The following is a 144,179-nucleotide window of genomic DNA, read 5'->3' on the forward strand; positions in this document are numbered from 1 at the left end:
ATACTCAGTATTCTATTGTTAAGGAGACGTGGGGGCATGTCCCCAGAAAATTGTAACCCAAGTGTTGTTAAAAACAGTTGTTCCGCATAAATGTAAAACCTTTTGAAGGCATAAACCAGATATGGAAGGGCAAACACCCTAGCCCTCCTCATATTGCTTATGGTATTCAGTTGCACCAATACGCGATATAAATTTGTATCAATAATACAAAAGGTTTGGAAACGTTAAACACGAATCACCATAAACACAAAAAAGAAAGGGCAACAAGGAAACACAAGTATATATTCAGTAGAGATAAACTACTAAGTCATGCTAATCCTTACAAGTCCCTGTACCATCCCTCGAAATGAGTATGAGCCTCACTTCAGGAAAACTTGATGGAGAAGCTGGATTAAGCAAGAATAAACTGATGAGCACTGGCTCTGATTTGTAACTTAAACATTCCTACGTTACTAACTGCATGCACAACATCTGTACGATAATTTAGAGAAAAGTACCAGAAAATACTTAAATAAAGATAGATTCTTTACTAATTACGAAAGGGTAATATAAGATTATTGAGGATGTTCCTTTTATTTTAGGCTAGTGAATCAAGTATTACAAAGGTTAAAGAGCAAGACGACTTTGTTAACCTAAAGATGACCTAGAAAGGTCAAACATTGTTCTCTTCTTTATTAGTAAAGGTGTTAATACTCATACCAGCCATTCTTACATACATTAATATTTGATTATATTTCCAGTTATCACTTAGCCAAGGGCAAATTTTGGTCTCAATTTTGTAGACAAGGCTAAAGTTATAACTTCGGATTCTGTTATGTAAAAATACTGCAAACATCGATTTACGACATAGGCTTTTAGTTCTTAGTTTGAGAGGGGTACGAATGGAGAAACTATTACTTATTTCGCGGGTGATAATTGTCGGTAGATGATTAACAACAATTATAATTTAAACTTCGTCTTCAGACCTAATTACTAATTCACAAAGACTTTGTTAATGAAGATGTAAACAAGGAAATCCACTTTGGTGAAACGTCAAGGCTGAATATTAGTTTATTTTCTCTCAAATAAAGAAGAAACTAGTTTCACCCTTAGTGCTCGTATGTAGAAATTGCCTCTATTTTGTTCTTTCTTTTCTTTTCTGAAAATTTAAAATTCTGCATCGTTTTCAAACTTTTCGTTGAATCGCCACCTTTACAAATACTTGTTGGATGATAAGTTTCACCTGGTGCCTTCTAGCTGGGAAGTGGACATTGAAAATTGCATTTTTATCATACACAAACTTAGGTGTACATACATAATTTTGTTGTTTGAGCAGCATATCAGCTTGGTTTATTTATAAATTTTTATTTCATTTACTAAATGTTTAATTTCATGAAGAAAGGGAAAAACTGTGAATGACTAGAAGCCTATTATTTGTTGAATTTCGTGAAAACTTCTCGAGGTATTTCTATTCTAGCTGCTTTTAACTTATAAGTGTAATCTATAAGGAAGACTGATAGTAAACTCGAGCCTTTTATCAACAAAAAATTGGGATTCACTTTCCCAATATAACGTCTCACGACTGAAAAGACAAACATGTTAAAATGAGAGGATGCGACCCCACGATCCACAAATTCTAATAGATACACTAAATCACAGCTCCTCAGTATTGCTTGGGAAAGCCACAAAAATGCAATTAAGCATCTTGTGTTAAAGAAATGTAAACAATATGTTGGTTTGATGTAAAGTCCCTTAGCTCACCACCAATAACATAAAATACTTTAGGTGTTTAAGCGACAAGTGACATTAACGTTAAAATTAATTATTCAGGGATATTTTTTCTCGGAAATTACACGTTTAACGAAGAAACGAAAATGATAATTATGAAATAATAATAACGAAAGTAATAATAATAAATAAGTACCAGAGAATCTGCTAAATAACAATAAATAATTAATTGTGACGATATAGTCATGTGTTGTTTGAATACCTCAGGTGCTTTAGGTTATCAGTGAGGAATAAATAACTTTACATAAAAATCTACAAAATGTCAATTAGGTTCTAAAAAACTCTCGTTTTTGAAGTTTCTGAAAATATGTAACGAGAAACTGGATTTTTATATCTCGTCTTATTGTCAAATTCTACAGTCCTTCTCGAAACGAAACAAATAGTTCTTAGTGTTAATGCCGTTAATATGAAACGAAGAGAAAGCGATGATTATCGAAAAAGTGATAAATTTTCCTGCATTTTTTCCTCAATAAGTGCGCAAGGAAAAAACTTGGTCTTCCTCATTTAATTTGATTTTTAATATGCTTTACAAGTGCTCTTTTGTTTTGTGAATATTTTGTTAAATATAATATTATGTATTTAATATATATATATATATTAAGATTTTATCAGTATTTTGTAAAACATACATATGTTCGATTTTTTATATCTGAAGACCATTTTTTTCAGCTGATGTAGGTCATAATATTTTGCGTATATTTATCCACGGTCCCTTTACATGATCAGGGTATCGTGACGTCACGGAACCCATGCGACGGAAACAGAAAGTATAGTAGAAGGTAGATCGATGTTCAGGTGGTACAATAATGTGAGTTACTGAAATGTAAAGGATTAACGTTTCGAAAAAAGCACATGACATAAAGTAATGAAAGCACTTTATAATGATAGCAAAAATTTACTAGACAGTTGAGAGTCATGGAATCACTACAAGATAGAGGAAGAAGTCTGGTTTGTATTTCAAATTGTAGTTGTTTTTTTCAACACGTGTGTAATGTTACTGCTACAGTGAACTGCTAGTGCTAGCCACTTTTGTCTTCTTACGTTTTGTACGTGATTTCATGCAGTTCACCAATGGTTGAAGTTGCTTTGTTAAACTTAATTGGGTAACATGTGCTCAGTTATTTTTTTACAACGTAAATAACAATACTATCCTTATTTTACAGTATGTAAAGTAAGACTTTCTTAAATTAATAACGTTTAAAAGTCTTAGACTCGAAAAATATTATTACGCAAGCGTCGTACGTTCATTTCGTTTATGTTGCTATGCCTGTCAATGCCATGATAATGTAAGTTGTCAAAAGTTAGTCATCGAATTAAATTTAGTAAACATTTAAAGCGCATAGTACAGTGTTCGGTAGCTTACGTTGAAATATCACTTATTAAAATGTAAACTGTAGTGTAACATAATACAGAAACACATACTTGTATCCACAAGTGCATGTATTTTACGGACTTAAACTACAAAAGTACAAGGTTATACTGTATTACTTCTCAATTTGTTCGAATGTTACAAAGCCTAACATTCTAATTATAACAAAATTTCGTATTTCGATGCAATATTACAATTAGTTTCAAAAATAAAACTTGAAAGAACCAAAAAAGTGCATTTGTTTTAACTTTTTTCCAAGGTAAGTGTTACTTTAATATTCACTTACGGGCAGGACATTGCGAACAATTACATTTGTTTTGTAGGCCTATTTAAACATTTGGAATGTAGGGTAAACCTAGTCTTAATTTCTGTGAATGAAATTTAAAATTGTTAAAGTATTATAGGATGTGTAACCAGTAAAGTGTTATAGATGTATTTAGGTATAATTTATTTTGATAAGATGTAATTCAAATGAGTATTTTATATATGTATATTTATACATTAATTATATTTTCTGGGCAAATTACACTTCTGATTTGGGATCTCCACTAGTATTCGCTCTAGTAATTGAACTAATGTTATTGAAAAGTATTGACATGTTTAATTAAAATTAACTTTGTGTGCTGTAATTAAACACAATGATGTTTTGAGTACAAAGGAATAGTATTTTACAAAAGAAGGCAAACTTCATCACCAATTTTAAGATATTTGTGAACGTGTATATTTTATTAAGTAATTGATAACTTTTTTTTGGTGGGAGAACGACTAGGTGACTCATTATAATTTATTCTGCATATGAAGTGACACAAACACGACACAGGTAATCAATTACCATGAACTTTGATAAAGAACAATAAAATCAGTCTCAATGAAAAAAAACAAACGTGTGTTCATGTAACACACAGAACGTCATTAACAGTAAGTTGGATCGAACGTTATTAATACTTGAAACCGTGGACACTTGATAAAACTATTAATTATAATAGTGTCTTTATTGGCGAAATGGTGATGCCTTCATAAATGTAATGTTTGTGAAACGTACAGTTATCTGTTTTTTAATTCTGTAAATTTGAATAAATATTAGTGATCAAGGAAAGGGGTTCAAGACAATTTTTTTTTCAGGGATGTGCTACGTATTCTTATCGTTATGAATTTTCTTTAGTGTGTGTGACCCATCTTTTTTTTTTGTTCATTTTTCTTCATATATTTAATGACGCTTAGCTCTCTAAAATACGTTTATTATGATTTAAACGTTTCGAATGATTTCGAGTTTCAACCTAAGAACAACCTTAATGGCTAGTGTTCGATGACCTTTGCGTTCGTAATTTCAAGTATGGGATACCAAAAATACATTAGGAATCACTTCTTAATCAAAATATTTTATAATTCCGTGGCAACCATTTTATGCTTTCCGAGCTACTAAAATCTTATTCCTCAACACACCTTGCGACAGGTGTAGACTTCTACGGGTCTCACCCTTAAATCTCAGTTTTATAGGGAATACAGAGAGAACAATATACTGAAAAATATAAAGTACTGAACTGATAAAAGAAAAAACAACATAATATGATAATTCAATTTTTTTAGCCCTGGTGTAATACTCCTAGCGGTTATACTGTTATGAAAACTTTTTCAGATTTTTTAAATGTAACTCACTATATGAATAAAATGTGATTCATGACGCATTTATCAGAAAATGAGGACCTAGCTTGTTTCTCTATGATTTCAAAAATTGTATGACCATCTTACTAATCCTAGTTTGTGTGGATAAATATTTCTAATGTCTTGTTTGTCACAACCCTGTGTATTCGGTAAGAACTAAGTATCGCACACGTTTTAAGATTTTTAAAGACTAAATTTTGATACAACTAATTTCGTTAAAGTTGTGTTATGGGAGGAAAGGGGGGTATAGTAGAAATACACTACCGACCATAGGTACAAGTTTAATAGCTCTACAGGCTGAGCAAACTACAAAGTAAAAAGTCGTGAGTCCTGATGAACTGAAAAGAGTTAGATTTCAATCATAAGGCCTAGATCCTTTGTCTTTATTAATTCTGAAAAAAAATGTTGATTCAGTTTTAAGGCATGAGAAGTGTCTTCATGAACTCAAAGTGTATTAGATTTCAACTTTAAGGAGTAGGTTCTGTCTTTGAAGAAAAACGAAACATTAATTTTAGTCTGAAGATCGAGATAATCTGTATTTATGATCTCTGAAAAAAACAACAACTTTTAAACCTTGGCTTAAAGGACCGCTGATTTTATTAATCTCGTTTGTGTTGGTAAATGTAAAAATATGTGCATGCTGAGATTATAAAATTATCTGAATATAAGGCAATTTTTTATCTCGATTCACCGTTATATAAATACTCTTGTGCCAGATTATGTTAGCGTTCCATTAAGGTAGTTATGTTTTAAGTGCTACTTACTTTTCCATGCCCATATACGAGAAGCTTTGTGCGAAATTTAAAACAAACCATGTACAAAAAAAAAAAAAAGGTGGGGTCATATGTTTCCAAAACACAGCCTAAACGTATGAAGTAAATGGCCCTCTGGTAGACCTCTGCAATTTGTATTTAGCGAGCCGGGTTCGAACCCTTGCATAACTACAAAATTGTTCCAGCACTTTTAAACTGTGGGCGCGTTATAAGAATGAAAATCATTCCTTTAGTGTGGGTGGTACGTTGTTCCTGACTTGTTGCCTTCTATGTGCTCAGAAGTCAAAATTAGGGACGGCGGCAGATAGTTACAAACACACTCCCATAGTTATGTTGCCACAAAGTATTTGTACGTTAGGTTACCGTTTGTTTTTGTTTTTTTATCGAGGAATAGACTTTATAAACTGTTCCTAAATAACTATTTTGAAGTTATGCAGTAACTTCTAAAATACTTTAATACGGTATAAATTTATTATATTTCACTGAGCTTGTTTATAATACTCAGTGTTTCTCAACTGGGTGAATGATAGGTCTAATGAGTGTTATCAATTATACAACAAATTTAAGATCAAAAAAGTTTTTATTCTAGTTGTAGTTTGATGTATATTTAAGTCATAATAATGAATTTTGCCCCTTACTTAGTACCTTCTGTATTTTTTTCCAACTGGGTGAGTGAGCTGTTGGGGAAACTTGTAGATTGAAAATGAATATTGGAAAAGGTTAAGAAGCACTTACCTAAATGGTTTCATCCATTTATATTTTGTAACAGATTGGCTATCTGTCGAAAAACAGTTACTCGAAATGTATGAAACTTGTTGCTATCTGACTGTTTTTTTGTTTTTTTAACCCAGTGTAAAGTGTTATAACCTGTGTTTATCAAAATTTAGAGAAAAAAAACTTAAGCGATCTACTAATTTGAGGAACTTGGTTGTACAGACAGAAGTTTTGTTTCACGAGATTAACGTGGCAGAATCAGATAAAATAATGAAATGTTAGCTTTGTAAGTCTTTCAAAATAGTGTTTGTAATCTGAATAAATCTTTAAATTATGTAAATATTGTAGGAACGTAATACACGAGTTATTGAAGTTTCGGTTAAACGTGTGTGTGTGTATAGTTACGCGTGGTGAAATATTTCAGTGCTTGTCAGTTTATTGCTAGTTTAAGGTCAGTATTGTCATAAACTGTTAGCAAAATAATGCTTGCCAGATATAATTATTAGGTTATCCAAAAAATAAAAGCAAGCATATATCCTATACTTCATCTGTTATAAATGACAGTTTGAGTGTTTTCAAAATTTTATTTTGGAATAGCATTGTATTATAGTTAATTTTCCCAATTTCATAAACTTTATTTTCAATTATAAGTAAGATCTTACAAAGTCGTGTTGATAAAAGTTCTACGTTCAGAGAAGTGAAACGATAATTTGACCGAACATTATCACTATTTACAGGATGGAAATACTGGCTTCCTACAATTCTGTATAAAACATTGTACATTTTATTGTTAATGTTATATCGCAGCTAATAAAAATGTACTAGACCAACATATTATTAACTAAGACATCTCCATTATTTACTCATGTAAGTCAATCAGTTCTAACATTTTAGTGCTAAAGTATGGAATAAAAAGCGCGCTAAATTGAGTTTAGGCATATCGGCTAATACACTGTGCTTCGTCTGTTTGGGCGTTTAATTTGCGCCACATTCAAATATGTTTTTAATAGTGTTCGCAGAAGTAACGTAAGTTATGTGATATTATCGAGTTTGCATCTGTGTGTTTTCATTGTTATTAGATTATATCAATCACCGCGCACTTTCATGTCAAACGATCTCTTCTGGTGGACTGTCATATACCATAAAATGTAAGCGACTACTTATTCAAAGTTCACGTGTAAATAAATGACTTAGTATTAATTTGGTTTCCCTTTAAGGTGAGATGTAACAGAGTCGGCTTTAGTATCGTCGAAGAGAATGTTGACGAACTGATTTTAAATTTAGTACATGACGATGAGAAGACGAAATTCGTTAGACACAACGAAGAGCCAACGAGCCTGACTTGACCAAAGAAATGAAAATTGTTTAGCTATTTTGGATAAAATTACGACGAACAGAAGTTGATGCATAACACACTGTTTGATGAAAAAATAAAATTTATTTTTAATTTAAGTGAATTAAACACTTTAAGGTAGTCTAATCAAATTCATTATTTTAAAAAGATGTAAAGGAGTTAAATGTTGTTGGTATTTGTAAAATATGGGAATGTTTGGTGTATAGTTAAGTTTCCTACTCTTTAATTAGTCATGGACAAGCAGTTAGGGGATGCTTGACTCGCAGTATCAGGGTTGCAGGTTCGAATTATCGTCCCACCAAACGCGTTCGCCCTTTCAGCCATGGGAGTATTATAGGTCAATTCCACTATGTTGGGGAAAAGAGTAACCCAAGAGTTGGCGGTGAGTGGTGTTGACGAGCTACCTTCCGTAGCTGTCCTAAGCTAAACAAGCTCGGCCCGGCATGGACAGGTGGTTAAGGCATTCGACTCATAATCTGAGGGGCTCGGGCTCGAGTTCCTGTGCCACCAAACATGCCCTTTCAACTGTGGGGCGTTATAATTTAACAGTCATTCCCACTATTCGTTGGTAAGAGTAGCCCAAGAATTAGCGGTGGGTGGTGATGACTAGCTGCCTTCCCTCTCGTCTTACACTGCAAAATTAGGGACATGCAGCCCTCGTGTAGCTTTGCGCGAAGTTCAGAACAAACGAAAAACTAAAGATAAACTATTAATTAATTAATTCCGTGATTGTTTTTAGTAGTGCCTAACAGTTCAAGTTTTTCATTTTTAGTATTTTTAACGCTTGTAATTCTTTGCATCTACAGGAAGTTGTATTAGAATCTTTGTAAAGTGAGGATTTGTTGAAAGGTTTGGTTGGAACTAAATTTATTTGCATAATGTGTTGCTATTATAAATTAACATAGTGTAATTGGAAAGAAATGATTATATAACGGCGTTTTAAAGATATAACATTGTTTTATTCTTACTGTCAAAATGTGTAATTAAATCTTGGCAGAATAAGTGGAAATAATACAAAGGGTGCGAAATAAAATGTATGTCAAGCAAACTCGTACGTAATTCGAGTTGCTGTACTTCGATTACTGTGTGGAGTACCATCACTGTTCGAATCTAACTTTAAATTATATATGTAATATTAAGACGTCAGCAAACGTTTTGACCATTTCAACTGATTACACTAATAGTGTGATGAAGGTAAAACCCGTGGACCATGTATAGACTAAATATTTAGCAGTTTCAGTTAACTAGTTTAAAACAATTATTTTTATACTTCCTTACTAAAATTAGACAAAATTTCGAAAAGGTGGTTATCAACTTGACTAAAATGAAAAATGTAGTCTTAACACTGGTCACAGTGAACAAAAAGGGCAGCCTAACTCCGTTGTCACATGATTACAACCATCTTTAAAATTTCGAGTTATTTGATAAGTTTTGTATCCTTGAAAATTCCAAAGGGCCTATTTCGGGGCCATCATTAACGTTTGAAATTATTTGATATGACGAATCCTTGAAACTTCTAAAGGGCCTATTTGTGAGAATATTTTAAATTTGGAGTTGCTTGAGGAGATGTGCATCATTTTCTAGTAGGACTGGATTCTGTGAGCATGCAGACCATATCGATACTATTAGTTGAATTTCGTCGTCTTCAAAAAAGGTGTAGACTAATCTAGATCGATGGGGAAGGTGTTTTATCATCCATTAGGTTAAAGTTAGGGCCATACGTATTGATAGAATAAAAAATCATTTGTTGGGTCTCCACAATGGGTAGTTTAATAATGGTATTCCGTATGATAATAAAATTGTTAAATTTTCCATTTTTCGTTCCTGCATACACTGTATTTCTACCACTTATATTGTTTGTCCCTTTATGAAAATAGTGTGATTTGATTTCACATTCCCTCCAAGTGACTTATTAGGTGTCTACAAATTTAAACACGTTTGATCTGCGATAAGAATATTGATCCACGTAATATGTTATTGATACTTTTGCATCCGTCAGAAGATATTTCGCAGCTTACTCCACTGAAGTTCAGGTTTCGATACCCATTCATGGGCAGGGCACAGATAAACCATCGTGTAACTTTATGCTTAAAAACAAACAAATCTGATACCACTACAAGCGTGCCAAAATGTACATCATTGGATATCTTCTATAAAAACCGACTTTATGGGCTCTGTTTCTGGACATCGTGTTTCTCAACGAGAATCCTACTGTTGCGGCAAGTCAATAGCTATGGATAATTGTCTTCTGTGCTCTGGTTGATGATTTCTCCTTGTTTTCGTCGGATGTCCAAACTTGTTCGTTTGTTATGAATTTTGCGCAAAGCTAAATAAGGGCTGTATGTGCTGGCTGTCCCTAATTTAGTAGTGAAAGATTAGAGAGAAGGCGGCTAGTCGTCACACCACACCGCCAACTCTCGGGCTACTGTTTCATCAACGAATAGTGGGATTGACCGTTATATATAAAACCCCACGTCCGAAAGGGGCGATCATATTTTATGGGACGGGAATAATGTCCGAGATACTGTATTATTGATTTAGAAGCAGTTTCACATTCTACTAGTAACACTTATTGCAAAATATCAAACTCCTGTCAGATTTCGCGAAATGAAGAAGGCTTTCAGAAACTGTCTTCTCTGAGGTTTAGTTATGGTTCATGAGTAATTTCGAGTGTTTCAAAATGTGGAGTTCACTTTAACCTTTAAAACTGAGAGAGTTCAAGAAAATTATATTTAGCTAAAAAACAATTATTGCATTTTAGCTAGGAGCATTCTCAGGTATCGGCTCGTGGTCATTGATAATTTTTACTCTATGTAAAATTACATGGAATGTAGGACCCACAAACCTTAAATCCGCCACTGTTTTTAGTTCTCGTGACTATGACTACTCGTTAATTTTTATATACAGGTCATCGTAATTCGTATCTTAACTTGTATGTGCGTAACGTAACGAGTAACGCAAGCGTAGCAATTTCATATGCGATATGAACCACGTATTAGCCTAACGATTAGGCGGCGTCTAGCTTGAGTTTAAGTATAACACGATAAACGCTTTATAAATGATAATGTTTAAAACTGAATACTTTGATAATGTATTAATGTGTATTTTAGCTGGACATGAGGCCGTAACGTAATTTCTTTTGTGAAACCCAGAAAATGGCAACTTGATCATTTCAAGAGAAGACGGACGTTTTAATGAGGTCATAAACTTGGGAAACGAATCGAATGGGTAATAAAGAAACCTATTACAGTAAACAAATATACCAATTTTCAACGAGCTTTTGTCACGGTTATAAGATAGTTTTACAAACATTTGTTTCTGGGGTTTTAAGCTGTGTATATTGAATTTCCACGTACTATCTTGTGATTTCGGAGTGTTTTGGTCTGAGGATGCAGGATTCGCTCGCATTTTCAAGTGACTGCTTTTAGAGGTCGCCACTGTAGCATAGTGACAGATTATTAAAGTTCAATATAGGGTGTTTTACGGTTTAGTTTGTTTATTTTTCATCTCTTTCAGACCTGATAAAGATTTTAGTTAAAACCTACATTTCAAAGCAGAAAGAAGTAATTACTCAGTTATATTGTCTAACTTCAGTTAATGCACTAAACATTTAAACTGTCCTTATGTTTCAATATTTTATCCGATTACTTTAACCGTTCATTAATCAAAAATATGATGACAATTGTTAGCTTATGACATAAAGACGGCCCGGCATGGTCAGGTGGATAGGGCGCTTGAATCACAATCTGAGGGTCGCGACTTCTAATCCGTGTCATACTTAACATGTTTGTCCTTTTAGCCGTGGGTACGTTATACTGGGACAATCATTCCTACCATTCGTTGGTAATAGTGTGGTGTTAGCGGTGGGTGGTAATGAGTAGCCGCTTCCACTCCCAAATTAGGGATGGCTAGCGCAGTTTTGCGCGAAATTCAAAAATAAATAAAAGACAAACGTAGTGCATATATATATTCAAATTAAAATCTAAATCTGAATTTGTGAGAACGTTAAAAAGAATATTTTTCTTTCTTTTTTTTGACAAAGATTATATATTTACTGCGATTTGTGTTAATCCCACCAAGTAGCGCTAAAACAAATGAACTGTGATTTCATGGTAACGAGAAACCCACTTGAAGTAACAACGTTTTCATAAGACGGCTTGTATGGATATTAAAACTTTAATTAAAATATGAAGTACAGAACAAAATTTCTTCCTTCTTAAGTGATCTTCAGGTTTACATACCTATAAGACTAATTCAGAATAAATATTTTTCGTGTAAATTTCAGAATACAAAGGATCAGTACCATAGTCATCACGGGGGAGGGGGGTCGAAACAATTATGATGGTATTAATATCGTGTGTTTGGTTTGAGTTTCGCGCAAAATTACACGAGGACTATCAACGCAAGCCGTCCCTAATTTAACAATGTAAGACTAGAGGGAAGGCAGCTAGTCATCACCGCCCACCGCCAGCTCTAGGGTTACTCTTTTACCAACGAATAGCGAGCGTGCTTGGTGTAACTGGAATTCGAACCCGCGACCCGAGTCGAGTGCCGTAACCACCTGGGCATGCCGGGCCAATGTCGTATATAAGGAATTCATTAAAATATCGTATATTATTCGACAACATCTGTATAATTATTTTAGACTATAACATTTTAGGGCTGGATATGACGCAACTCAAGGTACTTCGCTCAAAAGCAACTATAAATCCTCCATGGCTAGGTGGTTAAGGCACTCGACTCGTGGTCTGAGGGTTGCGGATTCGAATCCCCGTCTCAGAAAACATGCTCGCCTTTCATCCTTGGGGGCGTTATAATGTTACGGTCAATTCCAGTATTCTTTGGTAAATGAGTAGCTCAAGAATTGGCGGTGGTTGGTGATGACCGGCTGTTTTCCCCCTAGTCGTACACTGCTAAATTAGGGACGGCTAGCGCAGATATCCTTCGTGTAGTTTTGCACGAAATTCAAAAACAAACAGCTCATGGGCCAGTGGTGTATTTAGGTAGGGGCTAGAGAGGACTCAGCCCAATGGTCTTAATAGGGGGCCCATTGATAATTTTATTCTATGTAAGACAACGTGGAATGTAAGGCCCGCAAAAATTATATGCCCTTTGTCCCACACATCGTTTTATCCGCCACTGCCATGGGCTATTTTTATCTAATCGCGGGGTATTTACCTCATATCATCAAGGGGGAAAGTGCATAGAAATTGGTAATCAATTAATTGACTTTGTTTTGTTTTTCAACTCGCATGTTGACTTTAACCCTTAAACATCAGGAATGTTGTAGGTAGCAGCATCATTTGATGATGGCCGCTGTTTAAGGGTTAAAGTTCTGTTTTTTTCGTGGAGGTGAGAAAGAAGAAACACTACTAAACATCCCAGTTGGGTAAGGTTAACCTCCGTCGAACTTGACGTTTAAACCAAATACCCGAATAAAGTGGTAAGTGTGTATTTTACCTTTATTTTCCCGTCCTTGGATTAGTTAAAATATTTAAAATTAGTGTGTGTGTGTATATATATATATATATATATATATATATTGCGTGTATAGGGAAATAGGTTAGTGACGTGTAAGAGGGGAAAATATTTGAAGCTGATGGGGCACTCAGGAAATTCTTACATAGACAAGTAAACCTAAATGCCTGCCAGGCTATTCACATACACCTCTTAGTACAACAGTTGTAATGCCATTAGGTCTGTATTTGCTGTTTACTGAAATTGGAAAGTTATTACTCCAGTTAGAACTTGAAAAGCATTAAGTGAAGTGTGCACGTGTGGAACATTTTTGCTATAACAAAAGCATATTAATATTTTGAGTAAATAAGTTTACAATTTCTCTGCTAATTGGTTTTCAGCCGTGGCAAAGCGGCCCGTAGAATGACTCAGTTTTTCAAATGTAAACTTTTAGCTCACAACTTCAAATCATCTTGACCAATTTGAAGTATCGTTACAGTTTTGGACTCAAGAGGTCAAACCCTTTTGACCAAAGGTCCTATAGATTAATTTACTCTGGTCTTTCCTACAGTAATTTACACACAAACCCAAGTGGTACAGCTTTATGCCTACGGACTTGCAACGCCAGAAAGTGGGATTTGATACCCGATGAGGGCTATGCACAGATATCCCATTGTGTAGCTTTGTGTTTAACTTCAGTCAAACACTTCAGATAATGAAATATTAACTTACAGATTTTGTTATGTAACATCAACTGGTACTTGGTGGTATTTCATAGTACGTATAGATGGAGTTAAAGGTTATTTGCACTTTTATAACAACCCAATTTCGGTGAGAAATGAAGGCGGTGTACAGGGGAAATTTCCCTCTTTGCAGGGGTTCCTCTATGAAATATTTTGACAATCTTTCTTTTTTTTAACAAAGCGTAAAAATTACATTTAAATATCGTAAACACTAATAATAGAATATATCATTAAGTTTTTTATTTTGTGTTTTGTAAGTTTATATTTTATTAAAGTGCTTTATTTTTCATTTTGTCAAATTTCAAATCACCAATCACCTGCACTGGTGGAAAGGTTTGGATTAGAATTATTACGCAAAAGCCTACGCATATAGGGATCATCTAAGTTAACCGGGGCAGAATTTGAACTCAAACACAAGAGGGAATGAAGCTAGGTATTCAGTAGTACCAAATCTTGAGTCACTCCAATCAAATAGCAGGACTTCATCGTTAGTTTTATAACACTCTCGACTCCAGGAACGTTATCATTGTTTTATGTGGCAATGGGACTCGAACAGAAACTGAGTTGCTGTCCGTCATCTTAATCACATAGTTATGTCTGGCCCAGTAGTTCAGTTTCGTTATCGTATGTGTTGTGTATATATAGTATATTACTTTTAATTTGTATAACACTTGTCTTTACACATTGAATTATATGTACTAGTTGCTCAGTCACAACTCGATAAACTATAATATAAAGTCCTTTATCAAAGGCGACTGAGAGTATTTAAGTCGTACACAAGACAGGTAACTGCCATCAAAACTATATCGTCGAACAAATAATGACTACCCCTAGTGTCGTGAGGTAGTGTAAAGACCTAATTATGTTTACCGTCCTATTGTTAATATGTAAGCCTGAAATAATATAGATTATTTCGCGCCTACCTTTTGAAGTTTAGTTTTGTGCGTAATTACATAGAAACCTCAGTTTTCTTCCACTGTGACAGCGATAAGAGTACGGATTTACAACGCCAGTAACCGGGGTTCGATATCCCGCGGTGGATACAGCAAATTACCCAATGCAGGTTTGATTTAAAACACAACCTTTAAGTTGGCAGTGAAATCATTGACAATAAATCACAGATATAATGACGTTTAACAACATTCAAACCATTGACAATCGATCATATATACTAAGTTGGCAAAATGACTTAAGTACAATGAAGTAATTTATTTTGTTACTACATACCACCCTTATTGAAAAACAAAAACAAAACTGGTTTGTCACGTATCTACTACCATATACACACGCGCGCGCGCTTAAGATATAATTTATCGCTTCCCTGTGCTTGTTAGCTGTTGTTTTACCAACTTATTACATAAACAAAATATGCTTCCGTACTGAGGTTTAAGTAAGTAAATATGAATTTTGAGTTGACTTAACTGAGTGTCTTTTGTTGTTTTTCGGGAGAAGTACTGTGAAATGTATAAATATTCATATGCATATACTGAATGAATGCAGAAATAAGTTTCTCATTTTTCCCGTGGATGAATCTCGCCTTAAAAACCAATAAATGTTCTTTACTGTGTTTTACCTCGCGTTGCTGTTCCTATCATATTTCTTTAACAACAATTCAAGCAAATAATGTATTATAAACCAATCAAATCAAAGTTGGTGTGACTTGTATGGACGTGAGATGAACATATTTTCGTAAACCATTCGTGATATATAAAATAAATGTGTCGATATTGAGCTGTATGTTTTCAACATGTTTATACACGCTAACCATCCTTATTTAAGCGTACCCAGCTGTAAAGAACGCTTAACCCTTCCTATTACCGGTCACTCATGGTCAGGACTGGTGCAGGTGGGACTACGTATGTGGTCAGTACGCTAGATAATTCGTTGATTACTTTCCGTGAAAAGCTAACGTGGAATTTCCGTTTTCTTTTGATTGATGAGACTGGGTTACTTGACCTCAGTGACCTGGTAACCTGGGAAGGCCTGTTAGAGGTTGAACGTGAATTTAGGGCAATAAAGCTACAGTACTTTTACAGTAACTATTGCTACTGGCGTTTTTGTTGAGCAAACTACTGCCATAAACATAGAACAGTCATCCATGTAATACGTTATTTTGAGTGTTTCCTGTATGCAGCCGCTATCTTTGCATACAATTTCTAGGAACCTACTCATCTTTGAGATTTTTCTGAGAATTCAATTAATAAAACACTGACAACAACGCTGTAAAACGTGTATTTAAAGTGTTTTCTGTTTACATTAGTTTACAAGTTTAATAATAATAAAAGTAATTAATGTTTTTCTTGTATTGTGTTTAGTTAGTCCAGTATGAACACTGGGTCATTTACTGAATGGTAGTCAGTAGTGAATCTGAAATTGATTTAAAAGGTAGAATTGACTACCCAATTGATTTGCACTTGTACTTCATTTAAATAATTGAGTGTTTATTTACTATGCATGACTAATCTCCACTGGAAACATTACATTGCAGGGAAAAATTTCAGTATCTTTGAGTACACATTTAACTGGAATTGTGTGAGATAAATAGTTAAAAAAATGAAACAATTATTAAACATTGCTCTAAAATAATAAGTGTTAACTGTTTGACCTGAAGTATAATAAATTGATTTTTTAAAATCTCGTTAGTTTGAGGTTTTAGAAAACTTAAGTTTCACTTAGTTTTCAACATAATTCACCATTCTAGAAAATTGCCTTATTTTCCAAATATTGAAATCTGTCATCATTTTAGACAGTTTAATGAAACATGACTTATAAGAACATTAAATCTTTCTGCAACCTTTTCAAAAGATAGCTGCTTGGCATATGAAAATTTTCTATTACAGTAGAACTGGTTTATTTTTCAGTATCCTGCTAAAGTAAATCAGTGGTTGTATTGTTTGTTTTTTATAATGTTTTTGGCTAATAGTTATTTATGTGTAATTGTAAAATACATTAATAAATATACTCATTCTTAGAAGTTTCCTTGTAAACTTATTTAAGCACTAATTATAAGTGTGAAAAATAATTACTCCTTTTTTTACTGTTTAAGTGCTAAATATCGTATTTAATTATTCAAGAAAACTTTAATACCCTATGGTGCAATTGCTATTTAATGTGATGCAATAAGAGTACGGATTACGTGAAAATTTGGTTTGCAGTTGTATTTAAGTAGGAATTAAATATGAGGTTTCATAATATTAAAACATTCAATATTAACTTTGTTTTAGTTGACCACATTATTTGTAGTTAATTAAACATTGTTTAACACTTGATTTGAGTTTTTTAGCTATTAAATTAATTCTTTTTTTAATTTTTAGAGGGTGAAGGAGAGGAGACATTACACAGAAGACTGTTTGCAAGATGAAGAGATTGAAGGAAGACGTTTGTTCTCAGTTGAAGAAAAGTTAACAAGTAACCGGTTTGGAAATTTTTTTGTGAAGGAGATGAAAGGTGAAGGTATGAAATATCTCCAGGTTTTTGGTTTATTAATAGATAGGAGTTGATTTGTAGTCTTAAAACTGAAAAATATTAAATGCTGTTAATAGATTATATTTACTGCTTACTTGTACAAAATATTGCAGTTTTTATCACAATGGTTCTGTCAGTTTTTACAACATTTTAGTTACTTTAAAACTTCATTACATGATATCTGTACATTTACATGTGTTATTTATAGGTTCTGATTTTGTTTAGACAGTTTTGAAGAGTTATTAAGTATGAAATAATTTTTCTGTGTGTGTGGTTTCGATGAATGGGATTGTACACTGAGTGATTGCTCTACCAACTAATCTAAAGGGTTAACTTTCTAACAATTACTCGTAAGACATTTTTTACCAGCTTTAAACTGTGATAAGTAAACAGCATAGATGAAGAACATTTTATGAAATAAAAATCAATGTCAAGAGTTGAAGGTACTAATCATTTTATGTGTAGACAAGTAGTTTGAAGAATTTGTTAGGTATATTAGATGAGTATGAAAACATTTTATAAGTTAAAGGTTAAGATGGTACAATAGGAACTAAGAGCATGTGAAAAACTCTCAATAATTGACTTGTTTTTACCACAGATTTCAGTCTTAAGTATCTCCAAGAGCACGGTTTGGAAGATCCTCTAGTGTTTAAGGAAAAGTCAGGCTTAGGAATGCGGTGGGTATAACTCTCTTGAAGCATGATCAAGCATCGGTGGTGTTTAATTTTAACAAATATATGTGGAAACTAATCTTGATTTACTGAAGAATTGAATGTCGGGTTTAACTTTCTGGTTGTTTGGCATGATGTCAAATATTTGAATCAAACAGCTGATGTTATATCAAGAATTATGTTGTGGAGAGTTTTGAAAATTAACTGTTAAAATATCTTTGTAATTTGTTAAATTCCCTTTTTGTGGTTGACTGATTAGTTTTTGTTTAATGTGTGATGATAATATATTCTATGAATATATATATATGAATTTCCATCATTTTTTCACAAACATGCACCTCATTCTAAGTTAAAGGAGAAAATTTAAACTTTGTTTGCTGTTTCTCTGCATCAAGGGGATAATTCTAGATTTAAAAGTACACAACCTAATCTTTTTTTTATCAAACTGTTCATATGTGTTTGTTTTTCTCAAAAATAAAATTCAATCAGTAATATTAAAAATAAAATAGTTCACAGCAATGTTTCTTCTGTGTGCATGAGTGTCTGCACAACAGTCTGGTACTATCACACCTCAAGAACTTGTCAGAAGTTAGTCGATTGGTAATAGTTTTGTGTGGAAGACGTGGGCATGTAACTTGAATGGCACCACGTCCAAACAAGAGGTAGGCGGACAGGTACCAGTAGCTGCTCAAACAAAGCATTATGACTGGAAAAGTAACACCCAGAAGAGCGTGTAATCTACCTATCACAAATTAAAATTAGAGGGTGTTTTGATTCACAGACAACTTTGAAGAAAGTCAAAAGTGGAATTTGGAGGTGTATTCAGTTGTAAAATATTTACTACTATTATATTTAAAATTGCAAGCCTAAAGAAATTGAAAATCATTTTTTGGTCTTAATTTGAGGTATAAAATAACCTTCTGAGAGTAAATGACTGGTCAATACATTTAAAATAAGTATATACAAGTCTGGAATGTTTTAGAATTTTTGTTTGTAGCTTTTGCTCTTTAAACTGTGACTGTCATGGTAAATATCAGTATTAGTAACTTATATTTTCTGTATTTTGCAGCATGCCCAGTGATAACTTCACTGTCAATGATGTACGTCAGTGTGTTGGTAAGTGTGCTATTTTTTGTTATCAGTGTTTAAGCTTGTGTTGATATATGAAGGTACATTTTAAGATAGATAGAGGTACTAAACAGAAAGCTGTTTTTTTTTTCTGCTTAATGAAAGAAAATCTCGTGTTTTTTCTTTTAGCATAATTAAGATATTGTCAATGACCTTTATCATGTCAGGCCACGGGTCAAAAACCATGTTATTTTGTTTGTTGACTCGCATTCAAAATTTTATTCAGCTACTATTTAATGAATTTGTCATTGAATTTGGTATCAAACTGTAGATTATAATTCAAATTTTCATATTATACATAAGTTCTTTTCTTATTTCAAAATTAAATGTTTAAAAAACACCTGAACATCAATATTTGTGTGCCACATTGTATGTTGAATGCAGTACTGGTTCAAATTAGGTGTTTGTGATGTCAAAATGTAAAGTCTGTAGGTTTGTATGAACTAGGAACTCAAATTACTGATATTTACAATATAGAATATAAAATAAAAACCTCCTATCTTGTCTATGTGATATGCACTTAATCAAATACAGTGCCTCCACCCCACTCATCTTCTTTGGTTTTTCGAAACAGTCCCTTATATATGTTTAGTTTTATATATGATGTGAATAACCAATTGAAAGCTAGGAATGCCCCACAAGTGGTTTTTCCCAGCCATTTTCAAATATAATGGCATCCTTTCTTTCGTTTAAGACAAACCTTCATGATGGTAAGTTGTCTTTTAGCATGTTTGAATTTTGTTTTAAACCTATATATGGCTCCATTATGCTAGCATTATTATGCTAGATAAATTTTAATGTATTTCTATGGTATTGATATAGTAATTTATTATTTTTTGGTTATTCAAATGTTAATATAAAACCTTAAATAATTAATTTGGCAATCCTCCACATGTAAAAATTCTTAAGGCTTAGCATCCAAATACAATGGTCGTAACTGGAAGAGATAATTGTTTGCTTAACTTCTTTATTTACTGTTCTATATTTTAAGAAAAAGTTTAAGGACTTGTTTACAAATAGTAATAAGGTATATGCATATATATTATAACTGAAATATGACTATTTTATAAAATACTAGTCCATTAAGCACAACGAAGACAGGTTGCTTTGTATAGACTAAAGTTCAGTTTTATATTCTTGGATATAATAACATGAGTGCACGTGCATCACATCATTGTAACTTCTATAACGTTAGCCAAGCATGGCTGAAAGGCCAATATAATGAAAATAGTAAATGTATATATAAATGTATAATTTTATGGCATTTGAGCTATTTAGATTAAATATTTGTGTTATTTAGATATAATTTTTGGTCATTCTAGAAAGAAAATTGCATAATTTATATTTACTTCCTAATTTGTTATGATGGTTACAAGATTGGTCAAATTAACAGTTAGAATAATGTTTTTCATGAAAAAAAAATTTGATAGTTACCTGAAGGGTGATTTTGTCATGCATACAAGTATTTTTAATTTTAAAATGAAAATTATTCTGCATGTCCCTTGTGAACATTCTGAAAAGTATTTAAACAAAAATCTTTAATTAAAATATTTTACTACTTCATTAAAAAAAACAACAACTTTTTTACAAACATCTTGTAATATTTACTAATTACCAGCAAAATTTTGTAAGCATATTCATACATTATTAAAAACCATAGTATAATTTCTCTCTTGGATACTTCATGGTTACGAAGAAGCTGTGTGGATTCCACCCTACTTATAACAAAATGGCTAACTTCTTAAACCTGAGTGGATTCGAGAAGCATCTAGCCAAAAAACCCAGTTTACCCACATGATGGTCACAGCATCCAAAAACATTTGTTTCTTTGGCTAAAAACTAATATTAACAATGTTATCAACCTTTTATAAATAGATAGGAAGTTTTATAAGGTGGTAATTATTAGAATATCATGACATAATTCTGGCAGAACACAAAAAATTATGGGTTTAAATTAAAGAGTGAATAAGGTACCATTCTTTTATTTGTAATGTATTGCTTTGTTATCTCTTAAGTGTATGACCGAGACAGTTAATGACTTCTCACCATGATGTAATTAATTTTTTAAATAAATTGTTTTGAATTCAACTAAGACAAAAATGCTTTGCAACAATTAGGGCGAAGATATTTGTAACATACCATTATGTGGAAGAATTTCATTTTTATTTTGTGAATACAAATGTTTTTGTAATGATGTGTTCATGTTTTGTATCGTGCTTACATTTGTGACCATTGTTTAATGAACATTTCTGGGAAGATAATGCTAGCCTAATGGCAAATTGGCAACATTATTGATATCTTGAGAAATAATTTTGTAAATTATAAAAATACTAATGTTTAAATGATTTTGGTGAATTACATTTCAATAACATCTTAGTGAATTAGGTTGTCTGTCACATAATAAATCAAAGTGGATAGACTGTGAGTTAAGTTGCTATTTAATTTCAAGTAACAAATTAAGAGAGTAGTTATTCCTGAATATGGGTTACTTAAAGAAGTGAGACCAGACATTGTAAAAGTGGAAATTATGATTTCAATCTGGATTAAGTAAGCTTCTGTAGAAATAAAGTTAATTGTTAAAGTTTAATTATATTTTTATATTTACTATATTGTGCAGTTCTCTGAGTTATCTGTTTTCACTGAATCCAGTTGAAATAAATATTTTTCCTTCAGAATATTTCCCCTCGGTGTGGATTCCTGTACGTGGTGAGGGGACCTCCCAGGGAAGGTTCTGTTCTGTCTGGTTACCTTCTCTGGGATCTAAATATCCACCCACGTGTTTGCCGTGCGTGGCGACCCATGAAGGGGAGGAGAGGATCTTGGTGGTTGAGGGGTCCAACCCTAACACACCACTTTGGCCTTGAATTCTGTAGACAGGCGGCCTTTGGGTGGCCCCCTTTGGGTCAATCGGCTGGTCCACTTGGGCTAGAGTCAACCAAGTACCAGTGTTGGAAGTTCTCAATGGGTGTTGTGGACATTGTACCTGATGCTGGTGTTTGGGTATAGTGCTCATGAAACCCTGGCGTTGCTGCATTGTCCTTGCATGACTTTGTAGTGCATCCCCTTGTAGGGCTCCATGGTGGGTGGGGTCAGTGGGTACCGATATTTTTTCTTTTTCCTATGGATCCTCCAAAAAATTTAAATAAAATTGTAAAAAAACAGTCAATGGGTAAAGCGACCACGTCTTGAATACTCAGAACAGCAATCTTCAACATCAGTAACACACGTACCTCATTGTCTTATATTACATTCTCTTTCGGAAAAACCTTTAGGGCAAATGTCCCCTTTTTTTATTCAAAAGGGACTTGCTGGCTCTCCAAAGTCAGTAAAGAAACTTTGATCTGGTGACATATTGGTTGAAACATCCACATCCCAACACAGTGAACTCCTCTTGCATTCAAAGGCAATTGGGGATATACTTATTGAGGTTACACCCCATGCTACCTTGAATTCTTCACGAGGAGTTATTGTTGAAAGGGATTTGAAGAACGTTCCCGAGTCTGAGATTCTTGCTAGTCTCTCCACTCGAGGAGTTTCTGCAGTGAGGCGCATCTCCACTCGCAAAGATGGAGTTACACTGCCAACAAATACCCTCATTTTAACATTTACTTCACCACGTGCACCTGCCACCATCAAGGCAGGTTATCTCATCTGCAGGGTTCGGCCATACATTCCAAACCCTCTTCGATGTTTCCAATGTCAGAGATTCGGCCACTCAAAGACATCTTGTCGTGGTTCCCTGACATGTGCTCGTTGTGGAGGCAAGGACCACGATGCTTATGACTGTGACATGAACCCACATTACATCAACTGCAATGGTTCTCACCCCTCTTACTTTCATTCTTGCCTAAAATGGTTGGAGGAAAAAGAGGTGCAGCGTTTGAAAATGATACATAACATTAATTATCCTGAGGCTCGAAATTGCTATCCACCACTCCATCTCGGACATATGCTGCTGCACTTCATTCCACAACTACAATGGGAGTGCAGACAGACCTCTCTGTGCCTCCAAGAGAATTGTTTTCAAAACAAATGAAAAGCCTTTTGACCTCCGTGGTTAAAAAAGGTTGATGAATCGACTTCCACACCCATCTCTGTTCCTCCCATACCTTCCAACAAACCTCAAGATCCACGTCCTTCAGTTTCAAATACAGGCATTTCTTCTGATACATCTTTTTCTCCCACCACAGGAGACAAAACAATTATTCTTTCGCATCCTCAGTCACTGGATTCCCCTTCCAATAACAAAAACCTGCCCACTCGACCCAGGGCAGGATCCATGGAGGTTGATAGACCCCTCTTTTGACTAAAGACAGTAAAGAAAAAAGACGTGGTCGTAAACCGAAGGGTTCCCCAGCCACTTTGCCTACCCGTTCTTAAAAATGGCCACCTTGATACAATGGAACTGTCAAGGTTTACGTTCTAATCTAGATGATATCAAAACACTGATTGCTTCTTACCATCCTGTTTGTCTTTCTTTACAAGAAACATTTTTCAAATCTGCTGATACAGTCTCCATTCGGCAGGTTTCTCTGTACAGAAATGACAGGTTGTGTGATGTTCGAGTACATGGAGGGGTGGCACTGTTGGTTGATCAGTATGTACCCACCCTGTCTTTGTCACTCAACACACCCTTGTAGGCCATTGCCATCCGTGTTTCCTTGGGTCATACCATCACTGTTTGTTCTCTGTACCTGTCCCCTGGAGAGAGACATGATCAATCAGACCTTGATGCTCTCGTTGAACAGTTGCCATCTCCATTTCTAATCCTGGGGGATTTTAATGGACATCATCCCCTCTGGGGAAGTGCTGTTATTGATGGGAGGGGTTGATCTGTAGAGCTGATGCTCTCTGATCACAATCTTTCTCTTTTCAATACTGGTTCTTCCACTTACTTTCATGCACCTAGTCAGTCCTTTACCGCTATTGATCTCTCGGTTTGCTCCCCTTCATTATTCTGCCATTTTTCATGGAGGGTTGACAGTAATCCACTAGGCAGTGATCATTTTCCGATTCTTTTGAGAGAGACTGGCCGTGGTCGATGCCACCCTACCCGCGTGCCCCGGTGGAAGCTAAATCAGGCAGACTGGTCCACTTTCACTGCTCTCGCAGAACTTGATCCTGCCATCGTAAATCAGCCATCAATAGACGACTGTGTAGCAGCGGTAACTGACTGTATTATACAAGCAGCTGCTCAGTGTATTCCTAAAACCTCGACACGTTTTCCACTATATCCTTGTCCGTGGTGGAATCCTGCTTGCCACTTAGCACGGAAGGCTCAAAAACGGGCCTGGGATACTTTTCGTAGATATCCCACACTTTCAAACCGTGTTGCTTTCCAACGGGCCTGTGCTCATGCTTGGTGGGTAAGACGTCAAAGCCAGAAGGAATCCTGGATTAAGTTCACAACTAGCATATCTTCTACCACTAGTTCCAAGATCATATGGGACAGGATTCAAAAGGTTAATGGGCACTACAATTCTGTCCCCCTCTCGATCTTACTCTCTGATGGTCAGGAGGTGACTGATGTCCGGAGCATCGCTGACACTCTAGGTGAAAGCTTTTGCCGGGTATTTAGCACTTCTGCTTGTTCCTCCACCTTCCTGGCCATCAAGACTCGGGCAGAGCAATCACCTCTTTCCTTTCAACTGACTGTTTCTTTGACTATAATTGTCCCTTTACCCTGGTGGAACTGAAAATGGCCCTTCATCGGTCTGCCAGTACGTCTGTTGGTCCTGATGATATTCATTATGACATGCTGCACCATCTATCTCCTGCTTCTCTTGATGTCCTTCTGATTGTCTTCAACCGGATCTGGCAGGAGAATGTTTTTCCTGATGCCTGCCACCAGGCTATTATTTTACCTTTCTCTAAGCCAGGGAAAGATCCCAAGATTCCTTCAAACTACCGTCCAATTACTTTGACGAGCTGTCTCTGTAAGACCTTAGAAAGGATGATTAATGCTCGTCTTGTTTGGTTCCTTGTATCAAACAACCTCCTCTCGCCCACCCAGTTTGGGTTCCGTCGACAGCACTCCACCACAGACCACCTAATTCGTCTTGAAACATCTATCAGAGAAACCTTTCTCAATCGCCAACATCTTGTATCAATATTCTTTGACTTGACATTGAGAAGGCTTACGACACAACATGGAGGTATGGCATTTTGCGAGACCTCCATACATATGGTTTACGTGGCCATCTACCCATGTTAGTGAAAAATTTTTAATGGACAGGAGATTCCAAGTTTGTGTGGGTTCGACACTTTCCCGTTCTTTTGTACAGGAACTTGGAGTCCCTCAAGGCTGTGTATTGAGTGTCACACTTTTCATTATAAAGACAAATGCCATCACTGAACAACTCCCTCTCACTGTTGCAAATGGGCTGTATGTCGACGACTTTCACATCTCATGTCAGTCGTCAAACATGAGATATATTGAGCGGCAACTACAAACTGCCCTCAATCGTGTACGGAAGTGAACTCTGGCGAACGGCTTTAATTTCTCTCTCTCTAAAACCGTATGCATGCACTTTTGCCGTCGACGGGGTATTCACCCTGATCCTGAACTTCATATCGGTGAAGTTTTGCTGCCAGTGGTCCCGGAGACCGAGTTCTTGGGGCTTATCTTTGATCGTAAACTGACATTTATACCACACTTAAAGCAGCTTCGGGTCAAATGCACAAGAGCACTGAACATCCTCCTTGTCCTCTCTTCTACCAGTTGGGGGGCATATCGCTGTTCAATGTTAAAGGTATATCGTGCTCTTATTCCATCGAAACTCGATTATGGATCAATGGTCTATGGTTCTGCCAGACCCTCGGCCTTAAAGATGCTGGACCCCATTCATCACCAAGGACTTCGACTCTGCACTGGGGCTTTCTGTACCTCTCCAGTTCAAAGTATATACATTGAACCTCATGAACCTTCTCTACACCTTCGCCGTTTGCAACTATCTTTACAATATACTTCGAAACTTCGTTCCTTACCAAAACATCCCACCTGGGAATGTGTTTTCCTTCCTCGGTGGGCAGTACTTTTTCAGAACAGACGATCTGTCATTGCTCCGTTTGGCCTTCGCATCTGGGTGCAATTGGATGAATTGGGTCTGTCCTTGGATAACATTGCAGATTCCACAGGTCGGCCCATCCTACCATGGCTTATTACAGCCCCCAAATGTGACTTTTCTTTCAGTCACCTAAAAAAGGCAGATACTCCAGATTGGAAGTACCATCTTTTTATTCAATGAATATCTTTCAAACAATCATTCAGTTCCCATGTATGCAGATGGTTCCAAATCAGGTAATTCAGTGGGCTCTGCTATGGTTTGCTGTGGTTCAGTAGGTGCACGCAGAATTCCCTCTACAGCTTGTGTTCACTGCTGAACTGTATGCCGTATCTCTTGTCCTGGATCTTATTGCAGTTGAGCAGTACTCCAACTGCACTATTTATACTGATTCGCTTAGTTCTATACTTGCCTTGGAATCGCTACACGTTGGCTCACAACCTGTTCTCGCTGATATTCAAAACTGACTGGCCCATTTCTCATTGACAGCTACTTCAATCCAGTTTTTCTGGATACCAGGCCATGTTGGTATTCGCGGGAACGAGCTTGCAGACATGGCAGCTAAATCTGTCTGCTCCAGCACCATCACCCCTATGCCTATTCCGTACATGGACTGTGGTCTTGTCTTCAAAGCTCGGCTCCCTGCCAGCTGGCAGTCCACTTGGAGTGAGCAACGCGACAACAAACTTTTTCAAATCAAACCCTATATTGGACTTTGGCCATCTAGTTTCCGTAAAGTTCGGAAGGAGGAAGTTGTTCTCACTAGGCTATGCATTGGTCACAGTTTTGTAACTCATCATTTTCTTTTATCTGGAGCTGATGCACCAATGTGTAGTTTGTGTAACACTCAAATCACTATCAGCCACGTTTTACTTTCTTGCCATCGTTACAATTCTCAATGACGGCAATATTTTAAACATATTTTTTCCCAGGGTCAATCTGTAACATTGGACATTGTTATTGGTAATGGTGACTCTGTCCACTTTGATAACGTTTTTAATTTTTTAATGGCCATTAATCTTTTTAATCTCATTTAAGTGTTGCATATTTATTCATTACACCTTTTCAATTGTAGTTCCTTTTTTACAGTTTTAATTTCTCTCATTCAATTTGACATTGGACAATGGCCAGAACGTTAAATAACTCGACACCAGGACTGGAAAGGCCAACTTCAGGTGACTAACGCTACTGTTTGAACTACTCGTTAGTCGTCCTGGCGAGTTGTTATTATACTTTTGCTGCATATCATTTCACACTTTTACTACTGTACCTTTTAGAACTGGCCATATTGACTCATAACCCGGAACCAGGACTGGAAAGACCAACTTCAGGTGACTGACGGTGGTTTTTATACTTACCTGTTAGTCTTCCTGGCGGGTTATGATCATTACCATTCTGCTACAGGTAGTCCTTTACAACTTTGTTGACTGGATGTCAACATTGGTTTTTGCGCCATTTTCTGTTTTAATTGCCGTTTTGCTTTTATCTTCAATTACTTTTACAAATTTTACTCCATTTACTTGACTTTTATCTTTTTACTGGACATTTGGTTACTCATTATTACGATTTTGCTATGTGTCTTTTAAAACTCCTATTCTTTTACATTTTGATAATAGCTGCTATGACACATAACCTGGAACCAGGACTGGAAAGGCCAACTTCAGGTGACTGATGGTGGTTCTTGAACTTACCTGTTAGTCTTCCTGGCAGGTTATGATCATTACCATTTTGCTAGAGTAAATACTTTACAACTTTTTATACTCTGCTTTCTCTCTTAACATTGTAGACTAGGTGTCAACATTGGTTTTATACTTTTTTGTTTTACCTTCATTTCCATTTATGTCTTTTACTACATTTACTTTATTTTTACATTTTAACCGGATGTTTGGCACAGATAGCCTCGCTGCTTTGTGCTATAAAACACTAAATCAATCAATCAATCAAATCAGAATATTTATAGGGTGCCTTGATTGACAGAGATAATATTTTGAAACAACTCAATTTAATTCTTAGAAAATAATGCATGTTTTTTTTTTCCTTCATCTACCAATAAAAGGAACATTCTGTAATAACTTATATGGACTCTCATTGGTAATGATTAGTGTAGGAACAAATTAGCAGTTAGGATTAAATGTTGTTTATAATAATATTAAAGTTGACAGTTTAAATGTGAAGATGAAAAGAAATAAGGTATAAATCTAAGTAGGTGTCTTATGTGTATATATTCTTTGATAGATTGTTTAGACAGAATATTCATGATGAAACTTTGTAGAATGGATAGCAACTGTCTGTTGTGGAGACACAAGTGTTATAGGACGATGTTTCGAAAGTCTTCCGCGTTTTGTCTTCAGAAGGTGGAAGACTTTCGAAACGTCATTCTCTACACTTGTCTTCATAACAGGCAGTTGCCATCCATTCTACAGAGTTTCATTTTGTGTATATAATTTTGTAACGTACTATGTGACTGTGTAGCTAAATTTTGTTTTTGTTCGAAGTTCACTTTAGTGACTTTAATAAGACTTAATCAGTATATATTTATGTAATGTTGATACAAATTCTGCTGTCAGAAACTGAAAGTAAATTTACATGGCATTTTATTTTCAGCATCTTGTGTGATAGATACATGTGTTCTCTAGATGAAGTTCAAATTAAGCCTGATTCACACCCTAACAGTTATTGTGCATGAAAATTGATATGAGTATGTGGATAAATTGAACAAGAAAGGAAAAAGTGATTACATTTCAGAATTAAACAATGTTTTTAGTTAACCACATTAATCAGTAACTTGATCTCCTTTGCTGCATTTGTTTCCAGTCGTCCGATTTGCCTGTTTTTGTACATGTTTTAAGTCATCTAGGGGTGGATCCAAAATACCTAGACCTGTTAAAGTGGATTTGATGTGGCGATATGTTAGACAGTGTCCAAAATTCTTCCAAAGAGTAATGACTTTTGATGAATAGATTCAAGCTACAAATTAAGAAAATTAGCACAACAATAAGTTTTTCACTGGAATTTTGAGGCTCTGTTTTTTTATATCAAAATGAGCAGTTTTCTTCCAATCTCTTAGGTTAGTTCTTTATACTGAGTTTTGTAATTGTCTGTTGTATTCCAACCAGACTGATGAACCTGTTGGGCAAAAGGCCCCTTTGGCACTGTGGATGTGGTCAGTATGTTGTAACATGTTCTCTTTTGTTTTTATTCATAGATTTTTAGAACTACTGATGTTGTTTTCATCTACTGATGCTATGGTTACATGACCCTTTTCCAGAATAAGAAAACTAGCAACTTGGATTAACAGTTCTCATGAATAGTAAACAAGTTAAAATTAATACTGGTTATTTGTTTTATCGAAATAAAATATTGTCTTATGAATTGTTGCTCAATAATGTGATTAATAAGTAACTTTAAATAAGATTAATAATAATTACAACTCCTTTGTTTAATCTGATTTGCACCCTAATAGCAGTTGTGCATAAAAAATTATGATGATGAGGCCTTGTTGGTACTGGAAATGGCAATTGTAGTGTTAATGTATAGCTGGCATTTTGTATAATGTTAAACATTGATTGTATAATTACACTTTTGCTGCCAGTTTATAGTGTTCATCTATTAATAGTTAAGAGAAAAGGAACCTCTACTATCGTCATATTTTTGTACGAGTCTATTTGAAAGTGTGAATTATTTCATCCTCAAACACTTGTTCACTTCCTATTTTATTTATAGGAAGTAGAAGGATGTTGGATGTGATGGATGTGACAACACAGAGAGACATAGAAATGCCAATGAAAGATTGGTGCAAGTATTTTGAGAACACAAATCGAGAAAAGCTGTTGAATGTTATTAGTCTTGAATTCAGCCATACGCGGTTGGAACATTATGTGGAGTCCCCAACTGTGGTAGGTATCTAAGTTGTTTTGATGTCATGTTGTTTAATGAACGTATACTCACTGCACTTGGAACCTTCTTTCTTTGAAAATGTGTAAGATAAATGCATTTGTATGAAATAATTGATAAAACAGTAATTGTATATGTTTCATTAATCATGGAGTGACGTATTGGGTTTTTAACTGATTCACTAGAGTGGCTGACCTCCTTGATTGCAAACAGATATTGCAGAGTGATCTGTTTCGTTGCCATGTGATATTCTAGAGCAAGATTTTTAAAGTGTGGTCCCATTGACTTTTTTTTTTTTTACGTGGTTTGTGGAAAGGTTACATAATTACAGAAAGGAAGCATGAGCATAGTGTGTTGAGCCCATTGTGGGCTGCTGAGTTGAAAAAAAGAACTTAAAGTGGTCCACAATAAGAGTATATAAAAACAACTACCCTAATTTGATTTGCTTTATTGTTAACTTATGCCCTGGAGCGACTTAGTTGCTAGACTGAGGTAAATACTAGTTTTAAGTTGTTTGCAGATGCATGGCTCATTCTGGCATGTAGACGATACCATTCAAAAAAGGTGATAATTTGTGACTGTTCAATACCACAGGTGAGAGATTGCTGATGTATTTACAAACATTGCTAAATATCTGTTAACTGTAGTTTTCTAAATAAAGAAGAAATTGTTGTTGTATTATGCAAATTAAATTTTTCAGTTTAATTTTGAATACTCTTCTATACATAAAGATAAATACTGTACCATTTTTCTCAATTTTTTATTTTAAAAAAATAGGAGTAAAAGGAACTGTCTTTATACAGTACTGTGTAAAAGTGTTAGGACAAATTTAGAAATTTGATTTTGGTCTAGTTTCAAAGAACAGTAGAAGGTAAATCACTGGTGAAACATTAACATTGTATTAATCTTCACATTTAGTACAACAGAAACTCAGTGGAGGTGCTTGAGTTCAGCAAACAGTTAATATTTTGTCTCTTTTTGCTTTAATAATTGCAGACAGTCTTTCAGACATCATTGTAACATATTTAATTAAAGTGTCTTTTGGGATTTTACTCCAAATGTCTTTAATACTTTCCCATAAAGTTTCTTTGAAAGTCACTTTTGATCTGTTAAGTTTGTGATCTATCAAATCCAAAACCTGTTCAGTTAGGTTGAGAATGTGGCTCTGTGGAGGATATTGTATCACTTGAATGACTCCAGTGGATTCTTTCTAAGCTAAGTAATTTCTGCATATGTTGGATGAGTGTTTGGGGTTATTATCTTATTGGTAGCAGAATCCTTTACCAATTATGTGCAAACCACTGGGTATAACATGACAGATTAGTATATGATAGTACTTGCGCTTGTCCATTATTCCATATATTATGCTCATACTTTCTATTGCCTCAGTAGGAAAATACCTCCAAACTATCACACTGTGTCCATCATGTTTCGTGGTTGGTGCTATGCATTGAGGTAAGTCTCTTTCACCTTTCTTATGCCGAATGTACAACCTACACTTTGAACCAAATATTTAAAATTTCAACTCATTCACCCATAACACTCTTACAATTATCAACAATCCAGTTTTTATACTTTCTAAAAGTATCAGCCTCTTGACAATATTTGGAGGTAAATGTTTTTCAACTGATACACAACAAATGTTCCATTCTTATTGAATATTCTTGACACTGTAAAACTGGACACTTTTCTGTCATTTGTCATTTATCTCATGCTTGAGATCAGTGACAGTCTTCCTTCTGTCCTGAAGGCTGCATAAACGAAGATATTTAACATTGGTATCATTGACTTTATATGTTTTGCCTCTTCCTTCCCTATTTTCATGTTTATCTGTTACGGTCTCATGATCTAGAGTGTACTTCAGTGTTTGGGGAGCATTTCAAGTCTGTAGCAGTTTGTTAGTGTATCCAACCAGCATCACGTAAAGCTTTTATGCAAAGTCTCTGCACTACTAACAGTTCTCTCTGCTTCTTGGACCATGGTGTAACAACAAAACTTGTATGTTTTTATCAAGGTTTATTTGTGGAGTGCTATTAAATTGTTTCTTCCAGTACATACCAGTACCATATGCTAGCTTTCTGTATACTTAAAACACTGCATGGGATGCCATGATTGTTAATTCAGGCCCTAACTTTGATCAGTTGGTTCATTTAAGTAGAACCATTGTGACATACCCTTGGTACAAATATATAGGAATTCTAAGAATTATAAGTATTATCACCCTGGCTTATTCAGTTGTTAACAGGAAATAGTGAAGCATAGAGTATTGGCAGAGAAGAATTAGCCACATAAAATGGAAAGACTGGCAAAATAGTCTCTTATCCTAACACTTTTGTACAGTAATGTAGCTTTATTGGATGGGTATTTTCATCTATAACATTCTTAATGTATTCCATCATATTGCTTTTAGGTTCGACAGGTGGACTGGATAGATTGGATGTGGCCCCCACATTTGAAGAAGAGTCAGACAGAAGCAACTAATGCTATAGAGGATATGAAATACCCCAAAGTACAGAAGTAAGTTTTTAATTCTTATTTTGAAAAAGTATTGTTTCTTATAAAAGTTAAATAGGTCTGTTTCTGGGAAGATGAAGGATCTACTTGTGTTTAATACTGCAAGGCACTCAAAAATATATGAAGTTCATGTTTAAGAACCTTTGACATTAAAGATAGATTCCCGAGGGTAAAAAATGAAGTTTGCTAATAAGGAAAACATGGTTGAGGAGATGAAAAAATTATATATGATTTGTTGAACCTTTTAGAATACACTTGTTCACCATCTGTAAAACAAAGCATTTTGATGTATATGTAAGCATCAGTTAAGCACAGTTATGACAATGGAATACATGAATCTAAGAAAACACTAAGAAAGGATGGACTATAATATTAACACACAGATCATGAAATGTGCTAAGCAAACCATTAAAAGTAGTAAATAATAGGGCAAATGTATTTAGTCTTATAAAATGTAAATACATTAGTCACAATTTAGTATATATAAATGACAGTTTTTTGTTCAAATTTCTTTGTATATTTTCTTTTTCTTGTGTTGTAAGTAAAAGAAAAGTAGAAATACTACTTAGATGTTAAGTCCATTGTTTGTGTCCCTTACTTGTGTGAAATACTTTAATAGTTAAAATGTAGTTTTGCAACTTAAGTTTTCATTTGACTTAATAGGATAAAATATGGGGAGACAGATAGGAGCAGTTGTCTTCATTTTTTCTCTGTGGGATATAATGTACAGGTAAAATTCACAATAATTCGTTTTGGTCAAAAATTACCCATGATTGACTTGTTATTGTTTCTCTAGAAAAGTAAACTTTTGGGGAGCGTGCAAGTTTGTATGAAAATCATGCTTGCCAACAGGCTTTGACAGACAAACTAGGAAGGATCAGATCATCCTTTTTGTTTTGTGATCAGAGAGGTAACTTAGGCCTATTTTTAGATAGTGGAGGTCAAGATAAAATGGAAATCAGGGAGGAAAAGTGAAGATTTCACATAAACCATTAGGAGTTTTGTGCCCCATGAGATCTAGATGCAATTTCCATTAGTAGGTGATGAAAATTTAAGTTTAATACTACAAAGTGTGATATTTTCATTTATAAAGTCTGTATAACTGTGTCAAAATAATTTTCATATTTTTGTGATTTATGAAAGTTTGTCATCTAGGCCAGGGGTTCCCAAACTTTTTAGACCTGCAGAGCTTCTCATCAGAAAGAAAAAACATTCAGGACCTTAGTAAAAAAAAATACACTAAAAATAGTTTACTTCAAGCTTTTAGAATATAAATTTATTAAAAATATCAATATTTAATGAACAGATTTTTACTTGTTCAAAATTTCTGTGTGCAAAATTTATATCAGTAAAAGTACAGTGCACATATTTATTTATTAGTGGCTTGGATGGGCTTGCTTTGTTTACAAAGTAGTTCAATATTTGGAGTTATGGTTGTTACCTGTAAGTGCAAATCATCTTCAGTATTTAGGCTATTTCTAAATTTGGTCTTTGTAGCTGTATGCAGTGAAAATGTTTGCTCACGATGATATGTTGTTGGAAAAACGCATCAGAATTTTCAAAGCTCTGTTACTTATTTCAGCATATTCTGTGGCCATTTGAATTCAGAATTGTGTAATTTCTTTCTGCTGAAATTTTGTTTTTAAGATGTAATCAGTTGAAATTTCTATAAGCTGTTGTTTCCCTTTTAAAGACAAGTCATTGGTATTTGCAGAGTGAACAAATGGATTTTGAAATCACAATAATTTTTCTAAATGAGGAGGAAAGTACTCCCCAATAGTTGTACATAAATCAGATATGTGCTGCAAGACTGAAACTTTTGCATCTTCACATAAGCAAACTTCATTCATAAGTAAAAAAAAAAACTGAGATTTTCAAAGCAATCAAGTTCTTTCATAAGTATACATTCGCCCCAAAGTTTTAGCTTACGTTGAAGTGCTTCCATTTTATTCTGAGCTTTGAAGTACGTTACCTTGATACCGTGTTGTAGCATGCACTTCATTTAGATAGGCAAATATGTCTGAAAAGGTAAGCCACTGTATGTATCCAACATTTGTCCCTTAATTTCTATGCAAGTTCAAAATAGCATTAAATATGCAGTTCATAAAACCGAATATGCACTTTTCCCCGAGAAAGCCATCGGACTTCAGTATGAAACAGCACATTTTTATACAAACTTCCCATATCTTCAGAGTAAATTGAAGATCCTTGCATTGAGTGGTCTTGATTTTATAAAATTAACTATTTTTATGACATCACTCAATACCTCTTAAGTCTTCTGGCATTCATTTCATTGCAAGTGCATAACGATGAAGACAGCAGTGGATACTCTTGATGTTCAGGTTTTTCTTTTTTGTGTGCCAATGTGCCTGAATATTTTCCAATCATAGCTGCAGGCCCCATCAGTGCAAATATTTGAGCAAAGCTGCCATTGGATCCCACATTTTTCCATAAATAAATTGATCAGTTTAAATATTTCTTTGCCTGTTGTGTGAGTAGGCAGAGATTTGCAAATTAGCATGTCCTCAAAACTAGCTTCATGAATATAGCGAACAAACACAAGCAACATCACATAACCTGCAACATCTCTTCATTCATCTGAAGCGAAAAAGTTGGATTTTCTTTCATTTGCCTGATTAATTCCATTAAGCAAGTTGCTGACATATCCTTGATTTTTCAAGAAACTGAGTTGTCAGAAAGGGGCACAGTTAATATTTGTAAGAAATTTATCATCAATTGTGCACTACCAAATATTTGTGCATAATTTTATCAAATCTTCTGCACTTGTATGAGCTTCACCTGTTTTTGCAATATAGTAACTAACATGAAGCAATCAGAACACCTTTGTTATCCCGATGAACAAATGTAGCTTTCCTTGCATTTAATTGCAAACAGTTTTTTTGAAATACTTGGAAGTTGGATTTTTTAATTAAGAATGTTTGGTTTCTTTGATGCCCTTTTAACTTTGCTAGATGAAATTTACTGTTCCACATTTAACACACAACCCACTAGGTCCATCTTCATTATTTGTCAATGTAAAACCATATTCAATAAAAGGTTCAGCATGCTTTCCTTTATTGTTTTGGTACTTCTTGCATCATCCTGCATTGAAGTGCTTGCACATGACGATAACACCGATGAATTCGTATTAAGCCTAGGCCTAGAAGATTTTTACTCCTATGAGATTTATTTCTGATATTCAACCACTTATCCATTAAAAGGATAACTAATTATTGATTTGTCTAAAAATGTATTTTTACATCTTTGGCACTTCAAAAGAATTTTGAAATAACTTCTTAATGAAAACTCATTCAGGCACTTGTTTTATCATCATACAATGACATGCTGACCTAAGATCATGGCACAAGTAGCTTAGTTGCTTTGTGCCATAGAATGCCAAACCCACCCACCTACCATAAGATCAGTGTTGCCATAACGAAGTCATAAATAAAGATTTGTATAAGAAAGGCTAGACCACTAGAATAATATATTTTTTCTAAAGGAAAAGGGTAACCTATTATTTTCACAATATTTTTTGCTTTTTAACAGAAATTTTTATGCCAAATGACAAAATATTAAGCCAGATCTGATGTGCATTTAAGTCTCGAACAAAATGAAATGTGGTGTCATGAGGGCAAATGACGTCAAAGAGCTCCTTGATACCAAGTTTGCCTAATTAAACTACGAGTCTAACCTAACCTAACAGTTACCAATTATACTTGTCATAATATAATTATACTTCATATAAATGTATTTTGAAATTGAAACAATTGATACTGCATCTAATTGCATCACAATGTTTCAAATTTGAACAAATTTCAGCTATAATGTCGTGTTACATTTTGTTCGAGATTTAGCTGCTAATCCAGATCTGGCTTTTCAAAGGCAATTGGCATCACTACCCAGAGTAGTTTCACATGAAAATTACTAGCCTATCTTGCATCTCAAATGATGCACACAATCTTGAGATGATGCCACATCTACTAGCAACCAGTGGTGTCACCGTCGAAGTTAATTGAGATTGTATTAACACTTTCAGCACGAGAACTTCCCCTAAGCTAAATAAAATCATCTGGCATTAGGTAGAATAAAATATTAAAAGGCCCAATACATGATAAATGTGCTTTATTAAAGATATAGTACTTTTTGGTATAGTGCATTCTGATTCAGCTTTATAGTTTTAGGAAAAAATATTAACATTCTAAAATTTCCTTGCAGAGCCCCAGGTAACTATGGTGGATCCCAAGGGCTCCACGGAGCATAGTTTGAAAAACCATGACCTAGGCCACCACCATCTTTGTAGTATGCCAGTTGGTATTACGCAAAAGGTCTCATCAGTAATGGATGTAGCAGATATGTTGTATGCAACATATACTCTTCTTCACTATCACTCCTAAGTTCTTAGAATTATTTGACAAAAGTCTGTCTGTCTGTTATCCCCTGTAGCTAGTAAACCACTGGATTGATTGTCACCAAACCTGGCATGTGCCCTGAGATCCCCCTGGGGAGTGGCAGGAAGTCAGCACCTATATGATCCTTGTACCACCTTCTGTGGGTCTTGTGTGTTCCCAATGGAATCCTGTCACACAGTATTAAACTTAAATTATCATTTGTCAAACACACCCACTAATGGAAATTGCAACATCTAAATCTCATGGGGCACAAAACTTACAATGGTTGATGAAAAATCTTCACTTTTCCTCCCTGATTTCCATCATATCTTAACTTCCACTACATCAAAATAGGCTTAAGTTATCTCTCTGATCATAAAAGGAAAAGGATGACCTGATCCTTTTTGTTTTGTGTGCCAAAACCTGTTGGCAAGCATGATTTTCCTACAAACTTGCACATTCCCCAAAAGGTTGCTTTTGGTGTTTGTAATAATTAAAATACCTTTACTAGGGAGACAACAAGTTAATCATGGGTGTAATTTGTGACTAAAATGAGTGTCTGCTAGTGAACCACAAAAAATTAACAAACCAAACTTTGACATGACTGAAATGCTGTTAACAGAGCTCTGTTGTTTTTTATTTTGTTTTTACTCTTCTTTTTTTTAATCTGCTGTCAGGTGTATTTGGTATTTTGTCCACTTTCTGAGGATTTCTATTCGAGTGCATGAATTTTAAAGTATCGTGTCACACTTGCAAACTATTCAACACTGGATTTTTCTGCTGTTTACTTAATCTGAGGTGTTCACTTTTCGACTTTTATTAAAAAATATATTCAGTTTTAGCATCTTTTCTTCATTAGTTGACTATTTTTGTTGGTTTTCCGATTTAGCTTGCCTAGAGAAGGGTCTAAAGGAAGGATTTCACTTGAAATTAGATAGCTTTGTGAACCTGAGACTAGATCTTTATCTCTAAGCTTTATCCCCTAACATTTGTTTACAAAAGAAAAAAAAACATTCATAAAAAGAACTTGAATTTTATGGCTTTTAACTCACTAAACCCAAGTGGACACAATCAGTCTCTGACTGAAAACTAATCCAGACCATTTTCTCCAAGCCAGTTCACCTGGCTGTGGTTTTGCTAGATAGTAGATAGGGACAGTGGGAATTTCTTTAATCCATTCATGCGTGTCACTGATTAGATGACGAGGCATTTGGATGCCTTAAGAGAATCATAGTTACTCCCTCTGTTTACCTGTGCTTGGTTGAATTTCTTTTTTGACATTCAGAGTGCTGGGCAGAAAGCACATTGCGTCAGCACCTTTCAACAGCCATCACAATGCTTTGTTTCAGTTAGACAGTCGGATTCCACTGGTCTGTGCCAGTTCTGAGTCCACAAAATCAAGAAAATCAAAGTTTTATAAAATATGCTGATAATTGTGAAGAAATCATGAAAATAATTCTGGTAAAAAGTGAATAAAATTCTCAGTTCTGTAAAATATGATAGTAAGGAGCTAATACTTCATCTCTTGTTTTGTATCTATTGGCAAAATCACTTTAGATCTCTGACAAACATTTGAAAATTAACAAATTGTATAAAGAATGTTTTTTCTAACTCAGTGTGTTGAGTTTGTTGTTACTTTCACAAGTGTTTATTTGATAGATGTTTGAGATATCTAAGAAACTGGTGAACTGTAATCAGAGATCACATGTAGTTTTGAACTCGTGAAACACTATGACAGTGTAAGAGTCAGATTTTTTATATATGTATTCACACCCCAGTAATTTATACATAAATTATTGTGCTTATAGGTACTGCTTGATGAGTGTGAAAGGGTGCTTTACTGACTTCCACATTGATTTTGGAGGGACATCTGTTTGGTATCATATTATCAGGGGAAAAAAGGTAATAAGTGTGCTTATTTGTTGTTTAATCTTTTTATTAATTTTTAAAACTATATTCAGTATATTTCTTGAGTAATGGTTGTGCATCATGTTCAAAGTATAATTTGAACATGAAACTGATTTTGTTTTTCAAATAAATAAAAACACAAGTATTTAAAAAAAAATACAATACAGAAAGTACTGTGAAAGGGTTACAAATATGTTACAAGTGATATAAAACAAGATTAAACATGACATGTTGAAAAATAATATAAAAACTACTAGCTTTTAGAAATAAACTTGGTTGGATAAGAGTGCTAAGTATTAGTCTTACATGATTCATGGTATAAAATTAATTTAGCATGCTGTCCTAGCCGGTCATATGATTCTCATGATTTTGTACACGGGACAGGCAAAACGAAGCTGTAACTATTGGATGAGCACAAAAACTTTAGATGTGTCACCTACTGGCTATGTTTGTTAAAATAAGTAAATTGAAATTTAATTTTCAAAGCTATCAGGATGATGAATTTTTTGCATATCTGTAGTTAAATTTGTTGAATTTTATACCCATTTTATATTAATAAATTTATATAGACAAGTTTGTCTTCAGAATTCAAATTTTGGATAGATTATTATCCCTTGGTACCATCTATACTTAATTTGTTTGTATCATAACATTATTTCTTTGTGATTACTAGACATGCTGTCATAACATTTCTATGTGATTACTAGATGCACTGTCATAACATTTCTTTGTGATTACAAGATGTGCTGTCATAACATTTCTTTGTGATTACAAGATGTGCTGTCATAACATTTCTTTGTGATTACAAGATGTGCTGTCATAACATTTCTTTGTGATTACAAGATGTGCTGTCATAACATTTCTTTGTGATTACAAGATGTGCTGTCATAACATTTCTTTGTGATTACTAGATGCACTGTCATAACATTTCTGATTACTAGTGATTACACAAGATGTGCTGTGTGATTACAAGATGTGCATAACATTTCTTTGTGATTACAAGATGTGCTGTCATAACATTTCTTTGTGATTACAAGATGTGCTGTCATAACATTTCTTTGTATTACATTTCTTTTCTTTGTGATTACAAGATGTGCTGTCATAACATTTCTTTGTGATTACAAGATGTGCTGTCATAACATTTCTTTGTGATTACAAGATGTGCTGTCATAACATTTCTTTGTGATTACAAGATGTGCTGTCATAACATTTCTTTGTGATTACAAGATGTGCTGTCATAACATTTCTTTGTGATTACAAGATGTGCTGTCATAACATTTCTTTGTGATTACAAGATGTGCTGTCATAACATTTCTTTGTGATTACAAGATGTGCTGTGCTGTCATAACATTTCTTTGTGATTACAAGATGTGCTGTCATTTCTTTGTGATTACAAGATGTGCTGTCATAACATTTCTTTGTGATTACAAGATGTGCTGTCATAACATTTCTTTGTGATTACAAGATGTGCTGTCATAACATTTCTTTGTGATTACAAGATGTGCTGTCATAACATGTGATTACAAGATGTGCTGTCATAACATTTCTTTGTGATTACAAGATGTGCTGTCATAACATTTCTTTGTGATTACAAGATGTGCTGTCATAACATTTCTTTGTGATTACAAGATGTGCTGTCATAACATTTCTTTGTGATTACAAGATGTGCTGTCATAACATTTCTTTGTGATTACAAGATGTGTGATTACAAGATGTGCTGTCATAACATTTCTTTTCTTTGTGATTACAAGATGTGCTGTCATAACATTTCTTTGTGATTACAAGATGTGCTGTCATAACATTTCTTTGTGATTACTAGATAACATTTCTTTGTGATTACAAGCTGTCATAACATTTCTTTGTGATTACAAGATGTGCTGTCATAACATTTCTTTGTGATTACAAGATGTGCTGTCATAACATTTCTTTGTGATTACAAGATGTGCTGTCATAACATTTCTTTGTGATTACTAGACGCGCTGTCATAACATTTCTTTGTGATTTGCTGTCATAACTTTCTTTGATTACAAGATGTGCTGTCATAACATTTCTTTGTGATTACAAGATGTGCTGTCATAACATTTCTTTGTGATGGCTGTCATGTGTGCTTTTTTCCATATTTTTAATGGATGTGTGCTTATTAATTTATGGTACACTTAACTGTTGACCTGATATGACTTAATAACACTTATAAAGTTTTCACACATGGACCTGTATGGTGTTTAAATAAAGAACTATTATACAGAAATATCACCTAAGTGCAGTTCAGTGACTAGCATGCTGGACTGTGGAGTTGATGTTCCATGATTTGTCTTAATACTATAAAACAATAGCTTTCACTTAGTTTTGTCCATAAGCTTAAAAAATGATAAAATACTGTAAGTGAAAACTGATTATAATAATTTGATGTTTTTCCCAAGTAATAGCTGTTGCTTTTATTGCACAATGATTTTTAGATGACAATCTTATAGATTGGTTATCAGTTTTGAAAACCTGTGGTTGTGGGTGAGCATTGTTCATCATAACTTACACAATACAGTTGTTAAAGATTAAAGTATAATAAATAGCGAAATATTTTGTTCCTAGAACAAGTTATTTTATGTGCTATATTTCTGACTTTAAAACATTTTCTGATCATTTCTCACACAGTTATTTGGATCAAATTTAAATTACTAAAATTCGTGAAAACAATGGATTTATTTTAATAGTTATCTTTTGTCATCAGTTTTGTTTGTTATATTTATTTAAATTCCTTTAGCTATACTTGTTTATTCTAGATTTGACTCCTAACTGTTTAAGTTGTTTAAATCTTTATAAACTGTTAAATAAAATAACCAAAAACCATATCAGTTTCTCCTCCAGATGCTAACTGTTATGTACAGATGTCATTGAGCTGTTTGATTCCCTCTTCATAATTAAAGTGTACAGATAAAATTTTAATGAAATTGTCTTCATTTCCAGATCTTCTGGCTAATCCCACCCACAGAAGAAAATCTAACCCTCTATGAACAATGGGTTTTGTCAGGAAAACAAGGCGACATATTTTTTGGAGACACTGTGGAAAAATGTGCACGAATCGAACTGAAAGCTGGATATACCTTTTTTATACCAACAGGTTAGCTAATAATCAAAAAATAAAGTATAAATCTCAACTGTGTGTTTCATATTCACTTTCAGATATTTTCCTAAGTATGGAAAGAAATTACATTTTAAATGTTTGGTATACAACGCAAATTAAAGTTTATAATTAAAATAACATAAGTTGTCATCTCGCTATAATGGACATAGCATGTATGTCAGTATCTATGTATGTAACCAAAATTCCTGTGCCATCTGTTGAATTGCATCACAAATAAAAAATCCATAAAAATTTCTAAACTTTGGAAATCAAGATTCAAACAATTTCTTTATGATATTTCTTTATGATTTCTTTGTAATAGAACACAATCTTAGGTAAGCTGGGTTGATTTTTATTACAAGTTAGCCTGATTTTAGCAGATGTGTTCATCGCTGCTGTATGCTTCCTTATATCTGGTACTGTAACTCGTTATACTCATTTATTTAGTGTAGTTTAGTTCTTTTGGAAGCACTGTTTTCTGTTGGTACTTGTACTTGCTTTAATGCACTTAAATTTAAATAGTGGCATGTTTAGTTAGCAACCAAACAAAAAGGTAAGTAAATGTTTGTATGTCTAGAACTCGTAATGCTGTAGTTGTATTTGTTTATCCTTCTTGTTAGAATACATCCTAGAGTATCAGTAAAGACAATAAAAACTTGCGAGCTTGATGGATGAGAATATACTCTAATAAATTTTACGTCAAAAGCCTTGCAAATGATGAGCAAAAATCTAGATGATAATAAGAAAACCTAAGCAATGACTCATTAAATTCTAATCATTATTAGTACTTGTTTTCTGATACTGATGAACCAATATATATTAAATTAGATACATTATGAAGCATTAGATATTGAAAGGGAAGGACTAACAGACCTAAAATCAAAATTATTTATCTGTATTAGTGGGGAAAGAAGGTTTGTGTATTTCATTGAACATAATGGCTAGTGCCAGACTAAAACTAAGAGTCCATTGTTCAGTTCACAATTATGCTCCACATTTTGTTATTCTGGGTGTGTTGTTAGAGTGAGAGTCAGTTCCCTCATAACAAGAGTTAACTTGCAGAATTTGCTGATCGTTATTAATCCATGAGGTATTTTTTACACCTGTGTAGATGCTCTAATGAAACATTTCAAATATATGTAGTTACAATTCTTCATGCTATAACAAACTGGTATGAAGGCTCTTCAGTATCTAAATATCAGTTAACATTGATTCATTTTGATGGTCATTCCTTCAGTTTGTTTTTGTAGGTATTAGAATGGCTTATTTACAGTGAAGTATCATATAATTACAGGCTGGATTCATGCCGTGTATACACCCGAAGATACTCTAGTGTTTGGTGGGAACTTCTTGCACAGTTTTGCTATAGAAAGGCAACTAAGAATTGCAGATATAGAAGATGCAACCCACGTAAGCTCCATTGTACTTTTCTGTGTAGTAACTAGAGATGGTGAACTTTCTTACATTACTCTTGATGTTTCATAAACGTTTAGTAGCAGAACAACTCTTTATAGCAAGTTGGTTTATTGTCATACTGCAGATTTGTAGACTGATCATATATGCTGTCCTGATATGTGGAGTTTCTGTATGTTTTTCTTGGAATAACATTACATTTTTGTTTTTTAATGTTAATGAGCTTGTATTAAATTGGAAGAATGTATGTATGAAAAAGGTTACATTAAAAATAAAGAACTTGTGCTTATTTGACTGTAAAGCATGCAGTGATGGAAATACATAAATGATACATATAGCAGAGTCAGAAACGAGTAACAGCAGCTAGATGGAAAATTAATTAATTAATATATAACATTATTGCAGCATGTACAAGAGAAAAAGAAACAAGTTGCACAATGCACCAGTATTTTGTATGAGCCCCATGCTCACATACAAAATGAGAATATTAAATAATATTTTCATTCAATAAAGTGGTTTATCAAAGTATAATTTTGTAATATTCTTCCAAGCTTACTGTATTACTCTGCATGCTTGAGATGAGTTTTTGGTCATCTTTTGACTTTTCTAGTTTTTACATAAGCTTTATACTACCTCAAGGATAAGGATCCTTTTAGGTCAAGCTGTAGTTGTATCAGTTTTGGGTTATTTTGACCAATTTATTATTAACGGTACCAGTTTTACTTATCCCCTTCAGAGCCTTGTATACAGCTCCACCTGGATTATCCATTATTATTCAGATCTTAATTTCTTTGTACTTTGTTTTATAGTGTTCCATTTCTGGACAATACTACTGGATTCACATTACTAGTACTAGGCATAGTATGGCTTTCTGCACCTTTATAGGCTTTGTACTGGTGTGATACTTTGGTTGGTTGGATGACAACCAATTGCAATGTGAGCTGCCACCACACAATAGAATCTGGTGAAATTCTTTTTTCACCCAATAATGGAGTTGACATCCTCATAGTATTTTCCTTTTACCTCATTTCATTCTCACAATTTTTATAATCATTTTTATCACTGTATTTATATACATAAATATACATTATTAAAATTTTCCCTATGAAAGTTTAGCCACGTCTCAGTTTGACTTCAAATTAAAGTAACTGGACAGTTGTGGTATGTTTGATAACTGTAAAAGACTGTTTGTTGACATTGCTCATTTTATATGTGATTTTGACACACACTTATTTTCCAGGTACCAATGAAATTTCGATACCCATTCTACGTAGACATGTTGTGGTATGTGCTCCAGCGTTACGTCCACTGTATAGTTGGTAAGAACCATTTAGCGTGTGATGAAGATGGACAACCTATCAGTCCAAGCAAATTCTTGCCAAAAAAAGAGAACATTACAGTAAATGCTAAACCTGCAAATAATGCCAGCGTGATTTCAAGTTACAAAGGGGAAACAGTTGACGTTAAGCTGTTGCAGTCGTACGTTAAACTATCTCATCCACATGCTCCTCGAGTAACTAATCCAAACATAGACATTCGAAAGTATCCCAGCATCAGTACTAAAAAAAATAAAACAGCAAAGATGTAGAGTCAGCTATTAAGCAAGAAGGTTGGTCAGTTTCTCCTGACACAAAATCTCCTGATTGGTCCATTAATGAAGAGGTGTTGGAGAAATCAAAAGAAAGCAAGAAACTAACCAAGTTTGAGCTTTCAGGGCTGAGGGTAAGGATATGTTTCAGTCAAGAATGTACAAAGACAAGTGCAGCAATTTAAGTTTTAATAATTGTAGGAAGGAACAAACTTGTATTTTTGTTTAATTTTTAATTTCAATACTCTTTTTATACTCTGTTCTATCTTTTTTGTCTGTACTTCAAAAATCTTTGTTTTCATTGCAGTTTATTTCTTCTTTTCTTTTTGTTAACTATTAAATTTTTCAGGCTATCATTAACTGGCTACAGAGGCTTCCAACCAATAAGAAATGTGTTCCAGAATTGATTGCCGAACCTGAAGCTCTTCTTTTGGATGTTAAGGTATTTACAATTCCTTCTTTAAAAACACAAATGAAACTGGAATTGGGACTTTTATTTTTGTTGGAGTTTTTTAATAGTTTAATATTCCTGATATTAAAACATCACTAGTTATTTGTACAAGATACAGCTAATAATGTTAATTGAACTCCATAGAAAATTTGCTATGTGCTTACTGTCAGTTCTTCTGAAACTCGTACAAATAATAAAATCTGTAGATCTTTCCACATTTCTTATCAAACTGTCACATCGTAGTTCATATATTTGTCGTGCAATGAGTAATTTCTTTATAAACCAGAAACTCTAACAGACATTCTTTCATTAAATACAAAACTCTTTGACCTCCTTAATTTAGTCAGTAAAAATTGGTAAATGAACAAACTAATTCTGAATGCTCAAAGGAAGAAGGCTTAAAGAACAATGATAGAATAATAAAACAGTCAACTCCAAATTTAATATTTATTGTAATTTGTTTCACGTGAAATAGCCAGAAAAGTAAGAAATGTAAAACCATGGTGTAATGTGGACATAATACTGACTGAAAAAGAACTAAAATCACATTTAACTATTAGCACAAGATTGACCTAGAAGGAATTTACTTAATGGCTGAAATCATGAAAATAATGTTCAGAATATCCTTTCCTTTGTCTGCTCAATTTTTGTGAAATATATTTTTGTTATAAAAGTTCAGGAAAAGTATGAGGTGTTATGAAATGATGTAAGTTCTGGGTTTTACCTTATTCATTTAGAAATCCATTATTTAGTAAATAAATGTTCCTGTATTTATTTGCTTTGTAACACCTTAACTGATAGTTGTATTTCTCTAATGAGCTAAAGTTTTGAAGCTCTGTACCTGCAGAACATTATCAGTAGGTATTTACAGACTTTCTAAGTTTGTGACAATTTTTACCACCAGTATGAAGTGGAGATGTAGTTTTAGTTTGAATTACTTAATAGCTTATGCATGAAATTCTGAAACCTTATCAAATTTTTATTCTCATTTCAGAAATTGCTTCATGAACATAAGAATGATGACCCTCAGTTAGCGTGTACTGGCATACCTGTCCTTGAGGAGCAAACATCCAAGGTCAGAAGTAGACAGAATTGATTTTATGTGAAATGTTTAGTACTTTTCATGTGTTATTTAGACAAACATTTATAATTAATTTTCATGTGTCGTATTCCTAATGTTGTGTGACCTACTTTTAGTGATATCAGTTATTTTGGAAAGTCTCTCACAGAAATTGTAACACTAGTTTATTGGGTTTTTTTTAAATGTAGGTTTTTATGTATGACACAGGTAAGTTAGAGACTCTTAAAACTCATTCATACACAAGCCCATATGGTGTAGACATGATTTAAAGATAGAGTTTTGTAATGAAATATAAGAAGTAATTTTTGTTTATAGATTGCTTGAGGCATTTTTACATAGTTTTTGTAGCAGTTACTGTAATAACTTATGAGTTTCTGTATGACATTAATACATTGCATATCTATAGTGTCCTCAAGTGTGGTATTAACAGCTGGTATGTAGTAAGAGTATCTTGTACTATTTTTTCAGCTACAGTTGTGCACACATTGTGAAAAAAAGTATTGTATACATGCTTTGGAAGTGTTTTATTTACTAACCATTCTGTATGAAACCTTGTTTAGTTCTAATGTGAACACCTACAAAGTTGTAACAAGTGGCTTGTATAACTAATGTATTATATCCCAGGTAGCTTTGAGCAAAACATGATATCAGCAGTGGATATACTAAAGCTAGTGTGGTTGTGATATTATTATTATATGCTATTCAGACTCTTAAAAATCCCTCAGAGACTAAATAATGAATGTTGTGTTTAAAAACGTCTAATGACAAGCATAGTTATAATTAAAGCAACATTGACTGGTGTGCTTTCATTATAAAACTGTAATTACACCAGATGATACATTTTATTTTCTCTAATAATTTAGTTGAGGAAAGAACTTAACACTAATTTGATGGAGAAGTTTTCTGAGGAATTTTTTATGGAATAATCAGCTAAATAAATTTATTAAACAGTCATGCCAAATAGCTTGGAATGTAATTTTTAACTCTTAACACGTTGGCTCCCCATCAATAAGTGGTCTGTTAAAAAAAACAACAACAAAAAAAACCATGATAACTGAGTTATTACCTGGTATATTCATATTGAAAAGTCACTGTTGTTTTTGTTTTTCTTAAAGATTTGTTAAGATCTAATTATGAATTGTAGAGTTTGTGAAAAAAATGTGTGCAATTTAATTCAAACTCTTTCTATTTTTATTACAAAGCAATCTAAACTCAAGCCAAGAGCTAGCCTGTCATCAGGGAAAAAAGAGAAATCTTCAGTTAAAAATATAAGTAAGAAACATCTTGGTGCAAACAAACGTCGACGAACACGCTGCAAGAAGTGCGAAGCGTGCTTAAGATCTGACTGTCGAAATTGTCACTACTGTATGGACATGAAGAAGTATGGTGGTTCGGGAAGATCAAAACAGTCGTGTGTCAGTCGTCAGTGCATGGCAGTAAGATAACTCATAATTTTGTGTAGAAAGTTATTAGAGACATAAGTTTAAAAAAAAAAAACAACCTTGCTTGGACTTTTCACAGTTCAACAGCAGATCTACTTAAAATAAGTTTTCTTCTTTCAAAAATTTTTTTCAAATATATGTACAACCATTCAGCTGTGTATTACATGATCTTTGAAAGTTTTATGCTTGATGTGAACTATAAATGTGTGCATGAATGCTACAATAGTGGCAAAAATAACCTAATTGAAGCAACCCATTAATGATAACTCTCAGTTCACTGGAAATTGTTTCACATTTCTGTTCTCTTTCATATGGTTGTACAATTTTTTGCTAGAATATCAATAGTATTCTGAATAATTATTTTTGCATAAGCTTGCTTATAGGAAAATTACTTGCTTATCATTAATACAAGGCAAACTTTAACACAGTTTAATACAGAGAAACTTTTGAATTTGCCATATGCAATATAACAGTAAAGTTGAGTAAAATTAAGTTCTCTTGCTTTATAGAAATGTGTGTATTTTATCAAAATTTAAACCAAACTTTCTCTTAAATTTCAAAATTTGCAGAAATCCTTCAGAAAACCTGATGAGTAATGTGGGATTACGAGAACTGATTCATTGTAAAGTCATTTCTCTGCTAGTGTTGGTATGGAGTTAATAATTTAGTAGCTGGGCTTATGAGAACTGATTCAGTGTGGAAATAACAGTTCTCAGCTAGTTGTGGTATGGAGTTAATAACCTCAGTGCCCTCCAGTAGCATGTCTGAGGACTCACACCACTAGAAATCAAGTTTCAATACCCGTATTGGGCAAATCACGGATAGATTGGTGTGTAGTTTTGTGCTTAATTCTAAATAAACAAACAAAACATAATCTCACTAGTTGGTCTTATGAGAACTGATGCGACTTGAATAAAAGTTCTCAGCTAGTCATAGTTTTCTCATACTTCAAGCTTCATATTAAATAATATGATATATTAAGTACTTATTTTTGTTACTTCTAATTTATTTGTCTTATTTATATCTTATTCCTGTACATGAAATACATATAACTACATATTTTTTTCATCACTAGCAAGCTCAGTATGGCCAAGTGGTTAGGGCATTCAACTTGCTAAAAGTTGCAGGTTTAAATCCTTATCACACCAGACATGCTGCACTTTGCTCGTGGTGATGACTAGCTGCCTTCCCTTTTGTCTCACATTGCTAAATTAAGAACAGCGAGTGCAGACAGCCCTTTAGTAGTTTTGTGCTTCCTACCATCCTGTATGTCTTTCCTTACAGGAAACATTTCTGAAACCTGCTTATACAGTCACATTTTGGCAGTTTTCTTTGTACAGAAATGACAGGCTGTGTGATGGACAAGTGCATTGGGGGGTGGCACTGTTGGTAAATCAGCATGTTCCCACCTTGTCTTTGCCACTCGACACACCCTTGGAGGCTGTAGCTATCCGTGTGTCCTTGGGTCATACCATTACTGTTTGTTCTCTCTTCTTGTCATCTGGAGAGACCTATGATCCGTCAGTCCTTGATGCTCTTATTGAACAGTTTCCGTCTCCATTTTTAATCCTGGGGGACTTCAGTGGACATCATCCCCTGTGGGGAAGTGTTGAAATTGAGAGGAGGGGTCACTATGTAGGGCATATGCTCTCTGATCACAACCTTTCTCTTTTCAATACTGGTTCTTCTACTTATTTCCATGCACATAGTCAGTCCTTTACTGCTATTGATCTCTCAGTTTGCTCCCCTTCATTATTTTCCCATTTTTCATGGAGGTTTGATAATCACGAAGCAGTGGTAATTTTCCTATAATCTTAAGAGATACTGGCCGTGGTCAATGCCACCCGACCTGTGTGCCCCAGTGGAAGCTGGATCAAATAAACTGACCCTGTTTCACTGCTCTTGCAGAACCTGATCCTGCTCTCATCGGTAAGCCATCAATAGATGATTGACTGTATTATACAGGCAGCTGCTCAATGCATTCCTAAAACCTCAACATGTTATTCTCGTCTGTGGCGGAATCCTGCCTGCCATATGGCATGGAAGACTCAAAAATGGGATTGGGATACTTTTCTCAGGTACTCCACACTCTCACATTGCATCGCCTTCCAGCAGGCCGGTGCATATGCTCGGTAGGTAAGACGTCAAAGCCACAAGAAATCTTGGATTAAGTTCACAAACAGCATATCTTCTACAACCAGTTCCAAATTCATATGTGACAAGATTCAAAAGGTCAGTGGGCAATATAATTCTGTCCCCCTCTCAATCTTGCTCTCTGATGGCCAAGAAGTAGCTGATACCCAGAGCATTGCCAGCATTGCTAATACACTAGGCGAAAGCTTTTGCCAGGTATCTTGCACTTCTTCCTCTTCCTTCTTAGTCATCAAGACTGAGATAGTGATCACCTCTTTCCTTTTGAGCCGATTTTCTTTATAATTATAATCGCCCTTTACATTGGGGGAATTCAAACTGGCAGTACATCAGTCGGACCTGATGACGTACACTATGAAATGCTGCACCATCCATCTTCTGCTTCTCTTGCTATTCTTCTGTTTGTTTTTAACTGGATCTGGCAGGAGAATGTTTTTCCTGATGCCTGGTGCCAGGCAATTGTCCTACCTTTCTCTAAGCGTGGGAAGGATCCCAAGATTCCTTCAAACTACCATCCAATTGCTTTAATGAGCTGTTTCTGTAAGACCTTGTGAGGATAGTTAATGCTCGTCTTGTTTGGTTCCTCGAATCAAACAACCTGCTCTCATCTTCCCAGTGTGGGTTCTGAAGACAGCGCTTCACCATGGACCACCTGATTAGACTTGAAACGTCAATCAGAGAAGCCTTTCTCAAACAACAACTTGCACTAATATTCTTTGACATTGAGAAGGCTTACAATACAACATTAGAGGTATGGTATTTTGCAAGACCTTGATTTATATGGGTTATGTGGCCATTTGCTCCTTTTTATTAAAAATTTTTTAATGGTCAGGCAATTCAAAGTTTGTGTGAGTTTGACACTTTCCTGTTCTTTTCTGCAGGAACTTGGAGTCCCTGAAGGCTGTGTTTTGGGTGTCACACTTTTCAGTATAAAGATTATTGCCATCACTGAACAACTCCCTCTCACTGTTGTAAACTGGCTATGTTGATGATTTTCACATCTCATGTCAGTTGTCAAATATGAGGTATATTGAGCAGCAGCTACAGACTGTCCTCAATCTAAAACCATTTGCATGCACTTTTGCCACCAACAGGGTATTCACTCTGATCCTGAAATTCGTATCGGTGAAGTTGTACTACCTGTGGTCCCTCAGACAAAGTTCTTGGGGCTTATCTTTGACCGTAAGCTGACCTTTATACCACACATCAAGTACCCACAGGTCAAATGTATAAGAGCACTGAACATCCTCTGTTCTCTCTTCCACCACTTGGGGAGTGGATTGATGTTCTGTGGTAAAGATATATTGTGCTCTTATTCAATCAATACTAGACTATGGATCACCTCGGCCTTAAAGATGCTGGATCCCATTCATCATCAGGGACATAGGCTCTGCAGTTGGACTTTCCCTACTTTCCCTGTTCAGAGCTCATACACAGTCTCATGAACCTTCTCTACCTCTGCCATTTGCAACTCTCTTTACTGTATGCTTCGAAACTTTGTTCCTTACCAAAGCATTCCACCTGGGGTTGTGTTTTCCTCCCTTGGTGGGCCTTCCTTTTTCAGAACAGATGATCTGCTATTGCTCCTTTTGTTCTTCATATCCAGGTGCAGTATGATGAATTGGGTATGTCCTTGGATAACAATGCTGTATCCACTGGTCAGCCCATCCAACCATGGCTTATTACAGTTTCCAAGTGTGACCTATCTTTAAGTCATCTGAGAAAAGCAGACACCCCCGATTGGAAATACTGTCTGTTATTTACTGAACATCTTTCAAACAACCTTTCCAGTCCTATTTATACAGATGGTTTGAAATCAGGTGACTGTGTGGGCTCTGCCATGATTTGTTATGGTTTTGTGCAGAATCCCCTCTATGGCTTATGTGTTCATTGCTGAACTGTACGCCATTTCTCTTGCCCTGGATTGTGTGGAAGCTAAGCAGTACTCAAATTGCGCTATTTTTACTGACTCATTTAGTTCTCTACTGGCCCTGGAATTGCTTTACTTTAGTTCTTGCTATTATTCAAAACCAACTGGCCCATTTCCCTTTTAATATCTACTCCTATTTAATTTTTCTGGATACTAGGCCATGTTGGTATTCACGGGAACGAGCTTGCCGACACTGCAGCTAAATCTGTCTGCTCTGGCACTATCACTGCTGTGCCTGTTCCATACATGGTCTATGGTCCTGCATTCAAGGCTCAGCTCCGTGGCAGTTGACTTGAAGTGACCAATGTCAAAACAAGCTTTTCCAAATAAAACCCTCTATTGGACTTTGGTTGTCTTGCTTCTATAAGGATTGGAAAGAGGGTGTTGTCCTAACTAGATTATGTATTGGTCACAGTTTTTAAACTCATTGTTTCCTTTTATCTGGGATTGATGGACCAGTGTGTAGTTTGTGTAAAACTCAGGTCACAATAAGCCACATTTTATTGTCTTGCCATCATTATGACTCTCAACAATGGCATCATTTTAAACATGTTTTGTCCCAAAGTTTATTAGTAACGTTAGACAGTGTTATTGGCGATGGTGACATTATCCACCTTAGAAATGTGTTTTTACTTTTTTAAAGGCCATTCATCTTTTTAATGCTATTTAGGTTTTTAATTTATACGTTAGACCTTTTTAATGTGATTCCCTTTTAAGAATCAAAGTACATCTAGTTCGATTTTAAATTAAAAAATGGCCATAACATCAAATAACTCAACCAGGACTGGAAAGGCCAACTTCAGGTGACTGATGATGGTTTTTGAACTTGTGTTAGTCTTCCTGGTGAGTTATGATAACTACAATTATGCTACAGAAAGTTCTTTTCAACTTGTATTACTGTAGTTTTTCTCTTACCGTTGTAGACTGGATGTAAACATTGATTTTAATGCTATTTATGTTTTTATAAACTTTGTTTTGTTTTACCTTAACTTCCTTTCATGAATTTTACTAAATTTACTTTAATTTTAACTTTTTATGGGATGTTTGCAGATAGCTAAGTTGCTTTGCACTATAAAACCAAACCAACCAAACAAACAACCATTTTCTAAAAACAAAATTTTTGTGGGAAGCACTGCACAGGAAAGTGTTCAGATTGTGCTGATATAAACTGTAATGTTTTAATACATTAAAAATGCTACCTTTTATTAACCATTTCAGTGCTGAATAACAACTTTTAATGTTTGGCATGGTGCTGAATATATATGTTTGATACTTCTAATTACAGTATCAGTACTAAAAGCATGATATCTCTGCAATAACTCAACAAAAGTCCCTGAAATATTCAGTGATTGTACCCAATACTATATATGTTAAATTCAATACATAAGAGTAACAGGAATATAGGAAAGTCTCCTACCGTGCTGAGCCTTCAAGTCAACTGAGGTCGCCAACAGCGCCGAAAGAGTTAAAAAAAATTTAGTACTATATTTAGAAACTAGACATCCTTACCCAGGTATTACTTGAAAATAGAGCTGATTTTTAACTAATTGTAAACGGAATAGAACAAATTTCTCATAACAATACATATCAAATGTACTTATGCTGAAAAGAAAGACGTACTGTTTTCAAGAATGCTATGAGTGTGGAATTAGAACAAACAAACATTTAAATAGAATCATGTTATTGTTTATTTTAAGTTAAAATTAAAGACAATATTTAGAATTTTATGGAAGCACACAGTATCTATATGGTTTTGAAGTATGATATATTCCTTTATTTTTTTATATATGCAATACCTATAATGGTACTTTCCTTGTGTTTATTATATCAAAGCAATCATTTACATTCTACACTAGCTTAAATACCCATTCTCTAAATGGAAGTTATATAAATTCATGTTGAATGAAAGTAATTTATCTTTGGACATGAAGTTGCTTACCTTATATGCAATTGTAAAAAAATACAAAAACTCTCATAAAAACTGCAAAATAAAATCTGAAACCATAACTTTGCATGTATGTCCACATGGGGCAAACAAACTTTAAATGCCAAATTTGGTGAAGACCCACCAACAGGGGGCTAAAGAAGTGGTAAAATTATGCCTATAAAAACATTATAATGCCCCCCATGGCTGAAAGAATGAGGAGTTTGTTGATATGTGGATTCAAACCCATGACCCACAGATTGAGAACAGTTTCATAACCACTTGGCCTTGCCAAGCCATCAGACAAAGGAATTTCAGATACTTCCTTCAGGCCGTAGTCTGTATGTACATATCTTTGTGTAACTTTGCACAATATTTGGAAAAGAAATAAACTTGTTTATTTGTTTGGAGATAAGCACAAAGCCACACAAAAGGCTATCTGTGCTCTGCTCACCACAGGTATAGAAACACAGTTTTCATTGTTAAGTCCACAGACAACAGGGTGTGAAAAATGCCCATAAAAACCAAAAAATGCAAAACTGAATTTGAACATCCACACTGAATTTGGTGAAGATCCATTTATAGAGGGTGAAGTAATGGTGTAAAAACTGAAAATGTGTATATACTCCTGCATGGTCCTCCATATTAATTTTGATGAAGAATCATCCCAAACCCTGCAGAGTAATTACATGGACATACAGCAGGCAGTACTGTTATATTTATATAAAAAACAGATGTAATTGGTAGTTTGCACCTCATTCTATTTATTATTTTGGCCACACATGTAGGTACATGTATAAATGCTACATCCATTGTAATAAATGTATAGAATTTCTATACAGTTGTTAATTGTTTTGAATATGACATGATTTTTCATGTGATGCATTCAGTTTCATTGTAAATAATAATAAATATTTCGTCTTCCAGGACAGTAGTTTTAGGTTTCAACACTTATATTTTTTTCTATTAAAATCAATACACCTATTACCCTTCCATTTTTCCTTCACAGCCACTACTACCTCATACAGCTTGTTGCACAATATGTGCCAAAGATGGCTTTGAAAATAGGAATGATTACAACAACAGTGAGTCAACAAGTCTCATGGAATGCTCACAGTGCTGCGAAATTGTGCATCCAGCTTGTTTACGACAGCGTTTTCCCGATCTCCATCAAGGTGTAGTCAATGATGACCTCCCAAATAGTTGGGAATGCCCAAAATGTTGCAGAGATAGGAAACCTGAAGGAATTAAGGTAAAAAACAAACTTAATGTTTTGATTCTGAACAGTGAATGGGTGGTTTAGTCACTATCTTGTGGAATATTTTAAAATAAACATTACTTTTCCAGTAACCCTGCAAAATACTTGCATGGTAATATAGAAGATGAGGAAAAGAACAGCCTTGTTCACTGGGTCATTTGTCTTACCATTTTTAAATATAATAATTTATGTATTTTTTTCAATTACGTATAATGCTATTACACAAGTTTCTTTTTTACATTAGAAAATTTTTTTTTTATATCAAAAGATTTTGTGAAATTTAGAGTATCAAACTTGATAAAGCTCTCGTGTAGAGAACATGTACTCTGCATAAACATCAGTTTCTTGAGATGGTAATTCTTAATAGTAAGTATTGGTGCAGTTGTAATAAGTACGTTTGTTCATAATTATTACATTTTGGATAAAAGAGAAAATTCAACTTTTTACTTAGCCAAGACAGCTGAAAAGTGGCAGCCTGAAATTTTCTGACACAATAAACCCTGTCCAGGTCAAAGAATCAGAAGATGTGTACAGTAGTGACACAGAACATCTAAATCTGAAGAAAAATATTTCTCAGGATACAAATGCAGAGAAAATGGCTGGGATTACAGATAAACCTCCTGTTAGAAAAAAGGTATATAATCAAGTTTTCAAAACTGAAACCAGTGTTTTAAAAAATTACTATTATTTCTTTCACATTAACATGTTATTATTCCTTAGTTTCATTTTTAAAGCCCAAGGCAAAAACAAAAACTGAAAGTAAATTTTCATGAGATACATCAGGTGAAAGTTGACAAAACATTTAGCCATGGATCTGTCACTGAAAGTACAGTTCAGCATTGGTTCCAAAGGTTTCAACATGAAGAAGAAAGGCACGAAGGTCATGGAAGGAAGCCATCCTTAGATGAAAATGCATTAAGGGAAGCAATTGAGACAGACCCTCGTACAACAGTACGTGAGCTTGCAGAAAAACTAGGCACAAGCAAATCAAGCATTTTCAACACACTTGAGTGCAATTGGAAACACAAAAAAGTTGGACAAGTGGGTTCCACATGAACTGAGTGAAGATCAAGAAAATCGGCTTTACAAGACATGTCAAAGATGACGCTCTAAAAATGGAACGAATTTGTAATCGAGTTTCTGCTTCATCCACCTTATTCCCCAGACCTTTCCCCTACAGATTTTTGTTTTTTCAAGCACTTTGACAACTTTTTGAACAATAATCGCTTTCAAAACTAGGCAGCTGCAGAAGCTTTCAGGGAGTTCATTAACCATAAAAACTGATTTCTACAGCAGGGGCATAAACAGCATTGTTACACATTGGCAAAAGTGTGTTGAAGCAAATGGGGCTTGCTTTGATTAAAGCATGTTTTACAACACTGGTTTATGCTTTTTCAAACTTTGCAGTTCAAAAATGACACATAGTTCTGGACGATCTAATAGTAACACGAATGAACATATGCCACATCTTTAACTTCTGTACTGTTAGCCAGACACAGGTGAAAGGTCAGTGTAAAAAAGTAATGTATTATGAGATTTAAGCTATTTAGTATAAACATCTATGTTTTTGTGTTATAATATGTAATCAATCTAGGATGATAGATTCATTTCTTAATTTTATGTGTTGGTTAGAAGATTGGACAAATCGGCTGAACCCAACCAGAGATTCATTGGTGAAAATAATATAAAATGTAAAGTTTTATCTTAATAAACATTTGATAAAACTCTCTGAACATTATAAGGATTGTGCATATGGAACTTGAAACTTTTCTGATGCCTAAAATTATTTTTAATCTAAAAATGAAAATTACTTTGCATGTTGGATGGGCAACATGTGAAAAGAAAAAAAGCATGAGAAAAACATTGGTTAGTATGCTTTAAGAATTAATAAATAAATTGATATTTTGTGTAGTAAAGCCTTGTAATGTTTATTGTTAATCTGCCAAATGCTATGAACATACACTTTCTAATTTAAGATTAATAGCATAACAACTATAACAAACAACAAATGGTTATGCAGTCAGTCCCAGGGACTAAGCCTTTGCTGAAAGAGATTATTAAATGAGCTTGGAATTTTGGTAAGCTGTACACTGTAAAGCACCCTTGCATTCAACTGCTGAGGGTGGACTGTGCTTTGTATGGTAAATGAGTAGTCAATGAGTTAGAGTAAAGAATCAACATCCAGATATTTGTTGTAGCTTTTTGTTTTTTCAATTAAGAAATGTAGTACAAAATAACTAACAAATGAAATATCTAATTATATTTGCATTAACATTTCTTGATAATGTATGTCACACAAAAGTTAATAAACTTCCATACTCATACTAATTTTGAATTAGTGTACACAAGACCTAATGATTTTCTACTAATCTCACTTTCAAACTAGTTTTATCTAAAATTATGAAGGAAAAGCTTACAAATGGCCCTAGCCGTTAGGACACTCGACTCCCAATCTGGGGGTCATGGGATAAAATCCTGTCACCCAACATGCTTATCCATTATGCCATGGGGGTTATTATAATGTAACTGTCAATCCCATTATCCACTGGTAACAGAGTAGCCCAGGAGTTTGTGCTTTGTGGTATTGACTAGGTGCCTTCCCTCTCATCTATCATTTCTACAGTAGGGATGGCTAGCACAGATAGCTTTCGACCTGTTTTCACCAAAATTTCAAAGCAAACAAAAAAAAGTGAGGAAATCTAACAAATTTGTCATTTACAGCATACATAAGTATTGTGACAGGAAAGTTCATAACCATAATATAGTTTATTATTATTATACTTATCAAATATGGATAACAATCAGTTAGATTTTAGAACTATTAAAATTTCTATTCAAGGCAAAGTTTGAAATTATTGTTGGAGAGGAAGGAAACAGCTCATCTTCTGAACCAGAAATAGAGATGGAAGAAGAATCATCTTTAGCTTCAGAGAATAAAGTTGAGGTGAGACGCTTTTAACGTGATATTGTCTTAAAGTAGGACTTAAAGAAAAAAGGCTTAATTTATATAATCTAACCCAGCATATGAACACACATACTTTAAGTGTATCATGAATGCTACATTTTTATTTACTTGTAGTTAATTAAGTGCAAAGATACACAATGGGCTATATTCACTGTACCAACCAAGGGTATCTAACTCTGGTTTTTATTGCTGTTTTCGAGCTTGCTTCTGAGCTCCAGGATGAGGTATTTATTTTTAAGTTAAAGAAATATTAAGCTTGTCCTTAGTATTTTGGTTTCAATTTGTAATTTTTATAAGATCTTAGTTCCTTGATATTGTATTTGTTTCTTTAAAAATACAAAAATTACTTTTAGCCCTTATTTCACCCAAGTGTATGGCTAACCAGATACATGCCTAAAAGTGAAACATTTGGCCTTCACTGTTGTCTTGGATACTTGTTCTATTGTTGCAACTTCTTGTATTTTATCTTAATTAATGAATATTTCTTATTGCTTTTTACTATATACAATTTCTGGTTTTCTTCAGAAAATACTGGGAAACTTATAATATTTTTTTTAGTTGAATACATAAAGGATTAACTTAATCATTCCTAGTTTTCTAAATTTTCAGGAAAAATATTCATATTCTTCATCTCCAAGGCAAAACTCCAGATTTTTGGAGCAGTACAGATGTGAATGTGCACAATTAAAGGAACAGTTTAATCAGACCCATGTCAGATCCTGTGCAAAATATCCTTTAAACATGAACGTTAATAACCAGCAGGTATCCGTAGATAATCATAACATACAACACCATCTTGACTCAGTACCAGGAGTAACAAATGAATATGGAGAAATTGCATGGGAGCAAGTTGTCAGGAGTTTAAGAGGACTAGAAAACAACTCGACCAACCAATATACAACCCTTCTGGAAGGATTCAAAAAAGTGTGTGGTTAAAGTTGAAAAAATAAATGCTGAGTCCTCTCCAAGGAGAGATAAGGCTGTGGCCAGCCTTCAAGACGAAGGTCAGACAGATGATAGCATTACTGAGAAGTTCACCACAGACAGCGATACAAATAAACAGACTTGGGATGAAAGAAGCATACCGCCTCATGCTCCAAGGATAACCATGACTTTAAGAAATAATCCAAATCGTCAAAAACTTACATGCATTATGAAACAAGCACGTACTGAAGAGGGACAAGCATCAAAGAATGGATCGAACAACCTAGCATTGATAAAGGATGTAATGTTACCAGTGTTCCATTATTTGTCTGCAGCAGACTTGGCTTCTTGTCAACTGGTGTGTAAGATGTGGAATCATTGGACTAATGATTCTGTCTTGTGGAAATACATAAATTTTAGCCACAAGAAGATAACTGCCAAAACTCTAATGGCGACCGTGCAGAGGCAGCCTGTTTCTTTAAACCTGAGCTGGACCAATATTTCTAAACATCAACTTTCTTGGCTGGTTGCTCGCCTCCTCCAGCTGGAAGCTCTATTTCTTAAAGGCTGTTCAACAGCTACTGTGTCATCCTTGTGTACTTGTTATTGCCCTTTATTGTCATCTTTGGACATCAGCTGGGTAGAAGGACTCACTGATTCTTTCATTCGGAAGTTGCTAGGTAGCCCTCCAGACTCTAAACCAGGATTTAGTGAATCAAAAACTCGTCTTTGTCAGCTTCAGGAACTACGAGTAGCTGGAACTGATGTATCTGATATTTCAATAAGGCTCTTTGTGCATCATCTATCCCAGTTGTCACACCTAGACCTAAGCCACTGCCATAAGGTTACAGACATGGGGATAGCCATCCTGGGTTCTACCAAATATAAACAACTAGTGGCTCTCAATGTTTCCTCATGTGCAAACATAACTAATACTAGCTTGGAAGCACTTAAACATTGTATAAAACTTTCATACCTAAACATGCAAGAATGTTCTCAAGTCACAGATGCAGCATGTCAGAATTTTGTTGCCCAAAGCCAACAGCAGTTGATGACAAGAGAAGAAAAATTAATAGAAAAGCAATGGTGATCCTATGTTGTTGTCTTTTTTTTTAACTTCATGTTACTGTTTTGTGGTATTGTTAAAACATTTTATTTCATCCACTATTTGCTCAGTGACACAAACATAGACAATTAAGTTACGTACTTCAAGCTCTAACATATGCTCTCAGAGATCATCAAAACCAGCCTGAGCTTCCATATAGCTGTTTTTTTTGTTGTTTTTTTGCACACCAAAGACTACAATCTTCACCTTGTTTTTGTTTTCATAGTCTTCGTTTCAACAATTTGAAATTCCTTAGGTAATATCTTAAATGGTAGTTTTGTAATGTTTTCAAAACTTTATTACAGATTCCAACTTAGGAGTTAAAAAAACCTGATACCCATGTTTAGCGAAAAGGAGTATAAAAACGCACTTTCTGTAATGCCCAACATCTCGCCTAAGTCATGTGAACACTTGCATGAGAGTATGTTTAAAACAGATCATTACAGGTATAACAGTTTTTGTACAAACATCCCAGTTAAAAATTCACTGGAAATTTACACTAATTGCTGACTTTTCTATAAACATAGCATTAAAGTGAAATGTTCACATTTTCTGAAATTAACGAAAAATGAAAAATCACACAAAAAAACATTCATAAAGTTAGTTTGTTTTGAAGTTAATGTTTTAAACGTTTGTATATTTTCATTTGACATAACCTGAACATTAGAGTTTACTATAAATCAATTTAATTTCGGTATTGTGTGAATGAAGTAGCTTTAGTCTTTTTTGTAATAATTAGAAAAATGTATTCCATATTTAACATTATGTTTGGGCTCTTAAGGTTTTTGCCTCTTTTGTATGTTTGTTGTAGTTGATCATAATTTAACTTTTTTCATCACCAGACTAAAAAACAATTAGCTGGTTCCACTAAGATAGTTTTACTTGCATCTGTCTTGTACAGTACAAATTCATAGCTCTTGGTTTTAATAAATCCTTCACAGTGTTTCATTTAATAAAATGTCTTTTCTTGCAAATTCAAACCATTCCCAGACTTTGTTAAAAATTTTTGTTTGCAGTTGACATATTACCATTTTCAAAAATTACAACAATAACATCATGGTTGTCAATGTCTGCATACAGGTAGAAACTATGGTTCCTTAAAACTATCCAAAAACAGAATCACTTCTAATTTAACAGCTTTTGTCGTCTAGGATTGAAAGTACCTTAACATTGTTAGTCTTACACTTAAAAGGTCACGACTTCTACTTTGAAAAGGAAAGAGAAACTTAGGCAATCACTTTTATACTTTTTCCAAGCAGGTTGAATTCTGAGATCCATTGCCTTGACATGGAGAAGGGCTTTAATCTCTCATGCAACTCTTACCTAAAAATTACACAACTTCATACCAACAATAGCCATCCATAGGAGGGTTACATAACTTTCATGCAGTGTATGGGGACTGTGTTTTGTCCAGGCTCAACTAGCTGGTTACACTTAACTTGCAATATGAGGATTGCATGTTTGTATCTCCATCTAACGAAATTTGCTTGTCCTTTGGTAGAAGAGTTAGAGGTGGGGTGTAATGACTAGTTGCTTTCCCTCTAGTTTTTTCATTGCTAAATTAGGAACAGCTAATGCAGATATTCCTTGTGTAGCTTTGAGCAAAATTCAAAACAATCAATACACTTTTTTTATTTGCATCTGCTTCCCCATTAGAAAATCTTAAGTGACAAAGTTACTAACATAGAACCTGTCTCTGGAGGATGTGAAAGCCACTGTTCAGCGAGTGATGGATTCTCTCGTACAAACTGGTCTTCCCATATATCTGGTTGGTGTTCCATCTCAGTTCAAACATAACCAGTCAAAAGTGTCTTCATAGTTATTTCTCCAAATAGGATTTCCTCCAGAAACTCCTTGTCCTTCTAATTTCTTTCTTGATGTACAATATTTACTTTCTTTCTTCAGTATCTTTCATTTCCTCACTACATGAAACCCATTCTCACCATTACTGTCTTCCTTCTTTCACCTTCAAGGACACTTTCATACCCATGCTTGATTCTGTTGTCCTAGTTTACAACCATTCTTGTTTTCCTTTTCTTAGTTCCCAATCTTAGATTCTTTTAACTGCTGGAGAAGCAGACTAAAGTTCTGTTTCACTTTCTATTCTCACACATTGCCTTTAGTCCCTTCACCTTATCCTCCTTCAAATAGGTTTTCTGGAGAGATTTCTTCTCTTATTTTTTGCCACTTTAGTCTGTACTACTGCTCTATTCTTCCTTGTTTGGTTACTCAGCTGCTGGGATGCTCTTCTTTCCCCAGAGGTTACTGTAGATCTAGACAAGGACAACAGAGCACCAGCCCTCCTAGTCTTCCTTGCTTTCTCATATGTTCCAGGCCCTAGTCAATCCTTCCCTCCCTAGACTTGAAAATATCAAGAGTCATCACTCATCTGTCTCACATTGCCAGCCACTGGTATCCATTTGTTTCTTAGATAACTTTTTGAAGATGTTTAGTTGGTCCTGTCTTTCCCTGTTCTACTTACAACTCTCTTGTCTTTATCCCTCTTTTTTTCAGGCAAAGAGTACCCTGGTCAGAACAAGATGTAAACATATGGAGTCCTTGTCACTAAGTGGTACATTTCAAGGGCTTTCCTTTGTGTACTATCATCTTAAATGTTAACATTTTCCTTACTAAAAATATATTCATAATAATAGACATCTCTCACACTCTCACTCATCCTCTCCACTTCTTCTTGTCTCTCTTTTATGGATGAAATATTTGAAGTACAAGTACTTAAGGGGAGTTCTCTGCAAGGAGGTTTTGGCTTTCATCACATTATTGTCATCATGCATTAACATGTTTCATATTAAACACACAATTCCTATGTCAGAGTTAGCTTCAAGGCAAGTGTTATAAAATTATTACAGGCAGATGTGTGAGGGATTAAACTATTGTTTGAGGGGAGGTGAGTTGATCCACTATAGTACTTTAAACCTCTTCAAATAAATTATAAATGGATCCACAGAACTAGCTGATTCAATACTGTTATTAATGGAACTGTGTATGTTCAGTCATTACAGTGAAGTTTATTTCTATATTTTGGTTAAGTACAAAAATTTCAGTTGGTGCTGGTATCTCTGGATTTGTATGCAATACCTTGACTTTTAAGTTCCCTTATTATTCCTGATGGTAATTTCCCTGATACCGAAACTGCATACACTCCTTTCGCCATACGACCTAGATAAACAAGAAAATATATGTATTAAAACATGTACCCATGGAGTTTGGAACAATTTTGTACTTTTCTACCACATATCAATAATATAACTTAAGGCAACAAGGGACATACCTAGAAAAAATTTAAATCAAACCTTTGATACATTGTTAGAATTGTTTTACCTAAAAAAACAGAATTTGTATCTGGTACCTCTTTCTAACAAGCTATCCTTATAAGACTATTTTACTGGAAATATGTTCTCCATACTATATATTGTGTTACAGCCAGACTTACTACTTACTACCAACCAATGAAGTTCATAAAATCTATCACAGACTTATATTTGTTATTTTTATAAATCATGCTGGGAGCCAAATGAAAAGACATTTTCTAAACATTTTATGAAAAAAAAAAAAATCTAAAATGTGCTCCAATCACTTTTGGTGTGATTGGTAGCATGGATTGAGAAACAATTGTAGATTTCTTGTTAGTCACATGTATTGGTTCATTAACTATGGTATGCAACCATCTGTTGAACCACCTTACAATTTTTATACACATACCTTTCACCAGAAAATACAAAGCTAAAAAAAAGTAAAATCACTTGGACAATGGTAACTATTTGACTGATCCACAAGTATTTCTGTGTAAACACAGAACTGTTGCAACTATCTTCCCCTAGGTATCATTCTTCACATGGTCATCAACAAGGAAGACTTGTTACTAGGATTTTGAACAAAACTACATGAGCTATCTGTGATAGCCGACCCTAATTTAGCAGTAAACGACTAGAAGGAAAGCAGATAGTCATCACCACGTATTTCCAACTCTTAGGTCTCTCTTTTAACCAAACAATAGGGGGTTTGACTGTCACTTTCTAATGCCTCCATGGCTAAAAGAGCAAGCATGTTTGGTATGATGAGGATTTGAACCTGTGACCCTCAGATTACAAGCTAAAGGTCACCTAGCTATGCCAGGCCAAAACTTCTAATATGATCCATGAGGATGCACAATGCTGAGGCTGGATAGTGGGAGTAATAAAAGTAATGTGGAATAAATTAATTATAAAATGAATTGTGTGAAATAAGTTATGCATAGAAATACAAATTCTTGAATTTATTTTTTGAAGCCCCACAATTGATAATTATGCCAGGATATTTTAGATTAGCTATCTGTGACTCAATGGTAACACATTCCATTTATTTTAAAATAATGTTCAAACCATGTAAAATTTTGTTACACTAGTATCATAGTTGTATTTAGAGCTTTAGATAATTTTCTCCTTTTTTTATGCAAGTCCACACAGGTGGGTTCAATTACACCCTTTAACAAGATACATTCTTCATTACACAAAAATCAAATTTTTTAATGAAATATTTGTTTGTGAAAATAGAATCTGTGTAGTTACTCTTCTGAGTGCAAAGTGATTTTGCATTATGAATAAAAAAGCTACTCTACATAAATAATACTTGAAATTTTGGGAATAAAATCTCTAAAACCTTCTAAATACATTTCAAACATTTGTTTTTAGTAAGACTTTATATTTTGTTATTTTCTATACTCTAACTGTTTGGGGTCTGTCACTTGACCAATCTTATAACCATCAAGAAGAAATTAGGAAATAAATACAAATTATGCTTTTCTCATGCTAGAATGACTACATATTTTAACATGAAAATGCAAATGTTTAGTCTAAGTAGCTTAAGTTTCATAACACTATATATTTACATGTATATTTATTATATTATATTGACCTTTCAGTCATGCCTAGCTAATATTACATAACTTGCATTGAAACAGTGCACATGCACTCAGGTCATGTATTCAGAAATATAAAACTGAGCTTTAGTATTTTGTAAAATAGTCACATTTCATTTATTATACATTATAAATATGTAGAAATAAACAACTTTTTTTTTCAAATATAGGACAGTAAATAAAGAAGTAAAGGACACAATTAGCTCTTATTGCTTTGACCTCTGTACTTGGTTGCTGCTGGACATACGTTGCTAAAGCTTTAAAAATTTCACACAGAGGATATCAAACAAAATGTTGTTTATGTTTTTTATATATACATTTGAATAACCAGAAAATCATAAATAACTACACTGATACCACAGAATTTCACTACAGTTTATTAAGCTTAGTTACTAAGGTGTATTTAGATTTAAAACACATGAAATTTTGAGCAGACTAAAGACAAACCCTGCCTCATTAAAACCTTAAATCAAAAGAATTTGGTACCCATTTCAAAGATTAAAATGGCTGATAAAACCAATGTTTGATTCAGTACATTAGCCACATCTCAGCAAAATAACAAGATACGAAGTCCTTTCTTATATTACATTGCAGCTTGTCAACATTGGTAAACTGAGTTCCTAATTTGTATGAAAATACTGACGTCACAAATATCTAATTTTAAACAATGATACATTCGACATATCGCAGCTCACTAAAACATATATTTAGACATTCTTTTAAATGAAGGTATTAACTTGTATATAACATTAAAATTTGAATAGTAATCTACAATTTGATTCTAAACTTGACAAGTTCATAAAATAGTAACTCAATGTTTGTCAACAAACACAATGACACAGCCTGTGACAAAAAGGTTAATCTAGCAAAAGTCCCTATCCCAGGTGATGAGAAGCATTTAAGTTGACCTAACAATTTAATAAAAATGTTAACCATGTTTCACTCAGAACCAAATCTCTGAGTTACTTATGTTACCCCACAGTGTAAAGTAATTGTTGAACATGTCAGTCATGCTAAAAGCCACTCAACAATAGCACAGTAAATCTATATTTTTATTATTTGAGTTACATCACATTGTGAAGTGTGAATGATGGTATGATTAATTACTAACAAGTTAGCATTGAATATCCTCACTGACATAAAATTTGGGTTCAAAATTAATTATGACTGTTCTACCATCATTTCAAAAGTGGATGTTGAGTTTTGGGAAACAAGCAAATGCTTGAACAGACACTTTGGTCCACAATACATAAACAATTTGAAGAATATGTCACACTAATTATATTAATTTATTTTTCTATATTATTGAGCAAACAAATTATAGAAAATGTACAAAATAAAAATGAAATCCAAAATATATTATTGGTTTCACCACTGTTACACTGATAAAAGTTATAGTGGTTTCGGAAAATGCTGCTCCTCATCAGTAACCCTTTATCCTTCAAATCTTATCTAAAGAAACGAAACTACAAATACAATGCATATTATCACGGGTGCCTGCTCCACATAAGGGTTCAAAAGAGGACCCAAATAGTAATTCCTACGAGGCATTTCTAGTCAAACAGAATTAACACACAAATTGTTATACCATAGAGCTCCCAGTTGAACTGGAGGATCCCATGTAAGATAAGTCCTCCCCAAAGCCTCACATAAAAGAAGGTTCCTGCATATAACATACAAATCACCAATATAGGAATCCTTCCATTCTTTTGACTTCCTTTTGTCCAGGATTGCCAAGAGTGGAATATCCCAAAAGTGGTTTAACAATAGGTTAGACTTAACCATCTTTAACACTACAAGGAGTATTTCATTAAACTGATATGTTAACAGACACCCATACTTGTATTTGTAAACATTAGTTACTATAATCTAGCACTCTCTTTATTAATGAAATTTCTCACTTACTTATTCTCTGCCATTTTGCTACCCAACTGTCTTCTGGTCCCATCAGTCCTATAAACCTGCAAGTCCCCCATACCCCAAGAAAAAAACAAACTCAATTACATTACATACATACATAAACCATATTCATTAATGTACTGTGTTAATTTACAGTGTTACTAGTAATATTTCTCTTTCAATTGCTGGAAAATACACTGCTAAACGTCAATATATACTACGCATGTTGTAACAGAACATTTAAAGGTAGAAAATCTTGTTACTATATTATCTACTTAAAATACACGATGTGAAAGTTTAACAGTGATGTCTCAGTCACACACACACACACTGCTAGTGCTCCACTTTATATTTAAAACGTGATTCTATATTCAATTTGAACAAACTTTCAACTGTTACTGCACCATTCAAACCAAGTATTACAACATTACTAACTACTGCAGAAGAATGTATGGACCAAGTGATGGTAACTTGATACAAAAAAATGAGCTAACAATGATAAAAAGTATAAAGAAATTTGCAAAACCATGAATGAGGGTTTTGGTGTGCACGTTTTGCATTGCACACATCGTGGATTCTTCTTCAGTATAAAATAATACCAGACACTGCCCCCCATTCCTTTCTTAAAAACAATGAAAATTTGATAAACTAATAAAATACTCTAATACTAGAATATAAAACCTGAACGAGCACTTATTTCAGAGACACTTTCAGAACATTATCCCTTGGATTTGCCAAGTTTACACACAACATAGACTGAAATGTATGGCAACTTCAAAGTAAGTTGAATTTTATAAGCATTAGTGCCACATTAGAATCATAAGTACTAACAAGTTATATAACTGTCAAGTTATAACTACCATCAGAAGTGTCAATTACTTCACAACTTCTAGTGTTCTATAACTGTCAAGTACATACAACTGCCATCAGAAGTAATTACGACACAACTTCTAGTGTTCTATAACTGTCAAGTACGTACAACTGCCATCAGAAGTAATTACGACACAACTTCTAGTGTTCTATAACTGTCATACAACTGCCATCAGAAGTAATTACGACACAACTTCATAACTGTCAAGTACATACAACTGCCATCAGAAGTAATTACGACACAACTTCTAGTGTTCTATTCCACACAACTGCCATCAGAAGTAATTACGTGTGTTCTATAACTGTCAAGTCATACACCGCCATCAGAAGTAATTACGACACAACTTCTAGTGTTCTATAACTGTCAAGTGCGTACAACTGCCATCAGAAGTAATTACGACACAACTTCTAGTGTTCTATAACTATCAAGTATGAATAACTACCATCAGAAATAAATATGGAATACTTTATGAAACTGATTGGTTTAATTATAATTCCAACTGGTGAATAAATGGAATAATTAGAAACACTAATTTTGCTTATTTGATTATTTTTGTGACATTAATTAATCTAATTGTTGGAAACTTCGAACAAATTTCACCAGTAATAGTCAGAAACTATAGTTGGTTATTTTCATGAATATAATATATTTAATCAAAATTTCAAGTAATTAATTACCATATTTCCCAGCATCAAAAATGCTATTTTTTCCCCTAGTATAAGTCTAAAAAAAAAATTACCCTGATTCTTCCAGGCTGAAGTTTACCTTGCTCATAGGCATAACCCTAAGCCTAGAGGAAGCATTTCAACACTAGACAGTAATCCAAGCCCCTCTCTACAACCCAGAATGTAATGTATAAGATACTTAGTATTAAATGACAAATAAATAAACAAAAACAGGTCACCATACATACAGTGCTGTAATACCAGCATTCTTTTTAACTCCTTAGGCTTAGAATAACATTATTAGTGATAATAATACAGATATGCCAGTTGTAATATGAGGTATACACTTTCAAAGGTAGATATCATAGGCAAATAGCTCACAATAAACAAGAAGTGGGCAACAGGATATATATACTACAAGTCACTAAACAATCTTGGTAAGATTGGTGGAAGTGCTCTACCTTATTCTTATGTTTATCTTTTTTTTTCAAACTTTTGCAAATTAGAATGGGTGTGTGTCTTTGATGCTGGAACATATGGTATTTTGTGACACTATTCAATGGTCTTAAGTAATCTGTTAATCAAGTTAACCTTTCAGCTCTGAATACAAATAAGTACTGTTTATTTTGTGCTTATAACTGAAAAATAGAAGTACACATAAAGGATGGACACTGTACAACATCATACAAATTTCCTCTAAGTTTTATTAACTTAACAATAAATAATTTTGTTATCATTACATGTGAACCCCAGTAACCTTTAGAGTTAATGCATCATTCCATAAAATATACAATTTTGTCTAATAAATTTTTTGCATCATTTACTATCATTACTTACATAGAAAGTTCATGTGTGTGTGTGTGTCTGTAAACATTACGATATCACTGGCATCTTTGGAAAATGCTTATTTGCATTACATTTTTTCATTTTAAATCAAGTGATTTTGAAGGTTTTTACTGTCTACATATTTACACAGTGTCTACAATTGTTCATTTACTAGCTTTATGACTTACAAAACATTAACCCTATATAAATATGTACATAGTTAATGGTTAAATTCTTACCCATCAAAGTTTGAACTTGTACAATCATAAACCAAGTCTCTGTTATTTTTCATCCCAAGATACTCTTCACAGTTGTCACAGCCATCAAATTCAAATTGTTCAATAGTCTGAAACCACAACTTTATTAATTTTGTAACCAAGTTCATAAAGAATCTAAAATACTACACAATGTTTACTCAAGAAATCTTCAGTCATCACAGAGTAGGTTCTGACATAATTAAACATATTCAAAAGTAGTTCCCTAAGCACATACATTTTACAAGCAATATTTTCTTGGTTTCCAATAATTCAGTGAGTTACAGCTAAACAGCTTTTTTTATAAAGAAAAATGAACAAAAGTAGACCTTTCTAATAAATGCTAATGATCTTTCATTACTTGTTCATTATGGATGAAAAATCAAATTATCAATAAGCCTAAAGGATGGAAAATTAATCACTATAAATAGACATAACATTTCCTTTTCTCCTAGATTTACAATTCCAAAAAAATTAATTTAATAATTTATAGTTCAAAATTACTGACTGGCAGACAGCTTTAACAGATTTACCATAACTAGGACAGGGCAGACAAGTTTGTTGGTGATGGGAATTAAACTAAGACCCTCAAATTACAAACCCCCAAATCACCAAAGTTGAACAAACTTGAAGTAAAAACAAGTTACAAAGTTAAAATTTGGCAGAGCACAAATATTCCATTACACAGTGTGTAACAACAAAGAAACATAATAGTAACATTACTTATACAATTAAAATTATCAAAAACAGTTATAATCAGAAACACTAATTTCAATTAATAAATTTAATCATAATTTTGATTAACCAACTATTTTACACGAGACTAATTGATATAACTGACAATCACAGGTAACTGATTATACTAATTAAAGCAACCAGCTCCACATATTTTTTATATTTATTTTTAACTATAGAAATTATCAGAAGGCTGTGTATGAGAACCTTTACACAGAAACAATGCAAAGAATTTATTAAGGTATAAACTTAAGTATGACTTCTGTTTTTTGTACAGACTTAATACTGTTTAACTTGTATAATAATTTCAAAAGTGAAATTTACTATATAATGCTCACACTGGGTTTCATAAGGAGTTATTCTTGTCCTATAAGTTACTTTCTACAAAAATACAAGTTGCGTTTGTATTTATTGTCTCATATTTGTGACAGTGTCCTTGTGAATAAAACTTTTATTTTCCAAAACAAAATTAGACATAAGCATAAAAGATTAGTCACCCTGAAGTTTTAATTTAATAATTTTATGACGTTATTTACTGACTCGGTAATTATTTATAATTATACAATAATTTAACAAGTGTTTAATATTTCTCTTTGTAACTATATATGAACAAGTAGTTCGTCTGTATGAGTAAATAAGCAACACACCAGTTCAGGCATTAAAATTTAATTTACAGGAACTTTCTGGTGATACTACTAAGTTTCAAGTTTAACACCAAATTGTGTAACAAAAACGACAATTTACTCTAGTTAGACTACTAATAACTTATATATATATATAATTTAAAATAAATAATGAAATATTACAACACATTATCAACCTTAATCATTGAACACAGCAGGCAAGCACGAAGATTTCTCAAATCTTTAGGAACACTTTCCACTGAAGCTGGAATATTCTGAGCCATTGTAGGTTATGGCGACCTCTACTGACATAACTTTACAAGCAACAAACTTTAGACAACAGTTTTTGTTAAACTAAAAATGACGTAAGAAGGTCGAATTCAGTAAAAACTAATCCAAATAATTAAATAGAACTGAGTTTTTATTATAGTTTTTAGATTATAAAGAGAACTCTATGGGGCGAATGAACTACTGTTACATTGTCTTTAATTAAGTTTAAGTCTTAATTAAATTTATAAATGACATTTTAATTGTTGCAGTAGGCTATATTTCATAAATCAGGGGTTCGATTCACCTCGGTGGACTCAGCAAATAGCCCAATATAGCTTTGCTATAAGGAAAACACACACTATTTCATAAACAAATTCCATTTTGAAAATACCAGAATTTCTATTAACAAATATGAAATAAACTTATATGAATTAAAATCATTTATGTTACAACTAGTAACACCATTAGAAGCTTTCTAAAACAAATACCGCACCAATAAAAAATATTTGTATTTCGTACATATGACATTTTTACTAAAGTTATATATCACTGTTTCTAGTCTTCAACTACTGTTTGAAGGAAAGGGAGCTAGTTCGCAGCACCTTATCACTCATGCCAAGGGTTTGATCCACAAATTAAAACGTGAGGAATAATTTGTGACTCCTCACGAATTCTATCCCAACTCATCTACTCAGAAATTTAGAGTTGTACCACAGGACTAACTACTTCTATGAATTTTTGTATAGTTTTGCCTGAATCTCACTATCTATCACTAAAATGGAATAGATGTATATTACAGTTAAATGATATTTTATTATGAATCGAAAACTAATTATCAGAAGGCCTAAAAGATGAAATATTAAATCAAAATTTGCTGTTGAAAGGGTACTTTTTACCAGATAGAGTTGGATGGCTTTTTCAAATTATTTATAAACGTTTTACTATATAGCAGGCCCTCACTGGAATAGATACACAAATAACGACACGCTGTTTATATTTGCATACAATTTAGTTCTTTCTAAGCTTTTTTAACAAATCACGCACATATATATATATATGTTGGAATACATACTACACAAATAAATATAAATTAAAACCGCTAAGTGGGAGAAACCAAAAATCCTCGCATTTGCCCTTAGATATTTATCATGTGATGTTGATTCGCAGATCCATAGAAGGCTTCTGAAAAGTGGGTGCGAATTTTTCATGGGGTGGCCTATTATTTGGTCTGAGTGTAGGGCTAGATATTTTCGATGTAGGAATCAGCAAATTGTTTCGATTTAGTGAGGCTAACCTATAATATAGAAAAATTACACAATTATTAACACATTAAAAGCATTAGATATGTTTTGTGATATCTATCAGGGATTTTCTTGTCCATTTGCTATCAGCATCCCCTATGGTCCATTTATTATCAAGAAGCCCCTTTCTAGATCTAATATCATAAGAAATGAAGCAATACTCTTTAAACAAATGACGAGTTGTGTGCCTCATGTGTTCCAATATGTGTACTGCACTGGTATTATATATTTTTAGGTTTATAACATGTTTATTTTGTTTTGTCCTGCTTGAATGACAGTTGTTTGGTCCTGTCTGTTAGTGTATAGTGAATCTTTTGATAATAATTGGAAGCCCTTCTCTTGAAAACAAGAGTTCTCCCGGACAATATATAAAAATCCTCCCCTGTCTGTCATTAAAGGAGTTAGTGATTATTGTGATGATGGTCAGAGCCCATTCTTATTATATATAGGAAACGAATTTTACTGTAGAGGGGGCCTATTCATCAATAATATTACGCAGTTTCTACTGAATCGAATTTTGCCATTCATGGAGTATTTTTATTAGATAACAGTCGGAAGGCTTTATCAAATTATGTATAAATGTTTCAATATCAAGTAGGCCTTCACTGAAAAAAAAAAATGGATGGGGTGTTACTGCACCTAAGCACTCAACCCCTTCTGACGACCCTGTTTCAACGAACAACTAACGGAAAATTAAATAGATATAGCGTAGAAAATAATGTATTTGTGCGTTTAGAAAATTTTTATAATGTTGAAATAGTAAGTGCAAATATGAAATTCTCTATAAGTTTATTTATATCTAAACAAGCAAGCTTATCTTAGTATTTGAGGTATTTTTCGAAGTGAATAATCATATACGACGTCTTAAAGAAGTGCAAGATTTTAACATAGCAGTACAAAATTGAAATTATTTTAAATCGTTTGTTTTTCTCTAGAATTTTCAAAATCTGAAGATACCATACATTATTCTTGAGCTACAAAATTATTATGTTAAATAAATAAAACTTTTTTTTTCTTGTATGTGTAGTCTACAAGAGTTCTCAACAGGTGAAAATTGTAAGTGTCGTCATTACTTAGAGCGCAGTTTAACACTATGGTAGACCTCTCGATTTTGAATATGGTGAGCCAGGTTCGAATCCATGGATATGGCGGAATATTCCCCTCGCTTTGAGCTATGGGTGCGTTTAAAGAATGACAGTTAAGACTTTAGCGTATACGGTCAGTGGAAAGATGCTGCTTACTTTCTGCCTTCCATTTGGTAAGTAATTCAAAATTAGGGATACCCTAAATAGTTTTATCATGAAAATGTAAGATACAAATACAAAAATGTAAAAGTCGACACTACCATCTCCCCTTGTCTCAACGGTACTTCTTAGTAGCTTACAACGTTAAAAACGTGGTTTCGATACCCATAATAAGTGCAACACCAGTAGCCCATTGCAAACAAAGAATGAACAAAGTGAGAAAAACGTAATTGTGAAATTATTTGGTGGCTCTCGCAAAATTAAAAAAAAAAAGTCAGACGAGTACGGTTGGCGTATGAGAACGTTTATGGTTTGAGGAGCATGTAGCTTAATATTGCTCTTTTAGCTCAATCGGCGACAGGTACTGCTGATGGCCGTCCTTCCTTTGGTCTCCTCCATCAACCAATGCTCTTCCTTCCAAAGGGTCAAGTCACCGTACAGTATGATCTAGGATGATGATATGAAGGCAGGACGTAGTTTCTTTGATGAGCTGAATGCTGATGTCGTACTTGAGCTCTTTCAAGGAAGTAAGAAGATAAAGATAAAAACACCATGCGTTGCTTGTGGAAAGCAAACATCAGTTACTGCAATATGAACAATTAACTGAATGGTCGATGATGGTGCCGGTTTCTACTGCTGGAGTTGGTTATTCTTTCAGTGATGTAAGCCACATTTTAAGTATGCCGAGAACCCGGATACGACAAGACATGCTTTAAAGCTGCATGAAGATTAGTATTGAGTGCCGTAATGTACAAGGAAAAATCAAGACGCATAAGTTTTCTCTAAGAGAAGCTGGCTCGGTGTGGTAAGGAGGCTAGGGCACTCGACTCGTAATTTGAGGGTCGCAAACTCGAATCCCTGTCACTAAACATTCTTGCCTTTTCAGCTGTGGGAGCGTTACAAAGTGACAGTCAATCTCACTATTCGTTGGTAAAAGAGAAGCTCAAGAGTTGGCGGTGGGTAGTGATGAAAAGCTGCCTTCCCTCTAGTCTCACACTGCTAAATTAGGGACGGTGGTGCAGATAGTCTTTACGTAGTTTTGCATAAAATTCAAAAACAAACAAACTAAAAGAAACTGCAATGAACGGTTTGAAAGTATTTTCGCTATTTCTTCTTTTTTCCTGCAAATTCGTAAACGTTGCATCTCAGTATCATAACTAATAATAATAACATTATCATTGCAGGTTTGTATTTTCAATTTTGTCGAATTTTAAATCACCACCCTACTGAACAGGTCTGGATTTAACACTTCCCGATTCAAAACCAAAATTCACCGAAATATAACTCAAAACACAGGCCTCTATATCCCCTGGAATTTCACCCACGAACCCAAACAAATATTAATATACTGAAAAACCTTATAAACATGGCTTCAATAACTTGTTCAACTGAATATATATGATGAAACCAACTTTATAAAACATTCTCTTATTCACAATGACAAATTTCCAACAACTGTCGAAGAAAGTTTCACACAACTACTGGAATGAAAACCTCAAAACCGAATTAGCAAACAAAATTGACACTAATACCCCGAACAACGACACAACACTATAGTGAAGTTTACCAATTTATTCCTGAGAAAAATGTAATCACAATCAACACGTGGAGAAAAACTTGGTATTCTGTCGATTTCAAATTCACTCAAAAAAATCAGCCCCTGAACTAAAATCAACCCTAAATAAAAATTATATAGAATCACAGAATTCCAATGCCATTTATACAGTAACGCGTTTAAATAGCCAAAATTTTACATCAGAGAAACCGCAAGAAAATTTAAAACCAAATTCACTGTACGTAATAAAAACCTTTTCATGTTTACCACCACTGCAACTGAATAAATGCACAGTAAAACACAGTATAACAACACAAAACACAGCAACTTTAAACAAAGAACTTAACATCAATAATCGTAAAACAAAAGAAACTATGAAACAAACCTATTCTATACCAAAATACCTTTACTAATCTGAAAAGAAATTTCCAATCGGCCCGGCATGGCCAGGTGGTTAAGGCACTCAATTCGTAATCCGAGAGTCGCGGGTTCAAATGCCCGTCACGCCAAACATGATCGCCCTTTCAGCCGTGGGGGCGTTATAATGTGACGGTCCATTCAACTATTCGTTGGTAAAAGAGTATCCCAAGAGTTGGCGGTGGGTGGTGATGACTAGCTGCCTTCCCTCTAGTCTTACACTGCTAAATTAGGGACGGCTAGTGCAATTAGTCCTCGTGTAGCTTTGCATGAAATTCATAAACAAACAAGCAATCTCCAGTCATGTAATTTCGTTGTTCGACACTCTATGCGTTCCTATGTCTGTGTAAACTACGTGTACCAGATAAAAACATGAGCTTGTGAAAATGTTGTACATTTGCAATAAAGTTTTGTTTACTGCCTATATAAGACGACTTCAACTTTTATGACCGAAGATATTTGTCCTTTTGGTTTTCAAACAGTTTCCTAATTAATTAACACAAAACTTACTTCTGTGAATATTAAAATATTTCGTTTTTAAGAGGGCAACACTTTTTTATCATCATTATTGAAGGCAATTGTCTCAAACTCATGTAATAAAAAATATTTATTTAATCATTTTGTTTTACAGCAGCATGTTTTTTGTGTTTTTTACGACATATAACGTCATAAAAATATACATCTTTATGTTAGGTTGTTCAAAAAATAAAGGCGGATTTAAAATTTAATTGTAACGAGAAATAAAAAATTCAAAAGCAAGTTTATTAATTAAAATAGGAATCTAGTGAAACTATAAACTTTTGCGAATGAGAAATAAGATTATTTATGCAATGACGGTAAAACTCTGAAGTCCTACAACCCAAAAATTCTTTAAAGCTATTCTCTGCTACTGCTCTGTTGTTGAACTTTTTTCCGAGAAAAGTCTCCCACTGGTACAGCGGTAAGTCTACGGATTTACAACGCTAATATCAGGGGCTCTATTCACCTAGGTGGACTCAGGAAATAGCCCGATATGGCGTTGCTATAAGAAAACATACACACACTTGTCCTGTAAAAACTTGTCCAAATGCTTGAAAAAAAAAAGTTAGTCAGTGGGTGACAGATCTGGGAAGTAAGGAGAATGAGGCAATGTTTCCTATCCAATTTTGATGAGTTTATGGAGCGTCATTTAAGCAACGTGTGGTCAAGCATTATTATGAAGAAAGATTGGTCCTCTTCGATTGACTAACGTTAGCATATTTTCGACGCAGCTTTCTAAGAATTTGTTCCAATTCTTGACAGTAAACCTCTGTAGTGATATTATAGCTCCGGTTAAGTAAGTTGTAATGGATAATAGTAGCCACAGATCACTATAATCTTCCGTTGGTACAACTTTGACTTTGGGAAGTGTTTTGGAACCTTGTCACGGTTAAGCCATTTAGCAGATTGCTTTCTGTTGTTGTAAAGGATCCATTTTTCATCGCAAGTGAAAATTAGATCAAGAAATGAGTAATTTATGTTGCGAAAACTCAACATAAAGCATAGTTCAAAACGGCAATTTTTCTGATTTTCACTGAGTTCATGTGGAACCCACATATAAAGCTTTTTCACTTTTTCAATTTGCTCGAGATGGTCCAAAATTGTGGAAATGCCAACAACCAATCCTGTGCCATTTATCAAACAGTTTGGCAAGGGATTATTTCCATAATGCTCTCAATTGGTCATTTCTAACAGCAGAAGGATGTCCTCAGTCCTTCTTGTCTTCAAGACACATCTCCATTAAGATACTTTTGGAACCAATGCTGTCCTGTACGTTCGGAGGTGGCTCCTTCGCCCCATGCTTGGTTGAGATAGTAAGCTGTTTTCAAAGCATCATGGCAAAATCTGAATTTATGCAGAAAAATGATGTGCAACTTTTTTTTTCATCATTAATTGTAAGGGCCTGAAATATTGGAAATAAAGCTTTAGAAAAGAATAAAAGTACTAACGAATAGAAAGAAGCTTTAGTTTTTCAATGGTAAATATGAAGTCGTGAAAAAGACAAGTTTCTTATCCATATAAATGACTAAAATTTTAGTATAAAAATTCGCCATTATTTTTCGAACATCCTAATAGTTTATTTGACAGATTATCAAAACACTATATTTAGAGTTAGACTAATATTATTATCAAAACGCTATAATTACAGTTAGACTTATATTATTATCAAAACACTATATTTACAGTTAGACTAATATTATTATTGTCGGTTCAAAAATAACTATTAAGATCAACATTGTAACAAATACATGGATATAGTATTATCTAATTACATCACAGCTGTTACCTGTTACTTACAATGACGAGAACTCTATACTGTAAGACTTAAGATTTAAAAATGTAAAATAATTTCCAAACTGTGTGGTGAATCCAGTTATTTTGTGTTATTCAGGTATTTGTTTTTCACTTCATTCATTTTTCTTGTTCTTTTATTTTGTATCAAACAATTGTTATCTTCTATTAATGTGCAAAGTACACCAAGTGTTATATAGAATCAAGGATGAAGTGGTTCCGTTTCTTCCTTGGATCTGTCAGCTTCGGCCTCTGGTGAGCTATTGAGACTGCAACAAATTGTGACCAATTTTAAGCATTTTTTGTTTCTTTTCTTACAACACACGATTATTGCTGTCAATAAAGATAGAATTATGAAGCAGCCAGCGAGATGCCACATGAATATCAACGAAACCCATAATTCGTTTGTTGTAGGAAGAGGCGACCCTCCAATAAAATTTCCAAAAACGGGTTTAAACAGAACGCCCACCTGAATAAACCATGTTCCTTGGATCATGGTGAAGTAGGATCTGAAGAATCGAACTGGAATGTGAGAGGGATATTTCATTTCTGCCAATGTGGAAATGATGCAAAAGGTAATGACCACAATCAAGAAAACGTGCATTTTTTTACCTATGTCCGTCAGTTGACTTAAACTCAAGATAAAATAAAGCTCTTCAACTCCGAAGGCAAGGGACAAAACGAAGAGATCGGTTCCCTCTGGAAACAAAATACGATAATGGCAAAGAATGTCTACAACACCTGAAAGAACGAAAAATCCATACACTGTAGCATGTTGCAGGTCCACCATATTCTCCAAATGACCTCCAGGGATAGCAGCATAGAGCTCTTCCACGGCTCCGAGAGATGCACAAATAATTTTCAAGATTCCTTCAAATGGACATGAACGTATTCGAACACACAAGGACATCTTACCACGTGACTCGTGTTCATCGATGCTTCTAGAAGATGTATGATCCCCGTGTTCTTTCAAGTCCCTGTGATATCCAAAAGTCCATCGACGGATTCTGTTCTGGTGCTTTTGGTTACCTTGCAAGAAAGCGGCAGTGTGAAGAATTCGATAGAAAGCAAAAACAAAAAAAAATATTCCGGGTAGCACGTGAACGTACCGTTGAAAAGTCATTATCATACCTATTAATTAAAGCAATTACAAAAATAACAGATTAGCTTACTGTCACAATTCACGGGAAAGCTCAATTTTCGTAGTTTAAGAATGCATACGGTTCACGATTTTAGTTTCTGATTCGAGTTACAATTGAAAAGATTCAACATCAAAGTTCAAAGAACCAAACAAGTCACATTTTACTGAATTAAAACCGCAGATTGATGTAAAAATAAAAAGTCTAAGCGGCTGTATATTTTCCAGTGACTCCAGAATGTTTTAAACGCTTATTTGAGTAATTTAAGGAAATTCGTTTCTTGGGTTTTGTCCCAACGAGACGATGACCTGTTGGAATAAAAAAATCAATCAATTTAGAGAATTTAATGATTAATCAATTTTTAAATCTTGACCAGTTCAAACTTTTGTTTAAAACATTAAGTCTGATAGTACATTATTGTACAAAATGATTGATTTATTTAAAGATCTAACACTAGAGGCTAGAGTTGGGCTCCAGTTTACAGTCAGCAATGTGTAGATGCTTAAATGGCTCTGAGCTCCGGTTTACAGTCAACAGTAAGAAGATGCTTAAAGGGCTCTGAGCTCTGGTTTACAATCAATTAACAGGGTCTAGATTCTTAAAGGATTCTGCTTTGAACACCATCCGTTGTCGTCATTTTTAACACCTAAGTTATTTTTGACTGAAATATCATTTGTTCACTTGATAGACGTGAGATCAAAGTTTTGATCAAGTTTTCGTCACTTTGAGGTTCCCACTTGGACACTGAAAAGAGGGAAAACAAACAGCGAACAACGTTATCATACGTTTGTTTCGTTTGTTAGTAGTTAAGTACAAAGCTACACAATGGGCTACTTGTGCTGTGCCTACCACGAGTAACGAAACCTAATTTCTAGCGTTATAAATTCTGGATTCACCGTTGTGCCTGTTGGGTTGGGTCACAATTATAAGATGTTACATGCATGTTTAATAGATCAGTGTTATTAAAGATTACTTTCAACTTTCAAAATGAAAGCTGTCTATTATTTAAAGTAAAGCTGCCCCCAAAATGAAGCGAAGAAATAATGTTAAATAACTTTTGGGTGAATTTTTCAATCTATATTGTGATTTTTTTTTTGCAAAATAAACTGTCAGTGAAACCTGTGAAAGCGGCTATAATTATTTTGTGATAAAATTTGTTTTATATAAAAAAGGTACAATTTAAAAAAAATAGCACTATACCAATCATGAAGAATAAGCCAATCAAAACTTATTAAAATATTAAACATATCTAGACTCATTAAGGCTTATTAAACACTGACTTGTGTGAGACGAAAGATGAATCTGAAATGATATTTTGTGCATACATTTGATTTCGAATTAAGTGAAATGTGAAGAATAGAAGCAGTTTGTTTGTCTTTGTTGGTGTTTTTTTTCATCTGTTTATTTTTGTTAATCAGTAAGTATTATTGAAAATAAGAATAGGGTTCATTCCCGAAAATAAGAGCAAAAAAAGTTATATGTATAGAAGTACTACTACTGATTTCGATAAGTTTTATCAGCAATAGTTAATTTTTATCACAGAGACATTGTGCAATTCTTTGATAACTCATGCCTATTCGGTTAGTTAAATGATGAATTTTTTCAATCATTCTATTCATGACTCGATTATAATAACCGTACATTTTCATGTCAAAAATTATGAAACCACAAATTCTTCATAATTTTTACTTCATAAAACTGACAAATCTCCAAACCGTGGCCCGGCTTAGAGATGGCGCTGACAGTATGTTAGTATAGTGCGTGTTTTTAAGCGAAATGGCCTATTAGTGCTCCACCTACCTCGGGTATCGAACCATGAATTTTAAGACTTACCGCTAACTTAAGGGAAATTATTACTGTGGTTATATTATTAATGGGCATTTAACATTGATCGCCTCTTTCTAATTCCCTGGGAATTCTCTCCATCTTTCATAGACGTTGTTTGCCCTTTGGTTGAGTTTCTAGCGGGTCAGGTGTTGCCATCGTGTTAGCGTGTCCGAACTTGTGTCCTTGGTTTAATGGTTTATGTTGCGTTATAAGAGTGACGGATCATATACTAGTATTCAATCAGACAAGAGTAACCTAATTCATCGGTTTAATGGCCCTCGTAATATGAAGGTTGCAGGTTCGATTCCCCGTCACACTAAACAAGGTCGATCTTTTAGCCGTAGAGGCGTTATAATGTTTCAGTCACTCCTACTATTAGTTGATATAAGAGTAGCCCAAGAATTGAATGTGGGTGGTGATGAGTAGCTGCGTTTCCTCTAGTCTTACCCTGCTAAATTAGGGTCAACTAGCGCAGATAGTCTTCGTGTAATTTTGAGCGAAATTCAAAACAAACAAGCAAAGCTATCAGTTCACATTTAGGCACAGGCAGCCCTAGTGCAGCTTTACGCGAAAACGTAAGCACCTTTGGTACAACCAATAGTTATCTTATCGTCTGTTGTAATTTCTCGGCTACACTATTTATATAAAACATATTAACTTAGAATGAGAAAGATGGGGAGCTATTTTGTGTAAGGTCGCCTAATCTTTCACTTTTATACTTTTATTAGTCAGTCGCTGACCAGCGGTTAGTTTTCACCTTAACAATGCTTGAACCCGGGGTTCAGTTTTAATGGTGAACAGTCAGTTATGTAGCTTTGCTCTACAAACAAAATAATGGTTACTCTTATTAAACAACATAAATAACTTATTTATTTTAGACAGTAACATTAATCCTCAAACATTACACAGCCCTGTTCTTCACTACTTATGTCAAACTGTGCTGATCTCGGAGTTGAAATCTCTTTAAAAACAATAAAACTGGAAGGAGAGACCATTCACTTACTTTGAATTTATTCTATGTCGGCTTCTCACAGCGTTAAATCATCTTATGTCATAGCATTATAAAACCGTCGAGTTAGAATAAAACTTGAGTTTGTATTCATTGTAACCAGGACAAACCCCATCGAAACAGCAGCGTTTCGTTTAAATCATCACAAAGTTTCTACGTGTAGATGTTTTCAGTAAAAAACAATACATCAACACGTAGATATACGTACAGTCCAAATTAACAACTTCTACTTTTTCACCAGGAGCTAGCTATAAGAAAAACACGGCCCTTTTGTGCAAGTTCGTGTCGTACTGATTACCGCACCTAAGACGACACGAACACCTGTATCAGTTTCAAAGGTTGCTAAAAACGTCTACTAAACATTATGATATAATGATAAGTACTTAGACTAATTTGAGCGAAACTAGGCGAGCTATGACGTTGTCTGATGTTTATAAGGCTTTAATTAAAATTTGTCTTGTTTTTGTTTCTAATACCGCTAAGTTTTCAGGTTTTATAAAATATTATATATACACACAAATTCTGTTGTTGTTGTTTTTCACAACATTGTAGCCAATCAATAAGTAAACAGACGCGATATTAGCTAACTAGTTTAAAATACAAAATCTCTATATACAAAAACAACTGATTCAAAAAGGAATATATTGCAAAAACGGCTCGTTTGGGTTGAGAAAATATTTTACATAGAAGAGCGAAACAACTTAAACCCAAAATAAACCAATATAAAGGAACGCCTTTATACCTATATTAATATAATAAAATAAAATAAAATTGTATATTCAAACATCTAATACCGCCCTCTACATTCCGACACTCAGTTACACAACCCCTTTCAAACATGTGGTAAGCCTCCGGTCAGTTACCTCTTTCTTTGTGAACCTGACGATGACCGAAGAAGGTCGAAACGTTGTTCGCTCTTCTATGTAAAATATTTTCTCAACCCAAACGAGCCGTTTTTGCATATATATTTCTCAACAAGTGGGTTTCTCGACATCACTGATTCAAAAAGGCTTACAATGTCGAGAGCTGCTAGCTTTACCTGTACTATGTCTCTAAAACTCAACCCAATACCGTCGAAGCCCACACCCACATCAAAATTTTAAACTTATTTTTCTAAATAATTTTTGGACTAATTTTTTTGCGGGTTCATGACTTTTTATTACAAGATATATAATAACACGTGATTAAAAACTTCTAAACGTCAACACTACGAATATTGTAATTAATTCTATTAAGCAAAAACGCACGTGGACAACAATAATATAGAGCTGTGTGCTAGCAAGTCAGTAACGTGAGTGTTAAATCAGTGTTTTGTTTATTTTCCAAGAGATTAAGCTAGCTTTCAGTTTATTTGGTTATTTATTTACAAGATCACATCTTGATATCTTTGATTTATTCTGCTTTTTTAGCAAAATATCTCTCAGAATCTCTGATTTATTTTGATTTTTAGCAAATAATTTGTAAGTATCCTTGATTTATTCAGAAAAAAAACTTTCAGAATCTCTATATATGCAAAAACGGCTCGTTTGGGTTGAGAAAATATTTTATATAGAAGAGCGAACAACGTTTCGACCTTCTATGTAAAATATTTTCTCAACCCAAACGAGCCGTTTTTGCATATATATTTCTCTACAAGTGGGTTTTCTCGACATCACTGATTATTATTTCAGAATCTCTGATTTATTCTTATTTTCAACAAAATAAAGCCACGACTTAGGATCTCTAACTTTTGAAAGGGAAAAAGCATCTCTCAGGATCTCTAACTTTTAAAAGAGAAAAACATCTCTCAGGATCTCTAACTTTTAAAAGAGAAAAACATCCCTCAGGATCTCTAACTTTTAAAAGAGAAAAACATCCGTCAGGATCTCTAACTTTTAAAAGGGAAAAAAATCTCTCAGTATCTCTAGCTTTTAAAAGGGAAAAAACATCTCTCAGGATCTCTAACTTTTAAAAGGGAAAAAAACATTTCTCAGGATCTCTAACTTTTAAAAGAGAAAAACATCTCTCAGGATCTCTAACTTATTCCGAGTTTTATAATTAAAATTAAATTAAAACTATCAGAATTAACGTAACGGTTTTAGAGATTCGGTTTTATTTTGAATTTCGCGCAAAGCTACACGAGGGCTATCTGTGCTATCCATCCCTAGTCTAGCAGTGTAAGACTAGAGGGAAGGCAGCCAGTCATCACCACCCACCGCCAACTCTTGGGATACTCTTTTACCAAAGAGTAGTGGAATTGACCGTCACATTATAACGCTCCCACGGCTGAAAGAGCGAGCATATTTGATGCGACTGGGATTCGAATCCGCGACCCTCTGATTAGGAGCCCTAACCCACCTGGCCATGCTGGGCTAGTCACAATGGACTATCTGCTCTATCTATCGTGGGAAGTCAAACCCTAGACTTTAGCGTTGTAAGTTCATAAACTTACCACTGCTTCCTAATCAGTAGAATCCCTTCTAAACAAAACACAAGCTATGACTTTACGGTCATATTATCAATTAAATATTGATTCCCACAACGTCTCCAAAATGAAATGAGTTAACTTTAGTAATATTAATAGATTAGATGAAAAATAGAAAAAAAAAATGTACTGTATTTGTATTTATGGTAAAGCTACTAAGAAAATCTGTTGCCGCCCCTAATTTTGAACAACTAACCAAGGGAGGAGGTGGCTATTCAGCAGCTTCCCAAAAGTTACATTCAGGGACTGACTTTTACACTTGTAATGTACGCACTAAATAGAATGGTGAGAACATTTTACGTTATTGTAAAGACTTAAAACAAGCTCGTCAGCTTCAACATTCAGAACTCTAAAATAAGGTCAACCCTCCACCCCTCCACACACACAGAAAGAGTGAAATAGCATTTAATGAAATCTATTTAAATTTATGTTTCTTAGTAACAACCAAAGTACACACAGTAAACTTTCTTGAATCAACTTAGAATAATTTATTGTTAAGGGATGTTTTCTGTATCAGCTTAGAACTATTAATTGTAAACGTATATTCACTGAGTAAATTTAAAATCACTGATGGTGAACAAATAAAATGTTCCCTCGAGTCAACTTAGAATCGCTGATGAAGAACAGATGTTCCTCGAGGTAGCTAAGCATCGCTGATGGTGAACAAATGTTCCTCGTGTCAACTTAGAATCGCTGATGAAGAACAAATGTTCCTTGAGTTAGCCTAAAATCGTTGATGGTGAACAACTGGTCCTTGAGTTAGCTAAGCATCGCTGATGGTGAACAAATGTTCCTTAAGGTAGCTTAGAATCGTTGATAATGAACAACTGTTCCTTGAGTTAGCTTAGAATCACTGATGTTGAACAGATGTTCCTTGAGTTAGCTTAGCATCACTGATGGAGAACAAATGTCCCTTAAGTTAGCTTAGAATCGTTGATGGTGAACAACTGTTCCTTGAGTTAGCTAAGCATCGCTGATGGTGAACAAATGTTCCTTAAGGTAGCTTAGAATCGTTGATAGTGAACAACTGTTCCTTGAGTTAGCTTAGAATCACTGATGTGAACAGCTTATGATCTCTGGCCATCACTGGATCTTGAAGAAAATCGTGTTTACGATGAATGTTTGAGAAAGAAGCAAAAGTAACGAAACATTGATGAATTAGCACCAAATAAATCTGGTAGTTTTGAGACCATATTCACAGTCAAGAGTTCCTGTGGAATATCGTTTTATGACAACCACAACACTCAATTATTAGAAATCAGAGAGAGTTAAGTTCAAAACTAATTTAAGAACGATTCATATTTTACAAGAACTCCTGAGCTAATAAGAAAAGTTGCTATCTAAAAAATGAAAAAATAAAACGTAGTTAGGTAAGTTGCAAGATGAAAAAGGATTTATTAACGTACAGTATATTTAAAGCAAAATAGTTCATCGAAATTGATGTTTCTGGGAGACAAAAAGGCTTGAGATATAGAAACAACTTAAAGAACAGTTAAGTATTATACCAAATTGTAAGTATCAAAATGGCACTAGCCAAGGTTAAACTATACACCTCCAAGGTAACAGTAATTTTATACTATCAGTATAACTTAGAACTTCCTCTCACCACTACAAAAATACTCATATATGACAGTCGTAAAGAAATGGCACATAGACAAAACAATACATAGGATTTAACATAACTATCCAATGAAAAAAATAGATATCCAAGTAATGCAATAAATAGTGAGACTTCGAGTTGAATTAATGTGTCCACTATATCGGATATCCTATGGTTTGAATTAGAACTCTTAAAACTATATACCATATTGAATACATACCATATGAGAATTAACTTAAAGGCTTCTATAGGGCTTAATTTAATTTGTTTGAATTCGTGCAAAACTGCACAAAGGCTATCTGCGCTAGTTATCTCTAATTTAATAGTGATAGACTAGAAAGAGAACAGCTAATCATCATCAGACACTGCCAACTGTTAGGCTACTCTTTTACCAACGAATATGGGATTGATCGTCACATTATAACACCACCACTGCTGAATGGGCGATCATGTTTAGTGGGACAGAGATTCAAACCCGTGATTCGCAGATTGCGAGTCAAGCACCCTACCATCTAGTCGTTCCGGAACAGTTCTTGGCTTTAAAAAGAGTGTTTGCTAGAAACGTAACAAAGGAAATGAAATATAACCCTAATTTTCTTTTACCTCTAAAATCTAGCTTTTTATTTTATTACCTTCGCATTTTTATATTTATTTATCTATATACATAGGGAACTTAGCCAGAGATATGGGTATTCTTGAATATTAGATATATACCGAGGATTCCAGAAAGACATTTTTACTTCAAAAATGCAATAACAACAAGTTTTACATTAGGCAAGTTCTAACTTCAGTAATTTCAAAGTGTCGACTCATAGTATCGAATCATGTAGCTAAATTTGATTTCCCCAATCCTTAAGTAACCACCATCATCTGGTATTTGATTCCCCGCTCCGAAAGTAACCACCAAGTTCTCGTATATGGTTTTCCAATTCTGAAGTAACCACTACCACCTCGTATTTAGTTCCCTGATCCGAAAGTAGCCAGCACAACCTGATAATTGGTTCCCCGATCCTAAAATAGCTACTGCCATGCCACCTCGTACATGGTTCTCCAATGCAGAAGTAACTACCATCACCACGTATTTGGTTCCCCAATCCGAGAGTAATCACCACCATACTGTATTTGGTTCCCTGAGTCCTAGTAAGTCTCCTTTTTTGTCATGTGCTATTCCAAAAATGTACCTAAAGAAATTGTATCTGAACTCCGATAAGACTGAATTTTCATTTGAAGTACAATCATTAGTTATCAGGTTTATGGCTGACAACAACTCAGGCTATTGATCATTTTCTGCACAATGACAATGACATCTTGTGAAGATTTCTAGAACTACTTCACTTAAGCCACTGCAGTGTGAGAGATGCTTTGTTACAACTCACTTTATTCCTAGCTGTCCCAACAAGCCAATCTGATCACAGTTTTGACCCATATTCATGCACACATCTGGACTAAACTCCATCTGTAACATTTGTCAACTTATTTTTACAAGTGTCACAAATCCTCAAATCTAATAACACAAATATAGTAGCTTCAGTTGGTAACTCTGGTCTGATTACACCTCCACTTCACTTTTTCTCCCCCACTTCCAATGATTGAAGACATACTATATTCCTTTACCATTAGCCTTCAGAACATCCAATCATATCAGAAAGTCTTTGTCCTGGATAGTATTAACTGTGCTGCCAAGGCAATATTTAAATCTCAAATGCAAACACTTATTTCATTCTTAGTTCACACTTTCATTTTCGTCACTTATTGGAACCAGAAGATCTGGCATGAATATGGACATATAACATTTTATTTTTCACTTACCTTCTACCATTTGGACCACTACTTGGTGAGGTCGCTTATATTTGCATTCTCAAACCTTCTCAAACAGCAACATTATTCAGATACAATTGTTATTGCTCTGGTCATCAAGTGGATATTGCCCGAAGTAAAGTGGCTATATGCAATCATGCTAAATTCCTTTAGAATAATATTTTTCTCCAGAATACTTTTTTAAAAATATATCCAAGTTATGATTTACTTGCTATAATCTAGGATTACCAGTTTTGTTATATTATGTTTTGGTGCTGAAGTAAATATTCTTCTTTCTACTTCCTTTTTTTGCAGTTACATCATTCTGAAGACATCATTTATCGTAGTCGGTCTCGCTGAAAACTTGTTTAATTTCAGGGCACCAAGTCCACTCTCTTCCTTTAGCTGACCCAAGTCCAGTTCTACTCCAGTTTTTGTGTTAGCTCTAGATAATCTTTCCTCTCCTTTTACCATCAGTATGATGTTTCTGTTAGAGAGTAAGTAACAGCTTCCCATCAAATTTTAACTGAGAAGTTTTCGTACTCTTGATGCAAGCAGATTTTTTGTCATTCCTCATGTAGTCCCACTTTAAGACTTAACTTCTCTATACTCTTGATTAGGCCCAGAAGTGTAATCTCTGACAGTTTATTTAAACTTTATGCTGCAGACCTTATCAACTACTATTGACTCATCATGCGTTAGATGTATTACCGTTTTCTTGACATGTTATTGAATTTTCAGCACTCTAAGAATTATTTTTAAATCTAAACAACATAGTCTGCAATGGACAGTTTGTAAGGAAGCGTCACTAGTCGTTTCACTTGTTTAACACTCTATCAACTCATTATTCCCCAATATTAGAATAAATTTGTTTACTGATAAGCGAAGTAGAACTCACAATATTATTGTTGATATAGTAATTCTATTACTTCCTTAAGAGAGCGGATATATTTGCCTCCTTTCTGAAATTGCACTATCTTACTTCTGATAAACATTTGCTAGACCATAAAGATATTACACTGATCCCTCATTCCCAGAAATTACAACCTCATCAATTGGAGAATTGTTTTTTTTCTACACCCATTAAGGCTCGGCATAACTCGACTCACAGTCTTTCAGCCATAGGGATGTTATAATGTGTCAGTTAATTCCACTATTCGTTAGTAAAAAGAGTAGTCCAAGAGTGATGGGGTGGTGATGACTAGCTATCTTCCCTCTAGTCTTTCACTGCTAAATTGGTAACTGCCAGCTCAAGTAGCCCTTGTGTAGCTTTGAGCAAAATTTCAAATATACCTATTACTGTTCATGGTATCCGACTGGCTCTCAGTAACAAATACAACACTGCCTTTGGTACAAATGATATGACATATTTACATCCCTCCTGTGCAATTTGTTGTTCTCTTGGCGACATTTTAGAACTTTATATTTTGCACAAAGTTAGATGCTGTCACGTATTGTAATGATTTATCTAGGACAAGTTTCTGATGTATTATGCTACGTACGCTACGTGTTACGTTTTCAAGTGACCGGAAATTTTAATTTTAATTTAGATAGTAATTGAATGTCGGTATGTATGAAATTTGTGAAATTTGCCAATAAGATTGATACACAATTTTCTTAACATAAATATATTTTAATATACAAAAAATACAATTTATGATGACGGTTATTACAAATATATATTATAAATATAATATATTATAACTTATATACAAATATTTTACAAAATACAAACAATATTCAGTCTTCTATCTGGTCTGGAACTGAATATTTTGTCGATAATCCAGCTCCACGATGAGCGAAATAATTTTATGTTGATACACAGAAACACTTCATTTGACAGGAATACTAACTATCTCTATTCTTGTTTGGATTTACAAACTTGTTTTTCACAGAAGAAGATAGATACTAACGTCCGAAGTTAATTCTCCTAGTTTAAACAGTTCGTAATGTTCGAAATCTATAAACGTTCTTGGTCAAATATCTCTAGTTTTCCGATTAATAAGCGCTTGTCACAGTTCTAACTTTCGAGGCTTATAGTGTACTGACTCTAGCCGACCAACAATATTCTATCTTTTTCTCAACGCGTCGGTTTATATACTTTAAGTCGAGATTCTCAAACGTTCAACAATATTCGAAGACACGCTGGTATTTTCTTAAAATATATATTGTTGGTTCTTATTTTCCAGAATATTCTACATATCTATATACCAAGCGGGAGTTGCGTGTTACACATTCAACAATATACGTCACATGCATCAAACTGAAACAAATTCAAATATTAAAATAAATATGTAACAGTAATTCCATTACGTATAACCTTCCAAGCATCTGCTGAATGTCAAACCAAAATGTCCTATCAGCTTTACTAGTGTTCTTAATAAAACTCTCAAAACAGTTCTTATTCACCGACTTTATATATCTTTCATAGACCATAATCTGCCCTGTACTCAAGCTAGCTTTCTCCCTCATCTTTCATCTCTGTATCAGTTTTAAAGTGTTCAGGCACCACTTTGAATCATTTTAACTCATATAAACTTATGTGTACAGTGAAGGTTTGAACAAGCTTTTGACTCCGTCTGACATAGTAGCCTCATCTATAAATACCACAATATAACACTTCTACTTACTTTTATCTGCTTTATACATTCCTTTTTTCTTAAGTAATAGCCAGTGATCTTTATTGAGGACATTCATTTTCCTTACTTTTCCTTAGTTGCAAAAGTTTTGCAGTACTCAGTTCTGTCACCTCTGCTTTATACATTATATCCCGCTGATTTTGTCATACCGATGTCTCAGGTTAAACTCTTTTAATAAACCAATGACATAGCTCTTGTTGCCACTTGCAATACAATAGTCATTCACAACAGAGTTTTATGGCAGTAGTCAATACCTTCTTGGTTTGGAGTCGCCACTGACACCTGTATCGTTAGTGCTAGCAAAACCAAAGCAATTTTTTGGACTACCCAACCATATCTTTGGCCCATTATTATGATATCAAAACTGAAAATATTTCTATATGACTCTGCATTAAAGTCAGATATCTTGGTGTCATATTTGATAAACACCTTATTTGAAAGGCCCACCTCTTGACCTTATCTGCTCCAATAATACGGAAACTCGCTGGTGTTTACATCAATCCCTCTTTCTATACTTGTTTAAATTCTTCATTCAACATTGTTTGATTTATGACCACCTGCGTGGAGCTGGGTCTTCCCTTTTCATCACAGACTATAAATTCTGGAGCACTACACACTTCAGATACCTTTCGACATGCAAATAATTAGTCCAAGTAAAGAACTTTATAATCATATATCTTTCTCATAGATTCTGGTACATCTCAAACATCCTCGATTTCAATATATTAATCACTGTTTCTGGACTCATAATGTCATATTTGGATATCTTCTCTCTCTCCCTATATGCCACAAAAGGAAACTATTACCATCAGTAGAACACTTGTTAAACTTTTATTGTATGTCCTTAGCATAAGATTATTCCCTGTAGAGCCTACAAAAGTATATACATTACGTATATTAACTGTCTTTATAAATTTGTGTTACTGATCTAATACCCTTCTTTGTCCTCTGTTAAAAGAAATCTGCACTCTCCACTTTCATGGCATATCCAATTTTATTTTCTACAAATCCATTTTAATCAGTTTTCACTTCCTTCTTCTTACATTGCCTGGTCAAAGAAAAAATATATCCACAACTGCCAAAAGCCACCATTAGCTCCAGGCAAAAATTGGTGTGTGCTCGTCCTTCCCAAAAATAGTTTATGAAGTGGTGCTGCATATAGTGTAGTTGACTGAAAGTGCAATGTAGCACTTAAAAGTTCCATATTTATATACATTACATATGCTTTTTGCTGCTATCACGGACACTTGATGAGCAGAGACTCCTAAAAAAATACCCTCATTCTTTCGGTAGGCTTGGATGTAAAGTTTTGCCGACCAGCAACCCTCTGGCTGAAATGAAATCGTATAATATTTATTTACTCAGACTTTTGTTATTCATCCTCCAGCTCAAAGAAGAAGTTTTAGCAATTGATGACAGGTCGCTTAATCATTAATTTGTGAGAAACGAAAGATAAAATTAAAATGTTATCTTTAATTGCTTCAAATCTGGAATCCAATGAGAAAAAGGAAAAGAAAGATGAGAAAACAACAACTTTAGTTTATGTGATTAGTATCACAAATGATCAGCCTTTTGGTTTCTAATGTCTCATCACCTTTTGACATTTAAACTATAATATTCACTAGTGTTCGTAAACACCCTGGCCTCACACCACTTCTTTTCTCTTGGAACTTTATTAGCTATTCAATATACTGGCATCTGTAGCTGAATATGGCTAGTTTTTGTTCTGCAGCTATGTATTTAAAGTGCTGACTCAGGAGTGTAGCACTTTTTATAGTGCAGACTCACCAACAATCCTTTTTCGAATTTAACTTTTTGTCGTGTCTTCTGCTAATGACAGAATAAAGGATGCTATAGAAATGGTCCTCACTTTAAACTATTAAAACTAAAACAGGGACAATCTATTTGGTAAAGAGTGAGTATGCAAGTAACAGAAAGGTTGTATGTTTTCTGATTATCATTTCCAAATGCAGAATGGCTTAACCTGAACCTTGGGGACTCTGACATTGTCTTTAGCATATCTATCGAATGAAGTGTGTTCAGGTTGACAATTGCAAAATTATACCTATTTATGGAACTATTTCAGTTAATATCGCATGGGATGTAGAAAAAAAGAGATGTCATTTTATTATGAGATAAGGACTACTAAACGTTTTTCTCAAATATATATATATATATATATATAAATTATTTTGTAAATGCTGGTGATTTCAGGTGATGTGGTTTGTAAATGAGTAAAATACCACATGTGCAAAATAATTAAAACAATATTAGGTAATTGAAACTTTAGATACTTAACAAAACAATACATTCGAAACTGGTAAAAGTTTAATAGAAGACGTTAAGAAATAATATTCCCACTTTTAGTAAACAAGCAAGTCTATATGAAATACATCTTCTAAACGTTTTAACAGCAACTCAGTGGTTCATCGTCAGTTGTCATCTCAGTTAATCCTTTACTTTACCACTGAACAACACCAGGGATATACTTGTCTATCAGGGTCTGGTAGTAAGGAAGAAGACTTTTCACATCTGGAATGTCTTTAGACTTGGAGTAAAGGTCGAATTTGCTGTGAATGATAACATACATGTATAAATAAATTATAAATTTATATCTATTTAATATTCTACTAAAAAACTGATGCTGCCAGATGGCGTAACCAGTATAGATAAACCAGATTAGTAGAGATTGTTTTCCTCTCTTACAGTCAAATAGAGTTGACAAAATGAACTTATTAGTACGAAACTCTCCCCTTCATGAACAATAACCAGATGCACCTTAATTGAAAATATTTTTGGTTTTACAGTAAAGGTTAAGTATGTTTATAAATTATTCTGGAAAAGTGTGTTTGCGTGTTTTTCTTATAGCAAAGCCATATCAGACTATCAGATATGACCACCAAGGATAATCGAACCTCTGATTTTAGCGTTGTAAATGCGAAGACTTACCGCTGTCCCAGTGAGAGACTTGGAAAAGTAAAATATGCACTCGAACCATATTTGAACTCCTGCTTCTATGTGCTGGAGACATGTTCCCCTTTTTAAGTGCCACAAGACTCATTCTCCATTTGACTGGGTTTTTTAGAAGAGAAAGTGTTAGAGTTTGACAGCTCGCCAAATGGCTAGAATTAACCAAAACCAGGATTACAATTTCCACTTTTGAAATATAAATGCATCTTGGCTTAATTTGTTTCTTTGAAAACTCACCTGAATTCCTTGACCCAAGGTAACATAGCCATGTCTTTGTTATTGCAGAGGTAATTATAATCTCCTGATGTGTGCCATGGGTAAAACGAATGAAATCGGATGATGTACAGAGCTTCATCTGGTAAAGAACTCTTATGATTTACCAAGACGTGGTACAGGTACTCATCGTGACCCCAGGACATCAGAACATTTTCTAACCCACATTTTTCAGTATACATGCCTATTTTGGTATTGTAACGGGTATCTTTCATGTCAAGATTTTCGTTAAATGTAATGTTTTGGTAAACTACAGAATCTGCAAAGTAACAGCCTAATGGATAAGTATCCCCTACTACAGCCCATTGAGGTTCGCCAAAGAGAATCATCACTTTTCCAAGATCGTGAATCAATCCAGTCAGATGAAACCAGTCGAGTTCCGGATGAGCCTTTCGGATTTTTTCAGCTGTCTGAAAACCATGGAAGTTGTTGGGAATATCCAAATCTGGGTCAGCTTCATCTACTACTCCATTCAGTTTTTCTAAAACTTCCATGATAGTCATCCCTCCCTTGTCGAATTTGGTCCAGGAAGCCTTCTAGTGAAAGGAACATCAAAAGATTAGACTTTACTACAATTTCCCCAAGTTATTAACATGCTCAAAAGAAATAAACACATGGGAACAATCAAACAGTTACAAATGCTCCCTCTACTGGAAAACACAGAGGGAAGTTATCCCATTTTATTACAATAACTGAAGATTTATCTTTATTTAGCATATGTGCATAAGTTTACCATCCTCATAATTCCTCTAATCTAGATACTGAAAGTATGAACTGTAATATATATACAACAAAACTGGAAAAATATTTGTTGAGTTCTAAATTTAGAATCTTCGTTTTTTTTTAAATAAGTTTGTTTTTTATTAATAACTTTGGTGATAAAACAGAAGACAGCTTAATTCAGAAACAATTTAATTTTAAAAATTAATCAATATTTTTATTTTGTGGTAAATTTTATGAGCTTGATTCTACGCTGTATGATCCCACACTTTGTCTCTACTTTAGGCTTAATATACCTACACTCACTACACTTATAAGGTTTCACGGTACACACTTCCTCATAACCTCCTTGCACCCACGTCACTAAAATCGGAATTGACGGACACTAATCGAACTATTCCATCTAAATAAATGCATCTTGTCTTTTATGACTTGCTATTTCGAGAAATGAAACGTGGCGTGATGTGACACATACTGATTTGAAGAAGGTTAGATGGTATAAGTTCCGGATTTGTTCCACGAAAACTACGGTGAAATATTATTCCAAAAATTTTAAGATTTAATACCTGTCAAAAATATAGTATAATATAATATAATATATTATAGTATAATCGGTGTAATTTGAAAAACATTCACGTGCTTCAATACGAAACATCATACTCACTCTATTGAGGGCAAATTCTACAGTTTGGTTTGTGTGCATTTTCTTATAGGTTTCCCGCACTCGTTTTTGAATGTAATCGCCCTGCTCAAAAATCATAGAAAAACATATAAATACAATTTTAGTTGTAGTTCATTGAAAAACATATAAGTGCAATTTTATCTGTAGCCTACAGAAAAAGCATATCAACAGAATTTCAGTTGCAGTTCTTTGAAGATCATATAAGTGCAATTTTTTATAATTCACTAAAAATCATATACGTATTTTTACTTTAGTTCATAGATAATCCTATAAGTACAATTTTAACTGTATTTTATTGAAAATTATATAAATATAATTTTATTTGTAGTTCATAGGAAAACATATACGATTTTATTTGTAGTTCATCAAAAAATCATATTAGCACAGTTTTATTTTTAATTCATTGAAAATCATGTAAGTACAGTTTTATTCTTAAACTAGTTATTTAAGATTTTCTTTTTGAATTACATTGAAATGAGCAGCTGGTATAACAATAATTATTGTTGTTAGATACCCGCAGTAGACAAAATGTATATAATTCATTGTGTAGCTTCGAGCGAAAAAACTACGTAACTAAACTTACTTTGTTCACATTATATTCCCTGAATTTTTTCTCCTTGTTTTCTGTGCAGCAAAGCTCAGAAGGATTAGACATAATAATTAGATCTTCCATAGTGAAGATGTAAAAGTTATACTGTGAAGAGAATTAAATACGTAGTTTACAGTCTAGCAAATATATACGTGTGACATAAAGTGGGAGGAGCAACGTGGTAATAGCATTCGAATGGTCAAGGGCAAAACTGTGAAATATTAGCAGCTCATCTCTGCACATATAGGTTTAAACGTAAAGAAAAAACAAAAGTTTCAGAAGAGGCACTTCGTCTCATATTTATATAGTCCTTTAACGCCCTCTACAGCACATCTAAAGATAACTTTGATGTGAGTTTCCAAACGAAAGAGAAAAATTATCCATAGCTGTGAACAAATCTTTATTTTTATTAAGCACAAAACTACACATTGCACTATTCGTGCTTTGCTCACTGCTGGTATCTAAAACCAATTTTTAGCGTTACAAATCCCCAGTCTCACACCTGAGTGATTAGGGAATCGTTTAACTAGTAAAAAATGTTGTTCTTTTTTATTCAGCTTGAATTTTTAGAAATTTGAGAGAACAAAAAACAAACAGATATTAACATCAGCTTTATAGACCTAGACATAAAAATTTAGTGTTTCATTGTTTTCGTTGAATATTTTACAATAGATCTGAATTAGTAAAGAACGGAAGTTACGAAAGTGTGTGAGCCAAACACTGTGTCTTTATCTTCAAAATTCATGTCTGTTGTGTTTTTTCATTTACTTTACGTTCCATTGACGTTATTTTTCGTGTTTACTAATATAAGGATGACATAGGGAGGGAAGTGCTAAAGTGTAGAGACTTGTAACGCTTAAATCCGGGGTAAGATTCCCCACTGTGAACAGAGAGTAGATAATCCATTGTGTAGTTTTGTACTTAACTATAAAAAAACCCACTGAAGCATGCTGTTTACAAAATTTACGGGGGTGTTAGTTCTGTAGTAATAAACAATACTCACTTTTGAAAAACATGTTTTCAGACAGTTTTATTTAAGTATGTGTTCCCTCCCACCATAAAGTGTAGCTTTTCTCAATGATATCGATTTTTTATCGTGAAATCTCGCTAGGAGTGAGCGGTAATTTTTACGTGCATAGGTTACCTTGAATTACACCCAATATATTGTAATACGATGTTATTATTGTTATTTTAGTGTAAAGTTAGACACGTGACTATCTGTGCTCTGTCCACCAAATGGAATTTAACCCCGGCTGTTAGCATTGTAGATTCATAAATTTACCGCTGATCCACCAACTGATACTTTGTTCCTTTATCCATATTCATCTCAAAAGTCTCTTTGCCTTCTAAATTAACCATCCTACAGCTCTTTAACCCTGTTCACATGAAAGGTAAAACCTAAAGGTCCTACATATTTTTATCACTGTTTACCTATGAAGTCTCTTAATAAGCTAAATTAACAGTCTTTCAAATCTGCATCTCTGTTTACCTAAAAAGTATCTTAGCCTGCATAGTTAGCATTATTACATATCTTTATCTCAGTTTACCTGTGAAGTCTCTTAATAAGCAAAATTAGCAGTCTTTCAAACTTGTATCTCTGTTTATTTGAGAAGTCGTTCATAAAGCTGAACTGACTCTTATGGACCTGTATCCCTTCACCTGGGAAATCTTGTATTAACCTAATCTAATGATCTTCCAGTTCACTGGGAAAGAATTTGGCAATATCTTTTCGAAACGCGGTAGTTCACTTGGCTCAGCCAAGAAGGACACCTGATGTCGTATATTATTTCTTCAGAATTTTTTATAATTATGCACAACACCGTAACATGCTTATTTATAGTTTTACTGAATAGTATTTCATTACATTTTTATATTTTTTATTGTCGAAAGTTCAACATTTTTACAGTAGAAATTTTTAAAAAAATTAATCGTTTTCGAGATTTTAAACTTTGCATTTTCGTTGAAAATTATGGTTATAAGATATCAAACACTGTCCACCAACAATGGCAGTAGTAACAATGAACAATGAATAAAGTAGGAAGGAGAAAAATATCACACACTGCAAGTAGCCTTGATAACAACGACTTTGATTTAAAAAAAAAGTTATGTCAGTTTACAAACTGAGAAATATGTACTAGACTTGAATGAAAAAAAAATGCCATTTTTAATTCCGGATTATTCTACGATGCTAACCCTGAAAGTTAATTTTAATATACAAACCCCTATTATGTACCAAAATATCTCTTATATTTACTTTGTGCGTTTAATGTTAAATTGTTTTTTTAAACGTACTTTTATTTTAAAAAGAACTGCAAAAGTTAAAAACATCACGTGAGGAAGAAATACAAAAAATAAGTTTTACGATTTGATAAGGCATCGATCACATGATAAACCAGTTATAAACCGGTTTATCTAAGTCCATCAACATGATATTTTTTATGTGAAAAAAAAATGTATTATGAACAGAAAAACTTTATTTTTGACCTCATGTCAAGGATTTTATTAGTTTACATTGAGTCTGAAATATGCAAGTAATGAGCTGTTTGCAAAAGGAAATTGTGATCTCAGCTCTCCTCTAACCGGTTATAACTGGTTTATCATGTGATCGATATCTTATCAAATCGTAAAACTTATTTTTTGTATTTCTATTCGTGAAAACTTTGTTTCATAGGTGTCTGTTGGGTTACCTCATCTCAGAATAATTCATGTGGTAAAATGTACTAGCGCGTGATAATGGTAACTGTTTTTCTCAGTTTATAGAGTTTTTTATTATTCGAAATGTTAAAAGGCCTGGCATGGCCGAGCGCGTAAAGCGTGCGACTCGTAATCCGAGGGTCGCGGGTTCGCGCCCGCGTCGCGCTAAACATGCTCGCCCTCCCAGCCGTGGGGGTGTATAATGTGACGGTCAATCCCACTATTCGTTGGTAAAAGAGTAGCCCAAGAGTTGGCGGTGGGTGGTGATGACTAGCTGCCTTCCCTCTAGTCTTACACTGCTAAATTAGGGACGGCTAGCACAGATAGCCCTCGAGTAGCTTTGTGCGAAATTCCCAAACAAACAAACAAACATAAGCCTGGAATAAGGCCTGTGCTGCTGGGGTTTTGAACTGTTACATAAGCCTGGAATAAGGCCTGTGCTGCTGGGGTTTTGTTCGTAAGAGAGGAAGAATGTGATTATTCTTGATGACGAGAAACCTATTTGAAATAAAAATATATTTCAGAAGGGCTGGTATGGATATTAACACTTTTATTGATAAGCAGAGAACAACGTAGACTTACCCCTGTACCAGCGGTGTACTACGTCATATGAAGTAACTCTCATTCCAGACCTGTTTGTTTATCAGTTTGGAGACGTATAACTACGTTGCCACTACCGTTAACTTTACAATCACGAAAAACAGGAAAAGAATAGTGTATTTTTGTAATAGCAAAGCCACATCAAGTTATCTGTTGAGTCTACCAAGGAGAATTGAACCCCCTAAATTTAGCGTTGTAAATCCGTAGACTTACCGCTGTACCAGTGGGAGACAATAGTTATAGACAGGTTTGGTTTGTTTTGAATTTTGCGCAAAGCTACATCAGGGCTATCTGCGCTAGCCGTCCCTAATTTAGCAGTGTAAGACTAGAGGGAAGACCACCCACCTCCAACTCTTGGGCTACACTTTTATCAACGAATAGCGGTAGTGACCGTCACATTATAACGTCCCTACAGCTGAAAGGGCGGGCATGTTTGGTATGACGGGGATTCGAACCCGCGACTCTCAGATTAAGAGTCGAGTCCCATAACCACCTGGCCATGCCGGGCCGGAGAATTTCTTTTTATAGTGCCTTGATGACTTAGTGGTCAACTTGGTGGCTTCTAACGTGAAAATTAAGGTATTCGATCCTTGAAATGAACATGTACAAAATAGACAACATATAGTAAAGCTTTGTACTTAGACAAGATGCTTTTGTTTTTCATTTAACTGCTTACCTTCTGAGATTTTGAGAAACTTAACTACATGACCAGAGTTGCAAAGTAGAGTTCATAGGATCCAGTAAAACAATAATATTAAACCTTCTCTCTCAACCACTCTCCCCCATTCCAAATAATGGACTTTGTAATATAGTCATCAGCCCAAGAGACAACAATATTATGTTGTTGTTTTTTTTAGTTTATTTATTGTTAAAAAATAAAACAAATGTTACTTAGTTAACTGTATACACACTAGCAATAATATTTCTTTTTCATACTGCACTCAAGGTTCCAACTTTACCATTCATTTCCTTCTATTGAGATAAACTTTAAGATCATTGGTCAAAGCAGTTGTCATGCAAATTTCTAGGAATAACGTTTGACACACGACTCTCCTGGACACAACACTTCAAAATCATAAACAAATAAGTCAGCACGATAATCTATCACTTAAAACTAATTACAGGAAACAATAAAGAATGTACACCCATCACCATCACAAACATCTATAAAGCTTACATTCGTTCTCTCATCGAATACGACGCTCAGATCACATGCAACATGCAAACAAGTATCGCCAGAACACAACAACTCAAACAAAACAAGAGCCCTTAGTCAACCCACAAGAGTCCTAAGTCTGGCCCTTAGACAACCCACAAGAGTCCTAAGACTGGCCCTCAAACAACCCACAAGAGTCCTAAGACTGGCCCTTAGTCAACCCACATTAACTACAATCAACATGAAACTTGCAACATACTACTACTCAAGGACCGATTAAGAAAATTAGCTCTCAACTATTATCACAAAAGCAGAAAAAAGAAACCCCTTAACTGCCAAATTACACACCATGACAAGTACTCCACACAAAACAATATCCCCATACAACATATATGTGGTCTTCATGGCTTCATAAAACGACAACAAACCACACTTCACAAACACACCACTTCAGGTACTGATCTTTATTCATGTTTTTTTTTCATTTTAGCTTTGGACACATGACAGGTAAAACTTTCGGCGCCTGTCTTGTGAAAGTGAGTTTTCTCGGGGTACTACTCCCCCAGCACATTCTGAGGCATTTGGAATTGTTGATCCCAGCCATTCTGTGACCTTGATCACAGGACTTTTGATGGACGTTCATTGTCTTGCTTCTTTTCGTTCTTCCATCAAGTCATGTTACCGACCGTACACGAACATCGTCTTACCGGCCCTTATTGTCTTCTCTCGGCTACCTTGATCCGACCGGACTCCGCTATCCGCACTTCTCTGAAACAACTACAACCTCAAATACCAACTGAGCAAAACAAAAACAAACCTAAAGTCAAGTCCAAATTCACGAAAATAACAACAAAAATTCTACCATGAGCGGGATGAAGGGGGCTATCAATATCCCTGAATACCCCAGTTGGGAAAGTTTACTTTCCTTGAAAACTAAACTACTGTCACGGCATTTTCGTTGTTGTTGGTTTTTTTTTTTTCAATATTATGTTATGTGGACATTGAGATCATTCGTTAATCAAACAAAATGACAGCTTCAGTGATAAGGACAATAAACTGAATTATAGAATTCAGACACAACGTATCCGATGTCATAACGGGAATTTGGGCGCTTATAACGCTAAATATCGAGTTTCCATACCAACAGTGGGTAGCGCACAGATATTCCACTGTAATCTTTGCGCTTAACAGCAAACAAACATACAATTGTTATAAAGTGTTTTTAATAATTGTGTAAAATTTCTTATGAACCAACTTCAAAGTCGAATGTTAAAATACAGGAAATTGTAGTACCATGTATACACAAGTGTAGTGTACTGCATTGTATTATACAATATCAACCTATAAAAACAACCCAAAACGCCCATAAAAACAGCAAAACATAAAAAGTGAAACCATAAGTTTGCATGTACCTCCTAACAGACCCAATAAACCTTAATGCCAAATTTAGAGAAAATCCATCAAAAGTGGTAAGAAAAACCTTAAAACACTCACAAAAACCGCAAATTGAAAATTTGTGTGCATTTCTCTGTGGACCTAATGAACCTCCATAACAATTTTGGTAAATATCCATCCACACCCTGCAAAGTATTTCCTTCGACATACAACAGTACTATTATATTTATACAGACGGCGCTAGTGTATTAGATCCGCGTATGACGTATTCATGACTTCATATCTGCTTCCAGACAAAAATAAAGTTCTCCATTATAAGAAACGGAAAAATCGTGACCCCTAGTGCAACTCTACATGGACACAGGACAAATTTTTTGTGTAGTTGGGGAAAGGGGGTGCATGTCGCATAATAAAAAAAGTTTTTTCAGTATCATATAAGCAAAAGTTCCATTATAGTAAGATGTAGTATAAATAGTATAGTTTATCTTGTACCACTGATTACCTAAACTTTGTTTTGTTCTTCTTGTTTTTTGTCTTCTCAGAGACACTGGTAAAATTTTCCAACCTCCCTATACTCTCTATGAACGTGTACGTGACATAATTTGGCTTCATATTACATAATGATTCGGAGATGTGTGAGTTATTTAATATATTACATGTTAAACTTGCCAAAGAGCTCTGTTGAGAGAAAAAAGAAAGATATGCTACACTTGTAACGTATGTCACCTGTATTTCATTTAAATCCTTTCCTGGTGGTATTGTAATCTCTCTTGATATTCAGTTTCGTGGATTTTCTCACTGTTACCGTTAAAATACTTTATAAAACTACTTAGGCCCGGCATGGCCAGGTGGATAAGGCACTTGACTTGTAACCTGAGGGTCGTGGGCTCGAACCCCGTCACGCCAAACGCGCTCGCATTTCAGCCGTGGGGGCGTTATAATGTTACAGCCAATCCCACTATTCGTTGGTAAAGGAGTAGTCAGTTTGTGTGAGTGGTGATGACTAGCTGTCTTCCCTCTGGTCTTACACTACAAAATTAGGACGGCCAACGCAGATAGCCTTCGTGTAGCTTTACGCGAAATTCAAAATAGATCAAAACCAATAAAACTACTTTGCACCGAAATTTTCATTTTATTCGGGATAATCTTGAAGATAAATTTGACATCCTGTGTGTTTGCTACTTTCTTCTTTTAATATAATATTTTAAGAATTTATTAGCTATTCCGGTAGGTGCAACTTTCACATAGCACATAACCAAGATTGTCATTAAGCAGTTTTTTTCTGTCTACCTTTAATTTTTGTTATACTCTTTAAATAACATCAGCTCTGTCTGTGGAGTGTATGCCTGTGAAGTTACACCTTGTGAATGAATGTACAGAGCAATGTTCACAATGGTAGGTCAGATGATGCCTCGAAGCTATAACCTCTCTTATTTTTGAATGTTTGTTTGTTTTTTGTTTTGATATTTCGCACAAAGCAACTCGAGGGCTATCTGTGCTAGCCGTCCCTAATTTAGCAGTGTAAGACTAGAGGGAAGGCAGCTAGTCATTACCACCCACCGCCAACTCTTGGGCTACTCTTTTACCAACGAATAGTGGGATTGACCGTAACATTATAACGCCCCCACGACTGGGAGGGCGAGCATATTTGTCGCGACTCGGGCGCGAACCCGCGACCCTCAGATTACGAAGCACACGCCTTAACGCGCTAGGCCATGCCAGGCCATTTTTGAATGGGAATAACCAGTAACGTGGTATCGTTGGTATGTCTGATATTACCGAGTTATCTTAGTAACGTTAGTTAGAATTTATTATTGAAGGCAATTAGAAAGAAAGTAGCTCAGATCCTGGAAAATAAAACTGTCTAATTTCAAAATCAAGTACACATAGTGCTTTTGTGTTATAAACAATAAAGATTTTGTGTAATGTTTTACATTGTGCCCATTTATTTAATTTCCCTTTATCGTAATATGGAAATTCGAAAAACCTCTATAACAAACATTTTGTTTATACCTCCAGTTACTCTATGAACTTATCTTTCCAATATAATGAAAGTTAGTTTTATCTGAGAATATCATGTAAATTTCAATTATAGTCTAGATAACCAGAAATATAACTGTTAGATTCTAAAAGTGATCTGAATATAATAATTCATCTTCAAAGAGCCTAAAACGAATAAAAAAAATTGCTTCAAAAACACTGTACTGAGGGTATAAAATGAGTTTCAACTTTTCTAACATATTTCTAGATGGGTTTGAAATTCATATCCTGGAAACACGTTTGGCCTTACCAAACTTCTAGAAATGATACAGCGTTAACGTGTTTTACATTTGAACTGCTGTCACTCATTATCACATTATTATGAATGCAAATAATGCGTTTGAACTTTATTGAGAATCGAAACTCACAAAAATGGTTAGACAGTTTGTTATTTATTAACAACTGAATTCATGAAGATTTTTGCTTAAAACAAAATAATATATGCAAAAATAATATTTGTATATACTCACCAGTAATGATCCCACAAGACAACTAAAATAAACTTTTGATAGTTTCACGCTGGATGACACAGATTTTTGTCTTCATTTTAACAATAATTCGCCACTAACATTGAGAGACAAAAATAAGATACACCTTTTCGTAAAGTTCGGAGGTTTGAGCGCATTTATAGCATTCCTAATATATTAGAAATTTCGGAAACATTGAGGAGTAATGAGCCTTGAAGCCTTGAAATGAGTAATGATGCCTTGAAGCACCATCACCGAAGAAATGATATATGGTATTTCAATTTTTTGTTTACTGAACTTAAACATAAATAGACCTTCAATAACAAGAATGATGGTTAATTAGAAGGAATGTGAGCATGAAGATATACGTAATTCATGTTCATTTCTAACATTTATTTGAAAGAAGTTGCGTTACGCATTACCGTATACTTAAACAGTAAGTTTTCTAAAGGCAAACTGTTCAGCAGGTCAATTAACTTCTAAAATATGTCGACTTAAAAATCCAATAGAAACTGAAGTAAATCACAATTCGTGTGGAGATTTGGCATCTTCTTTTCTGGGTCTCTTATTAAAATAACAGCATGCTTGTTAATTAGAACGTCAAATTACTCTCGTCTATGAATCAGGTAGTAGCTGCAAGTGGACTCATCCATGATGTTCAATGCCCGCTAGCCAAAATCATTTAACAGGCACCAATCACAATTTTCTGTCATAGTTTTCAATATCCGAGTTTAAAAAAAACATGTAATCGATTAAAGGATTTGATTTGTTAACCTAAAAAAAAGAGCATTTTAATACCAAAATAATTCGCCTCCCATTCATGTTTGGCCATAAAAATGTAGAGTTTAAGGAATTCCCCAAAGTATAGAAACTGTTACAAATTTGACCGCGCTGACGAAGAATTCAGACTTCAGTTTTCACAAGGTGCTTAATTCGTCATTTTAAAGTGAAAAAAAGAGAAAGTACCAGAAATGTTTGTTTGAGAATCAGCTTATCAAATATGTCTCCTTCACTTGTAGACCAGGTCTTTAAAAATATCATAAAAGTAAGGTTTCGTTTTCAAAAACATTTATGCTGAATACATTTGTAGCATAAAAGTAAAAATTAGAGAAATAAAATATATCTGTAATGAACTTCTAGCGAGAAGTTAGCTGTTATTAAAAGTTCATCAAAGTATTTTTAATGTTCACACAGGAATACATCATTATTTAAAGACAAACATATCATACGTAATTCTAAGCATTCACCAGCAAAGTGATGAAAGATGTTTATTGTTTTGAAAAGTAAGGTTGCTTTCGTAAATCGTAAATGTTTGTTGTAGAGGCGGAGACAAGGCTGAAAATTCATAGTACAAAAACAGTACGTACATTTTAAATTGAGATTACTATAACTCGTAGAAGTATGACAATTTTCATCTTTTATTTGTCTGTTAAATCTTTTAAATCTGTCCCGGTAAAAATGTATCGTGTATATTAGTTGTTACTGTAGCACATAGTATCTTCTTTTGCTTATATAAACCTCGCTCCTCCTCTGATGTTAATTAGCTTCTACCTTTGCGATATGGATAAATTAATAAAAATTAACCAAAATTAAAAACGCTGAAAGTGTTAAAACAGGACAAATATAGAAGTATAATTATCTGGAAGCCTTATAAACATCCATATTTCAGTATTTATGTGGCATCAACTGTTTTTGTACTGGAATAATGCTCAAAATTAACACCTTCCTGCAACTCAAAATATTAAGAAAACAATAATGAAGGTATATTTGTAGAATATTTTAGACACAAGTTTTTAAGCAGCATGTTTTCACAAGGTTTTTCTCCTTGGAAGTAAGAAAAATCTTGATTTGGGGTTAAATCAAGACAATGTTACCACTTCAAGAAATTTAAATTTGATTTTAACATAATAACTAATGTTCAAAACAACACATTTTGAGGAAACTCTATAGGTTACACTCCCCTTTGTAGCTGGGGAAACATTTTATTAATTTTGGTGCCAAAGGTCAAGATCACCATTTTTAAAACTCAAAATCTGGATTCTGTATAAAAGAAACAAACACATCAACACAATCCATATATCGTATAAATTGGCCATTTTGCTGGTGGCTTTTTTTTTTTTTTTTTTTCTAAACCTCAATAATACATTCAGATATTTCAACAAACCCTCTTACAATATGAATTTTGTAAAAGTATTAATAAATGTAGGAAATAATTTGGAGGAATTGATAGGATAAAGGCTTCTTACAAAGGGGACACAAGTTTAATAAGATTTGGAAGAAATAGGCTAGGCTCCCATTAATGAAAGTTTTATTTCTCTACCAAGGTGATTCTGTTATGGAATAAGTTGCTGTCTGCCATAGTAGAGGCAGATTTCTCACAAAGAATTTAAGAGGGAAATAAATGGTATCCCAAAAACTTACAGATGGATTTACACTTTAATTTATTTTATTGGATGGTGGTTTTGGAGGAACAACTTTATGTGCTCCCATGTTGCCAACATTGGTGTTCACCATGAGTCAAGACTTGGTAAAGGGCAAGTGAAATTGCCTTTTAGTAATGTAAACACTCAAAACAATAAGAGAATGAACTTGTGTTCAGAAGGTATTTCAGGACTTACTCACTGTTTAACTTAATAAGCAAAATTTCCAGAAAGTGATCTGGGAGCTGAAACTTTATAATAAATAAACTAAAGTCATTGAAACTTAGATTAATTTTAAATAGTTCATATTATCATTATACTATTCTTATTTATGCTTATTTATTAACTGTTAATATAATCAGTGTGACTGAAATGTAATTTGTGAATAATGGAAAAAAATGTATTATTTGCTTAATGACAGAAAATCAACATTAAGATTTTTATGGAAGTAATGAAAAATGAGAAAGCTGACTACACCGTTTAGCCACGTAAGGAGTATATTTTGGAAGTCATATCAAAAGAACTTTGCATCAGCCAGGAAAACATTAGTAATTCTAGGGACAGGTTGGGGAAGTTACAGTGTGTTAAAAACCATAAACAAGCAGCTTTACGATGTGATTGTGGTATCACCGAGGAACCACTTCTTGTTTACTCCTCTTCTTTGCAGTACCACTACAGGAACCCTAGAATTTCGGTACGTTTCAATATTAAAAGTTACATATCTAGCTTTTCTACTGCCCTTGCATTATTATACTTGCTTGTTATGACAAGGTGGAAAAAATGTTCTGATGAAATGTACTTTAAGAGACTCTCTTGTGAACAAAAAATTATACAACTTCAGAATTTTTAGGGCAATATGTTCAGTGAAAAACATACACTTAACTATGATCATTATTCCTTATTAATGTTACCTTCAAATAGACAAACTTAAGTTAGTAACACATTGTCAACTAGTTATTTTGTTCCAATTTTAAAAGGTTAGTGGATTTTTCAGAAATCACAATTTTTCATTGTGTTCATTTTAAGTTATGGAATTAAATGTAGAAAAACATTAAAATCAGTCACTGACTTGGAAATATTTCAATAAATCTGACTTTAGAAATGCCTTTCTTAATAACCACTAATGTTTTATTTATTTCACAGTTGAATAAAAAGCCATTTTGTCACATCAGTATACTTGTTAAATAAACTTTTTGCTTCTGTATTGATAAAGTGATCAAAAGGTGCATGATAGATGGATCACAATATAGTAATTCATTTCATCTATAGGCCCAGCATGACTAGATGGTTAGAATGCTTGACTTGCAATTTGAGAGTTGCAGGTTTGAATCCATGTCACACCAAACATGCCTGCTTTTTTAGCCATTGGTGCATTATAATGTTATGCTCAATCCCACTATTGATTGGTAAAAGAGTATCCCAGAGTTGGCAGTGTTTGGTGATGACTGTCTGTTTTCCTTTTTGTCTTTCACAGCCAAATTAGGGATGGCTGGCAGAGATATCCCTCGTGCAGCCTTGCATGAAATTAAAAACAAACATTTCATCAATGCATACTCTTCAAACAAGATTAAATGGTACCTTTACTTAATATTTATAATGTAAAAATCACGTGATTTGTGTCTTAGGTCAATAATTGAGCCAGTTAGGAACAGCGGATTTCGACAGACCGACCACTTCCATCAAGCAGAGGCAACGTCTGTTGATCTGAACAAGAAACAGCTTATGTGTTCTAGTGTTTTCCATCCTCATTTTACTTATGCCCTCAACTATGATAAACTTGTTATTGGAATTGGAGCTTTAAATAATACCTTTAACGTTCATGGTGTTAATGAATATGCCTTTTTCTTGAAGGTAAGGTCTTTTAAAGCTTTACATTTTGGACTAAACAGTTTGTTGTGAGGTTTTATCTATTTTGTTAGTTAAAGATTTTAAGTTTGTGAAAAAAAAATCATTTTTGTTTCATAACTTTCTGTGTATTTGTTGTTGTCTGCTATCATGAAATTTCTGTTGATGTGAGGGGATACTAGCTTTTTTTATTTTATATCATTACTAGCTAAATATCTTACTGAAAAACCTAATCTTTTAAAAGATACTTATTTCCATTTTTAATTTCAGAAGATTTTTGGTGTATTTTACTAATTGAAAAGTTATTTGGTTTGTATGTTAGTAACAAACATGACACTACTGTTGTGAAATTGGATCAGAAATGCTTGAAAATTGTAACCCAACATTCAGAACAGAGAGAAAGATATGAAAATGTTATGTTGTGATTAATTTATTACATATAAAAAGTGTAATGTGATGATATTAATGTTAAAAAAATAGTTTCACATTAACTTATGTATATACATATTAATATGTTCTGGGTTGGTCATTTTTATTTTAGGCTGTGTGGTCTTTCACAATGAGTATTTGTCACAAGATCAGTTTTTTCTATACCAAAGGGCTGAAAGATAGTTTTAGTATGATCTTGTTGTTTGTTCTGAACTGTTAGTTAATACAAATCTAGACTATAATGTCAAAAACTTTAAAAATCAATTATAACATACTATATTAATGCAGCTTTTTGATTTTACATTCAGGAATTGAGCCATGCACGCCAGATACGTAACAGAATTCTGAGTAACTTTGAACTGGCTGTTCAACCTGAGATTGATGAAGAAGAGCAAAACAAGTATTTTACACACAGTGATTGTTGGTGGTGGACCTACTGGCGTAGAGTTTGGAGCAGAATTGTATGACTTCTTCGTTCAGGTATGGCATTGAAATTCTAACATTGGCGTGATGTATTAATTAGGGTTACTTAAGTTTGTATACAATAATAGCAGCTTTAAACAATAGTTTGCAATATTTTTTATTTATTTTTATGCACATGAACCATTTTTTTTGTTTGTGTCTCCTAGCCTTTTAAGTTTATAGTCTGTTACAGTTATTACTGTATTTCTTATAGCTCCATTTGTAATAATTGGATACAGCTTATTAAAAATTAAGAAATTATATGTTGAAGGAAGAAACCTTATTTTGCACATCTTCATTGTGAATCCCTGTTATTTACAGGATGTGTCTCGACTATACAGTAAATGTGCAAGTCTCGTCCAGGTGACACTTATTGAATCTAACAAGATATTAAGTTCTTTTGATAAACGACTTCAAAGTTATGCAGAAAAGAAGATCAAAGAAAGAGATAGGTTTAATTTAGTGCAGTCATCTGTTACAGGTGGGTCTTATTGGGATGTCTTTAACATTGCTGAAATAATTTTATATAGATTTTATGTGGAAAAAAGCTTATATTTTATTCCATAAATTCATTCCCTATGAATGTTTTATGTAGTACAAATTTAATAAAAAAAATACTTCAAATAATTTCTACAAAGAACCAGAAAATTTTGTTACCAAACATTGTAGCCTTTTTTTTTTTAAATCAATAGATCAATGTAGATTATTTTATCAGAGTCATAATTTAAAATAAGAACAAAATTTAAAATACTGAAAGTCTTAAATTCTAAAACATGCCTTGTTTCATACTGTAGCTTTCTCCCAATAAAAGTTTCTCATCTCTGCTTGTCTAAACATTGGTTGGTTGGTTTAGCATTTTATAGCGCAAAGCAACAAGGCCATCTGTGCCTTTAAGCATTGATATGAATTTTACTTTTCTTGCTTTAACCTCTATATCCCCCTATATTGCCCATAGCAAGTTAACTTTTGTGATTATCTCCTCCTATCCCAGATTCTTAAGTAAGCTCCCTGTTATTAGATCATTTTTTCTCAACAGCAGAACATTCTGACAATGTTTATACTTGCTTACTGTAGGTTTCTCATTCATGTTGAATAGCTTTCATTATACCTTGTTGATTACCTTTTTTTTTAACCTGTATTGTTGTCTATTTTTTCTATTTTACAAAAAAAATTTTTTCTGAGGTGTTTTCGGATATGAATTCACTATTCTATGTCTCTGACACAGAAGCATGTAGTGACTTCATTTATTTTGAGTTTATTTCTGTTTACTTCTCAGGGATCCTTTTCTCCTTTGTATTTGGGCTCCACTCAGTGGTGGATGTTGCCTGATCAGGTATGTTTCTTTCTAAGTCTTCATCAGCTTCCAACTGACTGAAAGAAATGTTTCTGGTAGGAACAAGCTGTGTTGAGATGAGTTGTATCATAAGATTCCTCTATGGTTTTCCAGGTGGTAAATAGTTATATGCAACTACTGAAATTCCACTCATGGACTGTCATGAGTAAAGCATAAAGGGATTTTTCCTGTCCCTGCTGACCCCTGAATTGAATAAATCAGGGTTGGTTTGCTTTTCAAAATAAGGTACATAATCCACCTGTTGCACTATTTCTAGAGCATTTGTCCTAAGGGCTCCCCAGCATGAGCTTATTTGTGTGTGCATGTCACTAATTTCAAACTACCAGATGCAGTTACATACTGTGATTAAGGTCTTGGAAAACGTCAGGTTCTGGTTGTGTGATCAGTAATGTTTTTAAGTTTTAGAATACATATCTTATAATAATATGTTAACTAATAATTTATTTTGTCCAAGTGTAGAAGTTAAAACCAACAGTGTCACATTAGTAGATGGAAAAGTTTTACCTTGTGGCCTTGTTGTCTGGAGTACAGGTTTAGCTCCTCGACCTTTTACACACCACCTTGATGTACCTAAAAACAAACAAGGTCAGGTAAGTATTTTGTTTCATTATGTACCAAGAATAACATGAATATATTATTGAAAATATACTTTTTGTTTAGAATCTTGTATTTTTGTAACAAATCAACATGAATATGATTCACTGCTCCTTGATGTCTCTTGATACTTTCAACACACAAACCTATAAATATCAAATAACAGCATTGTAAAAGTTAGTTGATCACTATAAAATATGTCAATGAAGCAGGTTTCTTTATGCTCTAAACCAGATTCTTACCAATGAATACCTTCAAGTGCTTGGAGATTCTACTAGGTGTGCTTACGCTCTAGGAGATTGTGCCGATATTCAGAATCTTCCTCTGCCGTGTACAGCTCAGGTAAGAGACTTCATGGATATTTCAAGTATAATTTTAAGTACCTTTATAAATAAAGGGGTAGTATTATAAATTTGTTTTGCCCTTTTATATATTAGCCTGAGGCTAGGAGCCATGAGAAATATACTGGTCCACAGTGATGGTAAATTCCATTATTAAATGTAAAAAAATAGCCTAAGAGTGGTGATGACTAGCCTTTTACTGCTAAATTGGGGACTACCAGCACAGGTATCCCTTGTATATCTTTGCATAAACTTCAAAACAAACTAAGTGGACATTTAATGACTCTAAAGAAAAAAGTAATAACAAATAAATTTTGCAAATTTTAATAATTAAATATAGAGTTGTATTGTACACTCATGCTTATGTTTCTGGAAAGGGCACTAATTCTGGACTAGCATATACGGAATTTACAATAGCTTAAACTAAAATTTTTATAGTCCCAAGTGTCTGGTTGTGGATTGTTATACCACTGCTTTTTTATTTGCACTTATTTATTTGTCTACTAACAGTCTTCTATGTATTCAGTGAGTAAAATATGTTTACAAGTCAAAGTATATTTTTGATAATCTTGTAAAGGCTCAAAGTAGCTTTTGTTATCTTTACAAAGTTAAAAACCTACCTAAAAAGACATAAATAATTTTAAAAGTCAAAATATTGTGGAAAAATACAACAAAAACTATATAATAACTTTTAAAAACATACATGAAAAAAGGAAGATGGAGATAACCTAAACTAAATAGTTAACCTTTTGACTCTATAATCAAGTATTCATAAGGAAGTTTTAAGTCAATGGCTTACACAGTTTCATACATTTGACCCTATTTAATACAATTGTTTTCTGTAGCTTCATTTCTTAAGATGTTTGAAGTTCACTGGAAACTATGTAATGGTGAAGAAAAGTGTGAAATTATAGAAATTGTTTTTATAAATAGTGAACATTTATAGACTAGTGAATAAGCTGAACAGTATATACATATACACACAGATAATTAAGCTATAAAATTAAATAAGGAAATTGATATATAAGATAGCATAAAGATTAGATTGGTTTACCTACACAGAATAAATAAACTGCTTTTGGTCAACATCAGTGTAATCCAGTACTGCATAAGAAAGAGCTGATATGTTGAAATATAGATCACACGTTCCTAGGTAGCTGAGAAACAGGGCAGGTACCTGGCTCACTGTTTAAACAATGTCACATCAGTTAATCAGCTACAACCATTCCAGTTCAAAAGCATGGGCATGTTGGCATACATTGGTGGATATAAGGCTCTTTCTGACCTTCCAGAAGTGAAACTTCAAGGTAAGATTTAAAGTAATTGGCACCTTAAAGGAACAGTGTCATAAGTGTAAAACTACTTCTGTATTTCTCAATTGTGTTATGTCAAACTAACAGTAACTACTTAACAGATGTTCATATAACAAACTAAGTTTTTTAAACTCATTATACATCCTCTTCTTATGTCATCAGGCATAATTTCAAACATTTAATATCTGTGTGTGTGTATAATAAGAAAGATGTTAGTTATTGATGAAAAAATATCATTCATCTTTATTGGTGTTAATCCTTTACTTTTTTCAGTTTTATTACTCTCAAAATTATCATCAGATAGTTTAAGCTTAGAGTCAGAATCACCATCTTCAGAAGGTTTAGTCCGAATTAGAGTCCAAATCAACTTCAGATAGTTTAGGCTTAGAGTCTGAATCAACTTCAGATAGTTTAGGCTTAGAGTCGGAATCATCTTCAGATAGTTTGGGCTTCGAGCCAGAATCATCATCAGCTTGCACAAGTACAATTGTCTCTTTAAGTGTAAAAAGACTGGAGTGATTTGATGTTATTTTGGGTCCAACTTCTCATAAAAAAAATAATTTCAACTACAAATATTTTCAATAGCAACATACACCATGTTGGATTGGATACATATCAGCAGCTGAGATCATGTCTGACGGTTAAGCTTTGTCTGTTGATTTTGTGCACTCATTTCACATATCTAACTAGAAATTCAAGCTTTATTATGTGGTTGTCATAAAGCAATAGGTAACAAACATAAAGCAACTGAATCACAAGGTGAAAGGTACTAAAAGTAAGTTATATTTTTAACTACTTATTACATATTTTAAATTTGTGTATTATGGTTGGCAGGTCTATTGGAACTGCCGTGTGGGAAACCCTAATGTTGATAATGATCCTTGATATTCAGTTAATTAACCTGATAGCCATAAATAAGTCATATTGGCATATGTATTAAACCTTATTTTGTTGTTTGGAACTGAGTCATGGATTTCCTTCAAAGTTTTTCTACCATAATATAGTAAAAAGCAGAAGTCAGTATAAAACAATATCTGAACTTGCCCTTCTTTTTTATAGAAGACATTGCAACCCAAACAACACTAGATTTTAGTTGTAGGTTTTACAATTTTTATAGTCTCACCCATTAAGTGAATAACCTTATATTTCATGTTTTCAGTCTGAATATATATACATTTTTTTTTAACATTAATGTAATTTTTGTCCTTTGCATTTTCTCAAAGTAAATGTGTTTAAGTTTTGTCTTCCATTTTTCCAAACAATTTTTAAGTTTAGTTTTTCCAGTTTTCACATTGTGTAATTTTATCTTTTTTTTTCCAAGATTCTTAGCTTTTTTTTCCCTACCATTTCTCCGTACTTTATTCACTATGCAATTTCAGCAAAACTTTTAAGCTCTGCAGAAGATTAACACTTCTTTTTTTCTCTTAAACTACGTACAGTCTGTAAGAGACTCCAGCCTGATGTTTTTCAGGTGTTATTACATCATATTCTGTTTGAATTTATCATCCATGTTCTCATGATATATATGTTGTATGTTAATGAAGACTGTATCTTTTAACAAGTTTTTCACACTATATGTATGTGGATAGAACTTTAAAATATCCATGCCCCTTACTTCAGATCCAACACAATAATGCTTTATACATTTACCTGGATGGTGTATAGTAACACTTAAAAACTAATCGCCAATCAACAGTGAAATGGATTTCTGATTTGAAACAATTATTCTTTTGTTTTTATATATTTTTTATATATATCTCTGTAAGACCATGTTCCTTACTCAAGAAAACTACATGTTAAGTATAGGTATTTTTATACTGATACCTATCTCATAGCTATTTAGTTTAGTACTAAACACAACACCAGTAATGGTAGTTAGCTGTCCAATAGTCATCATGTATAAACTTAAACCATCAAAAAATTATTGAAAGTTATGAAGTAAGTAGACCTGCTAGTGAACATTACTTCTGTATAACTTAGGTTTTCCTTCATGGTTTCTATGGCGTTCAGCCTACCTCACAAGATTAGGAAGCTGGAGACTGCGGATGCAGGTGCCAATGGATTGGCTGAAGACGTTACTATTTGGAAGAGATACATCTAGGTTTTGAAATAAAAGTTGTTGTCTTTTTGAGATTACAAAGTTGTGTTAATGTAACAGTTATATCTACTTTAGTACTGCATACTTTTATACATGTCAGATGACTTTCTACATTTTAGTACAATAGAATGGTAAAAGGTAAAATAAATTATTAATTGGAAATCTGATGCTCTCTAGCTTTGTTACCTTTGACACAAATTTATGTAGAAAGTATTGATCTCTAGTTTGTAAATTTATATGGAAAAGGCAACACAGAAGTAGCTGAACCAATTTAGGAGAAATGTTTTCCACTACAAAAGATATGCAGAAGTAAGTGACCCTCTGTCTCTAGTTTCTACTAGAAAAGGTAGAGAAAAAATAGATGAACTGCTGTCTTAATGTAACACTTTCCATGATAATAAGTACAGAAAAGTAGATGAGATGAACTGTTGTCTTATTGTAACACTTTCCATAACAAAGATAAAGAAAAGTAGCAGAATTATTGCATTAATGTAATACTTTCCACTAGAAAAAAGCACAGAGTAACACTTTCCACTATAAAAGAAGCTTAAACCTTGGATCTTAAAGGTGTGTTTGGACCAGGAATTTAAAAATTCCATAATGAAGATAGCCTATGATAAGCAAAGAAAAGTGGATAGACTTGGGGACCTGCAACCATCCAGAAAGAGATCTGCACAAAGTGTTATCTCAGTCATGGTAAACAAAGTGCTCTGTTTTGTAACAGGTAAGGATCCATGAACACAAAACCCAGTAAAAACACCTGTCTACATGCCACAAGCAATAGTGCTGGACGTATTCAAAATGTATCTCTGTCTGATGAATCACCACAAGACACTCAGTTCAACTGTTGTGTATTTCTGGCAGCTAGAAAATGAAATGGTTATTCATGTTATTCCATGTGAAGTGACCAGATGCATCATCTGTGGATTGAAACAGTAGCTGGGAAACCATCACATCGTGCATTATATTGAATATAGAATGTTCAGGGAGAAAACTTGTTGGGTGTTTTGGACACTACAGCCTTATGACGGGACATTTTACAACGAAAATACCACTATATGACTATTTTTAAGATGTACGGTTGTCAGACAGAGCATGACTGAACATGAGCTGTAACTATGTGCTGAGGCTCCCAAACTGTTTTAGTATAACATTCTCCATGATGTCCACCACAAGTATGTTTGATTTGTTTGGAATTTCATGCAAAGCAACACAAGAGCTGTCTACACCAGCCATTTCTAATTTAACAGTGATATGCTGGAGAGAAGGCAGCTCATTAACACTGCCCACCGCTAACTCTTGGGCTACTGTTTTACAAACGAATAGTGGGATTGACCATCACATAATAGTGTTTGCACGGCTTAAAGAGCAAGCATGTTTGGTGTAACACAGATTCGAACTTACAAACTGCGAGTCAAACACCCTAACTACCATGCTGGACAGTAAGATATTATGGTTTGCCCAACCACGTGTCACATTTTTGTTGTTCTTGTTTATAGTGCTTATTTTTACACTTTTGTTAAATAGTTACTGATGAGTAAAAGTACACCCAATAAATGTAGTGCTCATACTACAGTATTTACTTTCTATAGTTACACCTCTAGTAGTGTTCTACTACTGGAAAAAGTTTGATTTGTTTTCTTTTTTGTGCGTTTCACCAAACATGCTCGTCTTTTGGTCGTGTGGACATTATAATGTAATTGTAAGTCACATTATTCATTGGTAAAAGAGTAACCCAAGAGTTGGCAATGTGTGGTAATGACTAGCTGTCTTCCCCCTAGTCTTTCATTTCTAAATTAGGAACAGTCAGCGCAGATAGCTCTTGTGCAGCTTTATGTAGGCCCGGTTTGGTTTGTTTTGAATTTTGCATTGTTATTACAATATAAGTGTGATAATTTGCTTTAAAAATCACCACTATATGCTCTCAAACGCTAAATTCACGATCACGCAGTCTAAATCTAAATACTAACGTTTCCACGGGTGTTTAAAACCTGACAGAAATCTAGAACATTCCATGCAATGATAGATATTCTGATGCCATACTACTCAGTTACAGCAACGTGAAAATTTCAAATCATTCTAGGGTATAGATTTTTACAGAGAAGATTTGCCTAATGCTAATATTTTTGATAAAGAACTTCATCTATGAAAGACAAGATGGCGTTCTATACCACTCCAGGACAGCGACAAGATATGGCTGATTGCTTGAACTCGTGCTCAGTGTACCAAATACGTTTATGTTACCGATACTTTTTGCTACACTAAGTTTATGTTCGTGTGAACGTTCGGAATTTGCTCTCCGTTGGTTGAATAATAACCTGAGATACACATAAACTGTATGTAAATTAGTTATAGAAAAGCACTCCAGGAGAATGGGGCATGCTAACATGTTATTTCAATAGTGCATACATGTAGGTGTATGTATGACAGCCAGTTACTAATAGCTAATACACTATTGTTATACAGAGTTCTTTAAATTATTAATATAATTTGACAATTAATGGCTACTCTGCATATAGATTGTACAATACTTTACTATAATAAAGCTTGCATATTTATGCCAAATTAAGCCTTCCTTCCCATCCAGCGTTACAACAAATGATAATTTGCTGACTTTTCATTGGATGTTTATGGATTTTAAGTGAATACCCATGAAAATGTTTAAACCATATTTCATGTACAATTCCTCCCAGATTAAATATTATAGCGTTTACTTTTTAGAAATTTTCTGTGGGAAGTATGCTCTCCCACCCCGAAAGCACTTGTGCTTCGCATAACTATATGTTGGCATTTATCCTAATAAATTATAACCTTTCTTTTACACATACTAAGTATTGGCCTAAGTGGTGAGTAATACCAAGGTTACTTTTCAGTTATATCAGTTTTTTTTAATATGGAATTAAAACTGAAATTATGACCAGCCTTTAAATTTAAAACACATGAAAGCAACACTTGTAGAAGTAACTTGTTTCGTTTCAATCAACAAAGTTCAGGACCTAGGCGAATCATTAAAACGTTTTACTGTGTCATTAAGGGTGTATTTATAACACCAGTGACAGCAAAAACTTACTTGTCTTAAATGAGGTGAAGAGATTGACAAGATAAATCCCACTGAATTCTATGAAAGGAAAAACATATACAATACACGAGGCACATAAATAATACTAAATGTTAATAAGCGGTAACAGTTTTAGGGTTTCTACCTCGAAAATACAAATAAACCCTTTGACATAATACACTAACGGTTATATTGGAGTCAAGGACGTTTTGTACTTTTAAAGTTTACTGATTAAACAATACTATAATAACCACGTCTTTTCTGCTAGCAAGGTTTTACTTTTTTTTAAGTAACGTATTTATAAAATAGGTGATAAGTACTCATTGAAAGAGGTGTACACTTAACAATGACCTATAAATATATTAGTATAAAGGTTTTGAAATTCGCGCAAAGCTACAAGAAGGCTATATGCGCAAGCCGTCCTTACTTTAGCAGTGTAAGACTAGAAGGAAGGCAGCTAGTCATCACCAGCCACCGCCAACTTTTGGGCTACTCTTTTACCACCGAATACTGGAATTGACCGTAACATTATAACGCCCCCACAACTGAAAGGGGAAAAATGTTTGGTGTGACGGGGATTCGAACCCGGGATCTTCGAATTACGAGGCGAGTGCCTTAACCACCTGATCCTGCCGGGCCTTAAGTAAAAGGTTTATTTCATGTGTCCGACCGCGTGGCAGCTGTAATCTTATTTATCTGTTGTTTTGTTGTTGTTTTTGTATGTGTGAGAGGGATTTTCGTTTCATTTTTGTTTGTTTTTGATATTGTTGTTCTTAATAATGAGATATACTGCCAGTTGGGGTTTATTACTGATCAGCCAATACTTCAAGTAGGAAAAAGTCAAAGAATAATAGATTATTCTCCTATATATTTCTAGTATTTCTGTTAAGAATAGTTTCACTGCAGTTTATATATGTTTTATTTTAAAGTGCCACTCAGCGGTAAGTCTAAAGGCTTATGTTTATAACGCTGAAACTGGCTTTGATACACGCAATGGACAGAGCGCAGATAATCCATTTAAGTTTGCGCTCAACAACAAACGGTAAACGTGCCAAGTGATTCTGTAATACTATTTACCCTCTATAACAGGTGTACAGTATATAGCTTTTATTCTTATTGCTGTTTCACTTCTTTTTTGTGGGCATTTGGGTATGTTTAATTTTTGAATACCCAGGAGGGTCAGGTGAACAAGACCTCTTTCTCCATCTCTAGCTTTCATGTTGGCTACTAGTAAGAATTTGTTGTTTTTGTAGTGCTTTTGGGCCAGAGTGTCCCACAGTACTCCGGCCCTTTTCAGGGCAATGTCCATGTAGTGTCTTTATTTGCCCTTTTTTTCTTTATCCATTTTTTTGTTTTTTACTTCTATTCCATTTTAAATGTATGTATATAAATATATATTCGTTTTTTTTCCACTGATATATATATTTTCCCTTTTTCTATATATATTTATCGAAAAATAAAATAAAAAGAAAGGAGAGAAAAGAAAAAATAAATAATCAAAAAGAAAAATAAATAAATAAACAAAAAGCATAAAAAATAAAATAAAAACTAGTTTTAAGTGCACTGCATGGTGGCCAGCTTGATTTATATTTCTTAAATATATATTTATAGGAGAGAGGTACTCAGGACTATGTTCATTATGCACATAGTATCTGTCGAGATCACATAATAAATCATTTTTATGTCAATTTTTATTAAAATAATTTAGTGCATTATGCAAGAGTCTTACAGATATTGTCTTTGTGTATGCATACTTGTGCATGAATGTGGATGAAGTACAACGTGGTACTTTATAAGCTGAAGTTGAGATTGAATTTTGTATTTTTTGTAGTTTCTGTAATTGTTTTGTGTTATGTTTATCCAGGCAAGAGATGCGTATTCTATTATAGGTCTAATGTATGTTTAGTAGATTTTTATTATATTATCAGGTGATGTTCCTTGATTTTTACCTGAAAGACTTCTTGCATAATTTGCTCTTTTCCAGATTCTAATCAGGATATTGTTTGTATGCTGTATCCACGTTAATTTGGTATCATAAATTAATCCTAAAAATTTAGCAGAAGTAGCAGTCTGTAAAAGTGATCCATTCATATATAACTTAGGTGGATCTTTTTCCAGTTTATTTAATCTGCTGAATAATATTACTTGAGTTTTCGGAATATATATTTTTATTCTATATTTCTGGCAGTATTATTCTAAATTATTCAGGATTGGTTGGAGATTTATTGCTGGAATTGAAAGAGTGGGGGCACTTTTTCAGACCACTACATCGTCAGCAAATTGTGATGCAAAACATAAATTTTGGTCCGACAGTGGCACATTACTCACATACACGATAATCATCGTTCACTTCTTTGCGGATATTTGGGAATGTATTGCTGTTTCCACCGGATTTGGAGGTCTAAATTAAACCAAGTGCAATGATAGCCATCTGGTGTGATATTCACAATATTAGGCTTAAAATTTGTGACAAAAATCGCATAAATTCAACATGTAATTTTTCTTAACATTCCTTTGTTTCTTTTGAATTCAAAATAATAGCCGTGCAAAAAATAGTATTGCAGATCTTCCCAAATAATCGAAATTAACAAGTTAAGATAATTAAATAAGGAAAAAAAGAGATTAAGTTAACCTCGTTTTAAGTCACAAATTTTAGGTCTGTTGGTTTCTAATACTTTGTTAGTTTTCATTGTTTAAATGTTTATTTATTGCATTTACTACTGACTTTTTTCATATTAGGTTATAAAACAACGGATTATTGAATAGTGTTTAACACGTTTAACATTTTTTAAAATAAATACCATAATTATTGTCTTTTTCGAAATTGTCTTTGTTTTAAATATATATTGTAAACTGTAGATGTACTCTTATTAAAGGTTTTGGTCATTGTATACCAATTGTAATTTTAACATGATATATTTAAATTCAATGTATTAAAATAATTATTCGATCTAAATATTGTGGAGCGATACCTAGGGAAAATGCAACAAAAGCAATTACCAGTTGGTACACAGGAAAAGCCCAACAGTGGCACAGCGGCATGTCTGCGGACTCACACCGCTAAAAACCGGGTTTCGATACTCGTGGGCAGAACAAAGATAGCCCATTATGTAGCTTTGTGCTTAATCCTAAACAAACAAACAGGAGAAGAAGAAAAAAACCCTCAGTCCTGATTATGTTTCATTGATTTATGTAGGCCACCACTCTCGTTCACGATTATTTACGCTATACCGTGGGTGACGACTGGTACCAAGGTTAGACTTCATTGATCCAAAACGTTTTTAGTTGTGTTATAATCGGTTATTGTAAAAAACGTACATAAAAGCCCATATTGAAATGGAATGTATACTTTATTTCAAGAAACTTATAAAAAATTAAATAATAATTAGAAACACTTTCTCACACGATTGGGTAGATAATCAATAATCTAACAATTTAACCAAAATTTAATTATTTGTGTAAAAATAACTAAATGACAGACTTTTTACACCAAATCACATTCACACAGTAATATTTTTGGGGATTGGGTAGTACGTATATATATTAAATTTATCGAAAATTTTCAATTACAATATTTTCGCTGAAATTTGTTTTTGTTTTAATTTTGCGCAAAGGCCTATCTGCTCTAATCGTCCCTAACCAATTCGAGCGCCCTGAGCACTTGGCCATGCTGGACCGTGAAATTTGTTTCAAGTTTTTCCTGCTTAGCTCAAGGCGGCACGGTGAACTGTCTTCCAAGGATCGAACTCCAAATTTTAGTTTTTATAAGACCTTCAGCTAACTAATGGGCGTTTAATGGAAATATCAAGGAACTCAAGTTATAATACGAAGTATGAAAATAGCTCTAAATGCTTGTTTGTTTGTTTTAGAATTTCGCGCAAAGCTACTCAAGGGCCATCTGCGCTAGCCGTCCCTAATTTAGTAGTGTAAGACTAGAGGGAAGACAGCTAGTCATCACCACCCACCGCCAACTCTTGGGCTACTGTTTTTACCAACGAATAGTGGGATTGGCCACACATTATAACGATCAACATGTTTGGTGTAATGGGGATTCGAATCCGCGACCCTTAGGTTACGAGTCGCACGCCTTACAGACGTTTAACTCAAACGTTCCTTGTATGGATACATATATCCACGAACAACCAATCTGTTAACGGAACGTAATTTGTAGCTTGTTTTATTGTTGTTGTTTTTTCTTTAGAATAGAATCACAGAAGTATGGTTTTACTGTATGACGCATACACGTGTATTTACATGTTCTCGTGCTACATTGATTATTATTGGTGGGCAAACAAATATGATTATAATACGTTAGAAATAAGCTCCTCCCATTAAAACACGGCAGACTTCCTTTATTAATATTATGCCTATTTTTTATTTAATTTATATCGTAAGATATGTCACATGTAATGGGTTTATTTTATAGCTTGACATTTGCAAATCGCTTTTTAATATCAAACACGTAGCAGTAAATTGTGGCTTGTCATTCCATTACTATGATAAATCTTTTTATTTACTTGAGGTATTTCGCAAAACTGGAAAATAAGATTGGAAGAACTTAATTTGTAAAAATTAGGAAAATTACTGTCGAAAAAAGAAAGAGAATACATGAAATTTTGTCCAGAACTCAAGAGCTTCTAGAGCCTAAAAGCGATTCCTGGATCTCGACCGTAATTGGTGTGCCTGTTACGACAACCCTCGCTTCGCTAGATCAATTAAACCTTGAACCACATTTTAATTTGCCTCCTGAACCAATGTATATATATATTTTCGAAGTACGAATGAATTTCGTTAAACTTAGTAGCATTTCTAAGCAGGTGAAAATTAATAATTTTGACCCCCTTCTTTGCGATATTTTTTTCATCGAATATTGTGTTGGCTGAGTTTCGTCTGAATGAATAAGTTTAGACATGTTATGACATCATCAGTTCAAAATATATGCGTAGCTGCTTGAACAGATAAATACAAGGTATCTGAAAATATTAAGTACTGATGAAACAAAAGCATGAACTAAGGTATAAATAGCTTAATATATCGCTATGTCTTTATAATCACCAGCTGAGCAATGTTTATAGTTAGGCTTTTGAATAAAATGTTCAGTTGGTTTTTAGTGCAAAGCTGTACTATGAACTTTCTGAGAATTGAACACTGGATTTTAACGTTTGAGAGCGTAAACTTATCACTGATCCGTTATTTAAACCGATTCGATCCAAATCTTAACGCTCCCTGCAAGGCTAGCATTTAGATACGAACCTCTTACGTCTTCCTTGTGCGTTAAAACGGTAAGTTAGTTAGTCTATTATAATAATAACTAACTTTTAAAAAACTAAACACATAACTAAATCAGAGATACGAATATTGTGTCTATTTTCCCAAAACGTCCTAATTTATATTGTTTTAATATTCCTTTCTTAATTTCTGGCCCAGCATGACCAGGTGGTTAGGGCACTCGATTCACAATCTGTGGGTCGCGGATTCGAATCCCCATTACACCAAACATGTTTACCCTTTCAACCGTGGGATCGTTATAATAAGTGGTCAATCCTACTATTCGTTGGTAAAAACAGTAGCCCAAGAGTTGATGGTGGATGGTGATCACTAACTGCCTTTCTTCTGGTCTTACACTGCTAAATTAGGAACTTCTAGCACAGATAGTCCTCGTGTAGCTTTGCACAAAAAAATACTTCTTAATTTTAATACATTTCTCTTCAACTGGTGAATCACGTAAGACAGCGCTTAGTGGCGTAAATGAACAAGTAATTTACAATCTTGCTTTTGTCTTAAAATTAATTAAAAGACTTCGCGAGTTAATAACAATTGGGATACTGTATATCTATTATAACAATACTCAATTTTCGTCTGTCCTAGAAATGCGCGCGCGCTTCATTTCAACGGATGGGAACAAAAGGCGTATGTAAATATACTTTTTTGAACAACATATTAAAAGATCTAACGTTAAATTGTAGAATAACATTATAAGTTTATTTATTGATAGTATTAAGTACTTTAAAGTTTAACCCTAACTAAATTAAAGCAAAAAATGCACATAAGTTATACTGGTGATTTTTTTAATCAAATAGCGACAATACTTAATAAAGACGTAATTAATGTTAGGCCTAAAACAAGCGAACTTTTGTGTTATTCTACAAATCCTGTATTCAAAAGGTACTATTACAATAAATATATTAATTTGACCGTACAAGTTTTGCGGGGTTCTGTTAATAATGAATAGTAAAAATTTGCTTCAAATATCAGTTTATTGAATATATTATAATACACAAATAAATCAGTTTTAATATTATAATACACAGAAAGACAGATTTTTCACCCCCTTATCTCGTCATAAGTCATCACCCAGTTACTGTTTCATACAATTCACAGTGGTGTTTTTCGGTATTGTCGTTGCAGTTAGCTGTAAATAAATATATATATATATATGAAATGATTAAATATTATAGATAAAGTACTGTTATTGTACTTTATTTTTATCAATTTATTTTTCATGGCCGTAAAAAAAAAAAAAAGAAGAGAGAGAGATAGAGAACGAGGGAAAAAAAAGACAGTTACTAAACATAAATAATTTTTCAGAACTTGGAAAGTTACCTTTGGATAGGTTAGTGTTTATAACTATAACCGCCGTAGCCATAGCCTAGTCCAAGACCATAACCGCCATAGCCGTGTCCAAGACCATAACCGCCATAGCCGTGTCCAAGACCATAACCGCCGTAGCCTAGTCCAAGACCATAACCGCCGTAGCCTAGTCCAAGACCATAACCGCCATAGCCATGTCCAAGACCATAACCGTGACCGTGGTTAATACTAGTAGCGTAGTTGAAACGACGGCCAACGGGATAACCATAGCCGTAACCATAGCCTCCATAATGACCATAACCAATGGGCCCAGCAAGATAGCCAGCCATGGCAGTAGCCACAAGGGCAAAGAAAGCGATAGCCACCTGGAAGGAAAATAAACAAGTAAATACGTAAAACTGATATAAAGTTATGTACGAAATATTTGAAACGAAGTATAAATTCATAGTGTTTTGTTTGTTTTTTCTGAACATCTTTTTAGAATAAAAAGTTTTGGAACTTACCAGAGTTTTCATGGTATTACAGACAAACTGAGATGTTTCCACTATGGAACAAATATGTGATAACCTGCGTGTTTTCCGTCCCTTTTATAGTTGAGAAAATTCTCATATTTTACATGTCGCATGTCAGTGGTCGAAAACTGGGTCAACATTTTTACCTATCGTCCAGTGCTGGCACCAAGGCCAAGTAAATACACAAATGCTGTCCACTTCGTATAACCGACACGAACTGTGAGAGTTGAAGGGTGTGTCCAAGGTCGTCACTCAATCTCATATTTATGATTACCAGAACATTGGTCCGCCGTACGATCTTGTACCGTTCAGCGGTGAAGTAAACGTTACTCAGCTGTGACAAGTGGGCGAAATACCGTGAGATATTACTCAACGTATCGTAGCTGAGTTTGTTAGGTCACGGCTGCTAAGAGCATTTTTTTTTTTAGTATAATCGATGGTTTTACCCTAAATCCAATCGGTTTTACCTAGTGAAAACTGACACGCCAAGGTTAAATGTTACAGTTTTTCTTGTAGATATTATCTGTATTAAAAAAATAAAAGAAAAAACACACAAAATAGAATGTTTTTAAAAATATTAACCCAGTTCTTGAAGCGTTTCGCTTTTGCATGCAAGTTCCTTCCACTGTCTCAACGAAGTCTCAAGGTGTATAATGCTAAAAACCAGGTTTCGATTCTCCTGGCACAATATGTTAAACGTAAGTCAGAAAAAAACCCATTTAATATAAAACATCGCGTCCAAATTTATATAATGTTTAAATTTGCTGCATACATTTTAATTTCGTTCCTCGTTTGTGTTGTATTAATGTATTTATTATTTGTAACTTGTCACTAAATATCTGAGACGTTTGCATAGATTACATAAAGCCAAAACTAAAATGCTTTTGTGTCTCGCCCATGAAACGCTGAACTGTGGATTCGAGGTTCTACGGTTCATATCCCTTTACTGGAACAAAATATTCGCACTACCTTGTACATCATAAGGATAACAATCAAATCCCATGATATGATAAGAGTAGACGGTTGATGTTATTGACTAGCCACCTTTCCTCTTGGGTCAGAACTGACTCTGGTCACTTCGAAGCCTACTTTCAGTAAATATTATAATTCTCTCATCTATTCCTATAATATAATTTCGCCCTATTTTTCATGTAGACTGCTGTTATTATTACTTGTACGATAATCAAAACAAATGTAACACACCATTTGTTTTATCTTCTTATGGTTTTGTACAAAAAGAAAAATTAGTAACTTTATTTAATAATTTATTTCTCACTTATATGTCTTTTTGGCTACGTCATAAAAAACCAAGTATTCACACGAACATGAGCACGTACCCCATATTTTTGTAATGTAAACAAAATTATGTTTATATAACTAGCGTGCTTATGGTATTTAACGTTTTCTAGATAGCCCATATTCTTGTGATGAAATATTAGTATTTCTTGGCTTGAAATAGTCACGTACCCCAAGACCTCCGTAGTAACAGCATGCATTCTATACTGATTGTGCATTCGCATAAGAAAGGCCTGGCATGGCTAGGTGGTTAAAGCACTAGACTCGTAATCTGAGGATCGCGGATTTGAATCCCTGTCACACCAAACATATTCGCCCTTTCACCCGTGGAGGCGTTATAAAGTGACGTTCAATCCAACTATTCGTTGGTAAAAGAGTAGCCCAAAAGTTGGCGGTGGACGGTGATGACTAGTTGCCTTCCATCTAGTCTTACACTACTAAATTAGGGACGGCTAGCGCAGAGAGCCCTCGTGTAACTTTGCGCGAAATTCAAAACAAACCAAAACCAGAAGTAGCCCAAGAGTTGGCGGTGGGTGGTGATGACAAACTGCCTTCCTTCTGGTCTTACAGTGTGGAAGTAGGGATGGTTAACGCTGGTAACTCTCGTGTAGCGTTCCGCGAAATCAAAAAACAAAACAAACAAATCATCATCTGACTGTCAGTAACCAGACAGTTATTATTAAACTAGAAAAAGAAAACGTCACCATTATCTGTGAAAAATGTTAATTTAGATTTTAGGTGTTGGTTTTACATTCCTGCTTTTTATTATTTGTTGTTTTTCTTTTATTTCTTCAGTCTTTCTAAGATTGGAAGTTAATTAATAGAATATTAAAATTTTAAGATTTAGTAACACTAATCCATATATATATAGAGAGAGAGATAAAAGGAGAAGTGCATAACTGATTTTTATAATTTTCCAACTAAAATGGTCGGAGAGAGATAATTAGAAAGGTTGGATAGAAAAACAAATCTATCTTCCTATTCTCAATTCTTCACGTATGTTACTGATATCTATAAATTATTGTCTGTTCAATGAATGGGTTTCCCAGGGAAAAGAAAAAGTTAAATTTCTTTACCTTTTATTGTAATGTCAAGGACTGTTACCCTGAACACTATTGGTTTGTAAGCTAAACGTTCGCCAGGAAAATCTATATCTGTCCAAAGCCAGTAAAACTAACTGTTTTGTACACCTAATATATTCAATTTATGTTTTCTCGGCGTATAACCTCGTATTTTAAATATTTATAAAAAAATAACCCTTCTATGTTTAATATATTCCTAGAAACATGGATAAACACAATCAGAATCAAAGAGCAAACCAGATGAATCCAAACCACAAGCCATCTGGCCCAGGACATCAATCTGGCTACCATGGTAAAGGGACAAAACCAGACCTGAACAATCACAGTAACCAGTTGAACCCAAACAACTCGCTGTATACGAAGAAAACGACGTCAGGCGATCAGAAGAAATGACACTTTCTTTCTCAGGCCTTTAAAAAGAAACTTTTAAATAAGGTTGATGTGCACGACATAAAATAAACTTATATTATACTAGGAGGTTGGGGTTAAGTTGTGCAAGTTCATTATACGAGTAAGTTTTAGAAAAAAATTAGAAAATAAAGTAAGTGTTTTTACCCAATTGGGTAAGTACATCGAACTGACTTGTAGACTTTGTATAAAAAAATATTTGCTACGTCCTATATCTGTGATGGGTTATATACATGCATTCTACAGTTAAAATCTTACTCATTTCAAATCTGAAATAGCCTTTCACTGAAAAACGAGTGCTAAAATTTTCAGTAACTCCTCTCCCCATCTGTTTAAACATACAAGTACCAAACTTTGCAGCATACTCTTTGTGTCTACAATAACTACAAGAAAGAAAAAAGTAGTGTGCGTTGTACATGACAACCCTAAGATGGAAACTACACTGTAAGGATATTGTAAAGACGTTAAACGAACGTGAAGACGGTGGGTGGTGATGACTAGCTGCTTGTCTATCGCTGCTAAATTAGGGACAAATACCGCAGATAGCCTACAAGCAGCTGTGCGCGGAAGTCAAAAGAAAACAAAAACCAAATTCCACTATATTCACCACGAGTATCGAAACCCGGATTTTATCATTAAAAAGTCCACATACTTCCTGCTGAGCCACAAGGGCAGGCGTAATAGGATTACTTGGTATGCTAAATGCAATATTGTGTTGTTTTAATGTGATTAATATATTTCAAATTGTTAGGGTTTAAATATAGGGAATAGTGATTTATTGGTCAGTTATTGTTAATATCATTTTACTTACCAAGACAACTGTAATTAAATCTTCTAGTAAAAGTAAAGTGGTGTGATGAACTAGGAAAACGTAATACTAACCCTAATATCAAGACAGCTGTAGTAGTTAATAAATAACTAAACAACGTGGAGAAAAGTAACGTTGGTTCCCATAGTTCCCTATCGTTTACCAGTGGGACATAATTAAAGATGGCGCCATGCTACCTTGACTGTGCACTCACAAAGGTTATGCGAAAGGTTGTCGTTTGGAGTCAAGCACAAAACTATTCAATGGGATATCTGTGGTCTACCCACCACAGGTATAGAAACCCGGTTTCTAGCGGTGTAAGTTCGCAGACATTCCGCTGTGCCATTGTGGGACTGTGCGAAATGACTTCATAACAGATGAGCTAAACACCTCTTAGATTTAAGCAACATTAAATTATTCAACCATAACTTACAGCGTATAATACAATGAAAACAAAATATATCTAACAACAGGAAACTTTGGACCTTTTTTTGTTTTCCTCAGTCATAAAATCTTTAACAGTAAATTAGCTGATTCACGATCACTTCTACGACGTTAAATTTTAGAAAAATTGTGTACTTTCAGCTAACCTTACAATCTACATCATTCTCTGCTAGTTAAACATAAATAAAACAAACCTACAAATTATTTGTTTCCAATAAGTATAAACCTTCATTCCTACCCTTTACCCTAAGTTTCCTTACCACTTGTGCCGTTTTGAATAAACCAATAATCTCCAGAAATAATAGGTTCGTTTGAGTTTACTTTCGATAAAGTATGTTATTACAATTTACAGCTTTTTATAGTAAGACTAGTTTTAGAACAGCCACGACGTTTCGATCACTGGTGTGATCATTGTCAAGTGCATAAGTTTATACAGTAAAGAACGTTCTTTACCTGTTATAAAAAAAAAAACAACTAATCTTACTTACCGTAAAAGCTATAACTTGTAATAAAATAATCCTCTGAAATAATATTCGATATGTATCAAATTTTTATTCATATGTTTATGTTTGTTACATAGCTCTGTCTGCTGTAAAGAATTGAACCCAGAATTTAGGGTTGTTCAGGAACTCAGCATTAAGAGACCAAGTGATATGAACTATAATCTAAGTTGGAGAAAAAATATTTTTTATCTTCATTTCTGAGGGGACCGGCATGGCCAGGTGATTAGGGAGGTTCCACTTGCAACCTGAGGGTCGTGGGTTCAAATTCCAGTCACACCAAATATGCTCGTACTTTCAGCTGTGGGAGCGATATAATGTGACAGTCAGTCCCACTATCTAAAGGTAAAAACAGTTGTTGGCCCGACATGGTCAGGTGGTTAAGGCACTCGCCTCGCAATCCGAGGGTTGGGGGTTGGAATCCTCGTCACACCAAACATGTTCGCCCTTTCAGCCGTGGGTGAATCCCACTATTCGTTGGTAAAAGAGTAGGCCAAAGGTTGGCGGTGGATGGTGATGACTAGTTGCCTTCCCTCTAGTCTTACACTACTAAATTAGGGACGGCTAGCGCAGATAGCCCTCGTGTAGCTTTGCGCGAAATTCAAAACAAACCAAAACCAGAAGTAGCCCAAGAGTTGGCGGTGGGTGGTGATGACAAACTGCCTTCCTTCTGGTCTTACAGTGTGGAAGTAGGGATGGTTAACGCTGGTAACTCTCGTGTAGCGTTCCGCGAAATCAAAAACAAAACAAACAAATCATCATCTGACTGTCAGTAACCAGACAGTTATTATTAAACTAGAAAAAGAAAACGTCACCATTATCTGTGAAAAATGTTAATTTAGATTTTAGGTGTTGGTTTTATATTCGTGCTTTTTATTATTTGTTGTTTTTCTTTTATTTCTTCAGTCTTTCTAAGATTGGAAGTTAATTAATAGAATATTAAAATTTTTATTTAGTAACACTAATCCATATATATATATATAGAGAGAGAGAGATAGAAGGAGTGTATAACTGATTTTTATAATTTTCCTACTAAAATGGTCGGAGAGAGATAATTAGACAGGTTGGATAGAAAAACAAATCTATCTTCCTATTCTCAATTCTTCACGTATGTTACTGATATCTATAAATTATTGTCTGTTCAATGACTGGGTTTCCCAGGGAAAAAAAAGTTAACTTTCTTAACCTTTTATTGTAATATCAAGGACTGTTACCCTGAACACTATTGGTTTGTAAGCTAAACGTTCACCAGGAAAATCTATATCTGTCCAAAGCCAGTAAAACTAATTGTTTTGTACACCTAATATATTCAATTTATGTTTTCTCGGCGTATAACCTCGTATTTTAAATATTTATAAAAAATAACCCTTCTATGTTTAATATATTCATAGAAACATGGATAAACACAATCAGAATCAAAGAGCAAACCAGATGAATCCAAACCACAAGCCATCTGGCCCAGGACATCAATCTGGCTACCATGGTAAAGGGACAAAACCAGACCTGAACAATCACAGTAACCAGTTGAACCCAAACAACTCGCTGTATACGAAGAAAACGACGTCAGGCGATCAGAAGAAATGACACTTTCTTTCTCAGGCCTTTAAAATGAAACTTTTAAATAAGGTTGATGTGCACGACATAAAATAAACTTATATTATACTAGGAGGTTGGGGTTAAGTTTTGCAAGTTCATTATACGAGTAAGTTTTAGAAAAAAATTAGAAAATAAAGTAAGTGTTTTTACCCAATTGGGTAAGTACATCGAACTGACTTGTAGACTTTGCATAAAAAAATTTTTTTTGCTACGTCCTATATCTGTGATGGGTTATATACATGCATTTTACAGTTAAAATCTTGCTCATTTCAAATCTGAAATAGCCTTTCGCTGAAAAACGAGTGCTAAAATTTTCCAGTAACTCCTTTCCCCATCTGTTTAAACATACAAGTACCAAACTTTGCAGCATACTTTTTGTGTCTACAATAACTACAAGAAAGAAAAAAGTAGTGTGCGTTGTACATGACAACCCTAAGATGGAAACTACACTGTAAGGATATTGTAAGGACGTTAAACGAACGTGAAGACATCAACTGTAACGACGTAAAATAGTTTTCATGTAATGTATTAAACCACTCCACAGTTTTTAATCTGCTCTGAAAAAAATCCGAAGCTTTTCATCACTATTCCGCCCTCTGTTGATGGATTTCGCGAAATTTGGTATGGAAGCTTATTGGATCCATGCTGAGATACATGCAAATTTGCGTTTCCACATTTTGTCTTTTGCAACTTTTATGGGCGTTTTTTTCAGTGTGTTTGTTTGTTTTTGAATTTCGCGCAAAGCTTCTCGAGGGCTATCTTCGCTAGCCGTCCCTAATATCGCAATGTAAGATTAGAAGGAAGGCAGCTAGTCATCACAGCCACACCAACATTATAACGCCCCCACCGCTGAAAGGGCCAGCATGTTTGGTGCGATAAGGATTCGAACCCGCGACCCTTGGATTACGAGTCAAACACCTTAACCCACCTGGCCATGTCAAGCCCTCTGCAGTGTGTATAAAACAATTACATTTAGAGTCGTACAATAGTTCATGAATTCCTTAAACAACAGTATAGACCACAATACAAAAAACGTAAGAAAACAAACGTTTGATTACAAACTTTATTAAACTTCTTTGAAAGGTACAGTATTCCTTGTTATCCGACATATTTTCGGAGGTATTAATGTGTATTTTTAACCGTCTCTCATAATCAACATTCGTTAGATATTGAACAAGTTGTGGAAAACGTTTAAATGTGAACTTAGGGCGAAGCAAAAGGTGTTCCCACAAAACAGAAACAAACAACGATCTACCAACATTAAGTGTGGTGTTTTCTCTTTGGAATACGTTGTTCCTCATCTGGGAGCATAAACAAGTGAACCAAAATAATCTGAAGATTGAGATGATTCATTGTTCTGGGTGTGACGTGAAATATTAATAAGTTTTACTGTGTACAAAAGAAGTGTGTAGGTAAACATTAATGAAATCATGTATGAAAGAATAATGTAACTTTCAAGAGAAATTTCAAGATGGAATTTAATATAACATTTTGTTTCAAAATTATCTTGTTTTTTTTTTGTTGTTGTTGATAAGCGCAAAGCTATATAGTGGGCTCTCTGTGTTGTGCCAATCGCTGGTATCGAACCCCGATTTCTAGAGTTATAAGCTTCCAAGCTCATCGCTGAGTCATCGGGGAGAAGGACAATTTTTTTAACGTTTTAAATTGGTTAGACAATAAACCGGATTGTTAAGGCACGACATAAAAACAAAGAACATTTGGTATATTTAGGTGACTTACGTGAGTTACCAGTTACGTTTTTGATTCGGATATATTTCTGTCATCTATGTCGTAAAACTTTTTGTTTATACTCTTAACGTTGTTAAAAACAGCGAACATTGAAATAATTAGAACAGTGTTGATGTAAAAAACGATATATGTCCACTATAATTTCTTAGCTTGAAGGCAAAGAGTTATCAAATCGAGAAAACAGATTTATAGAGCTTTGTTTTGTTACACATTCAAATTGAGAAATCGAGTGAGCATTCTCGTAAAAAGGTCTCTCTCCGTTACACGTTATATGTTTCCTTTTTTGCATGTGACATATATTGCTGAATCAATATTGTACAAGTCCCGTCTGTTCTCGAAATTTGTAGAGGATTCTTGAAAGTGAGAATCAACAATATTCGTTTTATGAAAACGCTAACGTGTTAGAACTTTGGTGAATGTTCTAAAGCCTTGCGTGTCTTGTGTAAAAACGGAGATACAGTAATAGAAGATTGTTATTTGACAACTACAGTCAGCGTGCTATAGGCCTTGGAAGGTTGTTTTGTTTTGTTTTTTTGGTAAGCGCAGACTTCAAGCAGGAACTTTTATAGACTTCGAACATTATAAACCGTTCAATTTGGATGAATAAACTTTGAACGCGTGTTTCTACGAGGACATTAATTAACTATTTTCTTCGGTAAAAGGCAGCTTATAAACGGCATTAGGCCAACCAAACTAGCTAGCTTAAGCGAGGTGTGACAGTATCAACTCAGAACTAATTTGCTCGTCGTGGATCTGGATCTCCGATAAAATGTTCAGTTCTAGACCGGCTCTAAGATTCAGTACAGTTTATTAGTTTCTAAAACTCTTGTATATAAACTATTATTTGTACTAACTATTAGTAATAAACATTACTACAAATTGTATTGTTTTTATGCTTGTATATTAAAATGTATTTGTGTTTAGACAAAATGAAATTGTGCGTTTCAATCTTGTTGGTAAATAGCATAAATCTGATACATATGAACATTTTTTTAACTTCTAGATTCAACTTCAAATTTCCGGTTATTTAAAATATTAACACGTTAGTACATGTAACATAATAAATCGGAGACTTGTCCGAAATAAATAATAATACGTCACATAATAATGAGGAATTCAATAAGTAGTTTCGGAAAACGTCTTCTTTCCTTACACACAAGATGTTTAGTCCAAGTTCTGAGAATCTTGGGTAACAATCACGTATTTTAAAAAGATGAAGTTGGTATACACAGTTTCAACAAGTAAATGTTAGGCTTAGATGTAGCGAGATTAAAAACAGTCGAGGACAGTTCGGACATAATGTGTCGTTGACTTAAACCCATTATAAACTGTATCTCTTGCGAAGCTTCTAGTTTCGGCTTTAAGCCACTAAAGCCTTAATGTGCAAACTGTGGGGTGCACCCCTCCCCAAGAAAAAGTGGAGAGTCGGGTGGCGACTACCACTATAGGTTATACAATTTATTTGGAAACACAACGTTAAGATTTAGTATTATATTGTATTGTAAGCCAAAACTATATAGTTAATTTGTTTCCTACCGGTTATTCTATTAAGTTCCTCTCGATGGACACAGCAGCTAGTTCGATGTGACTTTGCTATAAAAACACACACACACGCAGTTGTTCTATTAGGAAGTTTGGCAAAATGTTAAATTTCTAGATCTAATTAATTTCTGGAGTTTTATTTTAATTGTATCTATTGTTTATCTTTTTCTTTCTCACTCCTAGTAGTTGATGAAACATTATTTGTTTATGTTTAAGGGCAAACCTACACAATGAGCTAAGTGCGCTATGGACATCATGAGTATCGAATCATGGTTCTCAGCGCATAAGCCCTCAAGCTGCTGTGAGTCTAAAGCCTCATACTTACTTTCAAGTATATATCGATGAAATGAAGGACATTATAAAAGAAACAGTTTAAATTTAATATGTATGCATAATTTTGACTCTGACTCGTGCAGACGTATAAAGTTTTGGTTTTGCTTTCACTCAGGATAATCAATAACTTATAATATACATTTTAAATTAAATCCATCAACCCAAAGCATGAACTTTGGTTTTAAAGTGACATGAACCAGGTTTGTTAATTGATATTTAGAATTCAAAGTTATAAACAAATGAAAATTTGAATAAAGCAAAACATTTAACATATTCTAAAATATAAATAATGAAAAATGAAAAAGTTGAAATGGGATTTAAAACCAATGTAACTGAAAATTAAAATAGTAATGAAAAATAAGACAAAGCCTTTGGTAAATGAATAAACATTTAACCAATCAACAGATTCGAAAACTGTTATAATTATCAGCAGGCCTGGTGGTTAAATTGTCCTACTACCAATTTGTGAGCTGCAGGTTCGAATCCCTTCACCGAACATACTCAAGATGCTTAAAGAGTGACTGTGAAGTTACGCTATTTGATTAGAGTAGCCCACAAGATAGAGCTGGATGTTGTTGAGTAGTTGCCTCTTGTCTACTATATAACTTCACATTTTGAGATGGCTGACACAGATTTTCATTGGCTTTATTGTTAGAGTTATTGCTTTCTTTTCTTAACATTACACTATTTTAAGTATTTCACACTTTTATCACTTGCATCAATTCTTCTAATCTTCCTTGGTTTGCACAAAGTTTTAAGTTGAAACTCTCAAAAAATTTCAACTAATTTTCATTTTAAAAAAAGCAAATTTTATCAAAAATTCACAACAAAATAACTTAACAAGTGAATAACCTTTTTAAACTGGAAAGTCGTGTGTGTGTGTGTGTGTGTTTTTGTATAGCAAAGCCACAAAGGGCTATCTACTCAGCCCACCGAGGGTAATCGAACCCGTGAATTTAGCGTTGTAAATCCGGAGACATACCGCTGTACTAGCGGGAGGCCTGGAAAGCCAGAAACCAACAAAACTGTTCACTTTTTCATTTTCACACAATCTAAAAAACATTACCTGAAAAAAATAATTCAACTAATATTTATCAGGAATTTCGCTTTGTACCGTGGTTTTGGTTCTATATACTGAAATGGAAGTGCTTGTGGTCTGTGTTTCAAATTTTCTTTCTTATCTTACGGTATTGCATTTCAGGGGTGTTTCTCATGATTTTAGTTATGAGTATCAAACGGTTTTGGTTTTGAAATCTAAAGGCGTCTCTTTTGGTTTTGGTTTTGATATCTAAAGGCGTCTCTTTTGGTTTTGGTTTTGATATCTAAAGGCGTCTCTTTTGGTTTTGGTTTTGATATCTAAAGGCGTCTCGTATGGTTTTGGTTTTGAAATCTATAGGCGTCTCTAATGGTTTTGGTTTTGTATCTTAAATATAAAAGTGCTGTTGGCGAATAATTGTACTCATATTAACTCGATAAATTTACGGAAGTAAAGAGAGGTTTCCAGTTTTCAAGTGACTATTAAACGTTACCACGTCTAAAGTGGTAAGTAAATATTTTTCATCTAAGCTTTCTTATGTCAGTAATATGCATTATCTTATGAAAATGATTTGCCGAGATGTTGAAAAATAAACAGAACTACTGTTTGTTATTAGAAAATGAAAATTAATTTTTGTGACTATTAAGTCGAAACTCCAGTCATTACTTACTCACTCTGTTTTGTCTACCTTGCGAAAACTGGCAAGGAATTAATACACGTACATATTGTGGCATCGCAAAGATTCGAAGCCGGCATACCAGGTCAAAAACTGGTATTATACCTGTTTAAGAAATTTAATAATAATTTGGAGAGTAATTCATAACGTAGCATACCGACAACGATGGACCAAATATCAAGTGCTTTAAATCTAAATAGGCTTTAAAATTAAGTCTATATTTTATTTTTAAGAAAATCATTGATTCCCCTCTGAAACTTTTAAATTGTTAATTTTATATGGCCGACGTCAGCTGATTTCATAAGCCAATCATACTTTACAAAAATACAACTGTCTTAACTGGGGTTTACACTATGTTTTCCTAATTTTCTTTCGCCCATCCTCAGAACCATCCTAGTTACTTTCCTTTAAAACCTTGCGAGATAGTCGTATTTCAATAATAAAGAGACCAAACCTGTGACCAATAATTAAGCCTGACTAGTCACTCTAATAAATGCATTTTCTATTTGTCTATAAATACAACTTAATATTATTTTATTTCTGCAGCTAGTAATAGAACAAGGTTTGACCAATCATCTTCCATCCTACCAAGATCCTTTTTCTTTCAGAGCCCGGCATGGCCAGGTGGTTAAGGCACTCGACTCGAAATCCGTGAGTCGCGGGTTCAAATTCTCGTCACAACAAACATGCTCGCCCTTTCAGCAGTGGAGGCGTTATAATGTGACGGTCAATTCCATTATTCGTTGGTAAAAGAGTAGCTCAAGGGACGGTTAGCGCAGATAGTCTTCGTGTTGCTTTGCGCGAAATTCAAACCAAACAAACAAACTTTTTCTTTCAGCCACGCTGTTAACTAGGTTACATTAAACGTGTTATCCAAGTTTTGGTAACACAGATGCATTACCTTACTTACGATAATTAAAAGTCATTTGACAGATATACAAAATAGTTTAATGTCATTAGAACACCTTACAAATAAAACGCTTATCAAAATCATTAACACGAGTAAGTAAAAATGGTTCCCAAACACTGAACTCTGAGGAAGTATTCTAGAAAAGAGACCGGCCTCGGCGCCTAGAGCTTCGCCCGAGACCAAGTAACAGAATTCCCCAGACAGTTACATTCACCCATCTCACAACTCGTTTCTTGCACCTTTAAAAAACATTATACCTCTCTTCTTTTTTTGTTATTTTCAAATAAGCACTTTTAACCATAGCAACGGCTAACAATGCCTAGTGATTAGATAGCTCGACTCGCAATCTGAAGGTCGCGGGTTTGAATCACCATCACCTAATATGCTCGCCTTTTCATTCATGGGAGCGTTATGTAGTGGCGATCAATCCCAGTGTTCACTGGAGTGACGGTGGGTGGTGATGACTAGCTGCTAGTCTATCGCTGCTAAATTAGGGACAAATACCGCAGATAGCCTACAAGCAGCTGTGCGCGGAAGTCAAAAGAAAACAAAAACCAAATTCCACTATATTCACCACGAGTATCGAAACCCGGATTTTATCATTAAAAAGTCCACATACTTCCTGCTGAGCCACAAGGGCAGGCGTAATAGGATTACTTGGCATGCTAAATGCAATATTGTGTTGTTTTAATGTGATTAATATATTTCAAATTGTTAGGGTTTAAATATAGGGAATAGTGATTTATTGGTCAGTTATTGTTAATAACATTTTACTTACCAAGACAACTGTAATTAAATCTTCTAGTAAAAGTAAAGTGGTGTGATGAACTAGGAAAACGTAAAACTAAGCCGAATATCAAGACAGTTGTAGTAGTTAATAAATAACTAAACAACGTGGAGAAAAGTAACGTTGGTTCCCATAGTTCCCTATCGTTTACCAGTGGGACATAATTAAAGATGGCGCCATGCTACCTTGACTGTGCACTCACAAAGGTTATGCGAAAGGTTGTCGTTTGGAGTCAAGCACAAAACTATTCAATGGGATATCTGTGGTCTACCCACCACAGGTATAGAAACCCGGTTTCTAGCGGTGTAAGTTCGCAGACATTCCGCTGTGCCATTGTGGGACTGTGCGAAATGACTTCATAACAGATGAGCTAAACACCTCTTAGATTTAAGCAACATTAAATTATTCAACCACAACTTACAACGTATAATACAATGAAAACAAAATATATCTAACAACAGGAAACTTTGGACCTTTTTTTGTTTTCTCAGTCATAAAATCTTTAACAGTAAATTAGTTGATTCACGATCACTTCTACGACGTTAAATTTTAGAAATATTGTGTACTTCCATCTAACCTTACAATCTACATCATTCTCTGCTATTTAAACATAAATAAAAAAACCTACAAATTATTTGTTTCCAGTAAGTATAAACCTTCATTCCTACCCTTTACCCTAAGTTTCCTTACCACTTGTGCCGTTTTGAATAAACCAATAATCTCCAGAAATAATAGGTTCGTTTGAGTTTACTTTCGATAAAGTATGTTATTACAATTTACAGCTTTTATAGTAAGATTAGTTTTAGAACAGCCACGACGTTTCGATCACTGGTGTGATCATTGTCAAGTGCATAAGTTTATACAGTAAAGAACGTTCTTTACCTGTTATAAAAAAAAAACAAAAACAACTAATCTTACTTACCGTAAAAGCTATAACTTGTAATAAAATAATCCTCTGAAATAATATTCGATATGTATCAAACTTTTATTCATATGTTTATGTTTGTTACATAGCTCTGTCTGCTGTAACGAATTGAACCCAGAATTTAGGGTTGTTCAGGAACTCACCATTAAGAGACCAAGTAATATGAACTATTATCTAAGTTGGAGAAAAAATATTTTTTATCTTCATTTCTGAGGGGGACCGGCATGGCCAGGTGATTAGGGAGGTTCCACTTGCAACCTGAGGGTCGTGGGTTCAAATTCCAGTCACACCAAACATGCTCGCCCTTTCTGCGGTGGGAGCGATATAATGTGACAGTCAGTCCCACTATCCAATGGTAAAAACAGTAGTTGGCCCGACATGGTCAGGTGGTCAAGGCACTCGCCTCGCAATCCGAGGGTTGGGGGTTGGAATTCTCGTCACACCAAACATGTTCGCCCTTTCAGCCGTGGGTGAATCCCACTATTCGTTGGTAAAAGAGTAGGCCAAAGGTTGGCGGTGGATGGTGATGACTAGATTCCCTCCCTCTAGTCCTACACTACTCAATTAGGGACGGCTAGCGCAAATAACCCTCGTGTAGCTTTGCGCGAAATTCAAAACAAACCAAAACCAGAAGTAGCCCAAGAGTTGGCGGTGGGTGGTGATGACAAACTGCCTTCCCTCTGGTCTTACAGTGTGGAAGTAGGGATGGTTAACGCTGGTAACTCTCGTGTAGGGTTCCGCGAAATCAAAAACAAAACAAACAAATCATCATCTGACTGTCAGTAACCAGACAGTTATTATTAAACTAGAAAAAGAAAACGTCACCATTATCTCTGAAAAATGTTAATTTAGATTTTAGATGTTGGTTTTACATTCGTGCTTTTTATTATTTGTTGTTTTTTCTTTTATTTCTTCAGTCTTTCCAAGATTGGAAGTTAATTAATAGAATATTAAAATTTTTATTTAGTAACACTAATCCATATATATATATAGAGAGAGAGAGATAGAAGGAGGAGTGAATAACTGATTTTTATAATTTTCCAACTAAAATGGTCGGAGAGAGATAATTAGAAAGGTTGGATAGAAAAACAAATCTATCTTCCTATTCTCAATTCTTCACGTATGTTACTGATATCTATAAATTATTGTCTGTTCAATTACTGGGTTTCCCAGGAAAAAAATAAATAAATTTCTTAACCTTTTATTGTAATGTCAAGGACTGTTGCCCTGAACACTATTGGTTTGTAAGCTAAACGTTCACCAGGAAAATCTATATCTGTCCGAAGCCAGTAAAACTAACTGTTTTGTACGCCTAATATATTCAATTTATGTTTTCTCGGCGTATAACCTCGTATTTTAAATATTTATAAAAAATAACCCTTCTATGTTTAATATATTCCTAGAAACATGGATAAACACAATCAGAATCAAAGAGCAAACCAGATGAATCCAAACCACAAGCCATCTGGCCCAGGACATCAATCTGGCTACCATGGTAAAGGGACAAAACCAGACCTGAACAATCACAGTAACCAGTTGAACCCAAACAACTCGCTGTATACGGAGAAAACGACGTCAGGCGATCAGAAGAAATGACACTTTCTTTCTCAGGCCTTTAAAATGAAACTTTTAAATAAGGTTGATGTGCACGACATAAAATAAACTTATATTATACTTGGAGATTGTGGTTAAGTTGTGCAAGTTCATTATACGAGTAAGTTTTAGAAAAAAATTAGAAAATAAAGTAAAGTCTTTTTACCCAATTGGGTAAGTACATCGAACTGACTTGTAGACTTTGCATAAAAAATTTTTTGCTACGTCCTATATCTGTGATGGGTTATATACATGCATTCTACAGTTAAAATCTTGCTCATTTCAAATCTGAAATAGCCTTTCACTGAAAAACGAGTGCTAATAATTTCCAGTAACTCCTCTCCCCATCTGTTTAAACATACAAGTACCAAACTTTGCAGCATACTTTTTGTGTCTACAATAACTACAAGAAAGAAAATTATTAAAGTACAATAATATAAGCTTTACAGCAGCAAGGTGAAGTTAGCCATGATCACAATAAACAAGTACGTTATTAAAGTACTACATTAAAGTTAACAGTTACATGGTGATGGTAACTATAAATAATAATAAAGAAGTACAACATTATTAAAGTACTTTAGTAAAGTTAACAGTGACATGGTGATGGTAACTATAAATAATAATAAAGAAGTACAACATTGTTACTGTACTACAAGTAGATCACTCAGGTTGTTCTGTGAAAACATTTTTCAAAGAGATGATATTTAAGAACAAAAAATATTGATTTTAAAATTAAAACTAATATTATTGTAACAAGATGTGTTACAGTTTCCTTTATTGATTATGTAATTTATGAAGAAAAAACTCCAAAGTGTCCTTGTTAGCGACGGTGAGTTCATTGACATATAGCTCTAAAAATCTAGGATTTAATGACTCCAGGAATGTCGACTGAGTAACCATGACCATTTGTCAAGAATATAAGAAATCAATAATAAAAACAAGCTGGTATGGTTACTGATAACCAAGTAGCTTATATGTTATAACATTTATTTTTCTAGTAAACCCTTATTAATTTTCACCTCCCCCAAAAAATGTACAAAACAAATAAACGCCCTTTCTCTCTAAAAAAACAAACACGTTTATGTTTGCTTTAACAGGCAAGACACTGTTTTATAACATAGCTACAGTGGGCAATGTGCTGAGTCCACCGCAGATAATACTATGCAACAAAATTTTTATCTTTTCTTGTTCCTGGGCAGAAAGTGTTATTTCCCAATTGCTTATGCCTAAAGTAAATGGAAAAGACATATTTTTGTCTTCAAACTTTGCTTTTGTGACCCGGGTAATGAAATTTTCTAATTTATCCATTTTCCAGAACATTCCAGGTAGATTCAGTGCTGAGTAGCTGATAGAGAATTTTCTATAATGTTGTAGAACTTATGAGAATTTTCAGAAACCTTTTAGAATTTTCTAGAACTTTCCATAGTAACATATATATATATATACATACAGGGGCTCACCACTTCACTTTAGTTCTAACTGCCTAAGTGAACACACAGACCTATTTGATTTTATCAGAGATGGCATCAAGAAGCTGCGAGCATGCTGCTACGTATGAAGCCAATTTATCAAGAGCTAAAACGTATTCTGTGACAGCATCTGTTAAAATGTGTGAAGCTTAAAAGACATTTTTCGGCATGCCTGTCGGGGATCAAGACAAACACCTCATTTTACCTACGAGCACTGCAAAAAAAAAAAAAAAACACACACACTAGAAAGTGTGTGTTTTCTTATAGCAAAGCCACATTGGGCTATCTGCTGAGCCCACCAAGGGGAATCGAACCCCTGAATTTAGCGTTGTAATGCCGTAGGCATACTGCTGTACTAGCGGGGGGATCTAAAAGGTAAGACGATCAATTTTTGCTTGCTTGAATAGTAAGATTTTATATTTTACAAATTTTAGACCTTTTAAAATTTAAATATATTTTAATTATTTATTTTTAAATTCCAGTAGTGTAGAAAAATATCACATAAAATTTTTTTGCATGAGCCTCTTACACATTAGTTGTGGATGAAACAAATTTATTCTTCATAATAACAATTTTATTTTTCTCTTTTGCAGGATGGTACAGAGGGGAAAAAGAGAGCCATGAAGTTTGCTACTCCAATAATTTGGCGTGAACCCACAAACTACTAAAGTAATTGCTACTTCTGCATGGTAGATCCGTTCAAACGTCAGGCTGGCAAGAATGTATCTGCTATCATGTATCCGGACTTTCCATCATTTATCGCCCCAATGCCACTCTGCTCTGAGCTCCCTGTACCCATTCTGCCAAAGAGAAAGCAGTCATCCTCAGAAGAGAGCAGCAAATCAGAAGAGGAAGTAGACGTTGAAAATCCAGATTGCAATTTCAGAGGTGCAATTGGTGAGAGAAGCCCATACTACCCCAACTAAAGAGACTTTAATGACTTGATCAGAGGTGATGGTCTAACAAAGTCGAATGCCAAACTTTTGACATCTAAGCTCAAGGAGTGGAATGTGTTAGATGAAAGTGTGCAAGTCGCAAATAAGAGTAAGCGTCACCGACATTTTTTAAGGTTCTTCACTCGGCAAGATGGGCTCTACTTCTGCTACAATGTGTCCGGTCTGTGCAAGACAATTGGAATTGCCTGTAACCCGAACGAGTGGCGCCTCTTCATTGATAGCTCATCCATAAGCCTCAAAGCTGTGCTGCTCCACAATGGGAATAAGTATCCGTCTCTTCCCTTGGCTCATTTAGTACATTTCAAAGAGGAATACAACAGCGTCAAGACCTTGCCAGAAGCCTTGAAGTATGATAAGTATGGCTGATAGGTTATCTGAGACTTCAAAATGGTGGCATTCCTAATGGGTCTCTAAGGAGACTTTACCGAGTTTCCTTGTTATCTTTGTCTTTGTGACAGCAGGGACACTGCATTGCATTACAACAGGAAGCACTAGCCACAACGGACCAAGTTCTCTGTGGAGAGGCACAATGTCAAGTGTGAGTCACTTGTGGACCTCCAGAAGGTGTTGCTCCCACCATTGCACATAAAACTGGGTCTTATGAAACAATTTGTCAAGCTCTTGATAAGGAGTCTGCAGCCTTCAAGTACCTTCGAGACTTCTTCCCTAAGCTGTCTGAGGCAAAGGTCAAATCTGGTGTTCTCGTTAGACCACAAATAAAGAATATCCTGGTGTGCATAGAATTCCCCAAAAAGCTCAGGAGGAAAGAAAAAAAAAAAAGCTCGGGGCAGCTTTGTCGCAGTGGTTCAGGGCTTATTGGGAAATCACAAGGCAGAAAATTATGTGGAACTTATCGAGGCTCTGGTGAAGAACTACGGCAAAA

At 34.2% G+C, this 144,179-nt stretch overlaps 5 protein-coding genes, 1 long non-coding RNA gene and 1 pseudogene across 8 annotated transcripts; 3 read left to right on the forward strand and 4 right to left on the reverse strand.

Moving 5' to 3' along the window:
* The first annotated feature begins 2,514 nt into the window (after nucleotides 1-2,514).
* Nucleotides 2,515-61,182, forward strand: LOC143253746 (lysine-specific demethylase 2A-like; annotated as a pseudogene). The gene is made up of 17 exons (XR_013029839.1): nucleotides 2,515-2,715; nucleotides 17,154-17,292; nucleotides 17,903-17,981; nucleotides 19,045-19,091; nucleotides 29,891-30,063; nucleotides 32,472-32,578; nucleotides 38,775-38,868; nucleotides 41,836-41,989; nucleotides 43,287-43,402; nucleotides 44,646-45,127; nucleotides 45,343-45,435; nucleotides 46,439-46,519; nucleotides 47,728-47,961; nucleotides 54,982-55,224; nucleotides 55,682-55,864; nucleotides 58,070-58,174; nucleotides 58,805-61,182. The product of XR_013029839.1 is annotated as a lysine-specific demethylase 2A-like (transcript).
* Nucleotides 61,183-63,230: 2,048 nt separating this feature from the next.
* spt4 (Transcription elongation factor subunit spt4) lies at nucleotides 63,231-71,365 on the reverse strand. Its single transcript, XM_076508060.1, has 4 exons — nucleotides 71,209-71,365; nucleotides 69,639-69,745; nucleotides 67,045-67,100; nucleotides 63,231-63,401 (listed from the first exon to the last, which is right to left on the reverse strand). The coding sequence occupies exons 1-4, from the start codon at nucleotides 71,293-71,295 to the stop codon at nucleotides 63,283-63,285; spliced, it is 369 nt and encodes a 122-aa protein (XP_076364175.1). The 5' UTR covers nucleotides 71,296-71,365; the 3' UTR covers nucleotides 63,231-63,282.
* A 5,025-nt stretch (nucleotides 71,366-76,390) lies between these two features.
* On the reverse strand, nucleotides 76,391-82,444 carry LOC143253743 (transmembrane protein 45B-like). Its single transcript, XM_076508059.1, has 2 exons — nucleotides 82,078-82,444; nucleotides 76,391-79,555 (listed from the first exon to the last, which is right to left on the reverse strand). Exon 2 carries the CDS (start codon nucleotides 79,235-79,237, stop codon nucleotides 78,311-78,313), a length of 927 nt encoding a protein of 308 aa, XP_076364174.1. The 5' UTR covers nucleotides 79,238-79,555; nucleotides 82,078-82,444; the 3' UTR covers nucleotides 76,391-78,310.
* A 10,449-nt stretch (nucleotides 82,445-92,893) lies between these two features.
* Nucleotides 92,894-96,082, reverse strand: LOC143253748 (inositol oxygenase-like). Of its 2 annotated transcripts, none has more exons than XM_076508061.1 (4): nucleotides 95,812-96,082; nucleotides 95,211-95,294; nucleotides 93,791-94,362; nucleotides 92,894-93,153 (listed from the first exon to the last, which is right to left on the reverse strand). In XM_076508061.1, the coding sequence occupies exons 1-4, from the start codon at nucleotides 95,899-95,901 to the stop codon at nucleotides 93,045-93,047; spliced, it is 855 nt and encodes a 284-aa protein (XP_076364176.1). In that variant the 5' UTR covers nucleotides 95,902-96,082; the 3' UTR covers nucleotides 92,894-93,044. The 2 variants fall into 2 exon arrangements, with proteins under 2 accessions (XP_076364176.1, XP_076364178.1); XM_076508063.1 differs by having other exon boundaries at nucleotides 95,211-95,291; nucleotides 95,812-96,081.
* Nucleotides 96,083-104,333: 8,251 nt separating this feature from the next.
* LOC143253750 (putative NADH dehydrogenase) lies at nucleotides 104,334-128,041 on the forward strand. Its single transcript, XM_076508065.1, is given in 11 exon segments — nucleotides 104,334-104,441; nucleotides 107,011-107,283; nucleotides 108,215-108,440; nucleotides 109,172-109,264; nucleotides 109,266-109,343; nucleotides 109,647-109,806; nucleotides 111,139-111,269; nucleotides 111,508-111,615; nucleotides 112,768-112,921; nucleotides 114,908-115,028; nucleotides 127,765-128,041. Coding segments are annotated over 10 exon segments (1,500 nt in total). The 5' UTR covers nucleotides 104,334-104,441; nucleotides 107,011-107,047; the 3' UTR covers nucleotides 127,958-128,041.
* LOC143253749 (uncharacterized) lies at nucleotides 124,322-125,402 on the reverse strand. The gene is made up of 3 exons (XM_076508064.1): nucleotides 125,178-125,402; nucleotides 124,687-125,039; nucleotides 124,322-124,495 (listed from the first exon to the last, which is right to left on the reverse strand). Exons 1-2 carry the CDS (start codon nucleotides 125,187-125,189, stop codon nucleotides 124,698-124,700), a joined length of 354 nt encoding a protein of 117 aa, XP_076364179.1. The 5' UTR covers nucleotides 125,190-125,402; the 3' UTR covers nucleotides 124,322-124,495; nucleotides 124,687-124,697.
* Nucleotides 128,042-136,319: 8,278 nt separating the features above from the next.
* On the forward strand, nucleotides 136,320-140,958 carry LOC143253751 (uncharacterized). Its single transcript, XR_013029841.1, has 2 exons — nucleotides 136,320-136,486; nucleotides 140,682-140,958. It is a non-coding gene; the product is annotated as an uncharacterized LOC143253751 (long non-coding RNA).
* Nucleotides 140,959-144,179: the final 3,221 nt, after the last annotated feature.

Source organism: Tachypleus tridentatus, chromosome 6, assembly GCF_004210375.1.
Source record: "Tachypleus tridentatus isolate NWPU-2018 chromosome 6, ASM421037v1, whole genome shotgun sequence".
Taxonomy (NCBI): Eukaryota; Metazoa; Arthropoda; class Merostomata; order Xiphosura; family Limulidae; genus Tachypleus; species Tachypleus tridentatus.

Coding starts and splice junctions, on each gene's coding strand:
- spt4 (XM_076508060.1), bottom strand. CDS start 71,295: ATGGCTCAGAATATTCCAGCTTCAGTGGAAAGTGTTCCTAAAGATTTG. Junction 67,101..69,638: donor ACAAGTTCAAACTTTGATGG/GTAAGAATTTAA, acceptor GGGGACTTGCAG/GTTTATAGGACTGATGGGAC. Junction 63,402..67,044: donor AGCAAAATGGCAGAGAATAA/GTAAGTGAGAAA, acceptor TTGTTTATCTAG/GTCGTATGGCGAAAGGAGTG.
- LOC143253743 (XM_076508059.1), bottom strand. CDS start 79,237: ATGATAATGACTTTTCAACGGTACGTTCACGTGCTACCCGGAATATTT.
- LOC143253748 (XM_076508061.1), bottom strand. CDS start 95,901: ATGGAAGATCTAATTATTATGTCTAATCCTTCTGAGCTTTGCTGCACA. Junction 95,295..95,811: donor GGGAATATAATGTGAACAAA/GTAAGTTTAGTT, acceptor ATGATTTTTGAG/CAGGGCGATTACATTCAAAA. Junction 93,154..93,790: donor CCTTGGGTCAAGGAATTCAG/GTGAGTTTTCAA, acceptor TATCATTCACAG/CAAATTCGACCTTTACTCCA.